Source organism: Rhinolophus ferrumequinum, chromosome 5 (assembly GCF_004115265.2).
Source record: "Rhinolophus ferrumequinum isolate MPI-CBG mRhiFer1 chromosome 5, mRhiFer1_v1.p, whole genome shotgun sequence".
Lineage (NCBI taxonomy): Eukaryota > Metazoa > Chordata > Mammalia > Chiroptera > Rhinolophidae > Rhinolophus > Rhinolophus ferrumequinum.
In genome coordinates, this window is record NC_046288.1 from 51,276,989 (window position 1) to 51,421,167 (window position 144,179).

Sequence of the window (144,179 nt, forward strand, 5' to 3'; positions counted from 1 at the left end):
CAAGAGTCCCAGTGGATGCCTGAAACCACAGATAGTACCAAACACAATATATACTATGTATTTTCCGATACATACATACATATGATAAAGTTTAATTTATAAATTAGGCACAGTAAGAGACTAACAATAATAATAAAATAGAATAATTATAACAATATACTGTTGTGAAAGTTAGGTGATTGTGGTCTCTCTCAAAATATCTGGAATTTTCTATTTAATATTTTCAGAATGTGGTTGACTACACGTAAAGGAAACCACGAAAAGCAAGACCACACATAAAGGGGGGCTACTATATTCTCAGAATTCTCCCTAAGAATATCTTGCCCTCCAGAAGCATTGTTCCCTCTGGACCAAAGTCACCCCTGTGGTGCGGATGGCTATTCCTGCCTCTGAGGGAAACGCCCCATGTTCCAGTCACTGGACATTAGAACACTCAGTGGGCTAGAGCCCTTCTCTTCACACCCGCGTGGCATGCGAGAGAGTGGGCTTTCAGATCCTCACCTCTCCCAAACACTAGGCATGCAGGTCAGGTAGTTAAGCTGTGTCCATTTCAAGCAGAGAGCAAGAGAACAATAAGGTGATCATCCTACTTCCGTCCCCCTCTACTACTTTAAGTCAGCTGCTGCAAACCCATGTTTGTCAAACTCTTCCCAGCCAAGCACAGTATGCAACCGAGTTCCAGGCTTGAGCCCACACTGCTCACTACAGATTCAGGCTGTCTCAATAGCGTGCTGAGCAGAGTTTCTTTAAATCATCTGTGGAGAAGGATCAGATTGCCTTTTCAAAAAATTTCAGACTGGGATTTCGCAAAATCCAACAAAACTAAGTTATTAGAAAAGTGAAATAAATAAAGCAAATATCACAATACCATTTATTATCAGATTCTCCAGACATGAAGTTACTGGGTCACATTGCTGAAAGATTTTAAACACTTGCTCTCCATTTCTGTACTTACCTGGTCACATACTGCTAATGGACAGAACAGCCCAGTTTATATGCCACATTTTGAGGAGCTCTGGTCTGACTGACTGGCAGGTAAAAGGAACCAAGAGCCTTCTTGAGAAACAAGGCAGAGAGGGTTGAGGTGCATGTTTTATTGATATGGACATCCATTCTAGGGTGATTCTGAACACATTCTTCCGTTTCTCGGATGCTCAGCAAAACCCAAAGAAGTTGTTTCACTAGTCTCAAGGGACAGACACTGAGATTGTTGTGTCACATTTACAGCTGTGAAGATGGCCCCCTTAGCCTTCAGCAGCTTCTAGGCACCCATATTCTCTGTCAGTGGCAGTAGCCACGGCCAGGGCTTGGGGGGCAGAGTTCATTCCAGAGAATAGGAACAAGAGCAATTGAAATTGGCAGGTGCCATGTGGCCTCTGTGAAAACTGGTTTCAGAAGTAGAATACATGTAAAGGGCTCTCTGGGGACTCCCAGAAAAATCAGGAAGGCATTCGAGAGGGACTGGAGTTTCCAAAGAAGATGAAAGGATGGAACCCGAAAAGTGATACAGGGGACTCCTGATCCTGTGGTCATTTCCCTGGTTCCAGAAAGCTGCAATATTGGTATAGACATACCCAACACTGGCAAAATACCCACATTGGTTTTCTGACCCGTGGAGTGAGGGCTATTATGGTAAGAAAGGACAAATGTAAACCAATGGAACCACCTCTACTGAGGATGATGACAAACCAAAAGAAATAGCACATTTCTGGAGGGATTTTGGAGATTAGTGCCAAAGCCTGGATGGACGCAAGGGTTGTGGTTCCCACCATATCATCATTCGGCCGACCTATTTGGCCTGTGCAGAAAATAGATGAATTCTGGAGAATAACAGTGGATTCTTACAAACTAACCCCGATGGTGACTCCAATTGCAGCCACTGCTACAGATGAGATTCCATTGTTTAAACAAATTAACATTCCCTGATATCCGGTATGCTATTGATCTGGCAAAAAAAAATTTTCTTGGTAACTGTTAGTAAAGTGCAGCAGTGGCAGTTTATCTGGCAAGGCCAGGAAAACACCTTTCACTGTCCTACCTCAGAGGTACGGATGTATCAGTTCTCTAGCCCTATGTCATAATTTAGTCTTCACAGACCTTGATCACCTTTCCCTTCCACAAGACAGTATCACACTGGTCTACTGCATTAATGTCATTATGATGATTGGACAGAGTGAGCAACAAGTAGCAACTACTCTAGACTTATTTATAAGACATTTGTATGTCTGAGGGTGGGAAATACATCCAGCAAAAAATTATGGGCCTTCCACCTCACTGAAATTCTAGGGGTTCAGTGGTGTGGGACAGGTCAAGATATCTTTTCTAAAGTCACAGTTAACTTGTTGCATCTGGCTCCTCCCACAATCAAAAAAGCAGAATACCTAATGGGATTCTGGATTTTGGAGACAGTGTATTTCTCATATTGCTCATGGAATCTTTTGGTTTTACCATGTTCTCCATCATCCCGAAACATCTGGCCTGATAGAATGGTGGAATAGCCTTTTAAAGACTTGGTTTATAGCACCACCTAGGTGACAATATTTTGTAGGGCTGAGGCAATGTTCTCCAGGAAGCTATATATGCTCTAAATCAGCATTCAATCTATGGTGCTCTTTATCCCATAGCCAGGATTCACGGGTCCAAAAATCAAGGGATAGAAGTGTGCATGACACCACTATTAATCCTAGTGAAATTCTGGCACAATTTTTGCTTTCTGTCTCTGTGGTCTTATGCTGTGCTGGTCTAGAGGTCTTTGTTCCAAAGGGAGAAATGGGGACACACCAGGGGACACAAAGATTGCATTAATCTGGCATCAAGGCTGCCAACAGGCAACTTTGAATCAAAAGGAATTACTGTACTGCTGGGATGATTGATTCTGATTACCAAGGGGAACTTGGGCTGCTATTGCACCATGGAGGTAAGGAAGAGCACGTCCAAAACACAGGAGCTCCCCCAGGGGACCTTAGTATCTCCAAGCCCTCTGACTAAAAAGTCAATGGAAAACTACAAAATTCAATTCAGGCAGGGCAACTAATGGCTCAAATTCTTCAGGAATTGAAGGTTTGGATCACCCCACTAAGCAAAGAGCCACAACCAGCTGAGGTGCTTGCTGAGGGCAGAGGGAAAATGGGATGAGTTACGAAAGGTAATAAATCAGCTACAACCACATACCTGGTTGGAGAAACAAGGACTGCGATTGTATTTCTTATTTTGTTATGTATTTTGTGTACATGTATCAAATATATACACACACACATATATATGAAGTATCTTTTCTTATCTTCTAACAAATCAAAAATAGTTAACATCACAGTATTCAAAGTGTATCAAGGAGAAAAGTGAACAGATCCCATGGACTTTGCATCCTCTTCTGGAGAAAAGGTTAACATGTCCTCAGTTATACTCAGAATAGTAGTACCATATTAAGAGAAGTACGACTTGGTTACTGTCTGTATTTGGAAATTAAATATGCTTTAAGATGTGTACGTGTGCCGACAAGGGTAGACCGCGAAGGTTAGTTTTATGTGTTATCTTGGCTAGGCCTCCCAGTTACTCATTCGGACGTGAATCTAGATGCTGCTATAAAGGTATTTTGTAGATGTGATTAACATCTATAATCCAATTAATTTAAATAAGATATTATCTTCCATAATGTGGGTGGACCTCATCCAATCAACTGAAGGGCCTTAAGAGCAAAATGGAGGTTTCCAAGGGGAAGAAATTCTGCCTTAAGACTGAAGCCTCAGCTCCTGAGATTTTCCGGGCCTTACAGATTTTGGACCTGCCAGTTCTTACAATCACATAAACCAGTTTCTTGAAATAAATCTTATACATATATATCCTACCGGTTGGGTTGTTTCTTTGGCAAGCCCTGACTGATACATTCTTCCCCAAGTATCTCATCATTTTATTAGAAATTTTGTTTGCTAAAGTATTTTATTAATTTATTTAATATTATTTTTGAATAAAAATTCAAAAAGTATAATGAAGTTTACAGTGAAAGGCTCACTCCTGGGAGTGAGATCCCTGCCCCCCATGGACGTAGTCCACTCCATGGGGGCTACCAACATGACCAGGTTCTGTGTACCTAGAGAGATAGTTTATCATATACAAGCAAATATAAATACACATATATTTTATCTTCTAATACATAATTGTAGTATACCACACCGTTTCACATCATGCTTTTTTCATTGAAGATTATGCCTTAAAGATCATTCCATCTCAGTACGTAAAGTCTTCATTCTTTTTTCCATTGGGCAAATGTAGTTATTTAACCAGTCCTCTATGATTAGGGTGACCATATAATTTACTTAAAAATGGGACACTTGAGAGTTGAAAGGAGCTCTAATAATTATACCAAGAAGAGCAGGTATAAACTGGTACTGTTTAAAAAACCAGAACACATGGTCACTCTATTTATGATGGATATTTTAAGTAGTTTACAATCTCTTGGTATTACCAAATTGCAATCGATAGTCTCATAAACATGTAATTTTGCACATATCCAAATGTATCAGTAGGATAAATACCTAGAAGTGGAATTTCTGGGTGTGATGGTTAATTTTTTGTCAACTTGACTACCTAAATAAAATATTGTTTGTGGATTGTTTCTCTGGAGAATCCTAATATACTGGATCAAGGTTATATACATTTGGAAGTTTGATAGGTTGGTTGCCCAATGTCCTTCATAAAAGGTATAACAATTTTCACTTCTACCCGCAGGGTATTAAAAAAACGCCTGCCCTACTTATTGAATAATCCTTTCCATTCTGACTTATGTTATCTCTATGTGTTAAGTCCTCATATGTATGTACTAAAGTCTGTTCCTGGGTTATTCCATTCCACTGATCTGTCTAATTGTGTACCTAATCTAGTTTTAAACAATTTTTTTAGAAAGAGTTAATCTAGTTTTATATTACCTTTTCAAAAATTTGTTTCACCTTATTTTTTCCTGATGAATTGTAGAATAATTCATCTATTACACCATCAAACAGAAATTTTAATAACAGTATTCACCATGCAAAGGTTAAGATCCCCATTTTTTAGTGTTCTTTCCTGGGGTTTTTAGAAACATAATTATTACTTGCAATTCAAGTTAGGTCTCCTCGTTTATAAAAAAAACCTTCTTGATTCATGAACCACTGCATTGGCAAAAATTTCCTGGACACTACTAAATAATCATCCAGGTAATGGAAATCCTAGATTTTAATGGGTGTGTCTAATCTTCATTAGGTTTTAACAATTAACTATTTATACATCCCTGCAGGTAAAACATATCTCTTGCCCCTATTTCTTTGTAAAGGTTGTTGTTCTTGCCCAATTTAAATGCCCCCATTCTGTTTCTACAGCATCCTTTAGCACAGCATTTCATATACTTGTTTCATTTACTGAGCTTTAAATTGTTTAAAGGTAGGTACCACAATTTAGTCTCCTATCGTATAGCATGGAAGGAGGGAGTGAGGGAGGGAAGAAGAGAAAGAGAGCAGCAAACGGGCAGTGCCAGACTACCCGACTCCACAACTCCAAGGACCTGCATTCGCACATACTGTACCTAACACACACCCCGGGAGCACAGAAATACGATGTGAATTGTGCTCCTTAGAATTCTGCAACGTGGTAGCTCTGGTGAATGGCACACAGGAGGTATTCAATGTACGTGTATTGAACTGTACCAGTGACAACTGACTGTCAAAGCAGCTAGGAGGAACTTAACCTCAAATGATGGGCTGCATGCTTGAATATACAAAGCATATTCTAGAAGTGTGATACCAATTTCAGTGATTAAATTAGGCTCATGAATGAGATTTATTTTCCAACTGATACTTTATGCTAGGTAAAACCATCTCCAAACCAGTATTTACAAGATCCACTCATTACTTATTCATGTGGTTGAAAAGAGTGAATTAATTATATTCCTTAAATTCTGAAAGAAGTCTGGGGGTGGGGGGAGAACTATATAGTGCTCAGACTACAAACTATACTTTTAAAAATACTATTTTATTTATACTCATGTATGAAAAAATGGCTGTATCATGTTTTACATACATACCAATATTGGAAACAGAGTTCAACAATGAATCAACCAACTCTAAATTTTATAAAGAACACACAAACATTAAAATACTGATTGGTTATAGAAAGCAGAGTGGGGGAAAAACGATTAGCTATCATTTTCCTTTTCATTAAAGAGCAGCACTCTCTGAGAAGAATCAAATCAATTAGTAATATTCATCTATACTGCAAAATAATATACATAGAAAAGTTAGTGATTGTACTGATTTTATTACTTTTACTAAGCCATTTTACCTTCCTCACACTCAATGCAACAAATAAAACAATACGAAAAAAAATATGTCCTAATTATTATTCACAACAAAAAGGTTTGCTCCATTCTGCAGACCTGGGTGTATGGTACAATAGGGGCACGTCATGGCTCGAGTGGATCAAAGTACCATTTTGATTCTGACCCACCGAACAGAATCTCATGCAGATTTGATGGCTGGACTAACTCCATGGGAGCTGTGATAGAACCATTTCTGCGGTATCCCCAGATCTCAGTAAATAAGTGCCTGTACAAGAAAAGATAATCAATCTACCCATAAATTCTATTTATAGGCTCTTCCTTTAGTGTAAGGTGGAAGATGGGGCCCTTTCTTGAGTACATGGATACAAGTATTGCGGTCTAAAGATTGCTAGATTGATATTGTGCCTATTTATAATAAAGATAAGGTAGACGTCAAAACCAAGTCAGATTAAGAAACTTCCACAACTTGTCTCAATTCTTCAAATAATGGAGCAAGTTCCTTTTCTAGGCTGACAATTAATCCTAAAACAAAGAGATTAAGAAAATTAGAACATTAGAAAACATGTTCCTGAAAAAAGTCTTTGACTTAAATTCCCTCTTGTTGAAATTTAGTTACTAAAAAGTAAGAGATACAATGTATTCCCCATAACTAAAACAAAATATTCTAAGTAACTAAAAGACCTATATTCGTTATGAAGTTTACATATACTTACATGTTTAAAAGAAGCTCAATGATGAATCTGGAAGACAACCTAGTCTAGAAATTAGCATATCTAACTTTTTAGTTTACCAGAGTGAAAGGCTATATATCTTAGACACTGCTGGTTTTATATTCAAACAAATAAGGACCTTCCTCTGTCTCAAAGAATATAAAACAAACATCCGGGATTCTCATGGAAATGTTCTAAGTACTAAAATATAATTCTGTATATTATCATAATTTATAACATAAACTCATGATTTAGTACGTGATGGTCATTTATCACAATTGAGGTTTAATATACTTAAAATATTGACACCACTAGTATCCTATATAATTTACAAAGTGTTTTCACATATAGTATTTTACAGCTTCAAAACATTTAGAAATGCAACAGACTTAACAGATCGTCAAACCTAAAACCCTCATTTTAAAGATGAGGAGTCTAAGGATTGGCTTCAGTGGCACAGGTGGAAATACAACTTGCTCAAAACACTTGGAAGGAAAAAAACAGAAAAGGAATGTGTAACAAACAGTTCTAAATAGCAGTCAAAGCTGAAGGAGACAGACTTTTAAAGAAATTCCACTTTATCCAAATGGAATAAAAAAGAAATTACAATTCAACTGAATATTATCATTTTACACATAAATACCCAGTGAAGGCTACTGAATATAATGGGATGTTACTCTTCTCTATAGAGAACAGCTTCCTAGTGTTTGTTCCCAAACTCTTCAACCCTTAAGAAGACGTGGATATGTTAATCCCATTCACACTCCTTAAATTCCCTGTCACATTCATCTTGCTCACTATACAGTTCAAGGTTTAAAAAATTCTAATAGATTCGTCTAAATGGAATTTAACTCATCCATGATCACTTTATGTGGTTTGTTTGGTTATCTTCTCTACTTTTTTTGTGTCTTAAGCTGTTTTAATGTAAGATGTAGTATTCAAGAGGTAAAGATAACATTTAATTTTCCTTTCTATCTCAAATGGTCACTTACCATACACTGTCCCATATAAACTAGAAAATAACCCTATCAGATGGAGAAAGCAGACATTAGCTCCATTATACAGATATGGAAAACAGAATTCAGAGAAGTTACTTTTCCATAGAGCAAGGAATAGATGATGGAGCTGGGCCATGAATTCTGGTTTTCTGACTTTAGATCTACTATTCCTATCACATTAAACTGCTCAATATGGTATTACAAAGAATTCAAAGCTGTATTTAAGGCAATTAAAACACACCTGTATTGGCATTGCTGCTGGCTATGAAACTCACCACCAAAGGTAAACGATTGAATTGAACCACCTACAAAGAAAACAAGATCTAAACAATATGTTGTATTATGAAAAGGCAGTATAATTCAAATGAAATATCTTAATCTTTCAAAAATTTTTAAATGGTCAATGTGTAACATACTAGCTCAACACAATGGAATATGAAAAAGCTGAAAATAAACATTTCCATAAGAGTTACTGATTTTCTCTTAGAGACATTACTACCACTTGGCCTGAAATGTTATTAAGGTGGGACTATGTCTTCTTCATTTTTTATCTCTAACGCCCAGCCGGGTGTCAATTACATAGTAGGAGTTCAATAAATATGTGCTAATTAAATGGCTAGAGGCAGTATTTATTTAAGTACTTATTATCTTCATGATTTTTCTGCCTCTTGTGTACCACTATAATGTAAATGAATTCAAATTAACTTTAAATCAACTCTCTTTTGAAAAAACTTAGCTTCAACCTAATCCTTATCAGTGAAATTAAAGGTCAGATAGGTTGGTTATCTTTTGCCTAATACACATTAAAATATGTAACTTTTAAAATAAAAAGATGTCACTAGTGCCATCAGTGGTACATAAATCTTACTCTGGGAAACATCACTTTAAAACATAAGCAATTAATTTATTCTAAAGAAAAAATGTAACTGGTGATCAAGAGGTATGTAGCAACTAATTTCCTTCCCAAAATTAATAACCTCGATTATTTTATATATATATATTCCAAATCAAATGAAGGAATTAGAAGCAGCAACAAATTTAAATAACTTATCATTTGACTTTCAAGAGAAATTTTTTTATCTGTCAACAATAAAAAAATGTGTGTCATTTGAGAACTCAGTTGTTAAGCTAAGGGCACCATCTACTGGAGGTAATAATGACCTAATATACCCTTTTTAGGATAACACATATTTTATTATGAAATTTTTTAAAATTATTTTTCCATATTAATTAATTCCTGGTGTAAAATATGAAAAAATTACTATAGCTTAACATAACCAATTTGAAGGCTAAGATTTTAAAATTCCATCCCCTTCAAATTAAAATGTAGAATGACAACACAAGCTATTTTATATAGAAGACCTAATAAAAGTTGAAATCAGTAAACCATTCAATAGTTATGAACTCACCTGGTAAGTATTATAGTAACAGATGATACTTTTATTTTTTGAAAGTCCAAGTTTGCTCCCTTGGTCTGTTGCAAGGGCAAAAGTAGATAAGAAACCAGGTCTCAAAGCATGCTCTGGAGCATTGTCATTGGCCACTGAGAATACAAATGATTTAATAGGTAAAAATTACACAGTGGATATGGCAGGGAGAAGATTTACAGCACTTTTTAAAAATATATATTTGTAAAAATATCAAGCACAAGCGTTCTGCTTCACAATATTTAAAATCGTATTACTAATTGGGTCTCATCAACTTAGGTGGGAAATACTGCTCGGTCAGAAGTTGAGTGATCGTAACAAAGGGAAGAAATGATGATTCTCACAGTATTTTTTAATTTTTAAAAGAATACTAAATGTTTATATTTTCTTAATATTTACCTTAAAACACAGGTTAATCAGTATATTTAATACATTGAATATTCTTCTACATGTCAATTCTGCAGCTGGCCATCTATTTTCTTTCACTCATTAAAGTCACCTAGTTAGCTGCACCAGTGTGAGTTTAAGGCTTTAATAGACCTCGGAAAGAACATTTGAGCTGGAAAATCTGAGATTATTTTGTTCAAAGCCCTCATTACAGAACTGAGAAAAGGCAAGTTGCCATGGCTACCTATGTTTTCTGGCGGGTTAGAAAGCACACTGGACCACACATTAAGAAATGATGGGTTCTAATATTATCTTGTCACTGACTCACATGTGCAACTTTGGACCAACAATGTACTCTTTGCATTTGACCATCTTCACTTATAAAACAAAAGAACTAAATCAATTGATTTTTAAACTTCCTTTCAATCCTAAAATCTAAAATTAGATGACATATATGATAACTGCAGGTAGAAAATAAATTGGAAACAAAATGTACAGGACATTAATCTTTTTTTGAAAAAGCTATTACAGTCTCCCAGTATAACTATACATATCCATTCTGATGACACTAGATAGAACAGTAAAAACGGTATTAATATATACCAACTCTGTGACGTGACATATACTAAAACAAAACAAACAAAACAAAAAAAAGCTGAAAATCAGGTGAAAAATTCTTAGATTCTGGTTAACTAAAGTAATTATAAAGTTAAAGGTTAAAAAAAAATCTTATTTCCAGTTTAAACAAATAGAAAAATCAAGAAAAATTAAACAATCATTCTATGCTGACTCTACTGTATGGATATTTATCTTAAAATTACTAGCAATATTGATTAAAAAAATAATATTGGGGGAGTCTGTGTGCGTAACATACCATGTTTCCCTGAAAATAAGACCTAGCCGGACAATCAGCTCTAATATGTCTTCTGGAGCAAAAATTAATGTAAGTCCCGGTCTTATTAAGACCTGGTCCTTATATAAGACCGGGTATTATATTATATTATAAACACTCGGTCTTATATTATAATAAAATAAGACTGGATTTTATATTAATTTTTGCTCCAAAAGATGCATTAGAGCTGACTGTCCAGCTAGGTTTTATTTTCAGGGAAACACGGCATCTAGCTGCATACATGTCCAACCTCGTCACTTAGGTTTACTAATGGTTTATATTATACTATAAAATGTCTTTAATGAGAATCTGGGCCTGTTATAAATTCATGCTTAAACTCTTGATAACTCTTGGTAACATTTAACATGCAATAAGTTCTAAGTTCCAACACAGCCTTAATACACAAAAGCAAACATTTTCCCCCAAATTAAGACTATCTCCTGAATTTACTGAAATGAGTTTACATGTTGCCTCTGCACTAGTCTGCTATAAATACTGTTCTTCTAAAGCCAGCATGACGCTGTCACGTAAGTGCTCAGTTTTACCTTTAATAACAGGCACCCCATCTCTATCGGACACAACAATAGCATGGAGCCCTTCGACACTAGAAAGGAAAAAATGTTAAAATTTTATAAAACATTTCATTTTCTCAAAATATGTACCTTAAAGTCATAATGGTAATTTTCATGCACATTTCTGAAAAACCACGGAAACTCAATTATTGATAGTATAAGCTCCTATGTTTATACCAAAACTCTTCCAGAAATTGAATGGGTATGTATTACTGACATGTTCATAATCTTTACAAATTTATGTAGTTTATCAATGAAGATCTAACACACAGCTCATTCTCCATTAAAATTGCTAATTATCATTCAATGTTTTACAGAAGTATGAGTTTATCAGTAATGGCTATAATGACAAAAAGACAGACTTTTTCTTTCTCTCATTTATTCCAATATCAAGTGTCCAGTATTTGTGGCACTTACTACTCATATAACACCATGCTAAGTAAAAATAAGCACAGTCACTGCCTTCACAAAACTTAACTAAAAGGAGAGCAGCTATCAAATAATCTCATACTAACAAATATAAAATTGTAACTGTAGCAAGTGCCATCCAGAACTGTGGGGACATGAGAGCCATTGGGTGGGGGCCGGCCTGACTGAGAAAGGTGGTTCAGGGAAGGCTTCCCTGGTAAGTGATAGCTCAGCTGGGAGGTTATAGTACTGATTAAGAGAAGTGGGGTAAAAAGATCATTCTAGGATAATGAACAGGATGGGGAGAATGAAGGTCATGCAGCAATGCTTTCAGCATGTCTACATTAAGCAGCAGTAAGTAGAATGACTACAGCTCTGAAATTACAAAAACATGGGTTCCATTCTGGCTCTCCTGATTACTACGTATTTATGCTACCTTGGGACAGTTAAGAAACCTCTCTAAGCCTCAATTCACAATCTGAAAACTACTTATTTGGCTATTTGAAATTTAATAAAGTAATGCATGTAAAATAGAGATAGGTACATAGTTAACATTCAAAACTATTAATTATTATTAATTAACATGAGGCTGTCATTCTGTACACACTGATAATATAATTTATCAAGGCAGTTTTAGTATTAAATTATTAGTGAGAATTCCTAAAGCACAAAAGTGCAGGTTTAAAAATTATAATGGGAAACATTCTCAAACTTTCAACATTTACCTAAAATCTATAGCCTTGTAACTATCTTACATCTGTAGATTTCAACTCAGAAATATGTTCAGTATTCCCACTACAACCAAGAACTATCCATTCCTTATTGTGTTAACCTTAATATTTTAACTTAGGAATGAAGAAAATTCTTACTAACTTAAGATACTGAAATTTTAAAAATTCCACTGTCAAAACTTTTAAGTCAGAGAAGTGTTATTAAAATTTGAGGAGAAATGTTACAAAGCCATTTTATCTGCCTCACATTAAAAATAAGAATGATGAAACAAGTTTGTATAAATATTTACTGGTACTATTTTTTATTATCATTCAATTCTGAAGTTACCTATGGATTCAAACATGCTCTATAAAATTAATACATAAGATATATTTCTTTAAGTTAAAAGCTAGGTGATATAAAAATACATCCTACAGATACTTGCACACCCACAAATCACTTAGTGCAGTTATCGATAGCAATATCACTTAAAATAGAAAAAGACTGGAAACCTAACTGTCCATCAAGAACAAGTTAAATCAGTTATGACACCCACATACAACAGAATACTCTGCAAACATAAAAAACAAAGCAGCAGCCCTTTACGTACTGGGAAGGACTGATCTGTAGGTTATACATATTGTTAAGTGAAAAAACAGTTTTGAAAGTTGTACAAGCAACTTATGTAATAACACATGTAGGCATACATGTGCACGTTGCAATGGACTAAATGTTTGTGTCACCCTGCCCTCAAAATGTGTATGTTGAAGCCCTAATCCCAATGTGATATGTGGAGGTGGGGCCTTTGGGAGGTAATTAGGACATGAGGGTGGAGCCCTCAGGAATGTGAGGATATGAGAAGTTTGCAATCTGCACCCCTGAAGAGGGCCTTCACCAGAACCCAACCATGCTGGCACCCTGATCTGACTTCCAGCCTGCAGAACTGGGAGAAATAAATTTCAGTTGTTTATAAAAGAACTCAATCTACTGTATTTTGTGATAGCAACCTAAACTATGACCGCTGTGTATAGGTGTAAATATGAATTTATTATGTACATGTTTGCTTTTAGGTGCATAAAATATCTCTGAAGGTTACAATGGGTACTTATGAGAGGGGAACTGTGTGGCTGGAAGGGTGGATGGGAAGCTTCTTAATCTTACGTCCATCAGATAACTTATGATGTATTACCCAAAAAATAAACAAATTAAAAAACAGGTATTCAGGGGCGGATGGGTGACTCAGTTGGTTCGAGCACAAACTCTGGGCAACAGGGCTGCCAGTTCGATTCCCACATGGGCCAGTGAGCTGCGCCCTCCGCAACTAGAATGAAGTCAATGAGCTGCGGCTGAGCTCCCGGGTGGCCAGATGGCTCAGTTGGTTGGAACCCGTGCTCTCAACCACAAGGTTGCTGGTTTGACTCCCGCAAGGGATGGTGGGCTGCGCCCCCTGCAACTAACAATGGTGACTGGACCTGGAGTTGAGCTATGCCCGGCACAACTAAGATTGAAAGGACAACTTGACTTGGATGGAGCTGATGAGTCCTGGGAAAAACACACTACTATTCCCTAATAAAAAGTCCTGGAAATACACACTATTCCCCAATAAAATCCTGTTCCCCTTCCCCAATAAAATCTTTAAACAAACAAAATAAAACAAAAAGAAACTGGTATCAAAAGAAATCCAAAACACTAATTAGAAAAAAATATATGCACCCCTATGTTTACTGCAGCGCTATTCACAATAGCCGAAATATGGAAACAACCGAAATGCCCATCAATAGACGATTGGATAAAGAAACTGGTACATTTATACAATGGAGTATTACTCGGCCATAAAATGAATGAAACCTTACCATTTGCAACAACATGGATGGACCTAGAGATTATGCTAAATAAAATAAATCTGACTGAGAAAGACAAATACCATATGATCTCACTTATACGCAGAATCTAAAGAACAGAATAAATGAGCAAAACAACAAAAAACAAACAGGTAAAGAGTACTACAAAAATGTTTAGAAATATTTGTGTCACCACAGGTAGCTTTTTTCTTCTCATAGTAATTAATGTAAATGTCAACTAATGCACCAAAAGAGGAGGTAGAAATAAAAAGACTTTATTTTGAATGATTTCAAATTCACAGAGATAAATGTCCAACAAAAGTAGAAAAATTACTCACGTACTTAATGTACCCAATTAAGGAAATCAGGCCACAAATAAAAAAATTTTCCTATTCTACACTACACTTTTAGAAGACATAAATTTTATGAAATAGTCTGCAGAAATCTAAGCCTTAAGCTTACTAAAACAAACATCTTTATTCCAAAAAGGTAAATGTTACATTAGTAATCAGATATCATACTTAATTTTATTCATATGATGATGAAACATTTGGTTATTTTAAAACACATAAAGTTATGACTATTAAAGCCTGAGACTGCTTTGGGTCATGACTAGATTTTGACATACAAATCTAAGAATTACATTTAACGAAGGATCAAAAAAGGAAAAAAAAAAACCACGTATCATTAACACCTGTAGCTGTCAGACTTGGTTGTTGAGGCACAGCAGTACAACAATTAAATGCATGGACCCACAGCTCTGAAGCCAGGCTGCCTGTGTCCAATCCCGTAACTACATACATCTAGCAACAAATCAAAGTGTATGTTCTACTACTTTTCTTTGTAAGTGTTCAGTATCATTATTTCTTTATCTTTTAGCTCTTAGGATGCAATAAGCCTACTTTCAAGAAATGGTCATCAATAGGACTCAAACTGGCCCCAGTCATTATGAAAAACCAAACCAAACCAAACCAAACATAGTACTAATCCCTTCCATTATGAAAAGATTTTCATTATGTTTTTTACAAATATCCTTGTTACTAATATCAACTATGCTTCTGTTCCTGTATTTGTCACCAGTGTGGTATTTCCCACTCCCCACCATCACCAATTTTAGCATCTTTCAATATGCTAAGCCCAGCGAGGTAAATACAGATACAGAAGGCCCTCATTTTTGTATAGTTCCAATCTGGACACATTTTAGTTATCAGTTTAGTTAAAATGACACCATTCCTCCTCAACAGCATGGGTCAAATTTCAGTAAATATGGTATATTAACTGAATAATTGCATAAAATACAAATGTGGCTAACTCTTCAGTTCAAAAATCACTATGTAAACAATACATCGTGATTAGTAATCAGTCACATCACTTCTTTCAAAATGTGTTGGTGATTGGTCACTGAGCATCTGTTATTCAGTTAATGCAAGAGCAATGTATGTAGTTTTATCTTGTCTTCCAATAATAGTAAAAAAAAAAAAAACTGAAATAAGGCCAATAAAGATAAAATAAGCAAAGAAAAGAAAAGTGATAATGCTGGAAGTGAAATTCGAATAGAAAGTAAATGGAGTTAACAAAGGAAGAGCTGGCTGAGGGAACGCTGACATTATCACTGTTATGCATGAGAGGTGCAGCCAGCAGAACTGAGGGAAGGCGGACTTATTACATAAATCAGGAAAAGTGGTGTGATGAAAAGGATGAAGATGTCCCAGAGGAAGTGACACTGGCAAAAATCTTCACATTAAAGAACTCTTAGAGATATTTCACAACATTGAAAGCACAAAGTACACAATGTTGGAAGCTGATTCAAACTTAGAAACGAGTATGCCACTTTGCCAAGGCACAGAAAAGATGCCTGCTCTTTATCTTACACATATCTTAAGGTATATGAAAAGAAGCAGTAAACGGTTCAAACTCTCTTTAAGTTTTTTGCAAAGAAATAAACACTCTTATTCTCAATGTTTCTACTGTGTTAAAGTGTATTAAACAAACACTAGTTTTAGTATTCATTTTCATCCCTCTAAATATAACCAGCAGTAAGAGAGGTTTTCATGTTTTGACAAAAACTTTTAAAGGTCAGAAAACAACTGTAAAATTCCCCACTGATTACTAAAACTGCCTTGGACAGTTTCAGCATGTGTGGTCATTTTTATGGCTCTGCAAGAATGTACAAAGCTAGGGCTGCCTGTATTGCTAATCACTGGGATGAGAACAGAATCAGCAACTTGTCTTTAGTTTGCCAACACTAGGAGGAAAAGAGTAAAAATAAATTTAAGTATTACATTAACATAAAATGAGTGGTAATTAATACCTCAAAAGGTTTTCTTTCTGAATATGGAAGAAAAGTATAGATAAATCAAAACTAGAAGACAGTATCATTAATCTCTAGTGGTCTGTAATCAGAGTAAAGGCAGAAGTCAACAGGGAAAGCCACACCAAACATTTCAAGAAAAAATCCAAACAAGAGGTTTCTTTCCCCACCTACAGAAATAAACTGACATCCAAAACCTTTTTAATTTCAAACTGATTTGGAAAATAAGAAATAAAAAAAAGAAACTAAAAAAAGGATTTCACCATGTATTCTGCTGTATTATCTCATGGGTTATTCAATTATTCTGGAATGTGGAAATTGATATCTCAAGTTATATTTCTCTTATGTCCTTAACTCTAAGATATCATTTAACACCAAACTAAATGTGAATTTTAATTCAACTAGAGTGACAAAGTCATTCAATCAGTAAAATTTCTAATACGAAGTTTGCTGTCCTCAGTACAAGAGCCTAATTTATAAAATGTTACATCAAATGGCCTGTGTGTTGGCAAAAGAAAACCTTTTGAGTTTTCCAAGTATGAAGTGCTAGCTAGGTCGAGCATTTTTGGATTATGGACTCAATAATTAGGTCTTAAAAGCAATATTAAAAGTAAAGACAAGTTCTTCATTTCTTCCCCTTAAAATTACTCCAAAGTATAATCCAGCAAACTGCTATGATAATATATCTGAAAGAATTCTAAAGTGGCAAGAAATCTGAGTTCTAGCCCTGTGGCATCCACTAGTTGTTTAACCTTAAATAAGTCTTGTAACTTCTCTAGGTCCCGTGTTATTTATCTTCAAATTCAAATGACATCATTTATGCTACCTAGGGTTATGTTAAGTATTTAAAAGTGCTAAATAATAGCATAATATACACATAGTATTAGTCAAAATTAGCTAGAAACAAAATACTACATAAAATTAACATATATTATACAGAATTTATGTAGTAACAAATTAGTAATTTTTTACCTTGGTAATTTTTTATACAGGAATCGCTTTAGGTCCTGAAAGAGAATATAAAATAAAAATCATATAATAATATGCCTTGTACTAGTTCTCTGTATCTTGTCCTATCCACATTTCAGATTACCTAAGTAATCATTCATAATCTTTCTTGCGTGTATCTTCTCTTTCTCTTTCTGATTTTGACATTTACTAGTTATGTGACTTGGAGCAAAATCAACTAACCCTTTTCTCTAAGCCTCAGTTTCATTCTTTGTTGAGAAGGGATAATAACAGAACCTACGTCATAATATTATTTTTAAAGTTTACCGAGAAGATGCATGTTAAGTGATTAGCATATCTGGAAATGGGAAACCCAAATACGTATTAGCTGTAAAATTAGATCACACTTTTCTTACTATTTCACATCCTGTTGCTACTGTTGTGTTCACTTAAGAATATATTATGAACATCTTTCCACATCTATATATATTACATCTTTCTTATATCACTTCAACAATTCTGGGTAAGTTGATTAACTTCTCTGAAATTAAATCTCCTCACTTAAAATATGACAATGTTTGCCAAGTGTTTAGCATGGAACATAATTAACAAAATAAATAGAAGACTATTTTATTTGATCTCTTTATACCTGGGGGATTTCACTGACAATCCAAGTATCAATTAAAGAGCTCTACATAGACAAATCAGATATCTGTGGTTTTGAACCTCTAATCCCTACTATTCTCCAAACCTGAATATTCATTTTATTCCATATTATCACTACCAGTTTACCTTTGCTCTCATTTTAAACACACACAAAAAAACCTCAACTCATCATGTTTCATCTGAAACCCAGATTTCCTCAATCTCTTTTCGTTTTCACTAATGGGACTACCAAACCCATTAATTCAGGTTTGAAACTAAGAGTAATACCTAACCCTAACCTCACGTTTGTCACTTTTAAATCACTTGTGAAGTCAAATGTTTTTAAACCGATCTCTTCTTCTCCTTTTCAACTGACATTACAGTTTATTTTCATTCTATTATTTACGACTTGCACTAGCTTCCTAGTTGGTATGCTGATCTCCCGCATCTATTCCATACAGGTCTACATGGTGTCAATAATCCTATTATTCTCCTTCTCTAAAACTGTAATTGTAGGGATTCTCAACCTTGGCTATGGATAACACGTGAAAAGCTTCAAAAAAAAAAAGGCCACTGTTGACTAGATGGCTAGGTTAGAGGTGCTCCCCAGATTACCACCTATTCAGCCACGGTTGAGAACAAATATTGAAATGGCTCTCCACTGTTCACTGAATTATGTACAAACTCTTTAGACATTTGAGCCTCTACAATATGGCCTACAACTAAGTTTACAGTTCTGCTTCCTACTGCTGTCTCACACAGATCCTCAGCCCTAGCTAAATTAAACTACTCACAGCTCTTCCATACACAACCTTTCCCTTTCCTATGTAATATTGTTCATGCTATTCATTCTACTAGCAATATTCTCCTTCTGAATCTTACTTTTTAAAACTGCTACTCATCATTTAGAGTTAACCTCAACCACCAAACACTCCAAATAGGTTTTCCTGATAGACACAAACCAGATGTAATCCCTCTCTCCTTTGAATTTTCACACAATAATGCATGCATATCTGATCATTTGTCTACTTTTTAAAACTGTAAAACCCCTAAGAGGAATTATACCATAGTCCTCTTCATTTCACCCACAGTCCTTATTATAACAACCTTTTGGCTGCTCAATAGATATTTAGTGATTTGATTATGCCTGAAGGATAATGTCTCAAAAACATAATGGAAGACACCCAAAAATGTAGTGATAAAGGCATGAAAGTTGCTTAATGTTGAAACACATAATCTTGCAACGTAAAAAGAAAAATCAGATTCATATTAATGCTGAATGACTAGCAAAATGGTTAAGTGCACTGACTCTGGAGCCAAAATACCTGGGTTGGTATTTTCACTCTTAGTACTAGAGTAACCTGAGGCAAGTTACTCGATCTTTCTGTGCTTTAGCATCCTTATCTATGACACAGGGATAATGATCATGCCTACCTCCTAAAGCTGAGAATGAGCGTATGTTCAATATTTATAACACTCAGGATGTACGTAAGCAAAGTAACATATGTAAAATATAAACATTAGTACTAGTATTAATTTCCCGCTGTTTCTAGTAACTAGAACAATTAAGTTCCTTAAACTTAGAATCTGGCTTTTACTGCTGTGCTCAAGACTTGTCAGTTGAAAAATCATCTCAAATGGCTCCAATGAACCCAGAAAGACATCATGACCACTTGCTGGGAAAAAAAAGGATTCCAAGCAGCAAAGCACCATTTAGAAATTCAAATGGTAAATATTCGGAGCCTCTTATGCCCGCAGGGCTGTGGAGTGAGCACGGGCACCTAAGTGTCCTACAGGCCCATGCAAGGCACAAACTCACGGCCCCAGGAAATCCATTCATATTAATCTCTAACTCCAGATCTTGGAGACAATAACTCAAGGTGTAGAGGGGCAAAAATAAAACAAATTTCTCTTTGGGAAGCACAATCTTTCCCCACCCAGTATGCTCCAAACTCCCCACCACTTGCTTCCTCTTGTGCGGGGGTGTTAACTCACATCCGCCATGACGAACCCCTTTCTCCCGCAGGTTCAATATCCACGCCTGAAAAAGAAACTCCTGGTGAGGAAATCTGGGTTTCAGCGGGGTCAGCTGTCATCAGGGTCAGGCAAGAATCCGCGGCTCTAGGCCTGGGACCAGAGAGATCGCAGGGAGACACACTGCCCAGATACCCACAAGAACAGCCGGGGTGCCTTACCTCAGCCCACTCCGCCTCCCCAGCCCCCAAGGTCTAAGCCCGAAATAAAGCGGAAGGGGCATCCTCTGCTCTTCCAGCTCACCGCCCGTAACACCCGCGGGCCCAGGCCTGAACACCGAGCAACGTGGCTCCAGTTACCCGGTTTCTGGGCTGCCCGGTTCTTTGGGTCGCAGGGCTCTGGGCTGCCTGCTGTCCTTCAGGGACAGCGTCAAAGACAGGTCTTTCTGAAAGCTGCCGTCACATGACTTACGACCTCCTCTCCGCTTGAAGCAGCACTTCCTACACCTCCAACGCCGGGTACCATGGGATTTCCGGGGACGCGCGGGGGGAACTGGGAGCGTGCGACTGTGCGTCGCACCCCGCCCCACCCCGCCCTCCCGCGGCTCTCCACAGGCTGCCTCGTGCGCCTGCGCAGACACCAGGTGTTGGAGAGAGGTTTCCTGTCAGGTTGCTGCGCTGTAAAGCTCCCCAGGAAAAGCATGTAAGAAGACATTTTTGTGCGGAGAGTGTATGAATTGCCTTAGTATTTCAGAGTCCGTTATCTTAAAACCTGTTCTTTTAGATCAAAGACTTTGAAGCTGAACAGCAAGCACCAGATGACACGTGATTAGAAGTCCCAGCTCCAAAGGTTCCAGACCCCGATTTCTCTTTTGGCTTTCCCGTTTGCCATCGACTCACTGCTCTTTACTCAAGGTTTTGTGTAGATTGAATTGAGGAGCCATCCTGGGTTTTCTGGAGTTCTCAGTTATGTGTGAACTTCAACATATGCAGCTGTTGGGTAACCTTTATTGGCTCCAATTAGAAGGCTGTGCCTGTAAAGACTTTCCATATTGTTTTCTGTTTGGTGTCTTGTGTGCACCTTTAGCAAAAACCTACAGTAGGTGGCAGGTAAATGAGGTCTACAGGAACTTGTTCAACACTGATCTTCAACTCCAATCCCCAACAGGAGTGCAAAAATAAGTAACTAGCTCAAGACACGGTGAAAAGAATTGGATACTTACTTCCTCGTTATTCCTGAGAAGATGAAATGGTAAACTACAAAGCTCCCACATATTACAAATAACTTCATTATTACAAGTGAATTTAACAGTTACGTAGCAACTGACATCACTGAAGACCACTTCCTTTTCCTCATTTAACCCCTTCGATTTCTTAGCTTCTGGGACACTGCTCTTTCTTATTTTAGGTCTTCACTTACTCTAGTTTCCTAACTCTTAAATGATGGCATTTAAAGCTTGTCTGGTTTCTCATCTCTGTTTTTCTAATTCCACAGTGTCCTGAGAATGTGAGTTCTAATTCTGCACCTTTCTTCTGAGTTCTAGGTTCACATTTTCAGCTGCTTGTTGGATGCTGGATAAATATTTCTACATACATACCTTACTGTCAACTCTAATTCAAAAGCTCTAAAGGTTCTCCAATAAATCTGTTCCTCCTGATGTATGTCTGTATTGGTTTCATAATTCTAGTTAGGTGTCACATTTGCTTTCCATCATGTTCTCTTTTCTTTCCTAACCATGATGCTTGCATCTCTATTTTTTCAATTCTTAGTTCACAGCATTTTTCTATTCCGCAAAACTGTATCAATATCTACTTAACGGCCAGATAGACCTTCTTAGAATACACATTACTGCTGCTCAAATCTTTAGTGATATGCCATTGCAGACAATGATAAAGTTTACAATCTTTAATTTGGCACTAACATTCTATTTTACTTCTGAACACATTCTAATGTGAATCCCATATGCTAGCCAAATTACTTACCTCACCCTTCCATCAACATGACTTATTTTCCCACACTGATTCTGTAGGTTACTTTCATCTGAAGTGATTACTTTTCCTGTAGGGGAGGACAAAGTTCCTTCCACCCTCTTAGGTTCTGTGGCTGGGCCTAAGAATAAAACTGACAGATAACAGGAGGCAAATCATACAAATTTATATAGTATTTTTACGTGCACACGGGAGTCTTCAGAAGGAAAATGAAGAAACAAGTCATTAGACCGAAAGCTTATATACGTTTTTACACAGACAATAAATTGTGGGGATGTAACAAGACAAAGGGGCTCAGGGTAGGGGCAGTAAATTGTGGAACAGACACTATTAAATATATGGAGAAACAAATTGGAGGTAAGGGTTATTTTATTAGGTTTGTAGAGGTTCATTTTGGTATCAATCCCCAGTCTCTGGTGATACGAATGTTCTTCTCTTCCTGGTACAGGGAAGGCACCTTTCGTATAGGAAATTTAATGACCAGTTTTAGGGGAAAGAGGGAAGTCAGAAAGCCCTTCATGCACCTATTAGTGCCTTCACGTCAAAATAGTCAATATGCCAAAGTGGCATATTTGGGGTGGGATGTTCTGAACCCCTTCACTCCCTACTTTATTTAAATCTTGTTTCCCTGTAACTCCTTTTCACCCATCAAATTCTCTTGAATGCTACTATATACTACCAAGAATAACTGATAATTTATTTGTACATAGTTATGTCACAGTTTTGGTTTGCTTCACAAAGAGACCATAAAGTATAGAAGGCTGGGTCAGGTTTTACATTTTTCCAGTTTCTCATGTTGCACTCAACAGGCACTCAGGGAACATCTGTGGAATAAAAGTGATTAAAAGAAATCATTAATCCTGGCCCTGACTAAAACTTCTTATTCCCCCGTCACTATTCCCCCACCCAAGTTTAGACACAAGTAAAGATATGAGCTCTAGCAAAACCTTTTAATTTCTGGAAGTGCTACTTTTTATTTTTACAAAATTCACCATCTTAATGACCTTAATAAATGGTAGTTGACCTGGAAAATACTGACTTTTTTTCTTTGAGTGGCAAAAAGGTAGAGCATAGCTTTCCAAAATCTCCAAACATCACTATGTTCTCAAATGGAAAGAAATAATATTTCTGATTTCCAAGAATGGTGGTTTCTGATTATAGCATGTTAATGGAAGAGTTCCTTATGTACTCTGATTGATCTGTTTGCATTTACTCATTAATACCACTGCTGTTAGTTTAGGACTAGGGTAAATATTTACTGGCCTAAAAGATCATCAGCACGATGTACCAGTTTTCCAAAGTGGGTGTACCAGATGATCCCCGAGGTTCAGGAAGAAACTAGTGGAAATGGAGCGCGCGCGTGTGCGTGCGCGCGCACATACACACCCACACACACACAATTTGTATCTCATTCAAATTTTCTATTTTACTATGTACGAGGTCTGACAATTAAGTTCACGAACTCGTCCTAGAAAAAGTGCTACATACCTCATTGTTGAATATCACTATGGTCACCTTCGAAGTACTCCCCTTGGGAAGCTATGCACCAATGCCAGCGCCTAGTCCACCCTTCAAAGCAATTTTAGAACTCTTTCTAGAATAGCCATCAGATCTGTCATAGTATTACCCTTGATGTCCTGAATGTCATCAAAATGTCTTCCTTTCAATATTTCCTTTATCTTCGGGTAAAGAAAGAAGTCATTGGGGGCCAGATCAGTGAGTAGGGAGGGTGTTCCAATACAGTTATTTGTTTCCTGGCTAAAAATTCCCTCCCAGACAGTGCCGTGTGAGCTGGTGCATTGTCGTGATGCAAAAGCCATGAATTGTTGGCGAAAGTTCAGGTCATCTAACTTTTTCAGGCAGCCTTTTCAGCACTTCAAAATAAATAGTAAACTTGGTTAACTGTTTGTCCAGTTGGTGCAAATTCATAATGAATAATCCCTGTGATATCTAAAAAGGTTAGCAACAACATTGCAACAAGTTCACGAACTTAATTGTCATCAGACTTTGTACACATTATATTAGTATATAATTAATAAATACACATTAAAGTTAACTTTATTGGTTATATTAAAGCCTTTGTTTCTGCTTCTCTTCAGCTTCAATTTCTCTTAGCTGTTGCATACAGCAGATATCGCTAATTTTTTTTTATTCTGCTTTCCTATCAAAAAATCAACAGTTATCTGGATTTAGATTGTCTCTACTGACTGTGTGAAAATTCTAGTTGGTATTCAGATTCATGAGAAGTGTCTTGCTGATTCTCCAACATATAAAAATGAGTTTTATCACTTACACTGTTCAAATTGTATGTCCAATTTTTACTCTGGCCGTGGTTTGGGATTTGGCCCAATGAGAATACAATTATAAGTTCATATGCAATAACTTTCTCACCTATACTACCATCTATTGCCATCACACCCTGGACTTGCACAGTCACCTTAGAAATCACTAATTCCCTCCATCTGTAGTTTACATCCAATAGTCAACCAGTGGAATCACTTAACTGTTAACATCTTAAATTCCCTTACCATCTTTAGTGCCTAACAGAGCCCCAAATTTGAATGAGTTAAATGAGTAGTATTGCCCATGCCTATGCTAGGCTGCTGGGTTAAGCTGGAGAAAGTACAACTACGGAGATTATAAATTCTGTCAACAACCTGGAACCTGTAGAAATCTTACTTTTCAACTAATCAGCTGACTCAGTGAAAATGATTCCTTCCAATTGTCTTCATTCTTTCTAAGCCTCTGCTTATCATTCATCCCGCTCCCCCACTTTACATAAACTGCCTATTTCATCAAGAAAATGCAAGCATAATATTGTCCCATTAACACTACAAATCCACCTGCATCTGTACCCATCCTTTGTGCATTCCTTTCTGAAAAAATGCTGGTGGTATCTACTAGCTAAAGTAATTATTTTATCTTTCCAATGGATCCTATACTTTCTGGACATATTAAGTACTTAATGTTATTATCCCTTTTTCTCTATCTTTACTCTTTCACTTTCTACTTGCAGCTTTCCATCAGAATTTAAGAAATTAGTAAGGTCTCTCCTGTAATGAATAGCAAGGTCTCATGCCATAAGTAATAATGGAAAAAAATAAAAGCCTTCTTTAGAAACCACATCATCTTATAGCTACTACCCTTTTTTCCTACTCCCTTTCTAGCCAGATTTAAATTTTTAATTGCTGCCCCCATTTATCCCAAATGCAATCAACCAAATAATTCTCTTGATTCTGCCTCCTGGTCTCTCTCAGAATCATTCAGTTACCCATGCTCCTACTCTGGTCCAAGAGGCGATCATCTTTCCTTTAACTTCCTATCTTTCCTACATTAACCTTTGCTTGTCCAGTCTTCTCCATACGGCAACTAAAATGATACTTTAAAAACTCAAATCTCATCACATAACGCCCTCCTTAAAAATTACAAAGGTTTTCTACTCATTTAGAATAAAGTCTAATTCTCATCATCATGGTTTATATATGGTCTTACAGGATTTGGCCCCTATCTTATTTTAACTCTCTAACTTACCCTGGCTTCCTTATGTCATAATCATACAAGTTTGTTTTCATTTCCCTAAAGTTTCTATGACTTTATCAACTTAGCACACTCTGCCTGAAACAGTTCACTAGCATTCATCTCAGTCCTATGCTCATCTGTTGGGTTTCAGCTTCAGCTCACTTTCTTAGAGAAACCTTCCCTACTCCTCCCAGGGTCAAATCTTCTACATACATGCTCACTATACCTTGTAATTTTCTTTACAGCATTCATCATTAATTATAATTAGTTATTTTGTTGGCATTTATATTCCTTGCTAGATGTAAACTTCATATGGATTTTTATCTTGTTAAGTGATTAATTCCCAGCACTCAGTTCACTGTCTGGGATATGGCAGGTACTCATACATTTATTGAATGGTTGAATGTATAAAAGGGCATATTAAGAATAGAAAACATGATAAAAACAAATCCTTTACAGTGAGAAGAGACCTTTTTATTCCTATATTGAGATAAACTGCAGAGACTGAAAAACAAAAATTCATAAATCATTCAGCAGAACATTCATTAAAAATCAAATTCATTTTCTTTAACAGAGTTCTCACACAGAAAATTTTATTTTATATAAGTCTGATATAACATTAAATATTTTACAAATCAGACATTTCATTTTTAAATCTAATTATATAATCTTGAATGCACTAGAGACAAATAAAGATTTCCTTTACCAGTTTCACTTCATTTAACTTATACAAGGCTTCCATTAAAATTCCATCACAGCTTGAAAATTACCTGCAGCTTTGAAAAACACATGATTTAAACTTTACATGGAAAGTCTTTATGTAGCAATCCAAAACCAAAAAACAAACAAACAAAAAAACAAAAATAGGTAAGAAGCATTTCTTAATACAAATAAATTATAAAATGTTTATGCGTGAGTTTCTTCTCATTGGCATAGTCACCCAACTCAAAAACAATTCATTTTGAAATTGATTCTTAAAATACTCCAATGTTACTGAAAAATCCATATTTTAGTGACGCTCTTAAATGGCAAAATAGAATATCAGATTGGAATGTCCCAATTCCTGTGCTAAAGTGAATGAGACTTGTTCCCATTTATGCCGAGTGTCATCTGTTACACAGTTACTAGACAGCCTGGCAACCAGTAATTCCAATATTCAATAGTAACATACTGTACCAAACTAAGACATTTCAATAAACACTTCTTAGCCCTACATATTTCCAGATTGCTAGATACAGAAAGGTACAATTATATTTGAAGTACGGGACTTATAATAGGAATCTCTGTTTTAAAATATGGAAAATATCAACAGGAAAAATTCACACCAATGAAATTCTGTGGACTGATTTTCAAAGTTAGAAATAAGAATATCCATTGCTGGGGTAGCCGGTTAGCTCAGTTGGTTAGAGCGTGGTGCTAATAACACCAAGTTTGCCGGTTCAATCACCGCATGGGCCACTGTGAGCTGCGTCCTCCTTAAAAAACAAAACAAAACAAAAAAACCCCATATATATGTATATATCTTCACTGCTAATGGAAGCCCTGCTCTGTGCAAACATAGTGTCATATATATTAAACAATCACACATTTGAGGTAATAGCTGGAAAAAAAAATATATGTACAGCTATACATGGACACATCCACAGAATATTCACAAATCTATTGGCCCCAAAACCAGCAGATATTAAAATTAAATAAGGGATCACGTACCAACAGGAAAAAGTGACACACAGGGAATTTACAAAAAAATGTGGTTACATAATCCTTAATATAAGGAGTATGTTTTGAATAATGTTTTGAGGGAAAATGTTTCCACTTTTATGAAAGTATCTACTTAATAGTAATGAAACCAAAAAGGATGTCTGAATTCCAGGACTGTGTTGCCTGCCAGATTATTAAAAATTCCTTGAAGCTCTTCATTCTACACACTTTTTCTGTGTAATTAAAAATTGGAATAAAAAATTTGGAAGTTATTATCAGATGACTGTTTTCTTTTGTACTGGTTTATAGAGAATTTTATGGATTTTAACTAGGCAGTAGTACAATGTGGCCATTAGACACTTTTTTTTCACCTATTTAGTAAAGATTAAACTTCTGATTTATTGTTCATTTTCGGAAGTTTTTCTGTTCAGGTAAGAAAAAAGATTATGAATGCCCTTTTAGTTTACTCCACTCAGGATGGAGACAGTAATATGGGTAATACTAACCCTAAGCTTTATATGGGGAAGCTAAATAAATGCACAAATTCTCCTGAACTATTTGGTCCTTTTATAAAGTACTTATTTAAATGGAAAAATGGCTCATTTGGTCTTCAGGCCAATATCAAGAAATATTTCACTGCCTTAATACAGGCGGGAGATTTGTTTTTTATGAATATGTAGGAATATACTATTAAATAATATTAATATGTCACATTTGTTAAGTAACAACTGCATTTAAAAAGATTACAGGTCAACAAAGGGAAATCAAGATGTTAATCATTTCTCTTGGTAACTATTTTACATACTACTGTAACTGAAGATTTAACAGGATGAAAACGTAAACATAAAAGTGCAATTACAGTAAAGGGCTGGAATTCCACATTACTGTTCCTTTAACACCTGAGCTGACACAAAAGCTGAGTGGCTTAATGCACTGGCATATATATACCTTAAGGACTTTCTTTTCTCTAGCAAATCTTTGCAAATTATAAATAAGCATTAACGATTATGAAACAAATACTTATTTAAGCATTCAAATGAAATCTGTTTCCAAAATATATTGTTTGCACTTATTAGATGGATTATAATTTGACATTTTTCATTGATGAGAATTAAATTATCAGATTTGATCAAAATAAATTCTGAAACTTAGTAGCACCAGTCTATTTGGGAACTAAGGAATCAAAAAAAGGAGAAGAAATGGTACTATTTTTCCCCAAATCCTCACAAGGACAATAGTGTTTATGTGTATGTATAAAAAGGGATAAAACTGTAAAGCATTCATAAATGTAATTGCTGTCAAACTTCTAAAATATCAGTAAGAGAAACAAGTAAAGCAATACTTAAAAGAGTGAGGGCAATGATTAAAATGAACAGTACAAGTTTTCAATTGAAATTGCAAAGCTTATATAGCTAAAAATAAGGAGACAAAATGTTGGGATTTTTAAGACTTTTTTAACCCAAAATTCTAACACACTTGGTTGGGCCTTTACAACATAATATAGGTGACACTATGAACTTAATCTTTACGTGAATACTCTATATGTAGCTTAAATTGTCAGGCACTCAATCAGTCATTTCCCACAAGTGTTTGAAAATTTTATTTTATCAAACACATTTCCCCAAACATTTTATGAAATAAAATGGAATGCAGCAATGCAACTGAAATATAATACTGTCCAAAAGCCATGTATGACTTTATAACATAACTTCACTTAATTTGGTAACTTCATCTATCCCCTTAAAGACAGGGTTAAGGGAAAAAGAATCAGTCATCAAGAGTTCAAGTCATGTAAGAATCAACCACAATCGTGTAAATTTCCCATTAAAATGGAAAAATGAATGGATAAAATTTTTCACTTAAATTTTTATAAGTTTTCTGATGCATATGGAAATTCAAAGTTAATTAGAATGCTATGACCTTTTTAAAAAATTCGTTCCACAGGCCAAAGAGAATATTTAAAACTGTATTTTCTTTTAAGCACTGCTATTTTTTTTAAAGGTAGTATTTCTAAAAGAAAGTTGGTTGAGCTGTCCAGTTTTCTTAGGACAGGACGTTGTTTAGTTGCACCTACTAATTCAATCAGGTACTTCTACTGACTCATCTGGAAAAGGGACACAAGAGAACATTTTTAAAAGAATGCTCATTTTAAGTTTCAACAGATGTTTAACTTAACTACATTCAGAAAAAAAAATCTTTAAACAAACGAATACTGCTACTCTAGCATTCTCTCACACACAAAAAAACTACCAAAGATGTGTTCATGTCCCATTAACTGAGTATGAAACAAAAATTATTAAAATATTACAACTGTTGAACATAGAAGATTAGAAATAAAAGTTTTATACCCAATATACAGGCACCAAAAACTTCAATTTCCAGCAGACTTTTCAAATTTATATTATGGATTTAAGTATAAAGAGCTTATTCCTACAGGATTAATTGAATTATTCAGTGGTGAACAGATTTTGGCTCAGAATTTTGTAAGAATAACTTGCTATAAATCACTATTCTACCTGTTGCTATATTTCTGCTCACTGTTGCATGTGGCCAAACAGATCATGCTTTGATCAAATAAGTGCTGTAATCTACTTACGTGTTTAAGAGTCGGTAATCAGGTTAAAAGGCACAAAGCAAAGTAGTAATTTTTCTTATCACGTATTTGTGGAAGAACCCATTTACTTTTGGATCCTGATTAAATGATTACTAAGAAGAAAGAACAAATTTCCATGGGGGAAAAACAGGTAGGTCCTCTTCTTCATAAATTTTAGCAGCCTTCAAAGACACGTATATATGAACATTTGGGGGCGTTTTAATTATTGGAATTGCAAATGACATAACTGCAATTTACTGCTGAAGACTCTTTAATATCTAATAGCCATTTCCTCATATTTTCTTTAAAATTTATCTGTATAGCATTTCATTTCTACACATGGCTTAGCCATTCATAAAACTAAATAAATAGCAAACTGATACTCTACACCAGTTCATTTATCTCGATATATAGTTTGGAATATAATGGCACTATTAAAAATATCAATTCCCTCTAAGCAGATAATGCTACAAGATTTTACACAAAGTTAAAGAGCTTTTGTTTTTTCTTTTCTTTTTGAAAAAGTTTCATTGTTTTAAACTCCACACATTCGACATCTGACAAGGAAAATGTAATTTTGTCATAGAACATTTATTCCATGAATTTAAACTGAAGTGTCTCATGGAGCTAAACACTAAAAGAATTTAAATAAAAAGGCAATAACCTGTATGTACACAAAGTGATCATTCCATAAATATTTACATGACAAGGGGAAAAATGGAGAATCACTAAAATTGGAAACCTCTACAGCTGTGATAATCCTTTCTCGAGACTTTTTTAGTTAGTAATCATATAAGCTTTTAAAGTGAAAATAATTGCAGAAGCATAACTAAAATATTAATTTTAGTTTTCAGTTTCTTACTATTTAAAGGAGTCAGTAGATCCTAAACAGTCCAAGATTTCAGGGACCAAATATTCAGTTTAGTTTTTACGTCAAATCTTTTTCTTGCTCTCATGATGAAACTAAACTCACAGAAAAAATGAAGAGTATGCTAAAAGATACAAATGAAATTCCAGTTCATCCTCCTCTATAAATACTGGTCAGCCGCTCCAGTTCTTTACAGTTGTCCATGCTCAAGGCATCGGCCTTCCTTCGGAGTCGATCATCACGGTACACTTTGGCTGCATATTGCATATCTCCTTCTATTAACAAACAAAAATATTTTGCTAAGTAAACAGTAATTTAGATCACCTATTTGTTTAAATTCAAATGATGCTGCTACATAGAAGCCTTTCAATATATTTACCTTACTGAACATTTTTAAAGAAAGAAATCCAAATGCAACTCCTAAAAGCCATTTGGAAGCCTCGCATGTAAACAAGCACAGAGCTGCTCCAGATAAGAAGGAAGGATAGAGTCCTACAACTCCTTCCTTCCACTCATGTCCCCAATGGTTTAAAGACTACTGCTCTAAAGCGTCACCTGGACTCCTTATCCTAAAGATGTCATATGCTCTTTATTACTGCTACTGATTGTGCTGTGACCCTTTGCTAAGGCTTCATATTATTTAATTATGCCAAGACTTAGAAGTAGAAAATTTTGAAATCTTGTTCTGAGTTTGCTTGAATTAAAAAGTTATATAATGGCCTTAATGAAGGAAAACAAACGAGAAAAAGAGCTTCTTCTACAATCATAGTAGTGACATTCAGCAAGTAAGTACTTCTGAGGCTTCTTCAGTGTGTGGAAAGCATCACTAAAGAAAAATAAATGAACTAGAAATCAAATATTCTTCAGGGAAGTTTCCCTTATTTTTTCCTGTTACTGTCAGCCACTTCACTGTTTGTTAACACTTCTAAGGAAGGGGTGGCATACTTAAAGAAGATGTAACAAAAAACGAAAAAAAATTGGTTACTTTCTGGAAAACAGTGACCAAAGTAGAGGACATCAGTCAGAACCACAAACAAAACATACTCAAAAGTAAGAGTGCATTCTATTTGTAAATATCTTTAGAAACGATCTTTATTCGGTCAATAAAAATCACTCCACCCCTTTTATTTACAAATGAAGCACTTGGATCTGATTCTTATACCAAATGAGGTAGATAAACCAAAGTTCACAGGCTTAGTGAATGGCAGAGTCTAGATTCCGATCCAAATCTCCTCCAACTCCCAGCCTAATCGCCCTTCCATTACCTCAAATTACTATTTGTATTTTATAACACACCTATTTTACCAATAGATATTAGCGTTAGAAGTGATTCCAAAACAGAAGAACCCTGGGAAAAGAGTATACATTGGCCAATGATCTTTTTAATGACATTTATAAAACAAGATGATCTTATTCTAATCAACCAGTGAAACATTCAGTCAATGGATTGTTATACTGAGCTGAGCTCCTCGCACTTCCATCTTCATTCAAAACCACTAAGCTATAGATATGCTGAATTTGTTGAATTTCATTTTGAAAATTTCAAACCTACACAAAAATGAAAACTACTACAATAAACACCCTAGAACCCTTTACCTTGATTGTTCAATTCTTCACATTTTGTAAAATTTGCTTTAGCTCTCTCTATAAGGGCTGTTACTGTGGTGGTGGTTATTATTTTGCAGAACCATTTGAGAGTAAGTTACAGATATCATGACCTTTCATTCTTAATTACTTCAGCATGTTTTACTTAAGAACAAGTGCATTCTTATATAACCACAATACAATTTTCAAATTCAGAAATTTAACATCTAATATGTAGTCCACATTCAAATTCCACCAATTGTCCCAATGATGGTATATTCTCTTAATCAACCAAATAGTTATTCATAACAATAACACAAATACCATTTACTACCTTGCTATGTGTCAAACATTGTTATAGTATAGGCCACCTATACATTAAGATATACTTTCTCACTTAAGTATTGAGCTCCAATTATGTGCTAGTCAATTCTACAACATTCCTTGAGTAGGGAAATCCACAGTAATTAATTCCCAAGACTCTGAATAAGTTTTTAAATGTTAAACATTTTATACACTTACTCTGTTGTCTTTCTTTCCAGCAGTTATTTCTAATGTTAGTCAAATAATCTTCTTCCACACTCTTTTCTACCTTTTGCAATAATATTCCTTTATATTCATTTTTAAAGTCCTTGTTGACATAATAAACAACACCCAAGTTTTCGGTCTGCATTTTAATAGTCTGCCCTGAACCACTGTAAAAGAAATGCTTGATCATTATTTTTATAATTAAAATAGTACATTCTGATCTGCTACTATAAATCAAACTAACAAAAACAATTAAAAATAATTAAAAAGTTATTATTGGTAATCATTTATTTACATGGTCTCAAATTGCTGACCACTACCATTCATGTCATAAAAAAGTAATCGTATTTTAATATACTACATTCTTATAAGTTCTTGTAACAAAAATCTTATTTGGAAGAAATAAAAGTTATTTCTTATTTTTAGACCAATATGTTTTTAATACTGTATGATTCTACAAAATTTCCTAGCAGTATGATTCTACAAAATTTCCTATATGTTCATTGTATTACACTAAAGTTTTCTAGAATGGATGCTGCATTAAATTTATTTTATGTCCTGCCTTCTGATATATAAAGTATATAGTGCAAAAATACTTCATATAACAGAAAGATTTGTTTTTATTTAGTCACTATTTTATAAACAGAAGGGTGACATAATAACATAAACAACATAAATCTATATAAATCAATGACAATTCTATTTTTGTCTTTTAAAGTATTTTTTTTTGTCTTTAATGTCAACACATTACCTATTACATTAAATTGCTATCAAGTTCAAATATAGCACATAACACTTCTGTCTTTATCCACAGTGGAACTGACATAAACTAATGATATAAATTTATCACTTGAGTAACTATTTTAAAAATTAGACATTTTAAAATCTGATAACATTTGTAGTAATAGAAGATTTGGCACTTAAAAGGTTTAAAACAGCACAAGACCCTTTAAAGAAAGCCAGATAAGAAACAACAACATTTCTTTTTTGTAAAACTTCACTTAGCTACTTACGATCTGGGATATAAGGAATACGGAGGATTAGAGACCATCAACTGGCTTAGTAATGACACGAGGATCAATACAATAATGGGCATCAGCTGGATAAACACAGAAAAACCTCCCTATAAAAAATCACCAAAGAATAACAAATTGTAATATAAGTGTAGTTATCAATAAATTGTCATACATTTTTAGAGTAAGAAAGGACATTTGAGATCATTCGGTTCAGTGCTTTCAAATCTGACTGAATACACCAACTTTCTGGGGTGATTCTCAAAAATACAGCTTTCCCAGTGCTTCACCTAATGATCCTGACTTAGAAAACACTGATACAACCTGATCTCATTTGACAGATGAGTTCTCCTTTTCTGCCACAGAGACTCTATCAGTAGGCATCATGTTGCAAAACTGTTTTTACTTTGGATTTGAGGGTGGAATATGGAAGCTGATGAGTGGCAGAGTGGTGGCCCAGGCCTTTTCATTTCTAGTCTAGTACTCTTTCCACTTACCTTTCTACTTTACGTAATTTAATTGCTGTGTGCATTTAGGTAGAACTGCATTAGAACAAGTTGAAAGTTACATCCTATTTAAGTTTTTAATATAAATTCTAAATTCTTTAGGACCAACAGTAATAAGTTACCTTCAAAACATACACACTGTATAGACTATCGTCACTAGAATCACAGAATACCAAATTTGAAGGTGTCATATTGCCCAAACTGCCCCCACCGTGACTTCTACCCCTGCTTCCCTAGTATCCCTAAGGGATAGTCTAGTCTCTACTGTACAATTCTGTTAAGAAAACTCATTATTTCCTTTTAACACAACTTGCCCTATTTTCAGACAACTCTAATTGCTTTCTCTAAGCTGACATTTGCCATTTTATCATTTCTAATCATATCATGAACATACATCTCCTCTTTCTTCTTCTCTCTCATGGCCACTGTGTCGATGTTGGTGCTGATGGCTGTAACCAGTTCGTCCATTAGAAAATGAATGTACATTACCTAAAATATTAAACGCAAGGTTAGATCAGGGAGGGCACTTACGACTAAAAATTATACTTTCTTTTACAAATAAAATATTTTTTTATTTTCTTTATATTTAATTTTTTAATTACTAAAATAATGCATGTTTGAGAAATGGATGCCTATTGCCTTCTCCTCTTGTGATGGAAGGGTGGATGGAAACAGGAATGATTCTTCCCAAACTTTGCTTCCTTTAAAACAAAGTAGACGTTCTTTCTTTATGAAAACTTGAATATGAGTTCCTCCCTAATACTGTATACATAGAGGACTTTTGTTGTGGTTCATTGCTTTTACAAACCTTGGATCATTACTCTGAAACTCTGCTTTCTTCATTTATCACCGTATCACATATATTTCTAAAAAATCAAAACACAGTGATCTATTTTTGAAAAAACAGCTGTAAAATATACTATGGTATATGTGGACCACAATTTATTCAAATATTCTTTTGCTGATGGACACTCAAGTTGTTTTCAAATAAGGTGACCAACCAGAAATGGCTACCACTGACAAAACTGTTATAAAAGCAAAAGAACTGTGAATCAACTATCAGAAAATTCACTATTACCTGAAAGATTTCTGATTGTTCCTAGCTTATCTGTAGTCAAAATTATTATTACTCTGAATAACATTTCTGAGAGGTAATTGTGTAATCTAGTATGTCAAAATACAGATTATATTTTCAATCATTAATTTGTACTTATGCAATCTCTTTCATTCAAGGATTCTTTATAAAACGCCCTATCAATGACCACAATCTTTCTCAATAATATTCATATAGGTCCACCCGGCCAAATTATATTGCTACGTTCATAAAGATTCTCCAATGTTTAAACTTAGCATCTTAAGGAAATGTAAATGAGGTTGGAGCTATAATTTTAAACACCTTAGAGGAGCTGGTCTTAAAAAAAAATAATTTCCATACAAACAACTCACAGTAAATGTAAGCAGAGTTCAATACTTATGCTGGTACTATAAAATCGATTCGATAGTACTTCTACAGTATTTTACTTTGATAGCCTAGTTCAAGCAATTATTTCTATCTCAATGTAATTTTAAAAACTCACTTTTTATATAACCTATAAACCAGACATTTTAGTATTTCAGTGGAAAGTACCTCCACATACATCATCCAAATCAGTAATCTATAATGTTATTAATAGACTATCTACTAAGAACTCCAGAGAATCTATGTCAATCTATGTCACCCATAGTTGTAATAGCACTTAACTGAGACATTGCCACTGGATTTCTAACATACACATCCTTTCTTCAGCTTTATACAAAATACAGAATGTCTGTACTCTTCATTTCTTTTTATTTTCTTAATTAAAATATGTTCTAGGAAAAAGGCATACTTATAGTAAAAGTAGTAAGTCTGACCTTCATAAAAAACCATCACAGGTTTTTTACCTTCATAAAAAACCATCACAGGATAATAATACTATAAGAAATGAAAGGAAGAAGGTAGATAAAGCTCTAAATAAAGCCCTAAATAGCCTAACCGGAGGTGAGAATCTCTAGTTTCATAAAATATTATATTTTATAATTAATATTAAAATACCTGAAGGAAATCCACCACCAAAGAATATATTAAACAAGTCTTCTGGGGTTATATCAGCTTCACAACCTCTGTGGAAATTAAATCTACCATTGTTTTGGTGGTTACACGCTTGTTCTTCATTGCCTGTCAGGTCATACTGTTTTCGTTTTTCTGGATTGCTCAAAACAGCATAAGCGTTTCCAATCTCTGAAAAAGTAATGAGTAAATAAAAGTTGGTAAGCAAAGTTTTTATATTATAAGACTGACCCATATAAAAACTGCTGTCATGTTAACAACAACAAAAAAAACTACTTGAAGCTCATCAAGAAAATAGTAAAACAGTAGCAATTTCTCTTAAAGGTATTATACTTGCTTTCAATTACATATACTACCTCCCAATACAATTTTTTGTACTAGGCTAGTCTCCCTACTGTCTGTCTTAAACATAAAAGAATGTCCATCTTGCTTTCTGACACTTGTGCTGCATCTGCTATTATCCTGCTTCTTCATTTTTGAGTATTGTAATCTAGTCATTCATTAGTTCCATTCAAATCAATAATAGCAGTAACTACCAACTGCCAGGCTCTGAACCTAATACCTTACTATATTATCCATTATTATTTCCACTATCCAAATGAGCCCCCTGAGGCTCAAAACAGTTAGGAAACTTGGTCAAGGTCAATTTTATTTTTCAGTACTGCAAGTATTCTCTAAGCAACCTACACTATAAATCTCTTTTTTGCATACTCCAACCCAGAGTTAGCTACTCTTCATTCTTTTCCTGAACAAGTTATTCCTCTTAAAACTCTATGAGTGTAGGGACTGTGTCTTTTCATTGCATTATCCCCATGGTTCAGCATAAAGTCTGAATTTGTTTTTGAATTGATCCAGATAGTCTCAATTTTCCATTCTCACTTTGCTGCTGATATTCATTTATAAAGAATTCTATTTTCCATCTCATACTCCCATGTCCAAAAGAGGTAATGGTATTAGGGCGATCAACGTGTAATCATTCTGTTGTACACCTGAAATTAATATAATATTGTATGTCAATTGTAATTGAAAAAAATTGTATAAATAAAGGGGCAATGGTACATTGGTTACCAAAATGTCTTCTTGAGGTAACTTACAAAAGCTTTGTAATGCTTTCATCTAAAAGCAGGAACGATCCTATTCTCATTCTGACACTTCCAATAATTAATCCTTTCATAAATACAGCTTGCTTTTTATCATAAGCCTTATGAAATATGGGCTATTTTAAGAATACTTCTTATATCCCATGTGTGGCTGCCAGAGGTACTGTGCAAGCAAACAGATGCTCAGTAGGTAGTTGTTGTTGGCTGATGACATATCACCCTTAAGATTAATTATACAGAGACATTCGGAAACTTTTCTTCTGATAGGGCTTCTTAAACCTGGAATTCAGAGATACGTCTCAGATGGTTTGTGAACCCTATTGGATGAAAAAGTAGGTGGATGGTCCATTTATCTGAGGAGATGGTCCAAACTTTCTTCAGATTCTCAAATAGATCTAATGGACTCAGAAATACAGCCATCATTTATAATGTTGTCCCAGTGGGAAAGCACAATCAGAGATCCAAACAATGTACTTACAAACAACACCAAGGTATTAACCCCTATCTAGAAAAGAAGCATATCTATCAATATGTGCCAAATACTAATAATACCAACTACCAATAACACTATCAGTTTTAGGATTTAACCTCTATACACTAAAGGGACTATTCCAGGAAATTTCATAATACTGTTACTTTTAAAACTAGTACTATATTGGCAATCCAATTCTATTTTTAAGGCTTTGCTTTTTTAAAACATAATTGCCAAACATTAAGAGATTTTGTATTTGTAAAATACTGCTATAATCCATAATTGTATATGTAAGACAATTTGTTCTATCCATTGTGACTAGAATAATTTTCTATCCATTTACTTTGTGCTACACCCACAAACAAGATTTTTTTTTCCTTATTATCTAGAGAATTAAATCCAAAATTTATTATGGTATTTAAAAGACTAACGAAATACATTTTCTACCTCAGTCTCACTTATTTCATCAAAAGATACCTTCCACTTTATTCATTTTTCTTTACCTAAACTTTTCATTTTCAGGTAACTTTAGATTCACATGAAATTATAGGACATGATCCAGAGATCCTCTGTACCTGATACCTGATTTCCTCCAATGGTAAAATCTTAAAAATTACAGTACAGTATCACAGTTAGGACACTGACATTGATACAAGCAGGATACAGAACATTCTACCACCATCCTCATGCTGTCCTTTTATAACCACATCCATTTCCTCCTCCTTCATCCCCACTTTAATCCCTGACAACTGCTTTAACCTATTCCTGTAATTTTGGCATTTCAAAACTGTTACATAAATAACAGTATATAAATGGAACCTTTTGGGATTGGCTTTTTTCAGTCAGCATAATTCGTTGGAGATTGATCCAAGTTGTTACGTAAACCAATAATAGTGCATTCATTTTTATTGCTGAGTAGTATTCCATGGTATGGATATACTTCAGCTTGTTTCACCATTCACCCACTGAATAACATCAGGATTCTTTCTTTCTAGTTTGGGGCTATTAGGAATAAAACTGATATATACATTCATATACAAGTTTATGTGTAAACACAAATTTTCATTTCTTTGTGATAAATGTCCAGGAATGCAACTGCTGGGTTGTATGGTAGCTGAATACTTTGGCTTTTGAGAAACTGCAAAACTGTTTTCCAGAATGATTGTGTCACTTTAGATCCCATCAACAATGTATGAGGGATTCGGTTTCTCTGCATCCATACCAGTAGTTGATATTGTCACTGTTTTTTATTTTAGCCATTCTGATAGGTGTGTAGTGATATTACTTTGGTTTTACCTTGCATTATCTCTGATGGCTAATGAATGGATGTTAAGAATATGCTTATTTGCCATTAGTATATCATCTTCAGTGGAATGTCTCTGCATGTCTCTTACCCATTGTCTTACTGGATTGTCTTTTTCAAAATTTTGAGTTTGGGGAGTTCTTTATATATTCTAGATACTAGTTTTTTGTCAGATATGTGCTTGGCCAATATTTTCTCCCATCCTGTTGCTTATCTTTTCATCCTCTTCGTAGGGTCTTTGCAGAGCAAAGTTTAAACAAATTTTGATAAAGTCCAACTTATCAATTTTTCCTTTTATAAATTGTGATTTTGGTGTTAATTCTAAGAAATCAACGTCTAGCCCAAGACCCTAAAGATTTGCTCCCATGATTGTTTGCTAACAGTTCAAAAAGTGTTGTTCTACATTTACATTCATGATTCACTTTGAGTTCATTCTTGTACAAAGCATGAAATTTAGGTTTTTGTTCCTATGAATATCCAATTGCTCCAAACCCATTTGCTGAAAAGGTTATCTTTTTTCCATTTAATTGCTTTTGTACCTCTGTCAAAGGTGAAGAAATTAGGAAGTACAAATTGGTAGTTACAAAATAGTCATGGGGATGTAAAGTAAAACATAGGGGACTATAGTAAATGATATGGTAATAAAGCCAGGTGGGAAGTAGACTTATCAGGGGATCCCTTTGTAAATTATATAAATGCCTAACCACTATGCTGCACACATGAAATAAACATAATATTGAATGTAAACTGTAATTGAAAAAAACAACAGTTGGGTAAATCTGCATGAATCTATATCTGGGTTCCCCATCCTGTTCCATTGATCTCTGTGTCTATCCCTCTAACAATATCACTCTGTTTTAATAACTTTAATACATAAAGTAAATCCTAAAATCAGGTACACTGATGACTCCTACTCCATTCTTTTAATAAATCATTTTTATTTATTCATTTTTTATTTATTTAATTTATTTGTCGTTCCATATGAATTTTAGAATAAAATTGTGCTTATTTACAAAAAAGTCGTGCTAGGATATTAACAGGCATTGTGTTAAATATGTGTATCAGTTTAGAGAGAGTTGACATCTTCTATGCTGACTCTTCCAATCCATGAACATGATAAATCATTCCATTTATTATATCATTCCATTTATTTAGCTCTTCTTTGATTTCTTTCATTAGTATAGTATAGCTTTCTGCATACAAATCCTACACAAGTTTTGTTAAATTTACAACTAAGTATTTCATGTGTGTGATTGTAAATGTAATATATTTTTAATTTCAGTGTCTACATATTCACTGCTAATATATATACTACGTTTAAATATAATACATCTACTACTTTAAATCAATAGAAATTGATTTTTGTATGTTTATCTTACGTCCTGAAACTCTAAAGAATTCACTTATTAGTTCTAGAATTTTTGGGGGGATCCATTCCTTGGGATTTTATACATAATCATGTCACTTACAAATATGGACAGTTTGATGTCTTCCTTTCCGTATAGTGCATTTTATTTTATTTTCTCACCTTAATGCACTGACTAGAATTTCCAACACTATGTTAAGAGTGGTGAAAGGGGACACTCTGGCTTTGTTCCCAACCTTAGGAGGAAAGCATTCAGTCTTTCACCAACCACTAACTATAATGTTACCCTAAGTTATCTGTATTTGCTCTTTTATCAATTTGAGGCAGTTCCCTTTAATTCTCATTTTCCTGTCAGTTTTTAATCATAAATGAGTGGTGAAATGTTTCAAATGCTTTTACTGTACTGATTGATAAAATCATGAGATTTTTCTTCTTTAGCCTTTAATATAGTAGATCACACTGACTGATATTCAAATAGTGAACCAGCTTTTTGCATTATTGGAATAAATTCCACTTGGTCAGGGTGTATGTATAATTCTTTTTATATATTGCTGAATTCTGATATTTTGTTAAGGATATCTGGGCTAATTCCATGAAGAACACTGGTCTGTAGTTTTGTTTTCTTTTGTGGGTTTTTTTTTTTTTGTAGTGTCTGATTTTAATAGGGTAATACTTACTTTGTAAAATAAATTGGGAAATGTTACCTCCCCTTGTATTTTCAGGAAGAGACTATGTACAAGTGGTTTTAATTTTTCTTAAAAGTTTGAAAGAATTCTGCAGTAAAGGTAACTGAGCATGGAGATTTCTTTTAGGGAGTTTCTTAATTACAAATTTATCGTATTTCCCCGAAAATAAGACCTAGCCGGACACTCAGTTCTAATGCGTCTTTTGGAGCAAAAATTAATGTAAGACCCAGTCTTATTTTATCATAAGACCCAGTTAATATAATATAATATAATATAAATATAATACAATACAATACAATACAATATAATATAATATAATATAATATAAATATAATATCGGGTCTTATATTAAATTTTGCTCCAAAAGGCGCATTAGAGCTGATTGTCCGGCTAGATCTTATTTTTGGGGAAACACGGTAATTTACTTATGTTACAGGGTTTTTCACATTATTAACCTCAGATTGAGTGACTTCTTACCATTTATGTTTCTCAAAGAATTGGTCCATTTCATCTCATTTGTAAATTTCATAGTATTATCCTTTTAATGTTTGCAGGATCTGTATCCTTGTTTCTGATACCATTTCTGACAAAGGTCATTTCTTTTTTTTTTCCCTTTGTCAGTCTGTCAAGTTCACTGATCTTTTCAAAGAACTAGTTCTTTTGCTTCATTGATCTTCACTATTGTTTTTGTTTTCAATTTTATTGATTTCTACTCTCACCTTTATTTCCTTCTTCTTGCTTTGGGTTCATTTTGCTCATCTTTTTTTTGGTTCATGAGGTGGAAGCCTAGATGACTGATTTGAGGCTATTCCTCTATTTTAATATACACATTTAATGTTACAAGTTTCTTCTCAGCATTGCTTTAGCTGGTCCTTTCAAATTGTGAAATGGTATACTTTTATTCAATTTAATGTATTTAAAAAAATTCTCCTGAGACTTCCTTGACCCATAGATTACTTAGAAATGCGTTGTCCAGTTTCAAGTGAGTGAACATTTTGCAGTATCTTTCTGTTACTGATTTCTACTTTGATTTCACTGTGGTCAGAACACACACTCACTCTATATGAATCCTGTCTTTTAACTTAGTGGGGGTTTATTTTATGACCCAGGATATGTTCTATCTTGGAGTATATTCCATAAGCACTTGAATGTATAGTCTGCAGTTATTGAGTGGAACATTTTATAAATGATTATATTTTGTTGGATAATGGTGCTGTTTAATTCTTCTATATTCTTGCTGATTTTCTGTCTAGTTGTTCTATTAATTGTTGAGAGAGAGATGTTGAAGATTCCAACTATAATTGTGAATTTGTCTATTTCTCCTTCCAGTTTTATCAAGTTTTTGAATTACATATTTTGCATCCCTGTTTTTCAGTGCATACAAATTTATATTGTTATGTCTTCTTGAAGGATTGACCCTTTATCATAATAAAATATCTCTCTCTGGTAAATTTTTTAGTCTAAAGTCTATTTCATCTCATATTAACATAGCCACACCTGCTTTCTTTTGATCATCTGCACGATATATCTTTTCCTACCTCTTTATTTTCAGCCTGTATATATTGTTATAAATGAACTGAGTTTCTGTAGATAACACAAAGTTGAGTCATTTTTTAAATTTACTCTTCCAATCTGTCTTCTAATTGCTATACTTAGATCATTTACATTTAATGTAATTACTGATAAGTTAAGGCTTATGTCTACCACTTTATTTTTTGTTTTCTGCTTCCTGGCTTCTTGTGAATTATTTGAACTTTTTATTAGAATTCCATTTTGACTTATCTAATGTTTTCTGTGTATCTCTTTGTACAGCTTTTTGGTGGTTGCTCCAGATTTAAATTATATATACACAACTTACAACAGCTCACAGGTGTCATTATTTTATTAGTTCAAGTATACTGTAAAAGCCTTACTTCTCTTTGCTTTCATTTATTCTACCCCATTTATAATATAATTCCCTTATATATTTTCTCCGCATACATTTAGAACCATTTCAGACAATGTTAAATGTTTTTCTTCAAATATAAAACATAATTTAGAAATTCAAGAGGAGATGCAAAACACACTGTATTTACCCATTTTTCTTACTGTGTTCTTTCTTCCTTCTTGATGTTTTAAGATTCCTTTTTTACTGTTTCCTTTTGTTTAGAGAACTTCCCTTAGCTATTCTTTTAGGGTATGTCTGCTAATGACAAATTCTCTTATTTTTCAAAACATCTGAAAGTGTCTTGACTTCTCCTTCATTCCTGAAGGATATTTTTACTAGGTATACAATTCTGGGTTGACAGTTCTTTCAATATTTGAAAAATTTGCCATTTCCTCCTGGCCTGCACAGTTTCTAATGTGAATGTCACTGTCATTTGAATTGCTTTGCACCTATAGGTAAGCTGTCATTTCTCTTTTGTGGCTTTTAAGACTTTTTGTCTTTAGTTTTCAAAAGTTTGACTATGATGCGTTTTGGTGTGGATTTCTTTGGGTTTATCTGTTTGGAATTCATTCAACTTCTTGAATTATATAAGCTTGTATCTTTTGCCAAGTGTGCGTATGTGAAGTTTTCAACCTTTATTTTATCATATTTTTTTTAGTACTTTTTCAGCTATGCCCTCTTTCTGCTCTCCTTCCAGGACCCCAATGATATGAATACCAAATCTTCTGGTATAGGCCCACTGGTACCTGAGGCTATGTTCTCTTTCTCTTTCTCAGTCTGTTTTCTCTGTTGTTCAGATTGGATAATGTCTATTTTTCTATCTTCCAGTTCACTGATTCTTTCCTCTGTCATTCAGCTTATTCTATTTACTGCCAGTTTTTATTTCAGTTTTTGTATTTATAAGCTGTAAAATTCTCCATTTAATTCTTTATACCTTCTATTTGCTCAGGCTTTCTTTGCTAAGACTCTTATTTTTCTAAATTTGTTTCAAGCATAGCTGCAATTCATATTTTTATGAAGAATGCTTTACAATCTTTGTTAGCAAAGATTTCCTGTCATCTCCATGTGGGTATCTACTGATGTACTTTAAATTCAATTTGAGGTTTTCTGGTTCACAGTATGACAAGTGATTGCTGACTGAACTGTCATCACTTGGGGTATTATCTTATGAGACTTTGACCTTTATCTAAAACTTGTTTTAACTGTCTTCCTCTGACACTATTCTAGTATGGGAAGAAGGGATACCACCTGTTATTCCACCTGGCAATAGAAGTCCAGTTTTCTCCCTTGGCGTCTGATGACATCTGAAAAGAGGGGCTCCTCATTAGTGATGGGCAGGGATGGGATGGAATTTCCAGTTCTCCATCAAGCCTCCATTTTTATCTCTTTGGCTAGAAAGATAGGAGTGCCTCATTATTGCTCTCCATAAGGATATGGCTTTGTTTGCCTCTGGTTGGTGGTGAAAGTTCTGACTCTCTACTAGGCTACTTATGACACTAACCCAGTGGAGAGGGAAAGGGACACCTTGTTATTGACAGGAAGGAGTGGAAATATCAGCTCCTACTCCATCTTCTCGGTTATCATCCTGGGGGAGAGGGTTTAGAGAATCTCATTACAGACCAGAGAAGGTGGCAGGCTAGGTTCTCTACTCACCCTTTGCGGGTGTTGGTGTGGGTAGGGTCATAGTATTTTTGCTGATATTTGGCTGCAGCAGAAAAGTTTTCCTGTCTTGCTAGTCTACCCCTTTCCTGTTCACTTGGCTAGATATCAAGGCTTTTCCAGGTGTCTGTTTGTCTGTGCTCATTGGTGTTTGAATTTTTGCTTCTCTAGCACCCAGTCTAAAATATAAAAGGCAAAATGAAAACTGAAGCAACTCACTGCCATGTTGTTCTTTGGGTCCCAAAGTTCCTGGCCAGTCTACCTTCTCTCAACCTTCCAGAGTTTTCTAATGTTTGTTTTGTTTTACATACAGTATTAAGTTGTACTTAGTATGAGGACATGGAAAAGTACATCTCCTTCATCTTCTCAAAAATGGAAGTTCTCACTGATTTTTAAATCACTTGCCTCATTCCCATACCCAAGTTTCTGCCATCTACTCTCTTCCCTAACCACACAAATCACACTCATCTCGAGAAAAGCCTTAATTCTCACCTATAATATAAAGGCTTCTCTAATTACTCTGATTATAATGCTACTTTATTTTTCTGACTTTATTTTGGATGTATTTATTACATGTTTTGGCATTTAATTATAGTCAGTTTTCTGAGAGATACTGGGTAAATCAGTTAATAATCTCTCTGAGTCTCAATTTTATTTGTGAAAGGAGGATGACACTGGTCCCAACAATTTCACAAGATTTTTAATAAGCATTAAATGAAAAATGGGAATGAAAAACTATAAAATGCTTGTTAAATGTTAGGTATTATTATTATTCCAAATGTTCTCTATGAGACTTGTCTCCCCTTTATAAATGGCAAATTCTTTGAGCAAAAGGATATTTCATATTCTCTTATTGTACTTCTCTACAGAATTAGACCAAAGGGTCTAATTCTGACTTCTTTGTTCTTAGAGATACACTCTAGATATTAAGAATATTGAACTACCAGACCTAGCATAGGCAATCACATCTGATTCATTATTATTTACCAAGCAAACACATACACAGCTAATCCCTGTTCCTTGCTACTACATTCATGTATGTCAACAAACACAGGTATTATTCAAATAGTCTCTGAAATACTTGCTAGTCTTTGAAGATAATAGACTGTTTTGAAAACAATCATGTCAGAAGGAAAGGGATCCATTTCAATCAAAGACTATTTTAAAAGTATGTTTAAATATACTCTCTAGATGTAAATAAAATATTCCCTGCATTGAGAAACTTACAAACCTAACTGTAAAGAACAAACAGCTGCATGAACTTAAGAGTTCATTTAGTCTACCGTCCTTGATAGAAAGCTTTTATTTTCAAAGCTTTACAAAACACAGAAATGAAAATATCTCTTCTGAAATCTTATTTAATTCCCTAAACCAATTACCTCTTTTTTTCTAAGAGGAAATAAAAAGCAAGTTGTTTCCATGTTCTGTAAAAAGTGTTTTAGTAATTACAGAGCAATCAATCTACACTTACCTTTTACACAAAAGAAAACGCTATAGTCTTTGCTTAGAATAAACAGCTTAGGATCCCAAAATCAAAAGTTTAAAGCTGATTGGTTAAAATTAAAGTAAGATGACTCAGAAGGTACTGAAAACATCCTGCGTGCTAAATGAATGAAACCTGACATTTCTGTATGATGACACTACACGTAATATTTTCTATATAACTACCTTTGCTCACCAAGCATGTGTGAATTACAACCTGGGTTTTCTATGTAGTTTACACTCAACGAAAAAGAGGCTCATCAACCAGCTCCCCATTCTGATCCTCTTTGGGATTAACAAACTGGCATTCTGATTGACAGATAACCCCTACATATTGAATAACGTGAGCCTCTCCTCTAGAGATGAATCACCTCCCGGCAGGTTGATCAATATTAAGTTTCTAGTTTTATAAAGCAGAGTATTAAAACCTGAAATGTACTAAACCAAAGTGGAATCACCTTTGTAAAACCCCTTCTGAGTGTCTAGCTGGGGTGACATTCATGCTGCTTATCTCTTCAAAATGCAACACAGGCTGTAAAAATACTGGAAGATCCACTTACTGTTATTCCAAAACCAAAAATGCTAACATGACTTCAGTGCAGAAGTGGTAGAAAGAAGCAGTTTAACATTCTTAACATTAATGAACAATTAATACTGACATCACCTAGCAGGTCATAAATATGCAAATAACTCACTGCCAAAATGTTTTTTAAACATTATAAAAACAATACAAATTTTAAATTAAATGCTTTTAATTCATAATATGAAAATTTGTATTAATTTTGGGGGGAATATATGCTAAAGTTAGTGTGTGTTTTTTCCATCTGAAATCGAGGTTTTATTTTATTATTATTTTTTTAAATTAAAATTTATTGGGGTGACAACGGTTTAATAAAATTACATAGGTTTCAAGTGTACAATTCTGTAATACATCATGTATATATCAAGAAACTTTTCCTGTACTATCAACAGGCCACTTTTAATTTAAGGATATAGAAGACTCTGTCACTGTGGCATTTTACTTTCACCAGGACCACACTGGAGGCTGCTTTTATTGGAATATATTAACAATCCCCAAATGCATTTTGCTTGGCAACTTCCCTCAAGAAATAAAACTGTTTGGAAACTGTTTCGTATGAAAGACCAATTGAGTCATCTATCTTTTAGGAACATGTGAAAAATAAGTATCTCCTTGTTATTACAAGACCCCAGCATTTCACTGTAAACATTATACTTGGCTCTATGAGTGCCAAATTTACAAGAACAAAAAAAATCACAAATTGAATCATTTTCCTATGAATTAGAAGTTAACTATTATTAATAAACTGTATGTAACAAAATATGATAGTATAAAATCAGTTCTTTGACACTTATTTACTAAATGGCAAAAAACCGGAAATATTATTGAGAAAGAAATGAAGACAAATGAATAGCAGGCAAGAGAAATGAAACTAATTATTAAAAGGAAAAAAAAATCACATTAGTTAGAACTACATATAAAAAACACAAAAATTGGCCAGAATTAATAGAAATAGAAGAACATTGAACAGATAGCAATTCCAAGTGATCTCCCAATTCTAATATCTAATAAATATCTCAAAAAACTCTTAAAACTCTTAAATATCTTTAAAAACTGTATTTTGCTTTTAGTTCCCTTAGAATCACATGGTAATAATACACTAGAACCTCGAGCATAATCATCACACTACTTGTGTATGGTAAACTAGAAAGCACGCATGGGCATCTATCTATAAGTTACTTAGGACTTTCCCAACCAAAATTGGCAGGTAGCTTTTGTGAAGCCAAACTACATTTGTTTGGCTCTTGGTACAACAAGTTAATAGTGAAGTTTTAAAGGATTTTGAGGACTCTTGCTTACGTTGGCTTCTAAATGCACCACCAGTCTAACGGCAGAATTTAATATTCTGAAACACTGTCAGTGGGTTCTAAAAAGAGCTTAGTAAAATTGCTTTAAAAGGTTTACTTTACTTTTAAAAGCATCTGTTGCTCCAGGTGCATGGTTTTTGTCTGGATGAAACTTCAAAGCAAGCTTTCTATAAGCTTTTTTCAAATCTTCATCACCAGCATCTTTGGTAACTCCCAGTACTTCATAGTAATTTTTACATTTGTTTATGCTGTGAACAAGAGAGTGTGTTATAATGTAAATTTCAAGGAAGAAGTTCATGTAATAGCTCAATTTTTTTATTTATTAGAATAATGTAAAGAAATGTTTGTGGATTGTTTTCTCAATTTCAAATGCTAACTTATCCTGTTAAGGGTTACTGCTTCATTCTGGTTTTCGACCACAGACCATTCCTCCAACATCTTCCCAGTCTAAGGAGAGTCGGCCTTGAGAATGTCCTTGGTACAATTTATCACAACTATAGAGAAGTAAAGCAAAGTCCGTAACAACTGTGGATGAAAGACAGAGCACACACTGCAACTAAAATGAGAGGATAGGAACAATTTTATGGTACTTTTATGAGCATAAAGAAATTCCAATACTCCTCACTAGTATGAAACAGCTAAAGATTAGTATGCATTGCACTCCAAGAGTTTTGTTGTTGCATAATGCAGACCTAACCAAATACCGAAGTAATAGCTTAGTACATGTAAAACAATTACAGTACACTATGGATTAAATGGTAAGGCAAGTTAATTCAACTTGGCTATGCTAAAGAGAATTCATCTGTGTCACTCTGAGAAAGATAAAATCTCATAATAAAATATATCATGGGACTCAAAAATGTTTGTTACTCCTTATTTTACTCGTGATAAGTACACTATTAAAGATTACAGTAAGTCCTCACTTAACGTCATAGATAGGTTCTGCAACTTTAAGCAAAATGATATATAATCAAACCAATTTTACTGTAGGCGAATTGATATAAACAAGAGTTAAGTTCCTACAGCATCTCATCAACGTTATAACAAAACAATTTTGAAACATCATTATTCGAGGACATACTGTACTTACATAGTTTATAACCCTAAAGATGTAACGGACTTAAGCCTGGAATCTTTAAAATATATTAGGAAAAGAAATACTCTAAATAGAGCAGAGAACATTAACATTTTCAGATGCTAACATTCTCCCACAACCTAATAGTTTTTCTCCACTAAAATGCATGTACATTTTACACATTATTTTGTGGCGTACTTTATGACTTTGATATATTGCCTGTGCGAGTGGCTTGATAACAGAGGTAGTAACAGGTAAATGGATCTGAGGCACAATTGTTCAATGGCAGCTAACTGCCAGTATTAGCTGGCACTGACTCAAAGTTTTCAAAGAAAACAGACAGGATTGATCTTTTTTTTTAAACTACTGAATCTATATTCATCACAGCACTTGGTACATGGAAGGTTCTCATTAAATATTTCTAGAATAAATGAGCCTCAGCTCTCCTTTTATAATGCAAGCTTTCATCATTTGGTATACAAAATAGGAAAAAAAAGATAAGACATTGTATACGATTATAGAAATATTCTTATAATCACCTTAACAAAAGTCTGTTACGCAGTCTTTTTTATGGTAATAATAATTAAAATTGGATTTTTCTACTTTAGATACTTAATAAATATTAACACAAGTCAATTTTATTTCATAAACATGACATTTCCTTTACTTAGTAATATTTATTGAGCACCAACTATGTCTCAGATAGTGTTCGGGTAGTTGAGATACGTATATTGATGAACACAGAACAATCCCTGCCTTTATAGAGACCCACTCCCCTAAATATGTTTAGAAACTATGCGATTAAAAAAAAAAGGGGAAGGGGGACACTTATAGAACAACTAATGTGTGTCAGGCACAAGTCCGCAATCCTACATCCATGTTCCAATATCCATTCAGCTCTGAAAAACTTTAAGTAATTCTGTTACTAATTTGCCTGCAAAACCTTGACTTAAGGTCTTTTAGAGGCAAAATTTGACCTGAATGAATGTGAAACTGCTATATAGCTTCATTTATCCCATTTAAGAGTGAATATTTGTACATTTTGTTGTAGAAATATTACCCATTAGTTTCTGGGCTGTTTACCAGACACTGCTAAGATGTTATGTAATGTATAATATATGCTCCTTATTAATCTTTCTAAATTATGAGAATTCTGAATTCCAAACTACATCTGGTTCACACAGTTTTCACATAGAGAATTATAGAATCTTACGTTGATTATTTTACATGTTATCTCATTTACTCTTCATTAAGTAGATATTATTCCTATTTAACTAATGATGAAATTAAGGCTTTGAATGGTTAAGTAAATTGTTAAAAGTCATATAATCAAGTAATAGATGGGAACCAGCATTTATTTCTTCAATAAAAATTTACTGAACACTTACTTTCTGTTAGACACTATTTCAGACGTTATACTGGTGAATAAAACAGTCAAACAAAAAAATCCCTGCTCACATTAAATTTACAATTGGGAGAGGGACAAGCAATGAACAAATATACAAGTAAAATATAAAGTACATCACATGGTGATAAATATTTACAGAAAAGTAAAGTGCCAAAGGGGAACAGAGAGGAATGGGAAGCCTGCTAAGGTGATTGGGAAAGGACTCACAGGATTCAAACTTCAGTTCGTCTAACTTGAAAATCCTGTTCAGAACCAGAATAAAGAAGAAAAGGAGCCTCTTCAGACTCGAGTACCCATCTTCTTCCTTTCTTTTTGCCCTTCCAGTCAGTGTTTAAACAGACTCTCTTCCTTCCTAGATATTTTCAAATGTTGGTGTTGGTGCCTTCTAGCTTATAGTAAGTTTCCACAACTTCTTCAGATCTCAGCTTAGCTCTTTGTCTCAAGAACTCAAACTCCTCAAGACTAGGTTTGGTGACCTTCTTATGTCCTCTCAAAGCTCTCTGAACTTAGCCTTATTGCAGCAATTACCACAATGTACTGTGGCTACCTGTTTACTTGTCTGACTACTCTTTCTAAACAATATGTCCCCTGAAGGTAGGGATTGTGTCTTGTTTACCATACGTGTTCAATGTATCAATGACTGGTTCAATTTGAGGGCAGAAATGATGAGGATCTAAAAGTCATTTTTGGACCAAAGGTGGTAAGAAAATGTGGTTGGCACCAAAAATCAATTTGGAATAGAGAAGAATACACTATGAAAAAAGAAATAGAGCTAAGAAAATGACAGACATTATGTGAATGAAGAAAACAAAATGCAGTAATAAACAAAACACTGAACAATTCTAAAGTCATTACTATTTGGTTTGAATGCATAAGATGTTTAATTGTACACCAGATTAACCTTCTAGGTTTATTTTGTTGCTATTTCCTGAGCACAAAAAGCTAGGCAATAGAAAAAGGCAGCCCAGAAAATGGCTGCTGGAGATTGCAGGGATATTGGATTGGAATTCACAATCCTCTGGGTGAGTCATAAAGCTAAGAATTGCCACAATGACAGAAAACGTAGGAAAAACAATGTTTTACTAATTCTTAGCTTATCTAGCTCTGCCATATCTTCCATGCACTAAAGTTTTCATCATATACTAGGGAAATTATTTGAAAAACCAGCAGAGAGGCACAAAGTTGACATCACCAAAGGACAAGCTGAAGACTACGTATTTCAACTAATGCACAAAATATACTCATTTACCTAATTTTTCACACCTGAATGAGAAATTACCATTCATATATTTATTTTAGTTCACATTTTTGTTCTTCACGCTCATTTTCACCAGCTAAACTGCATTTGTCACTCTCTTTACAGTTTGCTCCTTACTGAAAGATTCAAACCTTCTCCATCCTCACCAAAGAATTAAAAAAAGACAGAAAAAAAAATTAATTAAAAAGAGGTAACCCATTATCTACCCAGAAGGAAATATTGTGCAACAAGACCAGAGAGCTGTCTGGTGGCTCAACAATGGGGAAGTATGTCTGATTCAGCCTTTGTGGCTTCCTCTACGTGCATGAAAGCATAGTGGGCAGGGAAGAAGGGTCCTCTTTCAATTCTTTTTTTCATACTTTATAGCTGATTTTTTAAACAGATTCCAAGTTTAATTGGTATTTAGGGAAATACCTGTTTATTCTTGAGGCAAAGGATTACTTATTTTGTAAGTTTAGCAAAATGATTTCTTTTCATTTAAAGAACTCCAGCTTAGATAAAATTCTAATAAAATCCCCATAATTCAAATGACTTAATAGTTGTAGTACAGAAGTGTTCCAAATTGAAAAATAAAACAATGGCCCAATTAATGATTTCACATTGATCTTGTACATTTTTAAAATGACTTTTTTCCAATGTGATATTAAAAACTTGTTCAAATCAGATCCATGACACCTTTTTCTCTGTAATTTTCCAATATACTTCAACTCAAAGACAACAATCAGTGTTTAATTTCACAGAACGGTATTTATACAAAGTTACACACTTTTTCTAACGTCTTACTGTAAGCTAGCTCTTACTTATGCAATGGATGCAGTATTATTGCATGGCTTCTCCCATTGAGCCAAATTGTCACTGAGCAACTTGTTTGCACAATTGTGCTAACCAACAAGATAACATGGCTTTCTTCAGAAAAATCCCCTGTGTATAGGTAAAACAAAAAAAAACCACATAACAGCTTGTAAGTGTTTGCTGGTGATCTGTTACGTCACTAAAGCAACACTTAAGAAGGATAATATAAGGAAAAAGTGTTACATGACTAAGCTAAGCAACTCTCACATAAGGTACTGATTGAAGTATTTTGAGTAAATTAGGGACTCTATTAGAGAATATTCCTATCATATTTAGTCCCCAAAGGGGAAAAAAAACCATTTAATAAAAAAGGTGTAATAAAATTATTAAGCAGAGAAATAGTCTCCAATACAGGTATATTACTAAGCTAATACTTCCTCCCGGTAAGAATTCATGGTCTCAAATCTGGCTGGGTCCTTAATGCTAACCAGTAATCCTTCCATTCCCTTTACCTTTCCCTCTGCAAATATTTCATACTTTTACCACTCTCTTCAAGCTTTCCATCTCATTTCTTTTCTTATAACTCTCAGAGGATAACCTCACCCCCAATTTCACAGAGAATATAGAAGCCAAGAGACAAAAAAAAAAACTCCCTTAACATTTTGTTTCCATCTGGCCAACTCTGGACATATAGAAAGTGTATCTGCACCATCATATTTCATCCTTCCATTCTTAAGATGTCCTCTTGCCTAAATATTAAAACAGAGATAGAAAAACAAAGCGTTGATTTCCCTTCCTTATTTCTGCCACACCTTGTGCTACTCTTCCTTTCAAGGCTAGGGTAGAGAAAATGAAGAAAAAGAGATTTAAAAAAACAAATAACACCAGATTTAGTATATTCCGATTCTTCAAAATTTTCAATTATATTTTTAATGATATTTTTAAATATATAGGTGATTCTATAGTCTTTCTAAAAAATAATCACAAAATGATTCCAAATAAAAATCACACACACACACAAAATTAACTTTAATTAGGTCTTTCATTGAGAACATGTTCTCCCAATAAAAAGTAATTTCTATAAGAACATATAGTTTGTTTTCAGATACAGGTGGTTTCCTGGAACATGTTTCAGCATGCTGTTTAATTAAAGCTTTTTAAAAAAGAAATTCAAAACAAGTCTCTCATTTATTCACTTATCTCACTTATTCAGCCACCTCTGACACAAAACTACACTTATAAGGTGGCTAGCAACATTATATTCTTAGAGTGCTTTACTACCATTCATTCTAATCAAATACCCTCTACCGTGGCGTTACTATGATTAAGGAATCTTTTACAATCAAGCTTTAGCATCTAAATATCTAGGGAAAAAAGCAAAATATAACTACCTTGATATTTGATTTAAAATGACTTTAATTTCAAATTACACATAGTGAGTAAAAAAGAATGAACTAGAAAAGTAAGAATGGAGGGAAAAAGGGTGAGAAAATAAAGACTAAAATAAACAGATAAGAAAGCAAAAGAGGAAGACAATCTAACTAGTTTTACCAACTCTTCACCTGAGCTAGTTCACTGTATTAAAACGCACTCTCTGTGTGAAATTATCCATTTAATCACTGTTCAGAGTCCTTCATCCTTACACTTTAGTTTCCCTAGAGAGAAACATTAGTACATCAATACAGCTTCCTTAAGCTGTAGTGGTAAACAAAACAGTACTTTCTCTAGTGTTTCATACTCAGAGGTTCATTTTACTTCCTGAAACTTTTTTCTTAATTATAAAATTAGTAAAGTCAAATCCCTAAAACCCAGTTCATAATTTTTCAACCGTACCTAATTCTTCTACTTTAAGTAGAAGTGTATCATGAATAAAACTAAAGCACTAAGACAGAATAGTTAGAGTGAAAACAAATTAAAAGGAAAAGATGTTGTGGTATTTGAATATATACTGGGGATGCCAAAAAAATGTATACAAGTGGACACTTCGGTCAATGTTGCTCAAGCAGAAGTGTCTGGACGCTGATAAAAACCACTTTGAGCACCTCTTGTAATTCCAGAAGTCAAACGTGACTTGTATTCATCTTTTATTATTGGTATATATTGAGTATTGCGACTTTAATGCAGTTTTCCTTTCTTAAAATATATATATTTTTGGCACCCTCTGTATATAAAGATAGCCTTAGGAAAGAATACAAATAGAAAAAAAAGCTACCCTTCATTAATATAAGAAGGAAATTGAAAATGCTCTTGCTATTGCCCTCAATTTTTCTCTCATATGAAATTCTCCTGCTTTCAAGACAAAACAATTATCCTTTTTCAATACTGTTATCTAAATACTGTACTGCGTCAAAAGACTGAAATAATTTTCCTCAAAAATAATGATCTAGAAGTAACTTTGTGGCTTATAGTTACTTTAAAAGATGGAACCTTCCATGGGGTTGGTACTTTACAGACTAATTTAAAAAGAATATAAAGCATAAGAAACTTCCCAGAAGAATCCAATTCCTTGACATCTGTTTTTCTATTGACTTATAATTCAAAGACTTCTTTAGGAGTTGTCAACATCACTTTTTTTTTTTTTTTTTTTTTTTTTTTTTTTTTAAGGAGTGTGCAGCTCACAGTGGCCCATGCAGGGATCGAACCAGCAACCTTGGTGTTATTAGCATCATGCTCTAAACAACTGAGCTAACCAGCCACCCAGGTGTTACCAACATTTTAACGTTACATTAGTATCAACTGTAGGTGAGATATAAATCACATTTATTCCTACCTGAGAACTCCATCTACTTGGTCTTTGGTGTAGCCTTTTCCACTTTCACCACTACCAGATGTGCTGTCCTTTGTGCAAGTAGGCTTGCTTTGATCACTACTACCTGATGGTTTTCGGCAATGAGGGCTATTTCCAGCTGTGCTTCCATTTTTCATAATTATTTCCAATAGTGCTGTAGAAAGACACAGAAAGCATACTATGCCTGTTTACATCAAGGTACAAACACATGATCTTGAGAACAAAGTTATAAAACTTACAAATTAAGAATCATGTACTCCCAAAAGATTTATCATAGGGGCTTTCAAAATAGCAAGTATTCCCTTACATACTTAACTGTGTATAGACCTCTAATCACCATTTGGAAGAAGAATATTAAGAAATTTACAGCTAATAACTCAAAATTACTATCATTCAATTACTTATGACATACTTTCATTTGTCACATCACGGTAAAATTGCAGAATACGAAAGAAAAAGAGATATTCTTTAAAGGAGCCACTCAGATTATTACAAAGAAACAGAAATTGACTTCCTATCTATTTCTCAACAGCAACAATGGTAGCTAAAAGACAGTGGAGTAACATCTTCAAAATGCTCAGGGTAAATAACTGTCAACTTGAGTTCTGCACTAATTTTCTGGAAAATACACCAAGATTGGAAACATTTTCAAACAAACAAGAACTTAGAAAATTTACTACTAAGATTTCTAGAGGATACTGTAATATATACATTTGTTTTGGGAAGAAGGAAAACATTTCCAGACAGGCTGTAAAAAGAAATGGTGATAAATGTATGAGTAAATGTGATAAATGTATGAGTAAATCTAAACTTTGAGTTGATAAAGCAATAATAGTTATGTCTAGAATTTGCTTTAAATACTGATGGTGCATAAAAGAGGGGATAGGGACAGACAGAATATATGAAATAAGATTGGCCATATATACTCATCATAGTTAAAGATGGGAGGGTGATAGCGATTGATTATACTATCCTCTCTGCTGTGAATGCTTGAAACTTCCTATAAGTTGAAACTATACATAAAAAAAATTGGGGAAGAGGTGTTATCACTTTGTGAGGGGTATAAATGTCCAACTATTACATTGTATTGTACACCTGAAACTAAAAGAAAAAAAGTAAACAGAAAAGAAAAATTAGCAGAATTAAAAGGAAAAATACGAAGAAACCAACCATGATGGTAGACGATTTTAACGTTTTTAACACATTTCAATCAATAATTAACATTGGGTAAATTTTTTAAAAATCACTAAGGATACAAATGATACAAACATCTAATTTATCAAGCTTGATCTAAGAGACATAACAACATTATATCCAACAACTGGTGAATATTCATTCTTTACAGGCACTCAAGGAATGAAAATTGACTACATCAGAGCTGGAACATAATGTTATCCTCTGCAAATCTCAAAGAACAAGTATCATATATACCACAATCTATAAGCAAAATGCATTTAAGTGAAATAAATTACAAAAATGTAACTAGAAGGATCACAAATGGGTTGGAAAGAAAAAAATTAGACAACTTGTGTATCAAAGAAATAATCATAATAGAGATAAGAAAACAACTGAATAAGAATGAACATACTACATATCAGAACTTAAGGGTCAACAACGGGTACTGGGACCACCAGCTATCCACGTGCAAAAGAATGAATTTGGATTCTTTCTTCACACCATACACAAAAATTTGCTCAAAATAGATCATACACATAAATGTAAGAGCTAAAATTATAAAACTGTTAGAAAAAATATATAGGAGTAAATCTTTGTGACCTTGATTTAGGCAAAACATTCTTAGATATGATAACGTAAGTACAAGCAACAAAGGAAAAAATAGAGAAACTAGACTTCATTAAAATTAAAAACTTTTGCCCTTCAAAGAATATCACCAATAAAGTAAAAAGACAAGCCACAAAATGGGAGAAAATGTTTATGAAATCATATAGGAAACCATCAATAAAACAAAAAGACATCCTACTGAATGGGAGAAGATATTTGCCAATGATCTATCTGATAAGAGGTTAATATCCAAAATTTATGAAAAACTCATACAATTCAACACCAAAAAAATAAACCACCCCATTAAAAAATGGGCAGAGGACATGAAGAGACATTTCTCTAAAGAGGACATACAGATGGTCAACAGACATATGAAAAGATGCTCAACGTCACTAATCATTAGAGAAATGCAAAAAAACCCACAATGACATACCATCTCACTCTGGTCAGAATGGCTATCATCAATAAATACAACAAAAAGCAAGTGTTGGTGAGGACGTGGAGAAAAGAGAGCCCCTGTACACTGATGATGTTGGTGCAGCCACTATGGAAAACAGCATAAAGGTGCCTCATAAAATTAAAAATAGAACTACCTTATGACCCAGCAATTCCACTCCTGGGTATCTATCCAAAGAAATCCAAAACACTAATTGCAGTGCTATTCACAATACTGAAGATATTGAAATAACAGAAATGCCCATCAATAGACAATTGGACAAAGAAACTGTGGTACATTATACAATGGAGTATTACTCAGCCATAAAAAAGAATGAAATCTTACCATTTGCAACAACATGGATGGACATAGAGAATATTATGCTAAGTGAAATAAGTCAGACTGAGAAAGACAAATACCATATGATATCACTGATATGTGAAATCTAAAGAACAAATAAATGAGCAAATAAAACAGAAATGGACTCAGAAATATAGAGAAAAAGCTGATGGTTGCCAGATGGGAGGAGGGTGGCGATGGGGAGAAGGCAAAGAGATTAGAAGGTACAAATTGGTCGTCACAATAAAGTCACGGGGATATGAAATACAGTATGAGGAATATAATCAACAATGTTGTAAAGATCATTTAGGGTACCAGCTGGGTACTGGACTTATCAGGGGGATCACTTAATGGGCTGTGTAGATGCCTGACCACTGCACTATACACCTGAAGCTGAAGTAGAATAATACTGAATGTTTACTATAATTAAATGTATAGAAATAGATATAGATTTAGATAGATACAGATATAGATATAGTCACGGGATGTAAAGTACAGCATAGGGAATGTAGTCAATCGTATCGTAACGGCTACATACAATGTAGAGAGGTAGTAGATTGGGGGGGTTATCACTTTGTGAGGGGTGTAAATGTCTATTACGTTGCTTTGTACACCTGAAACTAATAAAAAAAGAGACAAAATATATAAAGAATTCTTACAATTCAACAATAAAACCAAAAATTCAATTTAAAAATGTGCAAAGGATCTGAACATTCTCCAAAACAGATATACAAATGGTCAATAAACACATGAAAAGTTGCTCAAGATCAATAGCCATTAGGTAAATGAAAATACACAATGAGATACCATTTCACACTCATTAAAATGACTATAATAAAAAGTATGGACAGTAACAAGTGTTGGCATGGATGGGGAGAAATTGGAACCCTCGTACACTGTTGGTGGAAATGTAAAATGTTGTGGCCACTTTGAAAAAAATCATCTGGTAGTTATGTAAAAGACTAAACATATAGACACCATTTGACCCAAAAATCCTATCCCTGGGTATATACCCAAGGGAAATGAAAACATATATCTACAAAAAACTGGTTCCCAAATGTTCGTAACAGCATTGTTAACAGAATAAAAGTAGAAACAATCCAAATTTCTACCAACTGATGAATGGATAAATAAAATGTGATATGTCCATACAATGGAACATTATTCAACAACGAAAAAAAATGAAGTACTGATATATGCTACAATATGGATGAACCTTGAAAACATGCTAAGTGAAACTAGCCAGTCACAAAAGACCATACTGTATGATTCCCCTTATCTGAAACATATAGAGTAGGCAAATCCACAGAGACGAAAAGATTAGTCATTGCAAGGGCTAGTCGAAAAGGACGAGTGGAATTGGTAAGAAATGAGGAGTGACTGCTAATGAGCATGGGGTTTTACTTGGAAGAGAAGAAAATGTTCTAAAAGTTATTGTTGTAATGTTTGTACAACTCTGTGAATATACTAAGACCCACTGAATAGTATGCTTTAAGTCAAGTAATTGTACAGTATGTGAATTACATCTCAATAAAGCTGATCTATCTGAGATATATATATATAGATATACAACTATTTATCTATCTATCTATCTATCTATCTATCTATCTATCTATCTATCTATGACATATATAGATACATAGCTGATACCGTGTTTCTCTGAAAATAAAACCTAACTAGAAAACAAGCCCTAGCAGACTTTTCAGGATGACATCCCCTGAACATAAGCCCTAACGCGTCTTTTGGAGCACTACTTAATGTAAGACTGGGTCTTATTTTCAGGGAAACACGGTATGTATGATATATATATATATATATATATATATATATATATATATATATATACACACACACACACACGTATATTTAAATCCTAGCAGTGTCATTGGCAAATTGAAACATATTTCTTTATATGTGTTTGTGTGTATATATATATATACACACACACACATATATGTGTGTATTTACACACATATATGTATGTGTATATATGTGTATATATATACACATATATATGTGTGTGTGTGTATATATATATATATATATATATGAACTTTTTTCTACCATATTTTTCCCTAGCTAATGCATTCAAGAGGTCATCAAAGACATAAGAAATTCAGTTTTAATAACCATCTAGTTGTAGCTGCTACAGAAAAGCTCTTAATTAGACAGCAATCTATTAGTTATTAACAAGATAAGTATAACACATAGTACTTGATTAGCTTAATTGTTGATTGTTTAGTTTTTATTTAATGCAATCACAATGTTAACCTTGATATCAGAAGCCAGCATGATCTATGGGATAGTGGTTCACAAATTTTAAATATGAAAAATTTTATGGAAACTCTCAAAGAAGACTGTGACAGCAGCTTAAAATTTAAATCTCTGCAAATTCTCTCATAAAATCAGATCAATTAGCAAACTCAAAACCTCGTGCACAAAATACAAGAAGGTGGGGACTACCAAGCAATAGCTACCAGATCTATGTGGGTATTACCATATGTGTGGGAAGAAGTAGAGGATAGTAACAAGGTATTTGCCAATCTATCGAACAAAAGAACTCTAAAATTATCAATAGGAATTCTGTATGTAACACAGCAGGCAAAACTGAGAAAAGTGTATAAAAATGAATGGATTTTGCTCACTACAATAGCATGTGAATGAAAGGGTCCATAATAAACTCTTAAAGGCATAGAACGCTCCTCTCCCTAAACTTTCAAAACTAATCAGTCAAAGCTCACTTCCAGAACAAAATCACAGTGAGAAGAAACTACTGGGAACAGGAACAAAACTGAAGAGGGCAGGGGCAATAGAAAAAAGAGAGAAACTCCAGATAAAGTGGGGAAAGAGAAAGGAGTGAGGAGATCTTATATGGTGACATATTTTCAACCATTACATAAAAACCGAAGAGAGATCTTTGTGTATTTAGAAAGGCTAACTAACTTCATATAAAAATGTGTAAAAGAAAATAATAGAAGGGAAATCTGATAGAAAGCTATTACGAGAAAAAAGGAATAGGACTAAATAACTCTCTGAAGACAATGAAAGCACATCACAAAGACTTGCTGACAAAACAGGTAAACACTATAATCTAGTACTTCAAACCAAGCTGAAAAGACTTGAAGAATGGCCGGATGGCTCAGTTGGTTAGAGCGCAAGCTCTGAACAAGAGGGTTGCCAGTTCGATTCCCACATGGGCCAGTGAGCTGCGCCTTCCACAACTAGACTGAAGACAATGAGCTGCCACTGAGCTGCTGGTGTGGTGACGAGATGGCTCAGTTGGGTTAGAGCGTGAGCTCTTAACAATAAGGTCGCAGGTTCAATTCTCACATGGGATGGTGGGCTGTGCTCCCTGCAACTAAAGATTGAAAACAGCAACTGGACTTGGAGCTGAGCTGCACCCTCCACAACTAGACTGAAGGACAATGACTTGGAACTCATGGGCCCTGGAGAAACACACTGTTCCCCAATATTCCCCAATAAATCTTAAAAAAGAAAAAAGAAGTTATACATAATACGAAATAACACAGAAATTAGAATTAGGACAATCCCCAAAAGTATCTATCTATCTATCTATCTATCTATCTATCTATCTATCTATCTATCTGAAAAAAGAAATCAATTCTAAAAAGACTAAACTAGAAGAAAGAAGGAGTTAATAAACACAACAGATAATGTTGTGTAAATGAAAGACAATACAAAAAGGCGGAAAATTTTTTTTAAATGAAAAAAAGACAAAAAAATTAGAAAGAAAATGGCAAATATTGAAGGTAGTTAAAGAAGATCCAACATAAATATAAAGAAGTCCTGATGAAGAAAAATGAAACAGCTATATAATTGGAGAAAACTTTTTTGATATAAAAACAGAAACATCTGAAGCCATTTAATGAAAGAACAAGTCACATACCTAAGAGTATTGACCTAGAATAATGAACACCAAGATATATTCTAGTAAAATTAACTGGGCTTCTAGGCAAAAAGATCAGATATTTATAAAGAAAACTAGATTGTCATCAGACTTTGCTCATCAGCAGTACTTGCACAAAACAACAGCATAACATATTTAGATATCCAAAGAAAGAAAACTGTAGCTAAGGATTTTATATCCACCAAATTAACTTCAAACATTAAGACCACAGATAGATAGTTTTCAACGTTCCAGAACTTAAGGAGCACAACTCCCACAAGCCCTTCCTAGAAATCTACTAGAGAACAAGCTTCAGGAATCCAAAATAATTAGAGATACATAGGACTGATACGGAGAATTAAGTGTATGGTGATCTATATACGGAAAAGACTAAATGATGATTAAATAAGAGAGCATATGGTATGTAATGATAGTATGTTCTGACACTGTAGATAGGTTCAAATATTTTAAAAATTATAGGCTGCTTCCTTTGTTTTTCTTCTTACTTGAAAAATAATATTGGTCTTCTCTTCCATTCCCTTCTCTTCCTTTTGGCAGCTGAGGCCTCAACTGAGGAAGCTTACTGAGACCAAGGAAGCAGTCACAGCCAAAAACAGCCTGAGCTTGATAGGACGTGCACCGCTGGGGATAAGGAGGCAACTCAAGGCACACAGAGGAAAATGAATAAATAAATTGAAAATAACAGGAGCCACGTTTCTCACTATCTCACCAAAGGATACTGTCAGAGAATGGAATTACAAATCTGGACATGGAGAAGGCTAGATGAATTCTGTGGTGAACTAAAAAAGAGGCATGTGAATCTTGCACAGATATCAAAAATAATGTAGATTTTTTTTGATCTACATTACTATATAATTTATAGTATATTAAATTACTATAGATGTACGTATTCCCACAAACACACATTAACAGATATACACACACATACATATACATACATGCATTTATACATGCTGTATCTATTGAAGAGACCTAGAGGCAATGACACACCTGTTGTAATAAGCTTATCTAGCGTGTATATCTGTTTCCAAGTACCACTGTCCACTAAAAAGAATAGGGTACCTTGGAGAAATAGCTGATTCCCAGGGCAGAAAGTAAAAAGTGGGCCTGAAAATTTTTTGTGCCATAAAGTAAGGACACTCATAGGATGAGGACATCAAAAAGACACAGGGCCCCTACTGACTAAATCTGAGGCAATCTGAGCATCAAAATAAATACTAACATTAAATAAGAATTCATGAATTCATACTCATACACTGAGTAAGTTGAATGCCAACTAATAAATTATTAAAAGAACGAGAGAATCAGAAAACCACCATTTGGCAACCATCAGAAAAGAATCATCAACGAGTGCTAAAAGGAATTGCTGAAAGTATTTTATGGAACAGGACATTTACACAATCTCAAAGTATTTTCCCACAAAATATTTATTAATTACAAAGGGGAAAAAAGTTAAGTTTTAAGTGGCAATCACCAACTTAACTTAGTGACCCAAGTTAACCTCAACAGTGAAGACCAAGTTAACATAATGTGTCTCCTGATATGTTACACTAAGAAAATATGACTTCTATGGTATTTCTGCCAAAAAATTTGTATACGGAAATGTTAAGCCCAAATTAAGGAAATTCTATAAAACAACTGGTCTGTACTCATCAAAAATGAGTACATGGTCTGTACTCATCAAAAATGCCAAAGTAAAGAAGATGGTATCTGGAGAATAAAGCATGCCCATACATGCATCACGTATCTTTTTGCTACTGGAAAAAATGGCAGAATTTAGATGAGGTACATGCATTGATTTCATGAATTTGATGGTTATATTGTGGTTATGTAACAGAGTGCCCTTGTCTTAGAAAATATACACTGAATTATTTAGGGGTTATGGGACGTCATGTCTACAACATATTGCTAATTAGTTCAGAAAAAATATAATAAGAATAAATTGTATATGTGTTGGGGGTGGGGTGGAGGGGGGTACCAGGGAGAGAGAGGGCAGGATAAAGCAAATATGGTAAAATTGTATCCAACAGGAAGCCTGAGTAAAATGTATAAGGAAAGTCTGCACTATTCTTGTGACTTTTCTGTAAGTTTGAAAATGATTTCAAAATTTTAAAAAAAATTAAAATGGAGAGTATATGCAAAGAAAATTTAACTGTTTTCAATAATTATATTAGTGGGTAGTATTGGTAATATTACTCTGAAACTATTATGTATATGATGTGGCATAAAGCAAATTAATAATCATGTCATATCATGTCATTTACCATGGCTTTAAGAAACAGAATTACTACTATGTAAGGAAGCAGATAGAAATATAAGCTAGAAATATATAAGCTAGAAATACAAGCTAGAAAAGTTTACGTAAACTCCCCAAAGTGCTTAACTTGAATCGGAAATAACAGTTATATAAACTCATAAACTGTTTTAGCATTAAAAAATGTATTTCCTAGTCTATACACAGAAAAGGCCCAGAAACAATGAACAATTCAGCATCTACAGCATTCTTAATGCCAGATGGTGATGCTGAAACACCCTTTTCCATTAAGAGAAAGTAGGGCTATTGGAAATATGTTTGATTTCAGGACTAGTACAGGAAATGTGTAAGAGTCTGAAACATTCTGTTATACCAAAAAGCAAGGTAACCACTAGACTCCTGGGAGTGTGTCTAAAGGACTCAGGAGCTAACCTAAAGGGGCTCCCACTGCTTTTGAAGACAAAAGGGAACCAATTCATTTTCTTGAAAACTGATAAAAGCAATTAAGCTTTCCTTTATGAATTATAACACTGTGTAACTCTAAGACAGGAGAGGGGGAAGTGTCTCTTTATAGGAGTATTTCAGCTAGTAAGTGAAGAAATTCGTTTTTAAAAATTACGGTGCCAGATATGAATGAAAATGGTTATATGTGTTTAGTATTTACAGATGGCCACAAAGTCCATATGCATGCTAGTTAGAAGTTATCTGTACATTTCCTTTCACACTTAGTACAAACATGTTCTCCCAGTGTTTTTCTGGACATCTTCCATGTTAAAAGCTACATGCTCAATACTGCTAAAGCAGGATCATATTATTGTTTCAGATTCAATGTTACTATATTGAAAATTTTTCTACAATTTCATACATAAGAGTTCTGCTTAACAATGGCTGTATGTGTACATGCACTCACACCAAACACTCTTTGGTTCCAAAGAGTGAAAATTTGCACAAGTTCCATTACCTCTGAGTCTCAATATCCAGTTTTGTCATCTTAAAAATGGAAATCAGCAAGGTTTTCTATATTAATAATCACTGGAACCAATGCCTGAGAAAGTAATATAATTCAGTTCAAATACTGCCAGAATTTAGAACACAATGGATTTTTCTGACTTATTAAATATTTCAGCTATTATATGAGATTTCATTTACAATAATGTGCAATATTACAAACATTAATTGAGCAGATACAGTACTTATAAACCAGATTACTTTTACTTTCAGTTTTAAAACTATCCAACCTCATTTTACAAATTCACTTTCCAGACATACTTCTTTGCTTGGGGTTTTAAAGTTGTCTTCATTTACTGTGTTTTCCCGAAAATAAGACGGGGTCTTATGTTAATTTTTGCTCCAAAAGATGCATTAGGGCTTACGTTCAGGGAATGTCATCCTGAAAAATCACACTAAGGCTTACTTTCAGGTTAGGTCCTATTTTCGGGGAAACACGATAAGTATATTCCATATTGAGAACCAGTGAAAAAGTAAATATACTATTAAAAATGTTTATGTGGATAATCCAAAAATGAAGAACCAAGGTCTGTTTTTATTTAATAAGTTTCTGCCACACACCTGGACATATATATATGCCCATCATTAGCAGAATCTAAAATAAGAACACATTTTTTGAAAAACAAATGGATTTTTCCCCTCCTCCTCATAACTGGAAAGAGCTTTTATTTATGTGATTAAAAGTAATGTTGCTCAGCTCATTAAAAAAGACATAACAAAGTAAAAGTCACATATAAATCCCGCACAAGAAAAAAAAATCAAATCAATCACTTTGGTATATTTAACTCTAGTTACTAAAGTTAGCTAGCTGGCTGGCTTTTTAGATATATTTTTTAAAAAAAAAAACTAGAATAATCTACATATGTTTGTAGCCTAGTTTGATTTAATTCATAATACAGTACATATATATTTTGACAGGAATAAATATAGGTCCACATGATTTTTTTTTTTTTTTTTTGAAGACCTCATTCAGGACTATTGCAATAGGGGAGAGCGATCAGGCTCAACTCAAAATGCAATAAAGACAGCTGGAGATTTATAGCCAATGAGCATAGTGAGGGATAAGTGGTTGAAAAGTTACTACGGAGCACCATCTTTTTTAAGAGGTACACAATATATGAATGTAATGCAATTTATTTCATCAATTCCCACTGATGGGAATTTATATTCTTTTCAAATTTTTTTTATAGTGACAATCCATATATATATATATATACTTTTGCACACTTGTCAGATTATGGAAGAGCTTCATTTTTTAAATATATTACCGTGAAAAGCCTACAGCTATAAATTTTTCATTTAATTATCTGTTTAACAAATCATCTTTATTAAAGGGAATGCAATTATATAAACAAGTTTTATTCTGGAAAATCCAGGCTTATAAATGCCACAAGTAAATGCATAACACTGTTAGGCAACACAGGAATAAAAAGATGGTTAAAATTAAAATAGTTCTTGACAGCAAAGGAGTTTTTAATCTAGGAGAGGGATACACACACACACACACTCTCTCTCTCTCTCTAAGGAATGAATGCAGCGGGACAGAGAGCTACATGTTACCAAGCATGGAATGAGTAGTTGAATCCAAATGGAGATTAATCTTAACTTAAAGCAATTATTTTGTGCTCAAATAAGTAACTCAAAAATGACAGGAAAAAAAACAAATATTATACAGTGAACTCCAAGGCATTATCCAAATACTTTTTCCATAGTAACAATATATGGCATTCTTACAGCACTTCGTAAAATATCCTTATAATAATCTGGTGAATATTAGAGTGGGGAAACTGAGACTAAGGAAAGGAAAAGGGAATGTCAGGAATCAAGCCATTATGTCCAGCAGATACTTCACATTTCACTCCTCCAACATGTAAGCTCCAAGAGGACAAAGACTTTGTCTTATTGTTCAGTGACTCCCAAGTTCCTAAGAATGTGCCGGGAACAAAACACTGTGCATTCAGTATGTATTTGTTAAGTAACTATATCCCCATTTTATAAATGAGAAAATGAGGCTCAGAAAAGTAGTTATCTTTGCAAAGTCGCACAACTACTAAATTAAGGTTCAAAACCAAATTCAATACTTTTTCTTCAGCTATAATGTCTGAAATCATTTGGCTATTAGCTGAAATTTGAAAATCATTGTAACACTTACTTAACTTGATGCTATCAAAATAATTGTTCTGAATTTATGATTTGTATTTGTCACTAAATTTTAATTAAGTCAGAAACAACAAAAAAACTGAACTGTCTTAAAAGGAATAGGTTGGATAATACTCTAGATGTGTAATCACAATTTAAAAACCTTTATTTTATCATTTTGAGACAAAAGGTGACAGTACTTTGAATGTTTTTTATTAGATTTAAATTTTAAAATAATGTAGCAAAACAAAGGAATAAAAATCTACACACATATCTTGCACATGAGAGAAAAAATAAAAATAGGACTACTTTAATTGCTATTGTGCAGATAGATGTTGCAAAATATACCATAAACTATCCATTCGTTAAAGATACAGGATGACCTTTTTTGAAGTGGTAGGCTCCCATTTGATTCAAATTACTATGAAATTCTTGAAAACAATAAAAATGCTTTCTCCGGGGGAAAAAAAAATCTATAGTTCAAACTGCCCCCCAATTAGCACTAAACACCAAAGTATTAAAATAGCAATGTAAAGCATTAAGATAGTGAGATTGTATCCCGTGCAAGTCCCAAACATATCAATAATTCAACAAATATATTTTAAGAAACAAAAATGTAATTTATTTTCTGTCTCCTGACATTATTTTTCCAGAATACTTGTATTTCCTACGTAGTAGCTACTCGTATATGTCAATGCTTTCACACATACACTAAACTTACAGTATGAAAATATTTGAAAGCTATAAAACTCAATTCACTAAGAAGTTAACTGCAACAAATAAACTGCAAAATAAAATTCTCAAATAAAAGCATAGAAAGCAACAATGTCCTAGATCCATTTGAAGATCAAGTTTTTCTTCAAGGAAAACTCTTGCCAATTTTAAAAAGTGCTTTATCAATCAACCTGGCAAGAATAAAATGTAAAGAGGCCAAAAATTCTGGAATATAGCTAGAATTTAGTTTCGTTATCTTCCCATTCGCTGTATAAGAATAATGGAGAACAAAATGTTTTCTTTTACCTATCTTAGTATGAAAACACATCCACAAGAACTTTCAGTCAAAACTCTTTTGAGCTACAAGGGTTTGATGGTAGTCTAGAATAGGTGAAATTCAGGGATAAAAATAAGCAATTTCATTTTAACCAAGAGCTGCAATTTCCTTCTCCACTAAACATTTTATCAGGAATTTACAAAAATGTTCTAGCTCTTTCCTTCCTCTGAATTCTTAAATTATTCCAATAAATAAATTCTGAAAACATTCTATGTAAAATACACTTTACTAAGTAGTTGCACATAACTTTATTTCAGCTAATGCTCACATCAACGCTGTGATGAAATCTTCACTTTACACATAACTAAACAAGGCTTAGAGAATCTAAGTAACTTGTCCCCGATTATAAAGCTGTCAGAGGCAAAGTCTGCATCTGAACCAAGGTTTTCAGACTACATCACAACTGTACCCTATCACTTTATTTGGTATTGCCACATTACAATACATTGAACTACTCATTTTCACTTTATATTTAAGTTTTCCTATATCCACGTCTTTAAGACCACCAATTGTGTTGTGTGTGCTTTAATATCTTACGGTATCCTTTAGTAGATTGATTCAAGTTGCTTGTATGGTAGAAGAATAACAGACTACAAGTTTAAAAATTCTGAGAGCTTTGTAAAGTGGAAACGATATACCAAAATAATTGAGTGCTTACTATGAATGCTTTCCATGTATTAACTCATTTAATCCTCATAACACCCCTATGAAGTCAGTATATTGTTGTCCCATTTTACATATGAAAAAGCTAAAGGCTAGAAAGGTTCTCTAACTTGCCCAAAATTAAGGTTACAAGTTAGTTGGCTTCAAAAGTCAAAGTATTCTGTCTCAAGTGTTTACTTGCTTAATGTTCAAACTGTCCCTCTAGGACTAGATAATGACTAAATGACATCATGTATTCATACAGTAGGGAGATTAAAAAAATTTTAACTCTGGGCAATGGTTTCTTAGCAATGACACCAAAAGCACAGACAATAAAAGAAAAAATAGACAAACGGGATTACATTAAACTTGAAAACTTCTGTGTATCAAAGGACACAATCAACAGAGTGAAAAACACCTACAGAATGGGATAAAATAATGTGCAAATCATATATCTGATAAGGAGTTAATATCCAGAATATATAAAGAATTCCTGCAACTCAACAATCAATAAAACAAATAACCCAATTAAAAAATGGGCAAAGGATCTGAAGAGACATTACCCCAAACATGATATACAAATGGCCAACAAGCATATAAAAAGATGTTCAACATCACTAATTGTCAGAGAAATGCAAATCAAAGCCACAATGAGATATCACCTCACACTTGTTAAGATGGTTACTATCAAACACAAACAAACAAGCATAGAGAAAATAACAAGTGTTGGTGAGAATGTGGAGAAACTAGAACTCCTGTGCACTGTTGGTGGGAATGTAAAATGGTGTAATCACTATGGAAAACAGTATAGCAGTTCCTCAGAAAAATAAAAATAGAATTATTACCTATCCAGCAAATGGGTTTCTTAGTCTATACCCAAAAGATTTGAAGCAGGATCACAAAGAGATATTTGCACAGTCATGTTCATAGCAGGATTATTCACAATAGCCCAAATGTAAGAACAACCTAAATGCCTACTGACAGATGGACAATGAAAATGTGGGATATATGAGGTGTGATCAAACAATACAGTGAATATTTAAATTTAAAAAAATTACAGTAAAAAACACATTGCCACTAATCTTCCTCAAAATATGTCCCCTCACTTCGAACACACTTATCCCATTGTTCTTGCCACTTTCTAAAGTAGTTCTGGAAATCCTCTTTCATGAGTGTCTTCAGTTGCGCTGCCATGGCTGCTTCCATGTCTTGAATTGATTCAAAACGTTTACCTTTCAGGGTCATTTTGACTGGGGAAGAGCCAGAAGTTGCATGGTGCCAGATCTGGTGAATAAGGTAGATGAGGATACACCGTAATGTTTTGACAGAAATTGTCATACCAGAAGGAATGTGTGACACGGAGCCTTTCTGTTCTGATCACAAATTACGGTGAATGTTGCTGCCAAATGCCATCCAATGGAAAGGCAGGGATCTTCAATACAGGAAGCAGCGCATCTAATTTAGTCACAGTGTGTGACAAGTTTCAACTCGTTCAGTGCAGGTGTGAGCTACTGTTGACAGAAGGTGTGTTTTAAAGTGTGCAGTAAATCATCCTCCATCAGGACGTTCCGTGTCACACATCACTTCTGGCATACAGCAATTTCTGTCAAATAAAAACGTTACCATGTGTCCTCATCCACCTTATTCAGAGACCTTATTCAGATCTCTGGCACCGTGTGACTTCTGGCTTTTCCCTAAAGTCAAAATGATTCAGGACATCGAGACAGACAGGACAGTGCAACTAGACACTCACGAAAGAGGACTTTCAGAATTACTTCAGAAAGTGGCAAAAATGATGGGATAAGTGTGTTGGAAGCAAGAGGGCGTATTTTGATAGGAGTTAATGTCAATGTGCTTTTTACTGTAGTAAGTTTTTTATTTAAATATTCACTATATTGTTTGATCACACCTCGTATATGCAACTTAAAAAAAAAAAATCCTACCACATACAACATTGATGAACTTCCAATACATCATGCTAAGTGAAATAAGCTTCAAAAAAGACAAATACTACAACAGGTCCTCAAATAACATTGTTTCATTCAACTTCATTGTTATGTTGATGAGATGCAGTAGGAACTTATCTCTTGTTTATATTAATCAGCCTATGGTAAATCTGGTTTCATTATACATCATTTAGCTTAAAGTGGCAGAGCCTATGGACCATGTTCAGTGAGGAACTGCTGCATACAATTCCCCTTATATTAAGGTATCTAAAGTGGGCAATTTTAAAAGAAAGTATAATGGGGGATGCCAGGGGCTGGTGGGTGGGGAAAATGTTAAGTTGTTTAATTGGTATAGACTTTCAGTTCTGTAAGATGAAAAATTCTGCAGATCCGTTGCACAATGTGAAAATAGTTATCATTACTGAACCACACACTTAACAACGGTTCAACTGGTAAATTTTATGTGTTTTTTGCCACAGTTAAAAAAATTATTAATTTCCTTTTCTTTCACTTGCCTTTTCTGTCCTCTCTGATATAGTATTCAATAGCAATATAATGAAAGGATAGAGAAAAGCAAAGATTAAAAGGGATTCACCAATGTAGAAATAAAGTGAGAAAACAATAAAACAGGTAACCACGCATTCTTACTAACTTTTCAATAATTTTCTTCTTAACCTGGAAATACCTTGAACCTCCAGGGAAACAGTATCCTCTTGGAAAGGCAATAGAGAGTAGTGTGGTTAAAGGCTTTTTGGAGCTGGAAAGCTCAAGTACTATTCTGACTTTGCTATTAATTTCTATGTGACCTTGGGTAAGATGTTTTCATCCATCCATCCATCCATCCAAAAGGCAGTCTGTTTCCCTATGGGTAAGCCAGATCAAATGAATCCTGTACCTCCACATAAGATTGTTCTGAGGAGTAAATGAAATACATATAAAACACCAGGCAAAAGGCCTGGCACTTTGTAAGCGCTCAATAAATGTTAGCGACTATTACTAAGGCCTAGAAAGCAGGACAGGAACAGGGTGAATTCAACTAAAAGAAGTCCAGTACTCTATTCCTTAGAGACCTGCCTAATTTGTCAATAATTATGGTGTTATCAAATCAGATATTACTTAACAAACCATTACGGACTCTATCATTTTTGCCAAATTTGTACTACTCTCTTCTAAGTAACTCTCTCCCAGGGAAAAGCAATGTCATCTCAGGTATTCGAAAATGTTTGCTTTGGGAACAATGTTCTACCCCAGAGATGGTGGAACCGGAGACCTTTAGTGACTAGAGTTCCCTGTTCCTCTCACTTTATTAGGGGCCTAGGCCTTATTTGGGAGCGAGGATGAGGAGGGAGAGGGCCGCAGGATCTAACACCCAGATATGAAGCCTTACTCTGCTAAGATTAAGACAGGACCAGACAAATCTTCCAGGGACATTCTCTTGGGAGAATGGCAGCCGGACATTTCCGAAATCGGATCAGGGAACCAGCAACTCTCGCCTGTCAGCTGAGAGCCGGCATCTCGCAGGCAGGCTGGTGCAGGGAGTCCCCGGCAGCCCGTCCCGAGCCCGTCCCCAGCCCGGCCCGGGACGGTTGGGGCCGGGTCGAGAATGTGTCGGGATGCTCCTCCCCGGGGTCCTGCGGAGGGGTCGGGCTGACCCGAGGCCACACCGGCTCCCAGTGGAGCGATGATGGAGGTAGGGACGGGTTACACGGTGGTCTGGAGACCAGACAGGTAGGGAAGGGACAACCAAGGGCCTCACCGCGGGCTGAAGGCAGTGGGTAGAGCTTCTCCGCCTTCTGCAGGAAGCGCTGGGCCTTTTCGCGGTTGCCGGCGTTCAGGGCCTCCCGGGCGATCTCGACACATTTCTCCGCCTCATCCCTGTTCCCCTCCATGGTTTATGCCTTCTTCCGTTTCCTCTGGGAGTGCAGCTAGAGGGGCGGAAGCCGCCGCCGCCGAGGAGGCGAGGCCAGCCCGATGGGGGCGTGCGGAGGCAAGCGGGGAGGAGCGCAGGGACCGTGGCGGCTGGAGCGGCGGCAGCGTCCTGGCGGGCTCACAGCTCCGCCTCTTCGCCGCGGCCTCCCCGCCCCCCGCGGGCCGCTACGGCGCGAGGCGCGTCTCTCGGTCCCGGACCGAGCTCCCGGGCCTGGGCGTCCGTACGCGACGCCGAGAGGCTCATAGCCGCGCAACCCGAGGGAGCAGGCGGGCGACACTAGCCCAGCGACCAGCTGGGGTGTTCCACCGAGGAGGAGACCGGCCACCAGCATTTGCCCCGCCGTACCCCCCGACCTCCCCTCGCGGCCGGTAGCCCGCCGTCCAGGCCGCGGGGCGACGGATGGGGGTTGGGGATGCTAATTTCCACGAAAATTCCCAGGGATCGAAGGCCCCGCCTCCAGGCGCCCATAGCTGTAGGAGGATTCGGTCAGGCGAGGACCGCGCCGTCAGTCCCTTCCGGTACAGGTGTTGGAACACATTAGAGCGTCGTTGGACCCCAACTCGAGCTTGTGTTATTGTCTTTTTATTTCAGCTACACACCATTTTTCTAACTCAGATTCCATTATAATTGTCTCTCAGGATATCCAAGAGGTACAAAAGTTTGCCGTTATTCTAAAAAGTCTTAACCCTAGTCCTTTTATGACATCAAGGCAGGAACCAGCTCTCTGGGAATGTAGTAGCATCACAGAAGTAAACTACTTGGTTTTCTCCCTTCTCTGGTTGTCATGACATTGTCCCTGTGAAATGCTGTACCGTTATGCAGGTCTCCTTGGAGGGGGTAGGGGTACGGTGGGGAAGGGCCACTTAATGCTTGGTAATGTCCTCATCCAAATTTAAAAAGACAAATAATTTGCCAGAAGCCAAGTGTCACAATCCACTCAATCACAGAATAACTATTTTTACAATTGTCAAGCTATTGTTAACCATGCTAGCAAATACCAAAACTCGGGACTTCCAAAGAAATCTTCTCTTCTGTAAAATGGAAATAGTATTCCCCAAAGATGTTACTGAGTACTGAACAATTTAGGTAAGACTTCAAAACTGTGTAGCACACAGAAAAACACTATTATCTCTAATCTAAACTGCAAGTTCCCTCTGTGGAGGTAGCTAGGGTACTTCACTACCTGTGTCCCTTCCCCCCACCACAGCAGTAGTGTACCAGTGTAGTGCTGTTACATACAGTAAGCTGTCAAAAGACAAATTAAGATGGTCAAACAACCTAAAAAAACGTGCCCCATTCCAGCTCCTGCCCAAATTTTAAGTATTTTTAATAGCTCATTACGTATTTTAAAAATTTACACTTGGGCCTTCTAACTTTGTTGATCTACAGAATTAACAGTTTAATTCCAGAGAAGAAATATGCTTACATTATTGCTGGCTGAGATCCTATTCAAAAGAAGAGTTCTTATTACAGTCAGGCCAATTTAAAACACAACTAGTTTGGGATATGACCTTTATTGAGCTTATCCACCGGAGTGGAAATAATGTCTGTACAAAACCAAATGTTTGTTACTATAACTTCTGCATCACAATTAAAATCCAAACAGTTTTTTAAAAACAGTCAACTCAATCAAAACCCACTACTTCAGAATCAATAGCTTCTTTGAAGCCACAGTAACACTTAAATATGGTTAAGACTCGAATGCAGAAATTTGGTTGGTTGGAAAGCTAATTAAACTTCCAACTTGCTCAAATAGAATTACAAAAAGGCAAAATTGTGTTTTTCACAGAGATACAGTCCACTGGAATCACCAACACTGGACAGCTGTTAGAGTATTTAGAGTCCTGAGATGATAAGAAATCCAGGCATCCTTTAGACAGTCTTCTGTTGTCCTTTCTTCCCAATCAGAGATTTGTGGATGTGTGGAATGACACCTAGGAAAGGGACAGGGATTAATTCTACTTTTTAACACACATTTGTAAGACCACACTGTACTTGGACCAGGACAGTTTACTGTTCAACTTCGAAGATGTCTTTAAATGCGAAGCTCAAGTATACAGAGTAAAACTTCATTAAGTTATATACATAAATCTTATTTTATGCTGTAACCATACTCCGTATCAGTGAAAATATACAAGTGTCCTCTTCTAGGCTAAAAATTACTAACAGGAATTAAAACGAAGAATTTTCTCTAAAGGAATTTAAAGTAAAATTTTGGTATTTACATACCACCACCAGCAATTGTAGCCTTGATGAGAGAGTCCAATTCTTCATCTCCACGAATAGCAAGTTGCAAATGACGAGGGGTAATACGCTTTACCTTTAAGTCTTTTGATGCATTTCCTGCCAATTCAAGTACCTACAAGGCAGAGTCTAATCAATCTCTTTTCAAGTCTTAAGGCCAAGATCCAAAGCAGAATCAAACCTTCATGAACTAAATCTACCAACTGCCATTTCCCCCACCACCTGAATGGCAAGATACTCCAAAGCTATAATGAGGGCAACGCAATTTTATTTCCAAGAGCTGTTCAAGCTCGGTAGGATCCCGTAATGATCACAAGCTCCCTCTAGCGTTCTCAGAGGCTTCTCGCCGCGTTTACGGCCTGGGAGTTTTCTTGCATCACTTTCCTCCTTCCCTCTCGCCGCCGCCACCCCGCCACCCCCGCCCAAACCTTTTCCAGATTATAGGCGTACACCCATTTACCTCTGCGGTGAGGTACTCCAGGATGGCTGCGCTGTACACAGCAGCAGTCGCGCCCACACGTCCATGGCTAGTCGTCCTAGATTTCAGGTGTCGATGAATACGGCCCACCGGAAACTTAATTTTAAGCACACACAAACATAAATGCACAAAGATATGAGTCAAAAATGATAAAAAATAATACGCGCGCCAAAGCAAGAGGCATGGATGCTGGTGCAGCAACTCGCCCCAGTATCGACACACGTGATCGCCCCCCTTCCCCGATATTTATCGTATCGGCAAACCAAGTCGCGACACCGCATCATCCACGCAAAGACCAAACGTCCATCTAGAGCGATGATAAACCAGGAGGAGAAAAGAAAAACGACACGATTCCCCGACTGCACGGGCAACCACTGACCTGCAAGCCGGCTCTCTGCGAGCGGGAAACCGCCTTTGTCTTGGCCTTTCCGGAGTCCTTCCCAGCCTTACCGCCAGCCTGCAGCGCGCACACGCCCGCGAGCGAAGGAGGAACGGAGAATATAGGATTACCAGGGCGGAGCGCCCCTCCCCCATCGCGGCGCGGCCCGGGCGCGAGCGCGCCCCAGAGCCCTGCCGGGGTCTCCGGCCCGCCGCGCGTCGCAAGGGCGACCCCGCCCGCCCGTCCCCCGCTGCGCGCCCGCCGCGGCCGCGCGCCTCCGTCCGCCCGCTGGCCCCCAGCGGCGCTGTGTGCGCCACCCAACCGTCGCCGCCCGCCGCGAGATCGGAGGCGGCTCCGCTCGCCGCCGACAAATCACCTCCCCCCGCGCTTCCAAATCCTGTCTCCGCGCGTTCCCAACCGTCGCCTCTTCACCCCCATCTCCGTTTGTAACGCGTTTTCCTCCCGCCGACAAAAACCCACGGTGTCTTCGAGCGCCTCTGTGAAGTTTACCATTTCAAATTCTGCTGAAGCTCAAATAAGCAAGGCAGAGAAAGGACTAGTCAAACACCAAGCGAGATCCCACCGCCTACTCCTTCGTCGCACCGCGATTCAAACTGCGCTGTCTCCCGCCTTCCCCGCTCCCTTTATACTGCAGAATGTTCCCTCATCCGGGAACTCGGATTGCTCATCCCACCAATGGCTGCCACCCGCCTTCGGGACGCGTCCTTGAGGCCTCAGCCAATGAGAAAGCATAGAAGAGGGCGGAGGGGCGGGCGCTTAGCAGCTCGAGCCGCTATTGGGACTTGGGGAGGGCGATGGGGAGTGAGGTGGGGGAGGGCGGAGGGATGGGAACCGGGGAAAAGAAGGGCACCGCGGCGGGAGGGAAGAAACAGAGCGAACTACACAGAGGGAGCGAGGACACCCGCTGCCTGTGGTCACGTGTCTGGGAGGAGGAGCTGAGAAGCTCAGGGGAGGAGCACGCAGTAGCGCCCCCCAAGTCTCCTAGCGGCATTCCGTTGACCACGTGAAGTCGCTTACGGGTCTATAGCGTCCTCCTTCCCTTCCCTTCCGCCCCTAGTGCATCGCGGTTGGAGATCCGCTTGCCCGCATCCTTCTTCCGGGGCACCCTACTCTCCACCCCTCTCTGCATCCCCGGCGGCTCCTTTGGTCTGACAGGTGGCGCGAACGCGTCCTGTGACGGGAGCCGCGACTCATCCGCAAACCACAGCCTTCACAGAGATTCCACGTTACTTCTGCCTAGGCCAGTCTCCAGCCACCGACTGATTACGACCCTTTGCCCTCACTTCATTTTCAGCGGTATCGCTCATCTCTTCTTTCCTCACCACTTTTGAAACTCCCCACGGGAACAAACGGTGGAGCGGTCACCTCGCTGGACACAAAAGACCTTTTGGTCTATGCACGGAGGGCTTGGGGTGAGGCGGTATTCTTTAATCAAATCACATCAATGGGTTATACCTATAGCCTGGTGTCTAAAGTTGATTTAGTGAAGCCTCAAAGTTATCATGTGTCAATTTTTCTATACTGAACATTTTGCTACATGACAAATGTTCGATAAGTGTCATTGGCTAATTGCTAACATGATTCACGGGCAGTTACAGATGGTCCATGTAGTCAGTTGCAAATGGTGGGCTTAAAAAATAGTACTGTACCCACAGTACTAGGTATCATAATCCCAACTACTTAGTCTTCCAACTAATAGATTAATAACACCTGTGTACATCTGCAGTTGCTTGGAGACATTAGTGAGTTAAAACATATTTGTAGTGTTTAGTAGTGCATTACAGTTAACATAATTCACTATTTCTGATGTGAAGAAATTTTCAGATATGTACTCTTAAGTACTTTATATTGGGTTTCAATCTGAAACATTTTATTAAATTAGAGCACCTCTCTGTTTCTGGGAGATAAATTCTGGAAAAGAGGTTGCCAACAATTTTGACGCGAGGCTTATTATTTCTTTCCCTTGGAACTGAGTAACCCTTATGATGCCATGAATAGCAAGAGTTAATCAGTTCCCCCCACTGAATTGGTATAATCACAATAAAAAGCTATGAAACCTTATGTAATCGTTAACCTGGGCTCCACTAAAGCTTCCTGATATATAACTCACAAGCCAACATTAATACTTTTTTCAATTTAGGGAATATGTATGTACTCATTGCTATAAGGCACAACTAAAGGAATTCACTGTTGCCTCCCTGAGAAGTGGTTAAGAGAATAAACCCAGGTGCTCGCTTCAGCAGTATATATACTAAAATTGGACCGATACAGAGAAGATTAGCATGGCCCCTATTCAAAGATGACATGCAAAATTTGTCAATCATTCCAATTGTTTCATTTTGATGGTTGCCAGATGGGAAGGAGTTTACTGGGTGGGTGAAAAAAGGGGAAGGGATTAAGAAGTACAATTTGGTTGTTACACAGTACTCATGGGGATGTAGGGTATAACATAAGAAATATAGTCAATAATATTGTAATAACTGTATGGTGTCAGGTAGGTACTAGATTTGTTGCGGTGATAGATGGGAAGGGGTTGAGAGAAGAGTGAAAAAAGTGGAGGGATTAAGAAATACAAATTGGTAGTTACAAAACAGTCATGGGGATATTAAGCACAGGGAATGTAATCAATATGGTAATAACTATTTGTAGTTCCAGGTGGGTACTAGCCAGGGGGATCACTTCCTAAATTACATAAATGTCTAACCACTATGCTGTACACCTGAAACTAATGTAAAATAATATTGCATATCAACTAATTGAAAAGTTTTAAAAAGGGGGGGAAGATAAAGAAGATTAAGAGGTTCAAAGTTCCAGGTATAAAACAAATAAGTCTTGGAGATATAATATATAGCATAGGAAATATAGTTGTTAATATTGTGTTAGCATGATACATTGTCAAATGGTTGCTGGACTTACCATGTTGGCCGCTTCTTTAGCATAGGGAATATAATCAATGTGGTAATAACTGTATAGTGCCAGATGGGTACTGTTGAATAACTATGATGTACACCTGAAACTAAAATAATATTTTATGTTAGCTATTTTTAATTAAAAAAAAATCTTTTAAAAAGGGGGAAGAAGCTCAGGAGCAGATAGGTGTGAATTCTGCTCTGCTTCCTTCTCACTGTGTCATCTTAGTTACAAACCTTTTGGAGTTTTGAGTTCCTCTTCAATGAAAAGGGTATAGTAACACCTATTTCATGTGGTGTTTGAAAGATTGAAGGTAAGGTATGCAGTTTACACTTTCACATGTATTTGTCACACAATAAGCAGTCAATGATAATTGCTGTTATCTTCTCCATTGGATGCTGGGGAGGGGTTGAAATAAAATGTCTTTGATTCCTAAATCTTTTTTCCTATTTCCTACACTGTCTTCCTTTGACATGAAAGCAGCAAGCTGAAACCTGCCCAAGTAAACATAACCAAGTCATCTTACATCCAATCTAAAATCCAAAATTGGTTTAATACATTCAGTAGTTTTCCTTTTCCTTTAGAGAACAAGAAAATATAAGTTTCCACACTTTTCACAGAAGTTTTGTGAAAATGTCTTACTCTCTTGGCTGCTCTAGAAAAGCATGGGGCAAATATGTTAATATTCTTTGCTTATTTCTCCTCTACTTGTATTTATGCTAATACATGTGCATAATATACATATCCAGAGCTATGTAATTCTTATTGTTCAGAGCCATTCCCAGTTAGCTACTTAATACAGTCATGTCCCACTTAATGATGAAGACATGTTGAGAAATGTGTCATTGGGAGTTTCATTTTCATGATAACATCATAGGGTGCACTTCCGAAAACCTAGACGGTATAGCCTACTACACAACTGGGCTATACGGTACAGCCTGTTGCTCCTAGGCCACACGCCTGTACAGCATGTTACTGTGTAAAACAACACAAGATCAAAGACAAAAGAAATGCAATCAAGAGATGCAGTAAGCATGAGATGTATGAGGCTGCTGCCGCCGGTATAACAGCATACCGTTTTACGGCAAACTTTTAAATAAAATAGTAAGAGCACACTCTAAAACAACAATAAAAAGTATAGTCTGTTAAATACATAAACCAGTAACATCGTCATTTACTGTCATTATCGAGTATTCACTGTACGTAATTGATGTGCTATACTTTTATAGGACCAAAAGCACATTAGGTTTGTTTATACCACTATCACAAACACATGAGTAATGTGTTGCACTGCAACGTTAAGATGGCTAGGACAATGCCACGAGGTGATAGAAATTATTCAGCTGTTACACTGTTAGGGGGCCACCATAGTAACTGCAGTTCTTCATTGACCAAAACATCGTTCATTATGTGGTGCATGATTATAAGTTCTCTCTTGTCATAAAAACAAAACTAATAAGAAGGAGATGGCCCCACTATTGTTGACTTTCTCCTTACTAGCTGTTTCCTACTTCAACCAGACTTTCTATGACCAGACACTGTCTCCTCTCAAACACTGGCATATGTGTTAACTACTGTTCCTGACTTTTTATGTTGAGAATGTGAAAGTCTCACACTTGGGAATCTCAAATTTCTCGAAGACATCTTGCTTTAAACAGCAATTTTAAACAAATACAAACAGACTTCCCAGTTATTTCAAAGGATATTAGCCTAGATAGATAATGGTGGAATTTTTCTCTTCAGGAAATCCACGTTAGAATTTTGGTTCTCTCTACGTAGGGCATCCCAGAAAGAATGTGCCTTCAAGTACTCACTCAGTTGTCAATAGCAGAGTTCCAGTGCAGTATAATAAAAATATTTACCTACACTAAAAGAACTGGGAATGAGTCTGGGTGGCCACTCACTAGCTATACGGCCTGAGTAAGTTAAACTCTAAGCCATAGTTTCTTCATTTGTTAAATAGAGGTTCATAGCACCAAATAAACCTCATAGAATTATGAAAGAATTTCATGAAGTGAAGAATATATGGAATGATGTATTAATATTTGTGGCACAAAAGCTATTGTTCTTCCTGAATTCTTCACATAAAGATGGTTATGTTAAGAGAAGCCCACATGTTTGACTCAGTGTTCATGAAACTAAGGCCATGGATTTAAATTCCAAACTTGAGTTACAAGCTTGCCGTGACCACAGATTACATACTCAATTCACACCTAGTAGGACATAGGTTACAAAGGGGATCAGCTGAATTTACCCAGATCCAATGCTATTTCAGAAAAACAATTCAAAGATTATGGGACCCAATATCTCTTGTAATATAGCACTAACCTACTTTTTCGATACTCAACAGATGTCAGAATTTTTGGAAATTTGCTGATTTAATATAAACTATCAAGGGCCTTTCCTCATATTATCCTTTCATTATCTAATATTGATCTTTAGGATTTGCTGGGCAGAGGAATGGAGTCTATGTGTTGATACTGTTTTCCCAAGTAAGATTTCAATTGTCCACATTGGTATTTTATAAAACTCTTATGTCTCCAGCAAAATTGTAAATCTACTTGCACAGTAGTGTCATTTAATACAATTTTATCATTGAATTGTCTTCTTTTGTCTGTATATGTGCAACTGAGATGTGGTGCAATCCACACATCATCACTAACACATGATACATACTCCCTCCCTCATAAAGGAAAAGATGTGATATGTTCTAGGTTCGTGCTGTCAGCCTGTTAGGTAAGCTAGAATACAGTCATTAAGTTGTACTACTTGCCAGGCAACATGCCAAGCAATAGTGTCGGGAGATGGGATGTATAGGCCTTAGGTCCTTCCCCCAATCTAGCTGAGAGGATTAGACAAGAAGGAAAATTTAAACAATGCTCTAGTCATTCAGACCACATTAATAAGGCTGTTACAAAATGAGTAACTGATTGGCTGCCAAATTGACTGTTGTTTCTCTAGTTTAAAAGACAAAGAAAAGTGTGAGCTGGAGTGTTTTGAAGAAATTATGTTTAAATGACAACGGGAAAGGTTGACAAGAATGGCAGGTTTGCGTAAGGAAGTGGCAGATAGAAGGTGGGTGTGGCAGAGACTCCTGGTTATAACCCAATATCTATTTTCCCATCTCTCTGAGTAATAGAACTTCCAATTTTTAGTGGGACACTTGGTCGTCAGAATATAAGTCTATTTGTCCATGGAAATAAGTTTTAACTCAAGGGTGTAAGCAGCAGTGGTAGGTACAATATCCAGGAAGTTTCCTTAGAGAAAAGGCAAGCCCTTCTTGCTGATTGGAGTGAAGATAGAGTTGGAAGCCATTTTGGGTCATGAAATGACCTTGGGAAGGTAGGCCACACGTGAAAGAAGAACACGATAGGAGGATGAAGAGTCTTTGATACTATGGAGTATCAAAACTGCCTTGGATCTCTGAACTTTTACATCTACATTTTGTCTGAGACACTTTTAGTTTGGATTGTCTGTCACTTGCAGCTGAACCCAATCTTAACCATCACAGTAAGTCAACACCCTAAATACTTGCAGAAAGATAGCAGACTTCACCCTGAGGCACTAAGAAACCAATTAATATTTCTGAGAAGAGAAGAACACAGTGCTCCTCAATTTTAGCATTGGGTACAAGGCAAATCATAACAGGGAAGATTTTGTTGGAAGTCTGGTAAAAATGATATATGTCATATAGCTATAAAGCCTGACACCAGTGTAAGGCTAAAACCAAGAGAAGGATGTAAAACATCTTGAAAGAAGAATCACTAAAATGTATTATAGTAACTGACTGGGTACGACATTTAGGAAGGCAGAGGGGGTTGACATGGGCACATGAGAGATTACATCAAAGGAAATACCCAGGTTTTTTAGATTCATGGTCTGGGATATAAAGTGGTATCCACAGAAACAGGAAAGCCAAGAGGGTAGGTGTGGATGGACAGGAAAGTTATGAAATATTTCAGTTGACATTAGGGGGATCCAAGTGGAATTTTCTAGAGTATTCCAAGGAGTATTCCTAAAAAAAAAAAGATGATGTCAGAATTATTAAAAGATAAACTGAAGCATATTAAAAATTTCAAGAGTTTCTTTGAGCAAAACCTGATTCCAATTGGACAGCACCAAACTGGAAGTGACAGGAGCTGGGGTGAAAGACTTAATGAGATACATAGATGGTATGGAAGCAAAGCAAGGACTTTATTTGATTGGCTATAGCTTAAAGCCTAGTTGGCTGTCATTGGCTGTCCTTTGGTTTTTATTTTGTAGTCTTAGATTTTGGTTTGCTTATACCTCAGCTTGAGAGCCACCTCAGTCTAATGGCATCCAAGGAAAAGGGTGAATACAATTGAAAGCTGAAGAGCAGGCAAAGAAAAAGAGCCAGAGAGGTAAAGTGTGGTATCTCACTAGGTATAATGATTCCATACCAAACTAGAAAACTTCCTATAGTTCTAATATCTAACCAGGTGATGTTGAGACCATCTCCACACATGTATTGCTAGCTCTCGGTAAGGAACGTTAATCTATTTTTGATTTTTACTACTCTCTTCTGTTTATCAAAGATAATGTTGCAATAGATTCTGTGACTAAATCTGGTTTTATCAATACTCTTGGTTGCTATATACATGCCCTGTGTTATAAGAGAATGATAACTGAGAAAAGCCAGTTGGCTAAATTCTGTAAGTTTGAAATTCCACACAACTTTCTTAGTGTTAGAGGGGTTCCAAATGCCACTTTCATCCTGAGGAAAGGGAGGCAGCACAAAAAAAACAACAGTGTAAAACCACACAACATATACTTCACACCCCTCCACAGACTCAGCCCCAGGGCAAAATCCACATAAAAGATGTGGCCATCACACCTATTGTCACAAATTTATACAGATAAATGTGACTCCTCACTTCTCTCAATTGGATAGAAATGGCTCAGAGAAGAATCTAAAGGCTTTTCCACCCCTTTAGATTTTCCCAATTTCATTTTGGGTGTAATATGTGTGTATGTAGGGTGCGGTGGGGTGGGGTGGGTAGTTTGGAATTGTTACCATGGAATAACCTAGTGAAAGCTAACTAATACAGATAACAATACATCTGAGAATCAGATACCTAATGTATTGTTAGGTATTATAACTCCTTTAAGCAGTTTTTCCACAGTTTGTTCCAGAATAACTCTTACTGAGGTTTAATATCGTCAGGGCCCAGGCAGAGAATGAAAGAGCAGTGCTTTTGCTCATAGGAGTAAAAATATGGTTATCAGATAATGATTGAGTCATGAGGTTTAGCATGTTTGAAACATGATATTAAGCAAGATAAATTGCTCGAAAATACTTCCTAATGATTCTTTACATTTATATGGTATTTTATGAGTTTTCAATGGAATTTGACCTAGGGGCCCATTTCAACCTAAAAATGTCTGAGGTAGACATCAGTATGGCTTATCCTCATTTTAAAAGATGAAGAACAGAGTTAGGGGACATTCAGGGATACAAGGAGCACATGTAAGTTCTCCATGTGCTCTTTCTATAGCTTCATACTTCTGAATGAAAAACTTCTCAGAAGAGGATTTAGTTAGTGCCTATGACCAAACATACCTGTGATTTTCTGTGTCTTAAACGAAATATATAAACTCTCTAATTGAACAACTTTTAAGACATCAATGTCATTCTTTCTAGATGGATACTGTTTTCATTCTCTTCTAGTGATCTGATGTTTCCTGAAATAGTCATTAATTTCTTTAATACAAGGTTCTACTACTCAGAATCTCAGCAGTCTGAGAGGATCTCTTCCTTCATTAATAGATATAGGCCAGGGCAGACGGTTAGTTCAGTTGGTTAGAGCACAGTGCTCCTAACAAGGTTTCCAGTTCGATCCCCACATGGGCTAGTAGGAGCTGCACCCTCCACAACTAGATTGAAACAACTACTTGACTTGGAGCTGATGGGTCCTGGAAAAACACACTTAAAATAAATAAACGTTTAAAAAAAATAGATTTAGTTCAAAAACTTTAGGCAAAAGCTGTCCAGGTCTTTTATCATATTTCACCACAGCATATGGAAATTTACATGCTGGCTCTTTGTTTAGATTTTTATTTCCTGTTTTAAAAAATTAAAACAGTGTATTCATCTTACTTCTCAAAATTGGCACAAGTCACTTCTTCTCCAAACTGAGCTGGCAATTCAGGCATTTTACAAAATCTACAAGGAGAGGAAAAAGCCTGGCAAATCTGTGTTATTGTATATTATTATAATGTGTAATAGAAATATTTGTTTCATATCACCGATTTTGTGATGTAGTAAAACTACTAATTTGCAGAAAGAGCTTGTTCAAATTAATGAGTATCATGAATTACAGAGCATTTTAAGATAAATACAATATCTTGAAGATAAATACATGATATGATATATAAATATATAACAATGTTATAATACTTTTACATATGAATACAAACACATGAAACTCCAAGTGGCTGCTAAACAGTATTGCCAAGAGCAAATACTACATTTAAATATTTAAAAAAAGAATTTATAATAATATTAATTGTAATGCTATTATAACTGATACAGGTCTACTTGTGTCAAAGCTCAAGAACTTTTAAAGTATGTATTTGAAAATTTCTATATTTTGTGTTCTCTTAATTGGTTTGTAAACATTTTTTATGGGTAATTAAAACTATAGTTCAATTTCCAATGACACTGAAAATTCCAAATGAACAGGATGTGAAATAACCTCTGCTCTTGGTTGCCTCTGGCAATCTGAATGGCCTCAAAGACTGGGAGGCATGACTTGAAAGTGCATTCACAAAACATCACATTTTTATTCAGGCAGTTTTGAAGGTGGCCACATCTTCCAGGCCACCCCTGGGTGTTGAAATTTGCCTTGAGTGATAGCTCAGGTGAAAATACAAACATTTTCAAAACTACACCTGTCATCAGCTCCCTCACTCCATTTGCTTTACACATTTCCAAAGGCTATTTTGAAAGAAGGGCACAGTGCCTTTTCATGGACATGATCTTTATATGGGTTATAGCTTCGTGTATAAACACAGGATTGAATATACTGCAGAATACGAAGTTGGCAATCAGAGCCCTGAAAGGCTGAGACTGGCTCACTGTTCACCAAAACCACTGCTTCCTGAGTTTCCACCAGAACTCCTGCTCCCTCCCAAGGAGGGGTGGCCACATGACGGGTTCTCGGTCAAGGTGTGTGGAAGTGGCCTGTGTCATTTCTACATCCGGGCTTTCAAAAAGTGGGTGTGCCTTCTCCACCCTCTTATTCTGTAGTTGACTGTGGTATACAGAGCAGGAGATTTGAAAGGAAGAGAGGAGGTTAGATCCTCAACACCAATCACAGAGAAGGCCACCTGACAGCCAGGAACACCGATGAATACTCTCATTGTGTTAAGTCGCCACAATTTTGTTGTTTGTTTGTTACAGCAGTTAGCCATACACCAGGTTTACAGCCACAGCAGTTAGCCTTCCCTAACTAACGCACTAGGTTTACAGCCACAAAGGAATCAATGCAAAGGTGATTTTGAGAGACCTATATCTGTGTAATCTTTTATTATTAGGATGCTACTCTCATTTGCTACTACTATACAATAGAAGGAGAATTTTTGACAAACGTTCCCTACTAAAGCATACTTGTTTTCGTTATTCTATACTTTTAAAAAGATTGTGCTTTGCAAAAATACAAAATGACTTATGCACAAGTTATTTATTGTGGCAGTATTTGTAATAGTAAACAATTGGACATAACCCAGATGGTCATTAATAGAGAACTTATTAGTAAACTATGGCATATCAACATAGTGAAGATGGAGCTGTGAAAAGGAATGAGGAAAAATCTCTGCACACTGATATAGAATGATCTTCAGAATAAATTAAGTGAAAGTACAGAATGAAAGAGCAGTGCTCTTTCATTATCTAGTATCTTTTATGCAAGAAGTTGCATATTTGCTCACATGCAAAAAGAAACAATAGTGGATGATAAACCAAAAAATAATAAAAATTATTATAGCAAGAGGGAGAAAGGACAGAGATGGAAACAAAACTTCTTGTTTTACAGTTTGTACTTTGGTATGTTGTGAATGTTTTTATATAATTAAAAAAATGAAAATGTCCTAAGCAATCTGTAAATATTTAAAGCAAATGGAATTAAATAAATCTAACTGGATATTAAGTTGATGCCACATTCTTGCAGAGAAAGGAATTATTCTAACTTGGAAATAGTATTATTCTCAATTTTCAGTGGGAAATACTATAGTCAAAAAGATATGCCTAGAAGTCTTACACTTCATTTAATAGCCAATGTTGGAAATAATATCAGTATTATTACTTTAAAAATTATTATATAATATGTATATTATAGGATAAAGCAAGTTATTAAGTATGTTGATTTTCTTAAGTATCAATAATTTAGCATAAGAAAAAAGAGAAATGAATATGAAATTTAAAAAGTTAAGATCCTGTAATCTTATATTTGAACATCAGTGAGAATATATGATTTCCCCCTCCTCTTTAAAAAAACGTATATCTTAGCTCTGTCCAAGGAAAAGGCTTGGAAACCATAACAAGCCAATAGCAATAAATAGCCCTAGTGGAAAGATCCTGGTCTTTAAATTCCGTTTCCCACTAAAAGGAATCTTTGGAGAAATGGCTGACTTTAGGACTGGGTCAGAAAATGTACGTAATGAGTTTGTGCTGTTATATTGTCCCAGAAAGTAAGGATACTACCAAAGGCTGGAGTTCTGCTAAAAGAACACAGGAAGAAGTTTGAAGAATCTCTCACTGGCCCAAATGGGATAATTTGAATATCAAAAGAACAATGACTATAAGTTTAAGTCAAACACACTGAATTTAGGAAAAGCAATGAATTCAAATTGAAAAGAGAGAGAAGAGAGACGACAGATAGGGTAGGAGGAGGGAAGGAGAGAAACAAGAGAAAAGAAAATTTACGGGATGTCATTGGAAGTATCCATAGAACCAACTGCTTACTTCAAAGACTGATAATTAAAGATGAAGACATGAACATTTATCTCCTCTTTCTGCTATAAACTATATTTCAGTTTCTACTGAACTAATCGATGAAGAAAATTCTTCTAAACAAAAAATTTCCAGCTAATACCATAGAAATGATATATTTAGAAAACATCTCCCATTTATAATCTTCACATGAATCATTTAAAGGTCATCAATCGATGGTAAAACCATCTTGTCTTTATAGTATATTCTAATGAAGATTGAGAGTAATACTATTTCTAAGTTTACTTGGAAAAATTTATTTTAAAGAATATTTCATAGATGGGGCTGTGTGGTTCATATTTGTTCTAGTCTTTAGAACTAAGTTCTGGGAGACTGGAAATTAAAGAACACCAGACAGTCAATGCAAAGGAGCATTAATCACATATAGAATGTGGGAAATGGGCCTCGTTTCTTCAGTAAGGAAATAGCATGGAGAAGAGAGGAAGGGGAAGAGAGAGAGAAGCTGTTCTAGATTAAGACATTTTAAAAAAGAATTAAGAAATAGAACAACCGAATATAATGTGTGAACCTTGTTTGGAAGTTGATGTCTTTGAATCCCCAGGTTGTTTGTTTTTTTTTTTTTTAAAGTTTTAGATAATTGGGAAATTTTCAATGTGAACTTACTATTAGGTAATATCAAGGACTTAATGTTATTAGATAAAATAATGACATTTGGTTATGTAAGAAAATGTTCTTCATTTTATTATTTTTAAAGATGCACACTAAAGTATTTAGGGAAAAGGTAAAATGATTTTCTGGAATTTGCTTTAAAATTTCTAATCAAAAAAATAAATTTTTTTTTAAGTGCGTGAGAGAGAAACAATATGGCAAAATACTGATGATTGTTGAAACTGGGTATTTACATTTTGAAAATTTCAGGAAAAGTTGAAAACAATTTTAAAAGTAATGAAATTACTACAAATGGTATCTTCATGTAGGAGAGGAAAAAAATTGTGAAATTTGCATGCAGTTTGCCCATTTTTTAGGGTCCCAAACAACCGTGTTTCCCCGAAAATAACACCTAACTGGAAAATAAGACGTAGCATGATTTTTCAGGATGCTTGTAGTATAAAATAAGGTCTAATGTGTCTTTTGGAGCAAAAATTAATATGAGATCCAGTGTTATTTGGGGGGAAATATGGTAGGGCTTATTTTATATTACAAGCATCCTGAAAAATCATGCTAAGTCTTATTTTCCTGTTAGGTCTTATTTTCGGGGAAACACGGTATGTTTTGCATCATAGTTTGCCCTTAAATTTTTTTTTTTTTTTTTTTTTAAATAAAGGGCAACCCCTATATCTGATTTGAACGAGCCAGGCTGGCTTCTCAGCCACTCTGTTTTCACCACACAAAGGATATCTTGTTTTTTGAGGTTGTACTTAGCAGTCTCTAACAGATACATTTATCCATATAAATGCTTTTGTTGTTAATTTTACTTTGCTTTGGTTATACTAAAATAACATGCAGGGAACTTGTATAAGAGTTCACAGGGTATCAATATGGACCACAAAAGATAAGGAGCAATGAGACAGTAGTGGAGAAAAAGAGGAAAATTCAATTCAGACAACATGTATTTGACATTGATATTTCCCAGCTAAAAGCCATTGGTCAAATCAACCTCTGGGAATATGACACTTCTCCTGGGAAACATGGGAATGGTAACAGGGCTATTCTAAAGACTGCATGAGCTACATGAGGGGCTTTTTCTACTCTAAAGCATCAGACCAAGATAAATACTATTAGCATGAAGGATGTATGCTGGTAGTATTTCATATGACTATTTTCACTTTACAAAAGTGAAAAATTATCTGAGTAGATTTTTTAAAATAAATCAAATAAGCACTCCAAAATTTTCCTTTAAAAGATACCAGTGTAAAGAAATAATAATTTTATAATACAGATAATTACCTCAATTTTTCTGTTTTATGTCTTATTTTAATGTATCAAGATATCTGTGTGTGTGTCTTTATTTTAATTTCAGCACTTAATAAATTCCACCCACCTCTTAAAAAACTTATAGGTGTGGGGTGGCCAGATGGCTCAGTTGGTTAGAGTGCGAGCTCTCAACAACAAGGTTGCCGGTTCAATTCCCCCATGGGATGGTGGACTGCACCCCCTGCAACTAAGATTGAAAACGGCTACTAGACTTGGAGCTGAGCTGCGCCCTCCACAACTAGATTGAAGGACAACGACTTGGAGCTGATGGGCCCTGGAGAAACACACTGTTCCCCAATATCCCCCCCCAAAAAAGAAATAACTTATAGGTGAATTTAGTACCATACTAAGTAACAACAGGCAACATTTGTGACTTAGATTGTTTTCAGTAATTTATAATTTCAGTTTGCAGTTAATATTCAGTGCTGTTAATGCTTGTTATGTCCTTGAACACAGCTTTTCTCTAAATTGTTTAAGGCACTTAAGCATCTGTGGGGACAGAGCCAGGAGTGCAGTTTCCAGGCTCTCGACTGGAAAGGTGCTGGCTCAGGTAGTAAATGGCCATCAGCTGTGACTAGTTGGCCATCAGCTGTGGCTACTTGGCCGTCAGCTGTAACCAGTGAGCCACTAGCCACTAATATAACTGCCGTGGCTACGCTGGTAGAAAAATGGGGGCGAGCAAGAAGATGGTGACTGGCGGGCGCAGACTGCAGTTAGCACAGCGGAGTGCGGGTTGCGGATAGCAGACAAGTGGACGGCAGGTTGCGGATGGTGTGGCTCCTGCTTCCTGTGTCTCCAACCCAGCCGCCAGCGAGACTATAGTGGTATGACTCCCCCATCTATGGCTCCGTGGGTGTTCCTTTTGGGCCTCACCATGTCCTGCGTTCTTATGTGGGGAGTGGGAGCTGAGACCCCGCTGGACGCCTTGCACGACACATGGTGCAGCGAGCAGGGTACGGTGTCGGCCAAAGCTCTCCGAAGAGAGGTGGAGCGCTTTGTGCATATGAACACTCAGTCCCAGGAAGACCAGGAGGAGCAGCTGCCGGAGAGCTGGAACCCTGTGGAGGGGTGGGAAGACATGGACGGTTCCCCAACCAGCAGAGGCCAGAGAAAGCGAAGGTCGTTGTGTCCCTGTGAGCTGGGAAGTCCTTGCTGAGGCAGCCCGGATGCAGGACTTGTAGTCCCAGGAGGAAACGCTTGCTGAGTCCTCCGTGGGAGCTGAGGGTGAGGTCAAAGTCGTCCCTCACCCCCAGGACAGCCCTGGCGAATGACTATGGACTATGGGGAATTGCCTTCTATCCCTAATTTAATGGACAGCTTGACTGTTTGTTTGGTTGGGAACATACCACCATGTAGTGGAACTGGAGAATGTTTGCTTTTGTGTCTCTACCAGCCGCCGTGGAGAATATGTGAGAAAGACTGGCTGTGCCCAGGAAGTCTGGCTGTGCCCAGAGAGAGTGGCAGTGCCCTGAGAGCCCTGGCTGAGTCCAGGAAGTCTGGCCATCCCCAGAAGAACTGGTGGTGCCCTGAGAAACCCTGGCTGTGTCCAGGATATTGCATTCACCTCCAGGCTCCTCGCACAGGGCCCCTCGCAGGAGACGCTTGTCGTGTAAATTGTCAGGCGAGACACTGTAGGCGTGGAGTGTGGGGACAGAGCCAGGAGTGCAGTTTCCAGGCTCTGGGCCTCACGTGGAAAGGTGCTGGCTCAGGTAGTAAATGGCCATCAACTGTGATTGGATGGCCATCAACTGTGGCTACTTGGCTGTCAGCTGTAACCAGTGAGCCATTGGCCACTAATATCACTGCTGTGGCTTCGCTAGCAAAAATGGGGGCTAGCAAGAAGGTGGTGGTTGAGCTAGCAAGAACGGATTGCAGAGAGGCGGATGCCGCCAGCGAGAATATAATGGTATGACTCCCCTTTCTATGGCTCTATTGGTGTTCCTGTTTGGCCTCACCATGTCCTGAGTTCTTACGTGGGGAGCGGGACCAGAGACCCCCCATGACATCTCGCACGACAGCATCCTACATTAACAAAAAGTTGTTCTTATAATTGTAAATGTAACCTTTTCTCTCTGCCTTCTCTTCAGAAAAAAAAAATGCCACATGAAAGAACATGACTATCTCTTTAAAGCAATTAATGTTTTAAGAGCTACAGAGTACTTTGAAAACAAACAAAAATATTTTTTCCCTAATAAACAGCAATAAAAAACACATTTCATCTGACTCTGTATTATCATCGGTAGAAGGATTAGATCAGCTCAACAAACACATACTAGTTCCACTTTGGCTTTTTATTTTATGTCTGCATTATGCCTCATTTCACTACAGTGATGTTAGACTTCATTGAGTAAAATAATTATACTGTCACTTGAGGTGAAATGATAGAGAAAACAGATTATATTCCTGTAGAGATTGTCGGCATTCCCAATATCTTCATCGACTGGCTTTTCCATATTTCCTCATCCTCACATATTATATTCTTAATTCTTTCAATCCAGATTGCTCTCTTTTCATTAAAAATTATTTATTTTCGCAAGGTTAAACTTTTGCACGCTTCAATATTTAACAAGTTAAAAAAAAAGAGCTATATAGTGAAACTTCTCTCTCCTACCCTATGTTTTCATCAGGCACCTGCTTTGGTTCACACTGCTTCCCCTATCTGAAATGTCCTTCATACATCTTTCAGTTTTTGCCCTTTACTTCTTCAAAATGCAGTTTAATACTCTTAATGAACTTTCCCTGAACCATCATCTCTAAAACAGATCCCTTATTTCTCTTATGCTTCACTGAATGTGGCTTGTACCCCACTTTCTTTAATATGTTTAAACTTGCTAATAGTCCTAAATTATTTTCATATTTCCTGAACAGATTTGAGATTTCCAAACAGCTTACAGATTTGTAGGCTCCTTGAAAGCAAGAAATGACTCGTATTTCTTTTGTTTCCCAGATAGCAGGTAGTCTGGACTTATGCAAATAAATAATTGATGCTTCATACTTTATCCTCAGAAAACCTTACCTGGTGATTCTCAAAATTTGCTGCTATTAGAATCACCTGGAAAGGTATGGCTACTCAGAGTGGCTTAGCTTCACATCATACCAATTAGATCAGAATCTCTGGGGGTGGGATGTAAGCATTAGTACTATTTAAAATTCTCCAAGTGCAGCTAAGTTTGAGAATCAGTAACTAACCCACCTCCACGCCCTCTATCCCAGTTGAAGATCTCATTTTGTGAAAACATGCTCTTCCTACCAACGTCAAATATGCCCCCTTCTGCAGCTGCACCCCTCTTCTGCTTTCCTCCCCTTGTAGCTAAGATAGAGCTCCTCTTTGTCCCATAGGCTTCCTTCTAATACCCATATTTTCTTTGCTCTCCTTCACTGAAAACCTTCTCATAAGGCTTTGTTATGCAGATAGTTGTCATTTTTTCACCTCCAAGTTTCTCTTCAACCATCTTATATCAGGCCTCCAAAAATGTTCTTGTCGTGTTGCCAAACCCAAGTGTCAGTTTTCTGCCTTCTGTCTCTCAGCCACATGACATTTCTTGGCTACAAACACTGTCTTTTCTTGATTTTCAGGATACCAGGTTGTTGCTCCTTCTCTCCCTCCATTGCCTCTTCCCCTTTTATTGCCTCTTTGCTACCTGACTTCAAGATGACAGCTTCCCAGGGCTTCGTCCTAAAGCCTCTGTTTTCTCTATTCATTTCTATGTACCACTTGTACATAAAGATGATTTCAGAGAGTAAATGGTTGAAAATTTTTTTACCTTAATAGATAAATATTTCTTTTCAGTGGTATTGGAAAAGACTATAATCTACAAATGAAACTCACTTGAAGACTATAAAATGAAGGGAGATGAGTTTAAGAAAATCATGAAAAACTTCATAAAACACCTTTTACACATCTGTGTTCTTCCCCTAAATTTCTTCAGGTCACAGCTTCCTTTCCTCTCCCAAATCCTCCATCAACTGCTAGGTTTCCCTTTCCCTTCAGCCTCTCACCCAAACATACTCTCCAGCTTCCTGTCTCCATTCTTCCCCCTCCTCACTCATCTCCAGTGGAACATATCTTGTTGATGAGCTTTTGTACACCCTGCATGGAAACTGTCTGTATTATTGAGAAGTTAGGGTTCACCTACTGTACTGGGAAATCTTCCAAATGGGGAATATTTACATTGCAAGGAAGCCTTAGAAAAATTTGCTTGACATAGAAGAAATACTTTGGGGAATAAAGAAATGTGACAATAAAACAACATAAAAATATATTTCAATATTAAAGACTGTCTCAAATATGTTTTAATTTTCTAAAAATCCAGAATAATTCGCATTTAGAAATGTTGGTATACTTTAGGAATGGGGAGTCTCAAATGCACCTGGGTCAAGACCTTTATCACAAACTTAGGTGCTTAACAGGACTAAGCATTGTCAATGTATAAATCTATCTAATTATTAAATTTGTATCTCTAAGATTCTAATAGGATAGTTCCAATACAATAAACCTACTATTTTCTAATCGTTCTGTTAGAATCTTTTTAATGCTGACATAATAATGTCTGACATGATATATCTAATAATTCTATTTGTATCTACAGGTTATATTTATTAGATTATAATAAAGCTCCAAGAAATAAACTGTTTCTGTAGGACAGGAAATAAAACAACACAGATGTCAATAACTTAATAAGTAACCAATTTTTATTATCTTATTACTGCATTTGGCTTTGTTTTGCAATCTCCAATGAGTTTCTTTAGTATGGCGAGTCATCTCTTTGCAGCGTCACAAACTATATTCGCTGATAAACTGCATATGAGTCAGGTAAATAGGATATAAATCCTCAGTTCTTTGACAGTGAAACACTACTTACTTTATGCCTTTATGTAGTGACTTTGAATAAATCAGCCCTAGCATTATGTGCAGGCTCATATACTATATTCCTGAATATTTACATGTTAAGAGTTAACCTAACATTGTTAAATAAATTATGCTTTATCTCCCTACATTGACCAAATTACATTTACAATGACGAAATAGAAAAATGTGAAGAGCTGTGTTATTTTCATAATAACTCCAACTTAGAAAATGTAAAGAATGACTGATTTTAATTATGGTTGACATGTCTGGCCTTCTGTTGATAGACCAGTGATGTTTGGATAGTATAAAGGAAAGATGTATACAATTAAGAAATTATATATTTACTCTGTAAGAATTGTTTTTCTGGCTTTCATTTTAGAAAAATCACTATGTTATGATCAAGATTTTCATTTAATATGTGTTGACAACATACCAAATTAAACAATTTTTTGATTCATTAAAACTTTTTGATAGTTTTAAAAATTAATTTTAATTGGGCAAAACTATTTGGTTGAAGCAATAACATCTGGATTTTTAATACAATTCTTAGAACAATAATACTTAGATTTGGTAATGAATCGTGAATTTTACATGTCATCTTCAAGTGTTGTAATGGGTTCTCATGTGACAAATTATTGGTACCCCATAAGATTTTACAAAACACTTAAAACTTCATTGCTATTACCTACATAGCAATGTATCCTGTCTCTTAAAGCAATACTTTTTTGTATAGTATCTGTATAGTAATATAAAGAATTGATAGCAGACTTGACTGATGTTATGATCAAGATTTTCATTTAATATGTGTTGACAACATACCAAATTAAACAATTTTTTGATTCATTAAAACTTTTTGATAGTTTTAAAAATTAATTTTAATTGGGCAAAACTACTTGGTTGAAGCAATAACATCTGGATTTTTAATACAATTCTTAGAACAATAATACTTAGATTTGGTAATGAATCGTGAATTTTACATGTCATCTTCAAGTGTTGTAATGGGTTCTCATGTGACAAATTATTGGTACCCCATAAGATTTTACAAAACACTTAAAACTTCATTGCTATTACCTACATAGCAATGTATCCTGTCTCTTAAAGCAATACTTTTTTGTATAGTATCTGTATAGTAATATAAAGAATTGATAGCAGACTTGACTGATGCTATAACTAGACTTACATATTCAATTGTAATATGAATTACACAATATTGAAAATTGTTCCTCAGTTACCACGTGCAGCTGTGGGGATTATCATTATTAGCTAATTTGTGAGTGTTTCTGGAACCACAAAAGGAACACACACTAAAAAGCAAAAAAATGGACACTAGGCACTACTGGGAAACAATATTTTGTTATGTAAGAAACTATTGTATTGCCCTGGTTTCAGAATTGCCTTGCAAATATGCTTTGCTGTCAATGAGTAGCCCTATTTCTAAACAATGAAGTATATTTCTAGGGCATAAGAAACAAAGCCAAATTTCTATTTTTGTTAGAGTTATACAATAGGGGACAAATGCAAATATTTTGAAATGTCACATATAATTGAGCTAATGAATTACAAATACCTATCTACTCACCAAAATTTTTAAAGTTGTCATAAATTATTGATGTTAATTTGTAACTAAGTGATAACTTTTAGAACAACTTTATTCAAAATAAGCTTAATTATACATAATGGTGCTAAATTTCTATTACTCAAAAATATATTCAATAAACATTGAATACAAGTGAAATTCATAAATATTAGAAAGTCAAAATATTGATTTAATGAAAAGTGGTATGTGGAATATTAAGAAATAATTAGTATTCAGGAAGTAGTATATATCAACTGCTAAAATATGAAGCAAGATATGTATGATTTTTTAAACATTTTCATTTTCTTGTGGTAAGACCTCTTAACATGAGATTTACTCTCTTTACAGATTTTTAGGTGTACAATGCACTATTGTTAACTATAAGCACAATATACAGCAGATCTCAAGAACTTATTAAACTTGCATAACTAAAAATTGTACCTGTTGATTAGCAACTCTGTTTCCCTCTGCCCTGTGTCCCCAGCAGTCACTCTCTGCTTCTATGAGTTTGACCATTTTAGGTACCTCATACAAGTGGAATCATGCAATATTTGTCCTATGACTAGCTTACTTCACTTAGTATAATGTCTTCAAAGTTCATCCATGGTGTCACATATTGCAGGATTTCTTTTTTAAGGCTGAATAATATTCCATCGTATGTATATACCACATTTTCTTCATTTTATTTTATTTTAATTTTATATTTTTGTTCATCTCCTGTCCTTTCTCTATTCTGTATCATGTACACTTACTGCTTTAATCTTGATCTGCCATTGTTGGCCTAAGATGGCGATTCTCAAAACGTTGGCCTCACACCATCCTCAATGCCAAGAGGTGCTTTGCTTGTGCAATCATTTTCTGAATCTTTGGATTGTTACACTCCAGTCCTGGGGTTCAGCGTCAGATAATGCCACATTTTCTTTATCCATTCATCTATCGATGTACACAATATGGATGATTTTTTAAGTGAACCACATATAAATATGTGAGGTATGGCAATATATTTTATTGCAAACTTGTGAGATGTATTTTATTGTTTTATTTATATTTATTCATATACTTCCTTTTGGAATTTTTTTAAATTAGAAGTTGGAATGAAGGAATTAATTGAGTTTTAAGGACCCTTAAACACCTTTCTTATTTAACATACTTAGACCTAAACTTGGTGAAACAAAATGCCTTCTGGGTGTTTGATGACCAAAGAGTCATCAATTTATAGAGCAAAAATAGAATCTGTCCCAGAACAGACAACTATATTCAGTAACTTAATGAATTTTTATTAAATACCCGTTATGTATCAGCCACTGTTCTAGATTCTGGTTCACAGGACTGAATTGTTCAGAAAGAGCAAGGGGAATGGAAGAAATAGGGCAAGTGAAGGGAAGACGATGGAAGACAGAAATTTGAGTATTTTGTAGTAATCAAAAATAACACATGTATGTCATGGTACCATGCTGTCTTATTCCATTCGAGCTGCTATAACAAAATAGTACAAACTATGTAGCTCATAAACAACATTCATTTCTCACAGTTCTGGAGGATGGAAGTCTGAGATCAGGGTGCCCACATGGTCAGGGTCTGGTGAAGACCCTCTTCTGCATTGCAGACTGATGACTTCCCGCTGAGTCCTTCTCACATGGCAGAAGGGGGCAAGGGATCTCTCTGGAGTTTCTTTTATAAAAACACCAATCCTATTCATTACGGCTCTGCCCTTGTGACATAATCATCTCTTAAAGTTTCCACCCCCTAATACCATCATCTTGGGGGTTGGGATTTCAACATATTAATTTGGGACGGACACAAATGTATAGACCACAGCACAGGCCAATCTGAAATTAGCCTTCACTTTGAACCAGACTCCAACTTTTGTTGTTAAGCCCCTGAGGAAAATAGTTGCGATAAACCTTAATCCCCTGCTCTAAAATAAAAGAGGATTGAAGTCAGCCTCAGACCACATGGACTAACATTTTTGTGTAAAATCAAGCTTAGTGATTTAGAAATCCTTAGACTATACATCTGAATAAGTATGAGGGAGAATGAAGAAAAGCTGATCATAGGTAAAGAATCTGATAGCAAAAGTATAGGACCAATCCATCAACAAATATTTAAAGAGTTTCTATTAAGACACAGGAAGAGTCACTATTGATCATGCTTTTCATATTTCAGTAGTCTCTTAGGATTGCCTTATATAATAACACAAGCAATTAATGTTCACAATACTGAATGAGTCATCTATAAAAGGCAAGGTGGTGATCCATTCATTTTGTTTTTAAAGGCAGAAAAGTATAAAGTACACACAGTACAGATTTTTAAAAAATGGCTGACATTATTTAGTGTTTAAATTTTAATTATCTGGAGAATTTACTTGTGGAAAAACTCCACTTTATTTATATAGTATCATTAGAAAATAAAGTGCTATTGTGTGTATTAAAGCCAAGCCAAACTCAAGGTCCTGCATCGTCATTGATTCCAGACAGCTGCTGGATCTTGGGGTAATCATTGTATCTCTTTGGACCTTCAGTTTCCTCACCCCAAAAATTAGAGAGTTGGTTTAAATTAACTTAAAGACAATTGTCAACTTTAAAATTCTGTATCTTCAGGTAGTTTAAGATATGTGCTTTTTGTCTCCTATAAGGAAATTAAAGTGTGTATAAGCCATTAAATGATAAAGTATTTTGTATTGGGAATTGCCCAATGGGGCCAAAGAGACTGATTATAAATGAAATCTTCACTCACAAGACACCCACCTAAGTCTAAGAATAAGGTGTGGTTTTCTCTCAACTGGTAGAAAATTTGAATGATGGAGTAAAGAATCCATAACTAACTACCGTTTGAGACTTACGTTAGAGATTAGCTGTTGGAATTTCCCATAAGGTAATTTCCTACGACAGCCTACCTTTCTCAGTGAGGAGGCTCCTTAGATTATGTATCAGAACATTTGATTTGTATGGTACTTCCACGATGAGTACCTCTAACCCCAATTTCCCCCTTCTGACTTAAAGTCTGTTTCATCAATCTGGCTTCTAAAGGATGTAACTTTAAGGTCTTTGTTTGGGTGTATTTTTTCCTGACTTAGCCCATATTTCCTCACCTGGGATTTTGGACCAGAGAATATTGAAACTTATTTAGATATTAAGTGGAAATTAAAAACAAAAGACTACATGAAGAGATTGCAAGAGGTAGAGCTGGAAAGTGATAGGCCACATGCCTGCTTGGATTATTGGGTATAGATCGATTTAAAAGTTTGAGGAGAAAGGAGAAAGGAAATGAACATGGACAAACAAAGACGCATACATTATCTTAATTTAATTTCACAGCTACCATGAGGTAGTGTCATATTATTATTATGAATTGAAATTTAAAATTAGAAGACTAATACTCAGAAGAGTAAACGACTTATTTTCCAAAGGTCACATGACTAATTACCACTACAAGTTTGTTATGTTCTTTTGACTTCTAAACTAGTTCTCTTTCTACTACACTGTACCAACAATATTGGCTCTGCCCTTGGCTTGGCTTGTGACCTTGGGAAAGTCAATTAATCTCTCTGAGTCTCAGTTTCTAGGTCTGTAAAGTAGAGCGAAAACATAAGTTAACCCTATTTTTAGGGTTGTATTAATAAGATATAAATAAATATCTTATTATGTTTTATAGTTTATAAAAGGACACTGGTGCATGGTTTCATACAATTTGATTTTTACAAAAGTTCTGTAAACCTCAAATGAGAATGTATAGGAAAGCAGTTGCACTGTAATTATCACATATATCTATCTCCACATACTACTTCCCATCTCTGAAGCTGCTGAAATTCATGAGATTTTAGTTAAAATTGAAAGATTGTCCAGTGAAACATTTCAAACATAGTCCATACCCTCTGATTATGCTTAGAATTAAACAAAGGCATAATGAGAATTTTATAACCTGTGATGTTCAAGTTCTTCACACTGACTTTCAGGGACATTAATATTCTATCCACCATGACTTATAACATTCATCTCTACATCCTCCCTATTTATTATTCCCAGGCCCAAGTGAATTTTTCCTCCATTTAGACCTGTTTGGGGGTTCTACTAATGGTCAGTTCTATGTCTGTGTCTTGACACATTCAGTTCCCTTGCTTAACATTCGTTTTATCCATTGCCTACAGTCTACATTCATGGTTTTGTTCTCTAATCATTATTAGTTTTTATTGTGTATAACAGGAGTCAGCAACCTATGGCCCACAATCCTTTTTTATAAATAAAGTTTTATTGGAACTCAGTCTATGATAGGCTACAAAGGCAGAGTTGAGTAGTTACAACAGAGACTATATGACATACAAATCCTTAAAAATTTTCTACCTGAACCTTGACAGAAAGTGTTTGCCAACCCCTAGTCTATAGCAAATTTTACTTACCTATAGAAAAATCTGGATCTTGCATGATGGAAACAGTACATTTTTTCCCCCTGAAATTATTTATTATGTATAGTAAGTTTTAAGACAATTACAATTACAATAGTATGTTCAGTGCATATTTTATTGCTATCCTTTAAAGCACAATTTAGACATTCTATTAAAAGATGAAAATAATATAATTTAGTGATATCATGATAGAGTTATAAAACTACATAATATTACACAAATACTATCATCAATACGGTTGACCTGTGAACAACACTGGGTTCATGGGTGCTGACCCCTCCCATAGATGAAAATCCATGTATAAATTTTGACTCCCCCAAAATTTAACTAATAGCCTGCTATTGATCAGAAGCCTTACCAATAAAATGAACAGTCAAGTAACAGATTTTTTATGTTATACGTGTTATATACTGTATTCTTACAATAAAACTAGAGAAAAGAGAACATTATTAAGAAAATAATAACAAAGAGAAAATATATTTACAGTACTGTATGTATTTATTTTTTAAAAAGGCACGTATAAGTGGACCCATACAGTTCAAACCATATTGTTTAAGGGTCATTTGTAATAACAATAGGTGCCTAAGCTAATGGGGGAAAATTAAAGTTTGCACTGAATGGAAAGAGCTAAGTTTTGTTTAAACATTATCCTCATTTGCTAGCATCTTTGGTAAGTCATTTTACCTTTGTAAACCTATTTCCCAAGGATAATAATATTTACCTTGCAGAGATATTAAATACTAAAATGAGATAATTCACCTAAATTCAGTTTGTGAACTCAAGCACTATACTAATATAATATAATATAATATAATATAATATAATATAAGGGGTTTATAATATAAACTTATAATATAAGGGGTTTAAAAATGTTATTTTACAAACAAATAAAATATTAACATTTGAAAAAAGATTTTTACTAAAGTATAGCTAACGTACAATATTATATTAGTTCCAGGTGTACACCATAGTTATTCAACATTTATATACCTAAAGAAGTAAAAATATTAACATTTTAATGGCCATAAAGAAGTGCCAAAATTTCCCAACATTCTGCTGTTTGTTAAAGAATGTAATCAAAGTCGTACAAATTTTCCCCAATGAATTCCAAATGTTCCCCATTTTGAGTAAAACAAGGCCTTACAAATATTGTCACTGAGCCATGTGCTCAAAAGACTCTTGTCTACCAAAGCACATGGATGTCCATTTCAGCATGAGCCTCTGTGACACCGAATGCCACCCACCACACACTATTCCATTTCCATAACTTCCACTAATTCATCCTAGTTCTGCCCCCACAGCCACACAGAATATCGTTAAATAAATTCTCCCTAAATATTTGAAAAGAGCAATCAATTTCTTCTGTTGTTTTTTCCTCGAGACTAGGTTTTCCAAAACTTTTACCAGTTTAACTACTGCCCATAGGATATTTTAGTTTCTTTATATCTCTCATGGTGCCTAGGATGGAATGAAATATTCCAGATATGGTATGAATAACACAGGGGGAAAAAATCACCTTATTCTAGGTCTTGTACTTATATTAATATGTCCTAAGATCGTATTAAAGTTTTTAGCTAAAATCTTGACTCTTTCATAATAGTTGATGGTTGAGCCATGTTTTACTCATTCCATTTTCCCACAATGGCTTTTTAAGATTCAACTGAAGGACTTTAACATATTCCTTGTGGATTTTGTCCTGTCAGATGCAAAAGTAAAAGAATATAGAAAACATTTTTGGTTCCTAACTTTCTATTTCACATGAAACCAGTCCTTACTTCTTTCCTGTCCTTGGAGTATGTATAAAACCCAAGAACAGTGCTCCTCTATCCCTCTGTAGTATTTATTGGCTTTCCTTTTACTTGAACTAATTTGAATGGGTTTCAGATCTTTGCATTCGAAACATCCTTGGCTAGAAAACTGCATTAACCCAACGAGGGCTCACTTCACTCATCCCTAGTCTGTAGGACTGGAAATCAGCTTAAGGAGCTGTCCCAAACGGAAAGATCAAGAACTATAACAGCCTTCACTACACGACTTCCAGAATAGGAGGGAACCACTCCTCTATATTTTATTTCTCTTGTACTAAATTGAAAGAAGCAACTGTGTCAAAGGATCATTTACAGGAAGAGAGGCAAAGTGTGAATATTGGAAAAATCATTGGATTTGGGGTTAGGAAACATTGGTTATTGTTCTGATTCTGCTGCATTCAGACTGTGTGACTTTGGGCTCATCACAGCATCACAGCTGCCCGAGGCTTCAGCTTCTTCATATGAAAAATTAAAGAGTTAAGTGGATCGTGTATAATATCTTAAGTCCCTTTCAGCTTTAAGTGTACCTCTGGTATTGCATGCTCAGCACCACTTTGTCACTGCCTGTAGCAATACCTTTTATTCTTGCTTTGCTTTCTATGTTTGAAAGACATTTGTCCAAAGTCCCGAAGACACCTGAAGACAGGTCACAGGTGTGTAACCAGGGTTCCTGGGTTCAAGACTCTTCCCTTCCTTCCATAACGTTATCTCTCTTTTTCTCTTCCCCAAACATATACGAGCTTTCTTCTTCTTTGTTCTTCGACTTGGGACAAGTCTATTTCTGCTGCCAAATCCTCCAGGCCTAAGGTGAAACCTAGCATCAGAAGGGGTTTTATGTGCCTCATTCTATCAGCAAAAACCAATAGACTTGGGTTGTTTAGAAACAAGTTTATGGCTATTTTCTGCATGAATCTAATTCTTGTTAAAACTCTTATTTTTGGTATTTTTGGTTTATTTTAATGATTTTTGATAGATTTTTTTTGTACTTATATTCTTTATAGTCACATAAAAGTGATTTGCAAATCTTTATATACATATTTGTGAATGTGTTTGCTTTAGTACTTTTTAACGATTTTTAAATAAATAATACGGAAACACAAAATTTGAAGAGAGAAAAAGGCATACGTCTACCTGTCTACCCTGTTTTACATAATCTATCTGTTGTCTAATCTACCTCTTCACCCTGTTTCCTGGACACTTATTTTCCCTATTTAGAAGCAATCACTACTTGCATTAGCAATTTTTTTGTTTAGTGAGGCCTTCTAGAAATATTCTACCATACATAAACATGTGAATAGAAGTATAGTCATACACATGAAGGTAATTATAATTATTGTTTGTTCCCATAATGGTCACATGGTATATAATAAAGCATTTAACAACCCCTACCCTCCCACCCCCGTTCTGAGTAAGTCTTGGCTCTGATTGCCATAATAGCATTTGGAGCTTCCTGGTTTATTTTAACAACTTCTTAGTATTCCATTGTATGGATGTATCAGAATTGACTTAGTTCTCTATTACAGTTGCAAATAATGTCCTTTTACTTTTGTAGCTTTGTTCATGTATGTACCCATTTGCAGGACCTATTCTTAGAAATAAATTGCTGAGTTAAAGGGCAGGTATATGTGTGATCTTGATGGATACTTTTGAAATTCCCTCCCGAAAAATGATTGTCCCAATTTATATTCCCACAGGCAATATGAATGGGCCTGTTTCTGTACACTCATTTCAACACATATTATCAAACATTTTGGGTTTTCCAATTTGACAGGTACAATATCTCACTGTTGTTTTAAATTGTATTCTCTTATTATGAGTGAGGTTGACTGTCTTTTCATGTGTGTAAGGGCTATTTCATGTAAGTCAGGGCTATTTGTCCATTTTTGTTAATTATCTTTTAATATCACTTGCCAATGTTTCTAGTATTTATCTAACCTAAAGATAAGTTTGACACAGGTTTTTAAAATTATGTAAAACAAGGGCCAAGTAATGGTGAGAAATCAAGACAGAAGGTTTTTAATCTTAAAATAAATTTTTAAAATTTTGGAGGAATTTTTAATGACCACCTTTCCTTCTGCATTTCATTCTCTATCTTCCTTTTTTTCTGTTTACCTCTGTACCTTCTCTCTCTTAACTATTCATGAAGAATTTATATATACATTTAGAATTTCTACATACTGAGTAAAATTTTATGATGCCTTTCCCTATTGTATAAAAAGAAATTAGAGAATTTTGTATTTATTAAAAGATAAATTAATACACATGTTCTTTATGTCAGAGTTCTTAATTAAAAACAACAGAACTAAGGGGGATCAAATATATGGTGATGGAAGAAGAACTGACTCTGGGTGGTGAACACACAATGTAATTTATAGATGATGTGATACAGAATTGTACACCTGAAATCTATGTAATTTTACTAACAATTGTCACCCCAATAAATTAAAAAAATAAATAAATAATAAATAAATAAATAAATAAATAAATAAATAAAAACAACAGAACTACGGATGATTTAAACAGAGGGATTGGCTCTAGAATCTCTGCCTACTGCTCCCCTTTGAATAGTGGTTAGAGTCATGTTACAGAATCATGAATCCATCATAGTTGTTGAGCACTGTCCTCTGTGGTTTGATCTCTACTGCTAATAGACAGGAGTGATAATAAACATTAGGGGGCTGATGGGGTGCCGCTGCTCCTGTTACCCCAGAAACTGGTTGTGGCCGCTATTGGTTTCTCTAGCATGGATTTAGAGCAGTCCTGCTTCTTTGGACCCATAACATCTGATTGGGTCAGTCTCGGCTATGTCTGGTCTGTGGCCTGTCTACGCTCTCCCTGAAGGGAGGCCCTGGAAATCAGTATCGGCGTTTTCAGTTTTTACTGTTAGAGGAAGGTTCTGACTCTTAAGATGGGGAGGCTCTAGAAGTGGAAGGCTGTTTAGAGTCTGGATGGTCAAAAAGATTGTCAATTGTCATCAGCAGTCCTCAACTGATTTTCTTCTTCTCTGGCAGAAGTCTTTATAAGACTGACACTTGCGAATCAACTAAAAAAATACTCTCTCTCTTCTGAAATATGGCCTGAAATATTCAGAGCTAAAGAGGAAATAATTGGCCCCCTCATCACATAGCCTGATCAGTTTGGCTGGGACAGGAAATAAAGGGATGCCATTGGAGAAACAGCTGCCAAAGCCAAAATTCATGCTTGGAAGTACCAATTTTCAATCCTTAATCTGATTTTTAAATTATACAATCTTTTTCTACCTGCTGACTTTTCTCAAAAATAATTTAACACACTAACATTTTCTGGATGAAAATAGCAATTTATTGGTTTTGTCTTTTCTAAAATTACAACAACTAAGTGATGGCTCGCCTCAGATATACACATGGCCTAAAGAAAAGTTAATATAACCCCTTTCCCTCAGGCTAATTGTCCTAGTTTGTTAGAGCTGCTGTACCAAAGTACCACAGACTGGGTGGCCGCAACAACAGAAATTTAGTGTCTTACAGTTCAGGAGACCAGAAGTCCAAGATCAAGATATCAGTGGGGTTGGTTTTTCATTCCTTATGTACAATCTGTGAGGGAAGGATCTGTTCCAGGCTTTCCTTCTCAGCTTATAGATGGCTGTCTTCTCCCATACCTACACATCATATTCCCTCTTTATGTGTCCCTTTCCAAATTTATTATTTATAAGGACACCACTTGTGTTGGATTAGGGCCTATCCAAATGACCCCATTTTAACTTCCTTACCTCTGTAAAGATCCTCCCTCCAAATAAGGTCACAGTCTGAAGTGCTATAGGTTAGCACTTCAACATATGAATTTTGAGGGAGATACAATCAACGTTAAACTGGTTGCTAATCTTAATAAAATTTGTATCTAGTTGAGGAGAAGACTGTAAAAGACTCTATGGGCTGTATTGGCTTCTAATTTGTGAAGGAAGTAGTGCCATGGGTCAGGAGTCTCACATAATGGCATTTCCAATCTGGCCAGGCCCGAGAAGACCTCTCAGCGCACTATCTATAGTTGTAATCTTTTTTAAAGAATAACTTGCTTACATGACCTAGGCAATTAAATAGAAATAGTTTGGTAGATATATGTCTTGTACAAAGCACCAATTTTTTTTCAATTTAAAAAGCACAACTTCTAAAATTTATTCTGGAAACAACTTGACAATATTGCAATAAAACCTAATACTATTAATTTTACTAAATTTTTCTTTGATGATAAGAAATCATATACAAAATCTCAATATTCATGAGTAGTTTCACATGGATTAATCCAAATGAAATCATATTTTTTGACCATATATATATATATATGTGTGTGTGTGTGTGTGTGTGTGTGTGTGTGTGTGTGTATATATATATATATATATATATATATATATATACATACCTCAAAATGCAATAAAGAAATGTACTAGAGTCAGAAAATTTTGATGGAATCTTTTCTAATCCATGGGCCTATGTACCTCACAGGACTCAAAATCAATAGTGTAAATGATACAAAGCTCTACAAGTCCAAGGTATTTTTATACCAAACTATGAGCAGAGTCTTGCTTTTGCTTTTAGGTTACTGAGACATGTGGCAAATTCTCTACTGGTCACAAGCACCTCAGAATTAAGACGGAGATAATAGCTGAGACGTTGGAAGGAATTAAAACTATAAGCAAACACTGTCAAAATTTATTAAATAACTTTCTTAAAATTACAGCCTTAAGATTTTGAAAATAGACTGGAGTCTGAGACAAAGTTGACTCTCCCTTCTGAGTCTCTTTTGCACTTGGTCTGTCTTTTTAGGTTCCTACTACATTCCATCTTGCATTTTGGCAAATTACAGATATATTTCGCAACTTTGGCAAATTGTACATGTGTGCTACCATAATCTGCATTAAGTTTATAGGAAGACTGTTTTGTATTCACTTTCATTTTCTTTGGTAGCTTCCTACTTTGTACCTTGCTGAGTAAGAGGTCATTGTATTAAACTTTGTTCTTTGAAACATTTGAATGTGAATGAGAAAAGCAACCACATGATGGCAGCATGTGAAAAGAATAAAGAATTGTTTACTTAAAGCCATCCTTTTAATTTTTAAAAATCTGCAGGAACAAAGAGGAAAACTTAAGATCTATCTACTTAGCGAACCCCTTGTTCTAGTTGATTCTTACAGATGAAGGAGTTAAGGCTAAGTGATGGTTTCCAGATCTCAGAAACAATGAGAAGCAAGAAAACAGAGAGCTTTGAGAGCTGAGAGTTTAAGCTAGAACTAGACAATCAGGCTGTGACTCATCCTTCAGGCTGAATGGTTTTTGTTAACAAGTAAGAGAATTATTTGGCAAATTGTACAAAGAAGAATGATAATTTATGGATGTGACTAATCTTAATGTTTAGTAGTTATACAAGATGTTTTTTGTTGCTCTGATGATTAAATAAAAAAAGAAAAACCTGTCAGTTATACACATGTATGTGTGATATATTTTTGAATGAATCACAAAAACATTTCAGTGATGGATTTCAACAACCTCCCAACCTTGTCATCTGTGACTAAGGATTTTTATTTTATTGGTAAGCAAATTAGTGACATTTGTTGAAAACCTCCAACTGCATGATAATTGCCTAGGTAGAGGGGAGAGAGAGAAAAAAAGGGAGAGGTTCTTTTGTTGAAAAAATCTGGGTGTGATTAATTCAAGACCACTAACAATGTGACTAGACATGTATTTGTATTTCAAACTCTTGGTTCTGTTTTCTTTTGCATTAGCTTCATTTTCAACTAGGCTTTCTTTTGTGATGGCGAACATGACTCCAGGTTATATTTAGCTGATGGTTTAGCTGCTTGGAAAAGACAGTTAGTTCTCTTTCCCAATGGTTTCAGCAAATCTTCTGGGGCTGGCTCCCATTGGTCGGCCTTTGGTCACTTGCAAGTTCCTGAGCTAATCACGTGATCATTATAAGAACAGTTTGTAGTTAAGGACAAAGAGAAACACAGATATTAAATGATTTGCTTAACTGTTGTTTATCATGCTCAACATAGAGCTTATGTCAAAGCTGAAACTCATATTCATGTTTCCCAAATGACAGTAGTTCTATCTATGTACAATAGTATGCAGTGCCTATGAGTATTTATTTGTGAGTAAAAAAGTATATTTATGTTATATAACCTAATATGCAATAATCAAGTTATGTGTGACATAAGAAAAACCACCTAGCACAATGTTTCTCAAATTGTGATCTGCCTACGTCATAATTTCCCGAGGTATTTGTAATAGATACAAATTCCAGGGCTTTATTCTTCAGACTTCCCGAATCAGAATCTCAAAAGATGGGGTCCTAGAAATTAGTATTTTTAAACAAGAGGCTCACATGATTTTTATGCACCATGATGTTTAAGAATCTCTGGCTTAACATATTCAACTGCATGCAGCCTAGAGATTGTAGATTTATAGAACAGAAATCAGAGATCCACAAAATACCTCTCAGTCCCTCCTTCAGGTTCTATCCCTCTAGTCTTCCTTTTTTTTGTTCTTTTTTCTTTTCTCTGAGTTAAAATATTCATAAATTAGAAAGGCTAAGAATTATACCATCATTATATCTAATCTGTGACATTCTAAAATAATCAGTGAATCAGAGTACTAGTTTTCATAGCAAATACCTTAAAATAAAAATTGAGAATTAGAAAGAAACTTAGCTCTTATTCTCAGATAAGGAAACTGATTTCCAGAAAAGTAAAGTGACTTGCTTAGCTAGGCAGTTAGTATGGATGGCCGTCTTGAAACTATTCATTTTTAAATGACAGCTTCATCTGGGGAAATGGTCATAAAAATCAGTTAGCATTTAGAATTAAAACCCAGTTTTAGTGACATTTAATTGTGTGCATACTGGAGCATAGAATTCAATTTCAGAATCCTAAGCCATATTTTATGACTTATCTTATTACTAGTTATTAGACATTTGCTATCACTCTACATGTGTTCCTCATTTAATTCCACAACGTTAGGAGTAAGTACTAGCATGTACATTTTATAAATGAGGAAACTGGGACATTTGCAGATTAGGTAGCTCACTCTAGACCAGTATTTCTCAGAATTTTATATGCAAAAGAATCACCTGGGAGTCTTGTTAATGAGTAAATTCTGATTCAGTAGAGCTGGGGTGGGACCCGAAATTCTCCTTTTTTAACTAGCTCCCAGGTAAAGACCATCACTGTTGGCTTATTGCTCATACACTGAGTAGCAATATCTTATATCACAAAATAGTATGTACATGGCAGACAGAAAGTGTCTTAACTCTGGCTGTCTGACACCAAAGACCATGCACTTAACCCCTATGGAGAGTATGAGTTGACCTCTTTATTACACGACGATTTACATCTTACAGATAAAGGAGTGAGGCCAGTTCTCACTGCATGCACATTTATGATATAACTTTACTCTTGAGGAATATCCAGGGAAACAAAGCACTACTGGGAACATCCTTACCCCAGAAACGCTCTGTTCCTTATCTGCCTCTTCTGGGGCCGCTGCTTGTGGGGACAGAGCCCCACAAAGCAGTTTCCAGGCTCTCAGCCTCACATAGAAAGGTGCTGGCTCAGGTAGTAAATGGCCATCGACTGTGATCAAATGGCCATCAGCTGTGGCTAGTTGGCCGTCAGCTATAACCAGTGAGCCATTGGGCACTAATATAACTGCCGTGGCTACGCTAGCAGCAAATGGGGGCTAGCAAGAAGATGGTGGCTGAGCCTGCAAGCGGCGCAGTGAGGGTTGAGAATTGTGTGGCTCCTGGTTCCTGTTTCTCCAACCTAACCACCAGCAAGAGTATAGTGGTGTGACTCCCCTACCTATGGCTCCGTGGGTGTTCCTTTTTGGCCTCACCATGTCCTGCGTTCTTGTGTGGGGAGTGGGACCAGAGACCCTGCAGCCCGCCCCGCACGACACATGGCACAGTGAGCAGGGTCCCCTGCACGACACTGCTCCTCAGAGGAAAGACATAGGTGGCAGTGATAGCTGCCACTTCACTTATCCTTGAGTCATAGGGTTTCTCTTGTTCAATGAATGAAGCCATTCAACAATGACTTACTCCCCCTGACATACACACACACACACACACACACACACACACACACAAACACACATATGTTGTCGAATGACAAACTAAAACAATTTAGTAACGAGTTTGACGTCCTTTATTCAAGGGAAACAGTGCATGGTTTGGGGGAGTACAGTGCCTCACAAGCAGTGGTGCACTGTTCCCTTAGAGATTTGGGGCAAGAGCGCCTTTTATAGAGCATTAGAAAGGCACTGGGGGGACAGGGCATGATTGGCTAGGGACTGGGGATTCCTTGAAAGGCTCACAGTCCTGTTTTCTAAAGTCAGCTAGCTAAAGCTGAGTGGAATGATTGTGATTGGTGTATGTTAGGTTTCTTTGACAATGAGGTATTTCCTGTCAGTGCAGGCTGACTTAGGTTTAGATTTCTGACATGGCCAGGCCCCTGGGGCGGCCTCCTTAATGTGGGTCCCAATATATAAGTTAACTTTATCAATATAATCTAACTATGTTACATTTTCTTTATGATTTAGCTTACCTTACTTTACTTTCCATTTTCCTTGGTGTTCCTAGTTCATTTTCTTCTGATGTGTCTTTTTATCCTACACTTTCTTTTCATCCCCAAACACTTTCTTTTCATTGTAGTACTATAATTTTAACAGTTACTAAAAATGAAGATGATTAAAGTTAGGGACCTTTCATATGTATTACTTTGGTAAAAACAGCCTGGAGTCAAGGATTTTTTTTCATTGTTTTAGTTTTCTTCCGGTGAGACAGTTTGACTGACTTGGTTTGTTCAAACAAAGGGACAAGGGGGAGATAAATCTGGGTGTTCAACATAAAAAGAGCTAATGGATAAAGCTATTTTTAGGGAAAAGGTCTTTTTCGTCTTTCCTTTGTTATTCTTATGTCTGTTTGATATCTCTGTTCTCTGGTTCTTATCTTTAAAAGGCAGCTGCTTTACCTCAGGCATAAATCAGAAGAGGAAAACCAGCTACCCAATGAAGCCTGGGCCTAGAGGGAGGATGAAAGGGAATAGAAATGGAGAGAAACAGAAAGAAGAGAAAGGATCCCTGGAGAATCCTTGCTAGGCCAAAGACAACAAACAAAAGTCCTCTGCTATTCCGATGAGCACTGATCAACTGAGAAGCTAACCAGGTGAGAAAAAGTTGAAGCCCTTCATGGCTCAAAAGCAGAAAGAAGATCCCTGGCAAGTGACATAAATGTCTTGAGAGTAAATGTGTCCCAGAAATACAGGGCGCACAGCCCGGATTCATGGAATAAATGCAAGGTAAGTGCTTAATTTCAGGACTCAAGACAGAACAGGGAGAGAGGGAGAAACCCTATTGTAAATCATAATTAAAATAGGAACCACACTTTTTCCCCCCACAATGCTCCATGTTTAAGAGTTTATAGATGAAATATTTCAGTTTTCTTGGAAAATATATTGAAGATTTATTCAAGATTATACATATCAAAAAACTCAAAATTCATATGTATGCACAAATTGGGACTTCCTGAATGAACCAGTTTATTTATTTATAAACAATTTGCAAAATAAAAAAAAATCAGTCAAAATAATTATTTGACACCAGGTAGCTCGCTTTACATGTTTTCATTTTGCAGCCAGCTGCTAGGAATCACATCAACAGTCTATTTTATACAAATGTAGCTGGAAAAGTAGACAAGTATCAATTACAGTTAATGTTTCTGTCTCTTGAAAATTAGTGTAAGTTTGGTATTGACTATTTAGAACTTTAAAAATTGAAATCCTGTGTAAGAAGAATAAAAACGTATTATCAGACTTGCTCAGTAGTGAACTCAGCTCACTCATATTTTAACATAATCTTACCCTAAAGTATTAGAGAGTGGGTTATTTAAATACACGTAAATAAAAGTGTTAGGGGCTGCAGAGGTGGTGGCAGGAGGAATGTCAGCTGTTTGTGGTGGCCAAGTAAAACAAAAAAGTATTGATTAATAAATGAAAAAGTGCAAATTAGCTCTTATTTTAGACATCTATTGCAGCTAGAAATACAACTTTAGGCTCTTTAAGGATTCCAGTCTTGATTTATATTACTCCCAGTAGCTCCATTTAAGTATGTCTAACTCTATGTCTCTACATTTCTTTTCTCTTACTAGATGGCTAATGGACATCGCGCACATGATATCCCCCAAAGAAATGAAACTAGAAGGACTTTTAGGAAGCATAAAAATTCAGCTCCCAGCTGTGAACACACACACACACACACACACACACACACACACACACACACACAGATCAGAAACAAAAGGAAGTTAGGGAGAAGCTGTCATGCACTCATAGGAAGAAAAGCCATGGAGTATATTAATTTGCAGAATCTCAGTTTTACAGAATATTCTTGAACAGAAACTATTGTAATTGTTGTGCTAACAAGCAACACTGATGTCTGAGAGAGAGCGATTATATGAAGAGTGTAAGACTATAAATCTACCCTCACACATAGTGTTTTTAAGAGTTAGTTTTTTAAAAATGGTAATATATGCATATGGTGCAAAATTCAAGAGTTACGTAGTAAAAAGAAAGCCCCTAACTTCCTCTCACTATCCCCTACCCCTATCACTCCTAACCTCCACCCACCCAATCATCCTTAGAAGCGACCACTATTATCAATATCCTGTGTATTCTTCCAGAGAAATTACATCAAAGATTTTAAACTCTCTCTTCTGTCCCTCTGTTGAAACTTAAGAGGTTCTGTTTTCCATTGACTGAAAACAACAAAATGGAACTGTAGTCTTTGATTCAGATCTGGAAGTGACTTCCACTTGTAGTGCTGATAACTGAGAACTTGCTGGATAAACTCAGAATGGTCCTGATCCCCTTCCTCAGGAGAGAGTTCTTTTCTCTAGCAACAAGATAAATAGCCAATTCCTACGAAGCTGTCCTCCTGTAATGGGCCCTATTTCATTAGTTCACTGCCTAGTAATTACAACTGAATCCAAATGAAAATGTAAAATGAATGTGACTCCCTTTTGCAGGTTAAATGGTATGGTTGGCTCTAGCCTGTGAAAGGAAACAGATTGCTCTTTGTTTTTTGTTATATCTGAAGTTTCCTATTTGCTTTGGGTGAATTATCACCAGCCATATGACAATACATTGATAAAAAAAAGACAGGAAGAAGCTACACATCCCCCCTGTGCAGAGTGCTGATAAATTTATATGACTATATTGTCTGTATAAAAATACAGCCATTAATAATTCAGCAATAGATCTTTTGAGTTCTAAGCACTTTAAAATCAATAATGTCTCCAAAATAGCTATAGTTTGCACCCATTTAAAACTTATCAGGATGGTACAGCAGAAAGTCCTCATCAGAATTCCACGGCTCTTAAAATGCCAAAGTTTTGTTTGTTTTGGCGTTTATAGCAGAGTTCACTAAATGCCAGCACTACGTTAGTTCTCAATACTATATATGTGAAATTAAATTGGAACAATTGTGACAAATGTGCCAGGATGACAATGAATGATGAAAACACCATTTTCATTTTCTTTTCACACCTAACTTGGTCCATCTAGCAGACCACGAGGTGAACTGCCAGGTACAAGCAGGTATCTGCAGCTAGCAGCACCATTTAATTTTGGCAGAACAGTTATACAGTGATGGCATTCAAGATGGGAATGTCACTCTCAGAATGTATTCTAATAGTACCATTCACTATGAATTATTATGCCCTTAGTATATGCCAGTAGGAAGTCTAAACCTGTTCAATACTTATTTTCCTAGGTCAACCATCTATGAGATATTAATTTGTTCTTATCTATAAATTAAATTTGAATTTATGAAGATAAAACAGTCATATTTCTTCTACTATTTAAACTAAATTTTTATTTTCAAAGCTATACAGATATATAGTTTAAAAAGCCAAGTATTTCACAAGGCTTATCATTTAGAAATAGTAATCTTCTCCTGCTTCCTTCTCCTGATTATTGCTCCTCAGAGAAAACCACTTTCAACTTTTTCTTGGCATTTACTGCCATACTTCTAAATAACATTTATTTAATATAATTTTGTTCAATTTATATACAAGTGATCAATTCCTTATTTCTAATCCCTGTCCTCCTGCCCCTCAAATATGAAGTTACTTTCTCCTCTTCTGCTATAGCTACAGCTTCATTTTTGGCTAAATTAACATTCAGTTTTCATTATTATAGCTATTTAAATACTATTCATAGCTCACCCATGTAGTATATTGTAGGGGAGGAAAAAGTTCTCCTTGATCCTCTTAAGGTCCTTTGTTGGGTCTGAAAAGTAAATTGACAAAGACTGAGTAACAAGAAAAAAGCATACAAATTATTTAATACAAGTTTTGGTGACACGGGAGCCTTCATAAGGAAATGACCTGAAGAAACAGTTAAACCTGATTGTTTTTTGGTTAGGTTTGATGAAAACTGGATAGCTGTGGAGAAATACAGTAGGACAGAGTGTGAGCCTGTTGGGCCGGACTCTGGGTCCGGGAGGTAAAGATGCTCTAGTCCTGTGGGTATAGGGAGGGTGCCTGTACAGAAGGCTGTTATGATCTGCTTCAGGGGAGAGGGTTAGGGGAAGGTCAGTGAGACCTTCCAACTTCTGCTGTTTCCTCAGACTCTTTCAGCTTAAAATATTCAATGTGCCAAGCTACCATGTTTTGGGGTATTCTGTCCTGAACCCCATCATATTGAAACTTTGTTTTCTAGATAGCTAAAATTTCATTCTTTATATGCTTAGTTTTCCATGTGCCATGTCTAATTCATCCTGTGTTGCTTCACAAGGTATCAACTTTCTTTGAAAATATTCTAACACTTTGGATAATCTCTCAGTTTCCCCATATTCTTTAAGACACGCCTTCTGTCCTGCTGCTTCAGTCTGGACTATTTGTCCACTCCACATCTCCTCAGTTGCCATCCTGGGATTTCCCATTGCATCATCCAGGAAACTCCCTTCATCCTCCTCCTGTAGTGGATCCCTCATTCTTGGATCCTGAGACTTCCTCCTTCTTGGCTTACTCTCCCATTATGGTGGAGCTCGTTCTTTAGTAGCTTCCTGCAAGATTTCATTAGAGGTCAACTTTGAAATGTTTTCATATCTGAAAATGAAAATGTCCTAATTCTACTACCATCACACTTATTTTACAGTTAGATTGGCTGTAGGATTCTAGATTTGAAATATTTTATTCTTAAAATTGAAGGGATTATTCTACTATGTTTTAGGTAGGTATCAGCTTTGGTGCTGAGACATCTGGTGTCTTCTGATTCATGCTTCTTGATGTGTGACCTTCTTTTATTTTCTTCTTTTTTTACTTTTCTCTCTTTTTTTCTTTCCTTTTCTCTTATATTTTCCTTTCCTTTGTTTTCTAATCTTTCCCTTCCTTTCCCTCCTCATTCCCCCACCCCTAAGCTTTTAGAATCTTCTTGTTTATAGCCAATGTTCTGAAGTTTCTTGGTGATATGTATTTACTGGAATTTTTTCTTCCTATTGTGCTGAACTTTCGTCATAGTGTGATTTTCTAGTCCAGAAAATATGTCCTTCAGTTCTGGGCAATTTTCTTGAATTATCTCTTTGATAATTTTCTCCCCTTCATTTTCTCTGATTTCTTTATGGAACTCCTATTATTAAAAAGTCAGATTTCCTGAAAAGATGCTCTAATTCTCTTTTATGTTCTTGTTCTCATTCTCTTTCTCATTGGTTTCCTACTCATTTAGTGAGGTTTCTTGAGGGAGCATACATAAATACTGGGGATGCCAAAAATATGTATACACATGACTTGTATTCATCTTTTGTTATTGGTATGAATATTAGAATTTTAATACAGTTTTTTCCTTTCTTAAAATGTATACATTTTTTTGGGTACCCTCTGCATATGTTTATTGCACCATATTTAACCATAGGTCTCACAATTATGAAGGAGCTGGAGTTTCTCAGAGAACTAGTGGCTAACATGATCCCAAAATGCCTGTGATTAATCCCAAAATGCCTGTGATTAAACAAGCAATTGATATGGAATTATCCTTTTTATTATTCAGATATGAAATTATCTTATATGAAAATTTCTGTGAGGTGGCCTGATTGAATTAGCTATTAAACAGTCTTGAAAAGCATCCACAAAGTTTAAGATAGGGAAATAATTTCAATTCCTGAGGGAGAGAGAGATAAAAAAATAAATCCCTTGTGTGAAATCTCCACCTTGTCTCTAACATTAAAGTGGTCTAAACAACAGTGGCATTCTCTTAGCCGTAGAAAAACCCCAACAAACAAAATACAAACTTTTTTTTAAACTATTGACATAATTTAAAAAATGCTACAGTTATTAGAATTTGCTTTTTATACATGGATTGCAAGCACTGCTGGTAGCATCCTCTTCCAACATGAAGACCAAATCTGTCATTAGAGCTGAGGACATGGAAGGATAGCAGGCTGTGAGTAAAGGGTTAACATCAGGCCTGCCTAGGAATGTCTTCCCATTTCCTTGGCCATTAAGGAGTTAAGATAATATGTGGAATGTTGTGTCTATTTTGCTTTGTTTACCCTGGGTCTGTGCATCTGCACCTGGGCAGGGGGATCTGAGTTGGTAGGCGGGCTTTAGGCTGACAGGACTGGAACAGTTTAAACGGTAGGTGGGGAATCCAGGGTCGCTTCTCTGTGGCAGCCCTACAAGCCGTGAGTGAGGGTGGCTCCTGGGCCTCCCCATGAGATGTGGAGACTGTACTTACTGTATCTCCTGTCCTGTTTCCCTCCCTAAAGCTGAGCAAACATAGGGTTAGATTAAAGCCTGTTTGTGACTCATGACTCTGATTGTCCGCTTGAACTAATAACAACCACTGTGGCACCACAAAGGCATGTTATCTCAGCTTATGTTTAGGTTTTTTCTCAGTAAGTTTAAGCTACGTTGGTTTTATATATCCCCAATGTATTTTATGTTTTTACTATTTCTTAATAAATACTTCAATGTCCTAAACTGGTTTTTCCGTAAGAATTGATACTAAGGACAAACTAGAGATAATAAGTTTCATAAATTAAGTTCAAGTTCTACCCTACTCAAACTCAGCCATTCGAATACTAAGGGCAGTGTCTGAGGCAGTTAGCTAGGCAGCAGGGATACAAAGATAAATGAAAACAAACAAAGCCATCCTTTCTTTTGTGGAACTTACAAAGTTTGGGTGTAAGTGTGTATGTGGGGGGTTATTGTTGATACTGCAACAGAGGTGAGTACATGTTGCTGTGGAAGAAAGGAGGGTCATCTAAGCCACTGTCTGTGGTCTATAGAATGGATCGAAGGGCTCAACGCTGGGTCTGGGGAGGGGCTCAAGGTGGCTGAACAACTCAGGTGAGAGGGTGGTGGCTGAATTAAGTGTCTGACAGCAGGGAAGGAAAAAAGTGAATGTCTGAGAGATAGTAGGAGTCTGATTAGACAGGACTTGGGATTGAGTGAATGTAGGGGAAGTGAGGAAGGGTGAGTTGTGAGGGAGAAGATAGGGAATTTAATTTTGGACAAGTGGAATTTTATTTGCCTGTGAGATATTTAAGTGGGGATATAAATCAGGAGCCAAAAGGAATATTTGCTCTGGAAATAGATAGTTGGGTGTCATGCACACATAGGTGATATCTGAAGCCATGTGAATTAAGATCACGGGAGGAAAGTATCCAACTGAAGTGGTTAAGAGGTTTGATGATGGAATCTGAGGGAACACGGACATTTACCAGGTAGCAAGAGAAGACTATCTCATCTATAACAGAAGAAGAAAGGGTTCAAGAAATGAGCAGTTAGCATTGATGGGGTTCAGTGTAGGCTACCCCAAAAGATAGCACCATGACATTAAATATTTTAAGCTGAAAATTAAAAAAAAAATTTTTTTAAATAGTTTATTGATCAAGAGAAACTATTCCTTAGCCCAAATTTTCATGTTTCATAGTTCAGGAACACAAGTCAGTGACAACCTTCCATGGACGTCAACTCAAAGGAATTCTTTCCACTCCGAAATCACTTTGCCCTCTGAAAAATACCAGCCTTCCTCATCTCCTCAAAATCTTTCATGGAATCATAATTTCTGTAGAAATCTGCATATGCCTTCTTCCTTGGTTCAGCCATAGCAAACTTATAGAAAGTTGTGACCCCCAGGGATAAAATGATCACCTCAACAATATCACAGACGCTTGGCCAGAAGGCCACACATCTGAGGTTTTGTCAAAGCACTGGAAGGAGTGGTAGCTATATTCTCCCTTAATACCAATGTCCTTCCGGATAAGCTGAAAAAGTTTGAAAAAACAGCGGAAGCAGAGGCCTCTCTTTCTCTCATCCCTCTCCCCTAAAGTAGTCATAAGACCCTCATGTGAGAGGTGCCCTTTCTATGCCCTCAGGAAAGAAGCATCCTTATCTTTAAGACCAAGGGACACTGAGAAGAATCTGAACTCACCAGCTTTGCTAAGTTTCCCCTAGTTTACTACATTTGTTCCATTTTATTTCTTCACAACTGTCCAAACTCCATCAAACTGAGCATAAACACATTTAGGGTTAACTGTTCCCGTGGTCTTTATTTTCTTATGAAGGCTCCTGTGTCAAACTTATATTAAATAAATATGTATGCTTTTCTGTCTTTGTCAGTTGAATTTTCAGACCCAGCCAGAGAACCTAAGAATGTCAAGAAAAACTTTTTCCTCCCTACACCATCATCAAATGCCATCTTCCATTTGTATAAAGCTTTATGATACGTGTAAGTTTCCATATGTTTTCTCATGTAATCCCTCTAGTGGCTTAATGGGCCATATAATCTATCTTAGTTTTACACTTTTTGTAAAAAATTTTAAATGAGGAAACTGAGGCCTAGAAATATACTGATTTGTTTAAGATTATGAAAGTTGTTAAAGGCAAACTCCGGTATTACACACAGATTTTTCTGAGTTTATGAGGTGGTTTGAAGAATGGAGTGCCCAGAGTTAGGTAATTACTGAAGAGCAGGTCATTACTGAGCACTCATTTTGTGGCAGGCACTGTGCTGAGGGCTTTGTGTGTTGTCTCATTTAATTTTCAAATCCACTAAAGTGATTCACATTATCCTCCCCGCTTAACAAATGAAGTAAATGAAGCCCAGAGAGGTTAAATAACTTGTCCAAAGTCACACAACTAGTAAATGACACAAGCAAAACAAGAATCCATGTCTGTCTGTGCATGTCACAAGTGTCAACAATTCCATCCTTATGTATTAATTTTTTCCATTTGGAAGACTTTCCCCGGCTCTGTTTTACTTGCTAATACTTCAGATCTGGATGAAGATAAAGATCATAATAAATAATGCCCATTTTGAAGGGCCTACCATGTGTAAGGCAGTAAACTAAATAATTCTTACTCTTTCCCTTCCCCCCTTCACAACAGCCTGAATGGGAAAGGAGTATTACCCCCATTTTACAGAGCAGAAAACTGACTCAGAAATGAAATAACTTGTAAAAATTAAGAAGCGGCAGAGTTGGTGTTCTTACTCAAATGTGTTTAGCTCCAAATCCTTTTCCTTTTCTTCTTTTCCTTCTTCTTCCTACTTGTCCCCGCTTTTCTCTTTCCTCCTCCTCTTTTTCCCTTTTCCTCCATTGCTTTCATTTGGCCTATTGCCTCCTCGGTGACAATAAGGGTTAATGTAGAGAGTGAGCCTTTTAGGAATGGAATCTAGGCAAGCCATCAGGGTTAAGAGAAGAGACAAGGGGCGATAAGTCCACTGCTAATGTAATAATATTTGGAACGAACTGCTTAAAATGTTCACCAGACACTCTGGTGCCCTGATACCCCTGAATAGGGGTTATGTGATTGAGAGTGAAAAGGGTTTCAGATGCTTAATCAGAAATATATTCAACTGTATACATCAAAGTTTGTCATTTATTTTGAAGCTAAGGGTTGACAATAAAATTGGTATATGTTTAGTTAAGTAATAACAAAATGTATACCTCAGTCCTAAAGGAATAATAAGCCTACGCGGTCATTCATAATTTTGTTCCTTTTTGTATGAAAATTATTCACTTACCTACACAAAATCTGAGAGCTCATCATGTTTATCTATAACATGAAACTGAAGGGACTATGTCTAAGTTCTACTTTGAAGGACGGACAACAGCATTCTTCGTCCAATTCAGAGCTCTTCTCTGTGCCTCAAAAACCAATTAATAAAGAACATTGCAATGGTACGCCATAAGTGTTCTCTAGGCAAAAAATATTGGCCATTCCAGTGGCAGAAACTTGGGAAGAAATTAACTAGGTAGAATCAGGTACCATCCTCTCTTCTTTGGAACTTTGTACATTCTGCATCATTATTAAAGCGTTTATGTTGTTTCACAGCTTGCTTATATCTCTGCTCCACAACTGAAACGCTTGAGAGCAAGGTCTAGGTCATACTTGTATATTTATCTTTGTAACCACAGAGTTTAGCACAAATTAGGTCAACAAACATAGAACTGACCATAGTCGGGGACTAAACCAGAAATGATTCTGGTCTGTTCATCACTATGTAAGGTCCTTTTAAAATGATTTTTCCTTTAATGAATTTCATGTTTTAACAGATTTCTACTAAACAAACTGCAATTTTAAAACAGTCTCTGACTTCTCATTACTGTTGATGTAAACATACACCATATGTGTTGAAAAAATTCCAAACAAGAATAAAGCTATTTGATGTTTGGCTAGCCTTAGCAATACTACTGTAGTTAAATATTATTTTCATTAAACCATGTAAAATACTAAAATAACTTGGGACATCTTTTTTTCTTTCACATTTGTGTTTAAGATTTATCCCTGTTGATATAGCTAACTTGAGCCCATTCTCCCTTAAAAAATTAATTAGAATGTTGCATCCTTAAATGCAGGCTTAGTGGTTACCTCTGGGAAGTTGGGCAGGGGGAAGAGGTGAGGGTGGAGGTGTTTTTATTTTAAAAATGCTTTTCTTTAAAAAAAATCTGGAGCAAACACGGTAAAATATATACCTAGCAAATATGGCTCGTGGGTGCATGGGTATCTATTTTTCTGTATGTTTGAAAACTTTATACTTTAAAAAGTAAAACAGTTGGTTTCAAATGCCTCTTTTAAACAAGGACCCATATAAAAAGTTGTTAATACCTTTACTCATGAAGAAAAAAAATACTGTGAGCTCCACATGTAAGATCTCAGATTGGAAACATTTTTCCCTTAATTTTAGAAAGGATAACTTTGAAAACATTAGAGTAAATATAGAATTCTGATCATTTAAAATAGGAAAGACAGATCACAGAAATACAAGGCTTCCAAAAATTGAAATTTTGATGCTTAAAGTTAAGATTTCATGAAAGCCTATATAACCTAAATTACCACTTTACTTAGATGACTCAAATGTTTAGTCTAGACATCTGTAAAATTCCCGACATCCATATTGAAAAGCACTTAGTTGAGCCCAGTATGGTCCAAACCAAAATCATGCCGCCCTGGACCCTCTCCTCCACAACACACCCACACTTGGTCCTCTTATTCCAGGGCTAGAGTCATGCAAGTCAGAAACCCAGGGTGATTTCTTGATCACCTAGCCTTACAATGTTAGTATTAACTTTATTCCATGTTTTGTTTTGTTTTTTAAAAAAAAAAAAACAGGAGTCTTTTTAAGATTGTGGCATCTTACAAAGATTATTTCAGTTAAACTAGTGTTCTGTCCATAAATACACTTAACCTGGAATGTATAAACAAAGACAATATGTGAATACGTGAATGGATGAGGATTCCCCAGTCAACACTGTGGAATAATTATACTTTCCTTAGGTTAATCTCAGCTATCCTAAGCAACACCTGACCACCTGACGTACAGACTAAGTGAATCCCTGTGTTAAATATTAGTAAAGCTTAAGTTTCTGATGTAATAATACAAATGCAAATACTGTTCTTGCCCTCCAACGGAACATCTTGTGTACTCTACTTTAGGCTGTAGCTCTAAACTGAAGTCGGGGTTATTTTTCTGAAACTCAAAACGATCCTGTTCCCCACCGTTCCTCATCTCCCCCCACCCCATACACATTAATGTTCCAGAGACTTCCTGTTGCTCTTAAAATGAAAACCAAAATCTTTAACATAGCCTTTGAACAAAGCGTTTCATAATTTGCCCCCTGTCTCCTCTTTCTGCCTCATTTTACCAAAACTAATCCTTACTCTTTAATACAAAGAAATGAAGAAATCAACCTCCCTATTACAGGGTTCATTCTAGTACTTACCACAGTTGAAATTTTACTTGCATATTGTATTATTTGTTTAGCGTCAGTCTCCCATACCATAAGCTATGTATGTTTTGGGCTCTTGTTTTTGTTCATCCCTAATATCTAGCATAGTGCCTGGCTCAACTTTTTAAATTTAAATGAGAGAATGGTCCAAAAGAAAAAGAAGATAACGTCTTCTCTCAAGAGATGGATATTTACACAGGGAATTGCCCTATGTAATTAACCCAGAAAAAAGAAGGATATGGGGGCCGGGGGACAAGCCCCAGAGGGTCATATAATAAAGGGAAAAGGAAGTAACATTTAATAAACATTTAACATTAATATAAGAAAGTAAAATTTATGTGCTTACAAGAAGAAAATAGAGGTTTTTAAAATTGGAAAAGACAATAAAAATGCTTAGAAACTTATTTTGGAGAAAGGCATAGACTTCCTGTTTGAGCTGATGGTATAAAATTACAGATGACAGTGACAAAACAAAACTATTTAACTTTCATTTCTTTATTAGTATTCCTATTTGGGTGGATATTACAGATTGTGAAAATGGCCTAGCTGCTCTCTATTGGTTAGCCAATATATATACTATATATATATTTTGGGCTCAACTGAATTACGTACTTAGAAAAAGCTTTCAGATGGGATTAATAAACCAACTTTACATATATATATATATATATATATATATATTTTTTTTTTTTTTTTACTTAATTTTTTAAAAGAGTTATGATATTGCTTTTTCCATTACAAATTTTTTTGAATTAGTTTCAAACCTAGAGGAATGTTGTCAGAGTAAACCAAAACTCTTCTATCCCCAGCATCTGGTTGGGTGATCAGTTAACATTTTATTGCATTCGTTCTCTCTCCTCTCTCTATCCCCCTGACATGATGCCGTATCACCCCCTAAATACTCCAGTGTAAACCTCCCCCAAACTGGAATGCTCTGCCTCTGTACTGACAGAAAATACAGCCAACAAGAATACCAACATTCATAAACACTACCTTTGAATCCACAGAGCTCATTCACATTTTGCTAATGGTCCCAACAATGTTTCTTTTTCCTTTTCAATCAGGTATCCTGTCTAGGAACTTGCATTACATTTAGTGGTCATGTCTCTTGAGAGTCCTTCAATCTGGAACAGTTTTAAACTTGCACTCTCTCAACTCCCTGAGTTTAAAGAATACATGCCTTTTACTCTACAGGATGATCCTAACCCTGAGTATGTCTGATGTTTCCTCGTGACCAGAGACAAGTCATGCATTCTTGGCAAGAATATCAAGAAATGATGCTGTACTCTTCTTAGTGCCTCGTTATCAGAAGCCACACATGCTGATCTGTTTCACCACTTGATCTTATATGTGTCTACTTTAGTAATCAACATTTGGATGCAGAGACTCTAAGATTTTACACTAATGACCTATTCCTCATCAAGTTTTCCATGTTAGCCTTAGTATTTATTAATGACTCCATATTAGCCTTGGTATTTATTAATGATTCCAGCCCAAAACAACCATCATACTGAGGGCTACCAAATGGTGATTCCTTGTTTGCATCAATCTTTTTACATTAGTTGACATTCTACTGTAAGGAAGAGCTTTCCTTTCTCGCTCTTATTTGCTTGTTTCAGTATGGACTCATGGGTTCCAATTGTATTGTGTGGTTTTTAATCTGGCAATCTTATTACTTATTGTGGTACAGAAATTGTCTCAGTCTGGCTAGTGTAAGCTCTTTTAAAGCTGGCTTCTGTGTCCTTTTGACATGTCCCCATCATTCACTGAACAGTACTGTCAGGGCTAAAAAGATGCTCTTGGCACATTTTTGTTCATTCCATGTTCTAGTCCTAGAATTAGCCATTTCTTGAAGAAGCCCTGGTTCCTTTTAGTGGAAAATGGTATTTAGAAATAAAGACCCGGTGCTCAGCGTGCTCACTGCTACTGAGTGTCATTGCATCTAGGCCTTTTCAGTGGCGAGAACTAGGAAATTTATATATATGTATATGCATATACATGTGTGTGCACATGCATACAATTCAAACTATTTCTAACTGTGTGTGTGTGTGTTAAACGTGATTTCATGGTGAAACTTTAAATTTAATCCTATGCCTTGGGGTTCTTTCTACTTGCTCTTTATATGTTGTAGATTTCTTTTCAGCTAGTAAGAAATGTGGTTCCCATTATCTTCAATACATTTTCTTATATGTTCAACTGTTAACTTGTTTTCTCATTGCAATCAATTTCCAACTACTCAGTCGGCTCCCGTGCTCACCACCCGCTTACCACTGGTCTTGCTTGGACTCTGCACTCACTGGCATCTCCCTGGTGGGAAAGGATGGAAGGTGTGGGGAAAAAAAGGTGGGAAGAGGAAGGAAAGATCAGGAGAAGGGAAGAATCCAAGAGAATATTTGATAATTCACAGAGCTCCTACAGATGGAGTCTTTAGAACCCAATTGAATGTAACATGATCTATCCTTACTGGATCTCAACTAACTAGCACAACTCATTGGCAACTGACATCACTGAAGAAGGTTAAAAAAAAAAAAGCCAAAGCCACTTCCCACAGAAAACTTTAAGTGCATATCTGTTTTATTGATCATGATATTTGGTGATCAGAGTAATCAGAAAGAGTGGTATTAAGACAGGTTGTAAATGCTTAGGAAAAGGAAGTAGTCATCATAAGAAGCAAGCAGTACTCCCAAACAAATTACAGCCAACAAATCTTGTCTTTTTAAATGGAATTAACAGCTGTGATATGGGTATCAATTGCCACAATGTAGGTATATTGCTTTTGAATTTTAGCAAACAAATGTCTCATGATGTTTGGAAGACAAAATAGAGAAATGGAAGCTGAGTGTTAGAATAGTTAGGTGAACTGCTGGTGCTGATTTAACTATATGGAGCTTTCAGTAATTTGGGGGTATAATCAGGGCACAGAAGGCAAAGAATGAAATACCTCTTTCTCCCACAGTCTGTCCCATCTCAGGAAATAGAACCATGCTATTCACCCTATTGCCCAGGTCACAAGCCTTGAGGTTATTCTTGATTTTTCTATTTATCTTACTCTTCATATCCAACTTATCCTACTCACAAATTAGCCTGCCAGTTTTTGGATGCTGGCAGAAGACATGAAACTGCTGGGTCAGAGAGAAAGAACAGTGTTTTACCGCAATTGCAGTAGCCAGAGTATCAGCATTTGTACCAGTTCCTTCCCAGTTCTCATAGGGTGATGCCAAGAGAGTCAGGTAACAGCTGCACAGACAGTGGGTTGCATAACAGGACAAGAAACCTAAGATTTGGGAAGGCAAATATTTTATAACAGACAGTAAGCCTGATACACCTTTGCTTTGGAGGGTGTATTCATTTCCTAGGCCTGCTGTAACAGACTACCACACACTGGGTGGCTGAAATCAACAGAAATTTATTGTCTCACAGTTCAGAAGGCCAGATGTCCAAAATCAATTCTTTGGCAGGTTTGGTTCTTTCTGGAAGCTCAGAGGAAGAATCTGTGCCATGCTTCTCTCTTAGCTCCTGTGGCTCAGGCAATCCTTGGCATTCCTTAGCTTGCAGACATATCATTCCAATCTCTGCCTCTGTCATCACATGGTTTTTTCTCTGTGTATCTCTATAGGTCTTAGAAGGACACCAGTCATTAGATTTAGGGCCCATCCTAATCTAGTATGATTTTGCATTAACTTGTTACATCTGCAAAGACCCTATTTTTAAATAAGAAATAGGATCACATTTTGAGATTCTCAGAGGGAGAGAGACAGAGAGAGAGACAGAGAGACAGAGAGAGAGAGATGCCACTTTTAAAAATAATCTAATATCAGAAGTAACATCCGGGGCTAGCTTCATGGATATATGACTTATTCATTTGCACAGAACTCAGTGCTTAAAAAGACTCCACATTTGGTTTAATGTTGTCTTGTTGCATTTTGATATTCCTGATAATATTTGAACAAAGGTCCCTGCAGATTCATTTGGTCCTGGTGACATCCTTTCTCTCTTGAATTCTGTTGGCTAGAAGTGAGTCACAAGGTTCAGCCTACACTCAAGGGGTGGGGTTCACACAAGGTGTAAATTCCAGTCAGCAGTAATCGTTTTGTAGACTGCCCACCACATTCTGCCCACAAACTTCCAAGGATTCACATCCCTCCCATGTGCAAAATATACTCACCACCTCCCAAGGCCCCCAAGGCCCATCCAATTACAGCATCATTTCAAAGCTTAGAATCCCATTATCTAAAACAGTATTGTTCCTTAAGTACAACTTCTTGAATACAGTTTCTCTCAGTTGGTGACTTATGAGACTAAAGAGACAAATTGACCCCATACACCCAACATACAATGGTATAATAGGCATAGGAAGTGCTGTAGACATTTCACTTCAAAAGGGGGAAAATGGGAGGCACTAAGGAATTCTCAGTCCATAGCAATTCTGAGGCCCAGCCAGGCAAAGACTAGAAGTTCCTTGATTGATCTCAAGGTCAGAGAATAAATCTCCATGGCTTTCAGCTCCCTCTGAGATTTTGGTTCCACTCTCTGATTCATCCTGCCTTTTTTCATGATAGGTAGCATGTGTTTGCAACTGAATAGTTTTCTTCGCCTGCTTCCTGCAAGTAGAAATTTGAGGTCCAATGCTCTCTTTTCATTTTTTACCATCTCTGTTCATTTGGGTTAAAGTCAGGAGGGTTTTTGCTGATATAATTCTCTCAAATTTATCTGGGCATCCTGTGAAATTCATGGAGATTCACTCCATTAGACAAAACCACAACTGCCTATCTCTTTGAGATAAGCCCTTCTCTACTTTGCCCGCCCTTTTCATCTACCTTTGAAAAAGGTAACTCTTGCCTTCCAACATTCTTTATTCTCCTTCTGTTCTTTCTTGGTGGGGTGGCTTTTACTACCACCCAACATATCATATGTTATATCATATGTTTTACTTTTGTCTTTTCCCACATTTCTCCACCCCAATTATAATGTAAGTTATAATAGGGTAGTAAATTTTGCTTGTTTATTCACCATGTTATCCACAATGACTAGAACAGTATCAGAGATATCTAAACTAAATACTGAATAAATGAAATAATTTCAAAAGGGATTTGAGGAGTTTCAAAACAGACATTCATCTGTGATGCAACCTTATAACATATAGAAATATGTGAAACACCATCTATTTATTAAACAGAATCAATATATATGTCTTTGGATATCCTAATAAGAGAATTAAAAAATTAAAATATCCCAACACACACCAAAAAAACCAACCAAACAAAAAAACCCATCTTCAATAACAAAGCACGCCACCACCATCATACACACACAAAGATTGACATATAGACTTTGCCTTACATCGTTATGAGTAACCAACAATTCCTTAATGAGAGGAGAGATATGTCGGTCAAACCTGGAAATTATTTAGAGTAACATATAACTTACAAGTATATTTACAATATAGGTGTAAAGAGCTATAATTATAAATTATAATTTTGTCCATGTTGGATTATGCTAAGATAATAATTTTCTTCTCTCTCGTATCTTCAATGTGACCATCAAAAAATATTTAATGATCTTTGTTATGTACTTATAATGACTCTAAATTAAAGTCTGCAAAACCCCTCCTGTTGTTCTCCAAGTTTTCAATCCCTGGTTGATTTGTTTGGCTAAAAGACGAGTTAAAAAGTTTATTTTCAAATTTAGTTTTTGGTCTTGGAATCAGTAACAGAGCTTTACCTTTCATGCCAGCTCTTGAGAGTTGGTTTTTAGGTTAGACACTGTATTCTTATCTTCTCCTAGAAGTAAAATCCCACCTGAAAATGAAGATGTCAATACCACCATACTTTTTTCAGAGTATGAACTCCTCCTTGGAAACCAGCTGAGTATGGCCAGGAACTGGTCTGAGGATAGCCCCTGAATTGTCCTCAAGCACTTGTGGTCTTGACATGTGCATGAACTGACACCTCAGAAGGTGTTTGCTATGTCCCTGGAAACACTAACAGCCAAGCTGGTTTTGTTGTTGGACAATGTAAACTGGTTTTGGGCATCCATCCATTACTGATGTGCAAGCTTCTCATGATGAGAAAGGGCCTCACTTAGCAGCGCTTCTCAAAAGAACTGAGTAGCATGTTCAAACTGCTAAAAAGGTGATCTGCCAATCCACTGGCTCTTTTAGGACGGATCCTACATTGTCAGTGTAGGCTACTGGTGTCAGCTAAACTATTCCCCCCCAAATTCTTATTATTAAAGTTTTAACCCCCAGTACCTCAGAATGTGACTGTATTTGGAGATAGTCTCTTCACTGAGGTAATTAAGTTAAAATAAGGTCATTAGAGTAGGGTCTAATCCAATACAACTTATGTCCTTATAAGAAGAGGAAATTTAGACACAGGGATGTATAGAAGAAAGATGATGTGAAGACACATCAGAGAGAAGACAGCCATCTATAAGTCAAAGAGAGAGGTCTAAAAGAAACCAATCTTGCTGACACCTTGCTTTGGAATATCTAGCTCCAGCTTGTGAGGAAATAAGTTTCTGTTGTGTGAGCCACTCAGTTTGCCCTACTTTGTGATGGCAGCCCTAACAAATTAACACAGCTATGACTTGGGCTGTGAGTTCTCACCTTCCTTCATCTTCTGGAGGCCCACTGGCTCATCTGGACCTTTTTAGGGAGGTAGCTGAAAGTGCTGTCTATTTGTAGAAGCAGCTGAAGGTATCAGAAAAATGGGCTAAAGCTGTGAGTTCTCCAGACTGTGACAAAGCAGGGCAGGAACCTCCCTCCCTATCTTAGTCCCACCCTCATGTTTTTGCCCAAATAGCAAACATGGTAATTCTTTTTTCTATTTCCTCTTTTGCCTTCATTTTTTACCTTTTATAAACTTTAAAGACCCTATTGGTCAGCATCTAATCCTAGATAATTACTCAGTATAGTTACCTTGCATCAACCAGGAAAAGTGTACATCAAAATGACTAAAAATAAGACTAGTGACAGTAAATATTATTTTCCCAACAGACACCTATAAAGGACACATCTCATCTTGAAGTCATATGCTCCCCATCCTGAAATGCCTTTCTTGAAGAATATACTCATTCCTCCCATATCTGAACCATATCTGAAGTAGATCCCCATATTTTTCTTCTCATCCTCCGCCCCCGACCTTTTTTTTCCACAGTTCCTGGTCATAATGGGAACTATGATCTCTCTGCTTTACACCTGTCTGTATTCCCAGCATTTCCATTTCCACGTGGCACATCTTTATGCTCGCTTTGGGTACCCCAGTGCCCAGCATATTGTTGGCCAGAGATACCTGAAAGATAACTTCTCTGTTCCTCTGGTGCTCGTTCTACTGGGGGAAGCCGTTGCAGAGGGATTTGCTGGTTAGATTTCTGTATCTTACTGGTTTATAGAAGATTTTAGCATAGAGCAGTTTATTGAGTCCCACTTTCTCTATCTCTTTTGTTTTTACCCAGGAGCTGGTGTGATGAAGGATGAAGAGGTGGCAATGTATTGGTTTAGGTAAGAAAGATGACAAATCTACCAAAAGTAGAACTCTAGAGTTATCTTTTCAGGAAGTGCTAAAATATAAAACTTATGATTTTGGTGCTTTTCCCCCTAGAACAAAAATAAGATAGAGGTCTAAACTCTCTTCATATTAAAGTCTTGGTATTTTTCTACTTTTTCCACTTCGTGGTGGGGTAGGAGTACTAGCAGACCTGGTGTGGCTGGCTGATACATTTAAAAACAGTCTACACAATGTAAGCAAACAATAGACTAGCTTTAAAAGAGTAAAATGGGAGAACATGTACCATTCTAGGTCAAGATTCAGAACATCAATAATTTTATTAACAGTGCTCTATATTAGTAGGCTATATATTAGCAGTTCTCTATATTAGCATTACCTTGCTTAGTGAAATTTTGAACTCTTGACCATAAGAGATACATTAATTTGAAATTTCAAAGTGGAAACACAACTTACTCATTATTTAGTCCATCCGCTTTTGGGCCTAAATTTTATTCAACTGATGTCTATTCAGTGTGCTAAATTTTCCACAGGCAGCTTTCCTGATTTTGATTGTGTGGCATTGGCCTGATGAGTCCTCACAAAAAAAATATTTCATATTATATTTGCAGTTTGAGAAAGTAAGAATAACTTTGAAGACATACACTTGAATATCATACCTCTTACTCTAACTAGAGGTTAAAGAATAGAAATAAATAGGCTCGCAGATCTTAGAAACTCCATTCTACATGGAAACTGTGGTAGAAAATACCGACAAGTTAGGTGCAAGGCTGAACTTCCATAATAGAGAGAATTGGCTTTGGGTTCATAGTCTCAGTTCATTCAAAAATAGAAATCTTCTCAAGTGGAATTTAGTTATAATACCCTTTAAAGCTATATTTTCCAAGATGGCAGCCACATAGGCTACTGAGCACTTGAAATGTGGCTAGTGTGAATGGAAATGCACTGTACATGTAAGATACATACTGGATTTCCCATATTTTATATGAAGAAAGGAATATAAAGTATCTCATTAATAATTCTTTATATTGGTTACATGACAAATGATAATGTTTTAAATATTATTGTAGGGACAGAGCCCCAAAAAGCAGTTTCCAGGCTCTCGGCCTCACATAGAAAGGTGCTGGCTCAGGTAGTAAATGGCCATCGACTGTGATCAAATGGCCATCAGCTGTGGCTAGTTGGCTGTCAGCTGTAACCATTGAGCCATTGGGCACTAATATAACTGCCGTGGCTACGCTAGCAGAAAATGGGGGCTGGCAAGAAGATGGTGGCTGAGCCTGCAAGCGGCGCAGTGAGGGTTGGGAATTGTGTGGCTCCTGGTTCCTGTGTCTCCAACCCAGCCGCCAGCGAGAATATAGTGGTATGACTCCCCTACCTCTGGTTCCGTGGGTGTTCCTTTTTGGCCTCACCATGTCCTGCGTTCTTATGTGGGGAGCGGGACCAGAGACCCCGCAGGCTGCCCTGCATGACAATTATTATATTTAGAATATAAATGTATAAAAGAGTACTATATAAAGAGTACTATAGCAAAATTCCACTTCAGAGGATTTCTATTTTTGATAATGTTAAATAAAATTTATTGTTGAAATTAATTTTACCTATTCCTTTTTAAAAATTTTAATGTGGCTACCAGGAAATTTAAAATTATACGTGGCTTGAGTTATATTTCTATTGGATAATGTGGATGTATAGGGTCCCTTATGATCTTGAGAAGTATTTGGCTATCTGAGAGAAAAATTGAGCACAGCTATGGCTTTGCTATTACTGATGTATTGATGAGCTCATCTTTTCTCAGAAGTCCCTTTATTCTCTCTAGAATAGTAGTTGACCAACTTGGCTTGTCATGTTAGAATATTAGATTGACTTCACTGAGCAGGAAAAGCTCCCCAAGTGACTGTAATGTGTAGTGAGGTCAACCTTTAGAAGTCTGTAGTGGTTTATGAAGTAAATGCAAACGAGCAGAGGAAGCCATTTTAAGCCAACATAAACCTTAAAATGGGTATTCTAATAAAGTTCACTTGTCAATAGAAGAAATACCTTCCAGAATCAGGATGGGAATTAGAGTGGCAAAGTATAGTTGGTGATTTAACTATATGTGGGGACAGAGTCCCAGAGAGCAGTTTCCAGGCTCTCAGCCTCACGTGGAAAGGTGCTGGCTCGTGTAGTAGATGGCCATCAGCTGTGACTAGTTGGCCATCAGCTGTTACCGGTTAGTCATTAGCCACTGATATAACTGCCATAGCTAAGCTAACAAGCGCGGATTGCAGTTGGCAAGTGAGGTTGGTTGGCAGAGAAGCAGATGGCGGGTTGAGGATCATGTGGCTCCTGCTTCCTGTGTCTCCATCCCAGCCGCCAGCGATACTATAGTGGTGTGACTCCCCTATCTATGCCTCCATGGGTGTTGCTTTTTGGCCTCACTCTGTCCTGCGTTCTCATGTGGGGAGTGGGACCAGAGACCCTGCATGACACCCTGCATGACACTATACTTGACTGAAACCCTTGCAACTGCAAGTATAGGTTACACACCTGCAGCATTAGCATTATCAGGCAGACACTTTTTAGAAATGCAGCATCTGAGGCTGTGGGGACAGAGTCCCAGAGAGCAGTTTCTAGGCTCTTGGCCTCACGTGGAAAGGTGCTGGCTCGGGTAGTAGATGGCCATCAGTTGTGGCTAGTTGGCCATCAGTTGTAACCAGTTAGCCAATTAGCCACTGATATAATGGCTGTGGTTGCGTTGGTTGGGGAGTCGGGGGGTTGGCAGGCAGAGAAGTGGACAGCAAGTTGCAAGTTGTGTGACTCCAGCATCCAGTGAGACGATAGTGCCACCAGTGAGACGATAGTGGTATGACTCCCCTACCTATGGCTCCGTGGGTGTTCCTTATTGGCCTAGCCATATCCTGTGTTCTTATGTGGGGGGCGGCACTAGAGACCCCACAGGCCGCCCCACACGACAGAGGCCCTAACCCAGCCCTACTGAAGCAGAATCTTCATTTTAACAAGATTGTAGGGTGACTAGCACATGCATTAAGGTTTTAAAAGTATTGTTCTAAACATTTTGTAAGCCAGGCCCTTACATGGGACCACACAATTAAAGGCTAGTTTGAAAAATCTTTCCACCTTTCAGTGATGTCTTCCACTGTCAGGGACAGGGGTGGGGAAAGTGGTACAAAGTCAAGATTTTCCTCTGTAAATGTAATGGCTGTGTGCGATGTCAGAGGGTTGGTGGATGGGGGGAGGGGGGTTGTCACTATGTGAGGGATATAAATGATAAATGTCTAACTAAAAAAAATATTTTGCCCTGTAGAATTTATAGTTTATGACTTACAAAATAATTTATGTCTAATGAGGAAAACATAAAAAAAAAAGAATTGCCTGTACCCCACAGCATAGTACAAACTATTTTTGACATTTTGATGAATATTCTTTCAGAGTTTTAAAAATTAATATATGTGTAATACACTTTACTTGAAGATTTCACTATATTATAAACATAAACTTCAAGTCCTTTTCCCAGATTCTTACTATCACAAACTGCTGCTGGGAAGAGACTTTTATATACAGTATATATATTTTTGCACATCTGATTATTTCCTTTCCAAAAAAATCACCTGAAGTGGAATTATCAGGTCAGACAAGGATCATTCCTAAAGCCAAAAGCTTTGATGCATATCGCCAAACTACCTTGAAAGATGGTCCAAGTTCTAGTGTAAATGCTCATAGACTTATCAACATTGTTTTTAATCATTTGTTAATCTTTGACAACTTGAATAACAAGTCTTATTTAAATTTTATTTTTATCAATTGTGAAGTTGAAATTTTTTTCTAAATGTCTATTGTGGTTTTTTCTCTCTTGAGAATGGCCTATTCATCCACTCTGCCCATTTTGCCGTTGGATTTTGTTACTTTCTTACTCATTTTCCAAAAATTTTGTGCATTAAAGATAGCAAACTTTTGTACATTTTCTTGTATTTCTGACAACTTTTCCCCTAGTTAGTCATAGTTAATATGAAAAAAACTGCAAAGTAACAAGACAATAGTTATATAATCTGTACTGTCCAATAGGATACCTATCAACTACATGTGACCATTTAAATTTAAATAAACGAAAAGTAAAAATTCACTTCCTCAGTTGCACCATCTACATTTTAAGCATTTAATAGTTGTGCGCAGCTAGTGGCTACTGAACTGGATAGATCAGATACAGCACATTTCCATCTTCCCAGAAAGATCTATTGGAAAGTATTGGCACATTACATTTATATACTTGTATCAGCAATTGGAAATATTAGGTTGGTGCGAAAGTAACTGCAGTTTTTGCAATTTTTAACCTTTTAAGCCGCAATTACTTTTGCACCAACCTAACAGTATTTAAGTATCAGGTTCTATGTTACTGAATTCCTAACATTCCTTTCCTATATTTTGATTTCTTGTGTATTTTAGAAGAGTATAATTGTACTAATATTTGGAAAAGCTGATGAATGGATTTGGAGCAAATGAGATTTGGTTTTTTTTGTTTGCTTTTTAAGTACTGTACTTGTTTTAAGTAAGAGAAACATTTTTAATTAGGGAGACTTGTTAACGTTTGTCTAGATATATAAGATGGAAGTAATGGTTTCCAGTTATGGGTACATATTTTTATTGGTACTCCCCTTGGTTTTATGAAGATGTTTTTTCACAGGATTGTTTCCTGTTTTGTATTACATACTCCCTCACACCTGCCGTCAGCAGTCCCTTTTTCTTTTCCTTTTTTTTTTCAGATGAGCCTCCCAGCAAGATCATCCCCGAGCTTCCTTTAACCTTGCAGTAGGAAAATTGAAAAGCATGACTGGCTTGATGGAAGTAGGGTGATGAAATTAGCTGTCCTTCCCCTTCCAGCTGATAAGTCATTTCTTCTAAGCCTGCCCCCGATATATTATCTGCAATTGACAGACAAAAGTATTTTATATATAACTCACTTCCTACTCTTGATTTTTTACATACTTACATTGCTGTGAGTTATGAGAAGAGTCACAAAGCAAGGGAATCCAAGATTCATATATGTGCTTGGATCCTACTGATTAAATTCTTAAGGCATTCCATGTACCTGAAAGGCCAGGTTATTTCAAGGTCCTTATAGTCTCCTGTAAATTTCTAAGACTTTCTAGAGTATCATCTTTACACATTTATAGCATTTTCTTATAAGCAGAATAGAACACATGAAAATAAAAGGTAGATGGATCTCTTTGGGCACAAATTCCCGTGTCTCTTGGACTAATCCTTTCCTGGTTATTCAAAGTCATCAAAAGTAATACTACTGCTTTCTCTGGAAAGGTTTTCTTAATGTTTTCAAATAGCTCACAGTCTGTGACATTTGCATGCAGCTATTTTGAGTTAGAGACATTTTGATAGGCCCCCCCGCCCCAAATAAACCATTATGCTATCAGCTTTTTTTAAGTACTGCAACTGACATGTATTTCAATACCAAGTAATGTGTACAAGCCCCTCCCCACTCTCTCCCTTAATCTACCTTAGGCTGAGAGGTAGACAATGTTCAGAAGGAGGTGTCTCTGAGTGACTGAGGGATGAGTGAGTCTTGGGAATAATAATAGTATACTCAGGGACGTTGGTGGCACGCATTGCTTGGTGATGAAATTTTGAAGTAAGCATTTTGAGGCAGCCTGTCGAAATGGTGTAGTCAATGTATTCTTTTTACAGCCGATGGCTGGAAGTTTTACAGCTGACAGTGGGCAGGTTGAATGGAGTTATCTTCTCCAGTTACCATTTCCAAACCAAAATACAGAATTTGCTTGCAGAGAGGGGTGTCTCAGACATTACCTAAGAGTCTTGGCTAGAAAAACTTCCTAAAATTGGGCAAAAGAATCCATCTGGACTCTGATGTTGTAAGACTATTTCTTTGTGTAGCTCTGCTGTTATTATGAAGACACCCATGATGAAATCCAGATGAAATGGCATGTGTTTCCCTCAATACCTTAGAATGAGTCTGAACAGGTGTTAACCTGGCCCACAGCCTAAACACTTGGGCACATAGGTGCTTTCAGTTTACTCTTTACACTACTAAATAACTACCTCTCCTAGGAACCTAGAGATGCTTCTTAAAGTTGCTGCAAGACAGGGGATCCAACAAGCCCAGGAATTTCTGGAGAATGTTATTTGGACTAAAAGCAAGCTGTTGCCAACTGAAAGATGGGGGAGTTTTTATAAACCAGAACATGTGTCCTGAATGCTCTTTCTGGAACACAGGATGTTTCACTCTCAATCGTCCACAGTGTCCTTGCAATACTTTGTGGAACTTTTAATGGAATCTGCTTCTAGTTACAATTTTATATGCTGCTGTATCATCAATTTGCTGTTTAAAATCCTTTAAGAGAGGTGTTGCTTATGTTTGCCAGGGATCCAAGTTTGACCTCTTCTGGATAGAAGAACATTTTATTTGAATCTTATTACGGCTCACCTCAGCTAAGTTTCAAGTCAGTGAACATTATATGAAGTGGTGGGAGGAAAAGAAGGAAGAAACCTGTCACACCAGAGATTTGGCTTCTTTGATGTGTTAGTTGACACCCACAGATCCACTAAAGGAGCTAAAGTCATCATTAGCCTAATCTCTGACATGCGGTGTGCTGCTTAAAATAAACTTGTTTTCATGTCTCTACATTTCCATTTTCTGCTCTATTAGGTTTCTATGGTATTTTATCATATTCACTTTTTGTATTACAAAAAGTCCTTTATGGTGAAAATTTAAAAGGCTGTGAATGTTATCAACAAAAGGGAAGAGGATAAAGTATAAGACTCACATTTATTGAATAACTGTCATGTGTAAGTTGTGTTCCTAACTGCTTAAGAAATATTTTAGCATTCTTTAATTATAAAAGCCTTATGAGGTGGGTAGTATTATCATTCCCATTTTGCAAATGGGGAAACAAAGGTGCAGAGAAGTTAAGCAATACACGCAGGGTCATAGAGTGATGGTAGAATGATGGTAGAATGGGGGTTTTGAACTTCTTAACTTGTTCTACTAGCATTACTCCCTTGAACCATTAATACCTCTTTCTTAGCAACACATTCCTAAATGCGTCCAAGGGCAGATACTTTGGTTTATTACTAGTATATAGTGAGGACTTACTTTAGCCAATAACTCAGCCACATTTTTTAACTGTATTATTATTTTTTTTTTTTTGAGCATGAGCCATATATTCCTATTCTTTCAAAGTGGTATTTTTAATCTTAAATATGGTTGCCTGATTTATTGCATTCAGATTATAGCACAATTCTCTCCTGGGAATATAGATTCAGAAATATGATGTGAGAAAGACAAAAGTGTTAAACTAGAATTCGATAGAAAGATTAAGCTGTGTTTAAAATACTTGCTTCACTTTTAAGTTCAAGTGTCAAGTTTACATCATATGCATATACAAAATGACTGAAACTTAGGCAATCACTTCTTTGTCCAAACTTGAATACAAACTTTTAAAGATATAGATGAAGTGGTCAAGGTTTTTTTTCCCTGTTTTTATATTTTATGAAGCAATTACAAACTCTTCAATGTAGAAAATCCAAATCTATAAACTAAATTCTTCACTTGAAACTTTGAGGTATTTTTGCCATCCCTAGAACCACTTCAAATTTTCTTACATTTTCCTGGAGGACATATTTTTTATTTCAATCTATGTCGTTTGAGATATAACACTGGAAATTGTATCTTGAGCCACATGCACTCATTTGCGTAATGCTAGGACAATTTTGAGCATTGTGTAAATGTGCTACCTTCACAATGATACCCACTTTACCATGTTGCATTTTAAAGTAATACCTCAAAGACTTGTTTATCCAAAACCTGTTGTTGTGAAGATATACCATAGGAATAATCACTAAATGGTGTTAAATTTCTTAACCCTTGCCCATTGTTGGTGGGACTGTAAATTGGTGCAACTATTATGGAAAACAGTATGGAAATTTCTCAAAAAAACTGAAAATAGATGTATCATATGACCCAGCAATTCAACTTTTGAGTACTTATCTGAAGAAAACAAAAACACTAATTTGTAAAGATATGTGCAACCCTATATTCATTGCAGCATTATTTACAATAGCCAAAATATGAAAGCAACCCAGGTATCCATTGATAGATAAATGTACATACAGAGGGTGCCAAAAAAATTTATACACATTTTAAGAAAGGAAAACTATTAAAATAGTAATACTCAATATATACTGATAACAAAAGATGAACACAAGTCACGTTTGACTTCTGCAATTACAAGAGGTGCTCAAAGTGGTACGATCAGTGTCCAGACACTTCTGATTATGGCAAACTACTGCTTGAGCAATGTTGACCAAAGTGTCCACTTGTATATCTTTTTTGGCATCCCTAGTTCGTATGTATGTACACACACACAGACACACAATGGAATATTAGGCAGCAATAAAAAAAGAATGGAATCTTGCCATTTGGGAAAATATGGATGGATCTAGAGGGTATTATACTAAGTGAAAACAGGCAAAGAAAGACAAATACTGTGTGATATCACTTGTATGTGGAACTAAAAAAACAAAACAAAAACAGACTCCAGAAACAGATAAAAGGGATAGTTACCAGAGGAGAGGGGAGTGAGGGATGGGTGAAAAGGGTGAAGGGGAATATAGTCAATAATATTGTGATAAATTTGCACAGTGAGAGATGACTAGTAGAATCAGTGGGGTGATCACAATGTAAGGTATAAAAATGTCAAATCACTATGTTGTATACTTGAAACTAATGTAACTAATATAATATTGTGTACCGACTACACTTAAATAAAAAATTCCTTCCGGTGACTTCTATAAACATCACTAACTAACAATGATTTAGGTTGTTTTAAAGTGCTAATATGCCTTCTAACAGTTCTTTGTTGCTGAAATATAGTAATTGAAAAAGCATAACTACAATTAAAAAGACTGTAGTGGACTCACTATAAAATCCCTTCCAGTTTGACTTTTATATTACCTGAATGTTAAATAGGGCATTACCTGCCAATCCATGTAGGGTGAATCCTAACCCTTCACAAAAAACCATAGAATGGGATGGATCAGGATTTCCTGAATCCAAAGCTCTGCTTCTACCTTTCCTTTCTGTACCATTTCCCCGAAAATAAGACCTAGACGGACAATCAGCTCTAATGCATCTTTTGGAGCAAAAATTAATATAAGACCCCATCTTATATGATATCATTGTATCATATATTACATTAAAGATCTGGTATTGTATTATATATTATATTATATTATATTATATTATATTATATTATATTATATTACAGACTTGGTCTTATATAAGACCCGGTCTTATTTTACTATAAGTTTACTATAATTTTACTAAATTTACTATATAAATTTACTGTATAAATTTACTATAATTTTACTAAAATTAATTATTTATATTAATTTTTGCTCCAAAAGACGCATTAGAGCTGATTGTCCGGCTAGGTCTTATTTTCTGGGAAACATGGTAGTTGGTGGGAGATTCAAGGTAGGAAAGCAAGAAATAAAGAAATTGGATAGAGGGTAGAGGGAGAGAGAGAGGGAGAGAGATTGAGAATAACTTCATTGGCTCAGAGATACCCAGGTTTTCCTGCCCTCCTTCGTTCTTCCTCTATTCTCTTTCCAGGGCATGGTGGGTATGAGCTCCTTTCTATATGCTCCAAGTTTCCTGTTTAGCTCTTATTATATCTTAATCTTTTTTCTTTTCAAGGCAGATCTGCCTTGATGTCAATATAAAATATATTTTACATTAAAGTATGACATACATTTATGGTAAAGTATGACATACAAATCTTAAGTCTACAACTCACTGAATTTTCCATATATATCACCTGCTTAGCCACCACTCAAATGAAGATATAAATTTCCAACATTCCTTCCTAGTCAATACCCACATCCATGACCATGGATTAGTTTTACCTGCTTGTGAATGCCGTCATATTTGTTTGTAAATTTGGTTATAAATATTATACTATATAGTTTGTGTGTGGATTCTTTCACTCATACTTGTTTGTGAGATTTATTCTTGTTGGCTGCAAAGTCAGTTCATTTTCATTTCTGTATAGTATTTCATTGTATAATTATACCACAATATATCTTTTCGACTTTTGATGGCATTTAAGTTGCTTCCACTTCTTGGATATTATGAAGAAGTGCCTGTGAACATTCTTGTACAAGTCATTTAATGGATATCCATACTCATTGCTTTTGGGTATATACCCAGGAAAGGAATTACTGGGTTATAGGTTTACATATGTCTAGCTTTAGTTAGTTCTGCCAAGTATTTTTCAAAGTGATTGTGTTATTTTACATTCCCACCGTCAATTTCGGAGAATTCCATTTTTCCCACATCCTTGCCAACACTAAGTTTTGTCTGTCTTTAAATTAAAACCCTTTTAGTCTGTGCAAAGTGATACATTACTGTAGTTTTAAATTGCATTTCTCTGATGAGTAATAATGGGGAGCACATCTGTTTGGAATTGTTTGAGAAGGGGGGTTGGATATACAATGCAGCATGCACGGCATTTAAGATTCCCCCAAAGGAGCCTATCTATGATTTTCTGGAGGTGAACATTTTGGTGTGGCCACATTCTCAGAGGGAATCGGAACAGACTAATAGTGCAAACCTAAATAGTAAATAGATGGCTTTCAGTGATCTGAACAGAGCAAGGGTTTGGTGGTAGGTTGCCAACCTAGAATTTTCTGGTACAGTGGATGTAAACTTAGCAAGGAAACCAGAGAGAATTATGGCTAGTAATTCCTTAGAGTCATATAGGATAATTTTGTTATAATCATTCTTTGTTATACAGAATCTTACAGGGTACAATCTACACATACTGTCCCAGTAAGCAATATCAAATCAGGACACATATGTTATTTGGTAAAGTCTGTTGAATCTTGATTCAAGAATAGCAATAATGTGTTTTTAATTTTATTGGAAAACGTTATTGGCATGTGATAAAAATTGACTTAAACTATTGATGCATGGCCTACCCAAGTTACCCAAAGGCAGTGCTAATATCTGAATTAAATTTGGAATCTTTACCTACGATCCAACTTACTGCTAGGAGGTACTGATGCAAGATTTTAAATTCTTCATGAAGACTTTGATATCTATCCATATTCTTTTTCTGCCAAAGAAAGCATAGTAAGTCTTTCTCTTGTTCTTTCTCCACTCCAGACTCACTCTATTCTCTAAAGGAAGTAGGAAAGCTTGTGTGTGTTCCAGGTTTGGAAACGATTGCACCAGCTTTGCAATCGTGAACAAATGGCTTAACCTTGTGGAACCTCCGTTTCCTCAGCTGTGCAATAATAACTGCCCCATAGTTTTGTTGTGAGGATTAAATGAGCTAATGTTTGAAAAGCACATAGCACAGTATTTCACGTGAAGAAATCAAACTGAAGGTGGTTGTAGTAAAGTTGTCTGATAGGAGAAAATGAGAGAATAGTGATTTTCTGTCAGAGGTGGACTTATAATGAAGCAAATGAAGTTTAAGCTTCAGGACGTCCCTAGAAGGGACCCTTCACAGATGTACACAATAAGATACGTTAACGACAATTGGATAGGGTCACTTTCTCTTCTCATTTTGACTTTCTCTTTTATCACATTTGCCCTTGCATCAACTGGCATTGGAGGGCTGTGGGCATTTGGGGACTTCAGTTGTAGGAAAGTTGAGTTGGAAATATGTTTAGTGTGGGTGTATATTTGACTCACACGTCTACACATGACTGAGTTACTGCTAGCTGTCTTGATGTCGAAATGGCTTCTAGAAAAATTCCAACTGTCCACTGTATTGTGCAAGTATGAGGCCAGGCACGTGGTCACGCTTTCGAATGTGTGTATAGTATCCAGCATCAGAAGTATGTAGGTGGTGGAGGAGGAAATGGCTTGATATGTACTAAACTAGATACAGGTGGTAGAAAATTCTTCTCAAGTTTAAAGATCCCATGTTAAAAAAACTTGATAAAAGCCTTCCTAATATTGACCACAATCCTAAAAATGTATATGAAATTACCAATGAGTTGTGAAGCTGAAAGCAGTTTTGCTAAATTATTAATTTAAGAAATTGAACAACCCTGCTTAAAGAGATGCTGAAGTCCTTTTCTCTCTATAGAAATTATTAGGTTGGTGCAAAAGTAATTGCAGTTTAAAAGGTTAAAAATAATTGCAAAAGCTGCAACTACTTTTGCACACCAATTAATATAAAATAATTGTCATATAACAAGGTACCCAAAGAGCATTAAGTTGAAAAACTAGAGGGAAAAAAAGACTACTAGAAGTGTGTCAAGAAGTTAATAAAATTGTTATTTTTCTGGATGTTTGTAATATTTTGTCAGGTTTTAATTTGTTATTTGTTGTGATTTCTTATTTCCTGATACATTTGTACTCATTTTTGAATTCACAAGTTTGCATTATTTCTAACGGGAACCCTCATATTGTAAAAACTTCCGGGCGTACACAACCTGAATCCACCTCTGCTTGTGACTGTGTCTCCTGTAGGCGATGACCCAGAGGGGGCTTGTTAGACACACCTCACTCAGTTTGTGGCTTTCTGTGGCTCTGCGTTCTGAAGCACCATGAAACCGAGAAACAAGAACTATATATGGCTGGTAGGGAAGGGATTTTCAAAAACTTCACTTTGCTGTCACATTGCTTCAGTTCCTTTTGCCAAGGCAAGTACTGGCTTTGCATTACTGAAGGAGAAAAATGGAAGTTTGTAGTCCCCTTCTTTCCCAGTGTAATTACACAGATGACTTGGGATCTATAGATTCTTGATCATGCATAATGAGATGACAAACTACACATTAGATAAAGAGACCATGCCTCAGAATTCAATTGCAAGAGAGTACACTATATAATCATAGTTACTTTATAGGTAAAGAAACAGGCATAAGAAGGTCCAGCTGATTTATCAAGGTACCAGTGATTAGGATTAGACCCAACCAACTACTGGATCAACTAAACTCTATAACTTGTTGCTACCTTGCTAAATGATTCACTTCAAAAACCAGAAGAAAAAAATTTTACCTTGATGTTTCCTTGGCAGCAGATGCTAAATTAAAAGCAAAATAGTGGTTGAACATACGCAGTTTTGTTAAAAAAAAAAAAAAAAAATTGTGGGCTCTGAAGCAGCAGTCTGAGAAGCTCCTTCCCGTCCTTTGTTAATCGAAAAGAGAAGTTCTTTATCTGGGATGCTGCCATGGAGCAGTTATTTTAGAAAAATCTGTTGTCTGAGGCATGAAAATAAGAGGGCCTCTCCCTCTGAATCTTTTCTCTCTTACCCTCCTGCTTTGGCTTTTTAAATTTTCTCCCAGGAAATCAGTGTCATGTGTGCAATTAACACTTAACACCCACCTCACTGAGATCTAGTCATCAGTACCTGTATCTAGTTGGAATGATTAGTTACAATTTTGCTGCAATTAAAGACAGACAGTATGTGCATAAGGTGTATTATTAATAGAATACCCATTTTTTTCTCTAGGTACTTTAAATTCCTTGGTTAGGCCAAACCTTTCCAGGGCTACATTCCTTGTATAGTTATGCTTTTAAAAACAGATGCTTTTACTGAAATGCTTTGGTATTATGCCATCCACTTCCTTTGAGAG

General features: G+C 36.0%; 3 protein-coding genes and 1 non-coding gene across 9 annotated transcripts; 1 reads left to right on the forward strand and 3 right to left on the reverse strand.

The window, feature by feature from the left end:
* Nucleotides 1-5,981: 5,981 nt before the first annotated feature.
* Nucleotides 5,982-20,674, reverse strand: LAMTOR3 (late endosomal/lysosomal adaptor, MAPK and MTOR activator 3). 3 transcript variants are annotated; one of them, XM_033106447.1, is made up of 7 exons: nt 20,491-20,674; nt 20,153-20,198; nt 17,537-17,571; nt 11,267-11,325; nt 9,425-9,558; nt 8,257-8,320; nt 5,982-6,829 (listed from the first exon to the last, which is right to left on the reverse strand). In XM_033106447.1, the coding sequence occupies exons 2-7, from the start codon at nt 20,159-20,161 to the stop codon at nt 6,756-6,758; spliced, it is 375 nt and encodes a 124-aa protein (XP_032962338.1). In that variant the 5' UTR covers nt 20,162-20,198; nt 20,491-20,674; the 3' UTR covers nt 5,982-6,755. The 3 variants fall into 3 exon arrangements, with proteins under 3 accessions (XP_032962338.1, XP_032962339.1, XP_032962340.1); XM_033106448.1 differs by having other exon boundaries at nt 20,603-20,664; XM_033106449.1 differs by lacking the exon at nt 20,491-20,674 and adding an exon at nt 20,353-20,459.
* Nucleotides 20,675-26,287: 5,613 nt separating this feature from the next.
* DNAJB14 (DnaJ heat shock protein family (Hsp40) member B14) lies at nt 26,288-73,278 on the reverse strand. 4 transcript variants are annotated; one of them, XM_033106471.1, is made up of 9 exons: nt 73,005-73,278; nt 55,706-55,877; nt 48,505-48,650; nt 36,506-36,691; nt 34,826-34,920; nt 33,926-34,035; nt 32,907-33,079; nt 30,906-31,075; nt 26,288-27,113 (listed from the first exon to the last, which is right to left on the reverse strand). In XM_033106471.1, the coding sequence occupies exons 1-8, from the start codon at nt 73,135-73,137 to the stop codon at nt 30,951-30,953; spliced, it is 1,140 nt and encodes a 379-aa protein (XP_032962362.1). In that variant the 5' UTR covers nt 73,138-73,278; the 3' UTR covers nt 26,288-27,113; nt 30,906-30,950. The 4 variants fall into 4 exon arrangements, with proteins under 4 accessions (XP_032962362.1, XP_032962364.1, XP_032962361.1 ...); XM_033106473.1 differs by lacking the exon at nt 26,288-27,113 and adding an exon at nt 65,424-65,507 and having other exon boundaries at nt 29,338-31,075; nt 73,005-73,140; XM_033106470.1 differs by lacking the exon at nt 26,288-27,113 and having other exon boundaries at nt 29,338-31,075.
* A 1,397-nt stretch (nt 73,279-74,675) lies between these two features.
* LOC117021938 (histone H2A.Z) lies at nt 74,676-77,005 on the reverse strand. Its single transcript, XM_033105340.1, has 5 exons — nt 76,790-77,005; nt 76,280-76,357; nt 75,883-75,996; nt 75,408-75,537; nt 74,676-75,112 (listed from the first exon to the last, which is right to left on the reverse strand). The coding sequence occupies exons 1-5, from the start codon at nt 76,790-76,792 to the stop codon at nt 75,051-75,053; spliced, it is 387 nt and encodes a 128-aa protein (XP_032961231.1). The 5' UTR covers nt 76,793-77,005; the 3' UTR covers nt 74,676-75,050.
* Nucleotides 77,006-78,527: 1,522 nt separating this feature from the next.
* Nucleotides 78,528-78,635, forward strand: LOC117022697 (U6 spliceosomal RNA). Its single transcript, XR_004423101.1, has one exon. It is a non-coding gene; the product is annotated as a U6 spliceosomal RNA (small nuclear RNA).
* The last annotated feature ends 65,544 nt before the right edge of the window (nt 78,636-144,179 follow it).

Excerpts from the sequence above, each read along its gene's own strand:
- LAMTOR3 (XM_033106447.1), bottom strand. Across the intron at positions 9,559-11,266 it reads TGGGGTGCCTGTTATTAAAG|TGGCCAATGACAATGCTCCA; the intron begins GTAAAACTGAGC and ends TTGTATTCTCAG. Across the intron at positions 8,321-9,424 it reads GTTACTATAATACTTACCAG|GTGGTTCAATTCAATCGTTT; the intron begins GTGAGTTCATAA and ends TTTTCTTTGTAG.
- DNAJB14 (XM_033106471.1), bottom strand. The coding sequence starts at position 73,137 with ATGGAGGGGAACAGGGATGAGGCGGAGAAATGTGTCGAGATCGCCCGG. Across the intron at positions 48,651-55,705 it reads CAAGTAGATGGAGTTCTCAG|CATAAACAAATGTAAAAATT; the intron begins GTAGGAATAAAT and ends TCTTGTTCACAG. Across the intron at positions 31,076-32,906 it reads CTGGAAAGAAAGACAACAGA|AAGGAGATATGCAATATGCA; the intron begins GTAAGTGTATAA and ends GTTTGTTAATAG.
- LOC117021938 (XM_033105340.1), bottom strand. Across the intron at positions 75,997-76,279 it reads CGCAGAGAGCCGGCTTGCAG|TTTCCGGTGGGCCGTATTCA; the intron begins GTCAGTGGTTGC and ends CTTAAAATTAAG. Across the intron at positions 75,113-75,407 it reads GGCTACAATTGCTGGTGGTG|GTGTCATTCCACACATCCAC; the intron begins GTATGTAAATAC and ends TCCCTTTCCTAG.